General features: G+C 37.9%; 3 protein-coding genes across 4 annotated transcripts; 1 reads left to right on the top strand and 2 right to left on the bottom strand.

Annotated features, from left to right (window-relative positions):
- Positions 1-22,321: 22,321 nt before the first annotated feature.
- LOC306873459 (ubiquitin-associated domain-containing protein 2-like) lies at positions 22,322-40,496 on the bottom strand. Of its 2 annotated transcripts, none has more exons than XM_079422769.1 (9): positions 40,282-40,496; positions 38,726-38,853; positions 38,191-38,310; positions 37,577-37,683; positions 32,394-32,517; positions 31,631-31,678; positions 29,849-30,103; positions 24,952-25,089; positions 22,322-24,472 (listed from the first exon to the last, which is right to left on the bottom strand). In XM_079422769.1, exons 1-9 carry the CDS (start codon positions 40,313-40,315, stop codon positions 24,365-24,367), a joined length of 1,062 nt encoding a protein of 353 aa, XP_079278895.1. In that variant the 5' UTR covers positions 40,316-40,496; the 3' UTR covers positions 22,322-24,364. The 2 variants fall into 2 exon arrangements, with proteins under 2 accessions (XP_079278895.1, XP_079278896.1); XM_079422770.1 differs by having other exon boundaries at positions 22,329-24,472; positions 24,952-25,086; positions 40,282-40,470.
- LOC306873458 (G-protein coupled receptor 183-B-like) lies at positions 33,557-37,455 on the top strand. Its single transcript, XM_079422768.1, has 2 exons — positions 33,557-33,698; positions 35,347-37,455. The coding sequence occupies exon 2, from the start codon at positions 35,371-35,373 to the stop codon at positions 36,439-36,441; it is 1,071 nt and encodes a 356-aa protein (XP_079278894.1). The 5' UTR covers positions 33,557-33,698; positions 35,347-35,370; the 3' UTR covers positions 36,442-37,455.
- A 19,977-nt stretch (positions 40,497-60,473) lies between the features above and the next one.
- On the bottom strand, positions 60,474-123,595 carry LOC306873916 (dachshund homolog 1-like). The gene is made up of 11 exons (XM_079423475.1): positions 122,840-123,595; positions 100,815-100,930; positions 96,933-97,058; positions 81,384-81,556; positions 79,503-79,638; positions 78,168-78,302; positions 68,101-68,246; positions 67,879-68,026; positions 63,064-63,207; positions 62,204-62,272; positions 60,474-61,603 (listed from the first exon to the last, which is right to left on the bottom strand). The coding sequence occupies exons 1-11, from the start codon at positions 123,376-123,378 to the stop codon at positions 61,566-61,568; spliced, it is 1,770 nt and encodes a 589-aa protein (XP_079279601.1). The 5' UTR covers positions 123,379-123,595; the 3' UTR covers positions 60,474-61,565.
- Between the last annotated feature and the right edge of the window lie 528 nt (positions 123,596-124,123).

Genomic DNA, 124,123 nt, shown 5'->3' with positions numbered 1-124,123 from the left:
GTTCCAAAAATTTTTATGTTTTATTTGAATGGAGGTGTATATTTAAGTTTGCTGATCACAAGCTAATTTATAGCAGTTATTTATAATGTGGTTTTCTTTCTTTTTCTCTCTCTTAATTGATTATTCAAAATTGCATGACAGGGTAACCATTTTGCATTCTCCATCATTAACATCTTGACTTGAATTAATGTGATTTGAGCGGATTTCTCTTCAATTTTGCTACAGAATCTAAATAAACTGTACAAGTCCCAATGGAATGCTGGAAAACCTGAAGCATTGGTGTGTGGAAGCTGCCAAATGTGCTGAAGTTCGGCTATGCTTTTGTTCACTTCTCTCACCACAAATGGGTTTAGCAGCCATTGAAACACTATAAAAATATTCATATGATTAATGGCTACTCTCATACACTCACAGTGACTATTAAAGTAAAAAGTTCTTACACTTATTACAATTATATTACAGGTTTACTGTTGAGTCACAGTGACCAGGACATGAATGTAATATTCTGGAGTTACATGTGGAGCACAGTGATTAGTTGTATAATAGATTAAATAATTGGCGCTTAGATTCTCATCCTGTAGCAAATTATGTAGTAGCATTTTTGTATAATTTTCTGCTTTATTTTGCTGTAGTTTTATGACAGAAAATGTCATTAAATGTCATTATCAGTACAGATTTTGAATACTGTCTTGTATTGTAAGATTGACTATTAAATCTTATACAATTCTGGCAATATTTAACAGTGCAGGTAGGGCTTTTTAAATGGACTAATTGAGACTGAGGCATCTCCTGCGAGTTAAAAAAATTAATGAAACAAATATTCATAAAATATTCACATCAGCCTGTATCTCAGCCTGTTAGTACATGCATTTAATGTCTGACAAAGTCTGACAAATATATGTGTGTAACTACGAATTAAATAAATCTGCAAGAGTATCCAGCAAAACGTTTTGTAATCATCCCATAACAAAAGTTCAATTTCATTCCATCGGTTGGAGAACTCTCAATATTGCCCCCTAGTGTTTTCCCCCCCGTATGTTTAGCCTATATTTAAGAAATAATCGTAAACATTCAGAAATATTTTTATTTCTCTCGTTTAGAATGTTTGCGTAGAAACTGCTAAAGTTATTGCAACACGATTTGATCATTTTTAAAAGAGCATATTTTGTGTGCTTCAGTGAAAAAAATTAAGGAAATCTGACAGCTTGTAACATGGCCAGGAGCAAAGAAGTTAAACTGTAAGGAGACAAAAATAAACAAGAAACCTGTACATATATACTCTGTATAAACATATTATTACAGTAGTAATATACTGAAAAAAAATATCTGGTGTACGGTTTACTTTGAAACTACTTTCAAATTTCACCAAAATAATTACCAAACAGACAAAAAACACATTGAATTAAATGTGAACTGTGTAAGTAGAATGACTGAAATAGTGTTTTCTTGTGTGTGTATAGTAGATATACAAATATAAAAAATGACAGAAAAACAAAAAAACATATTACCATTTTAAGTATTTAATATACCATTTTGCCTAAACTAAATTTTGTTTCTATCAATATAATCTTGCTATTTACAAAAGAAACTAAAGTTTTATTTCATAAAACTTCAAACAATTCAAGTAATTACACTTATAGTATATATACATACAAATTGTATTGCTGCTGAAAAGGCTTGTTTCACATAACCTGTCTCACGCAGGACATACGTTTCCCCTTGCTCAAGTCTTTTTCCTTATTTCTTTCTGGTAGTATGGAGCAGGGTGACTACTATTTTTCAGTTGGCTTTGGGATTAAGATTGATCTCCAGAAGCTCCTAATGCATCTAAACGGCTGACCTTCAACCCTTCCAGAGACTGATGGATAATGTACAGTGACTATGCTTGTAAAATGCAAATGCTGGTAAATAGTCAATAATTTTTCTCAGTAAAAAAGACTGCCTAATATTACTGAACCATACAGAAAATGAATATCTGGCATTTAAAACTGCCACCAATACAATACAATAAGAAGAATTGTTTGAGTATGGTACATTTCCTGACATAAAATGTAGAGTAGTTTACAGTGACAAAATGAACAGAGTGCAGCTTTATGACATAGCAGTGTGTCCAAAAGCTTATATCTTCTGCTACACACTCAAAAATATAAACTTTTTCTTCTCAAAAAGACTGCACCCTTGTAGGAATATAAGCTAATAGTAGGCTATAAATTGGTGATGCAGCATCCAGATTTAATAGAAGCGTGAATGAACAGGTGGTTCCTTAAAATTCAACAACTGAACTTTGTTATCCACAAGCCTGATCTCTGACAAACATATTGCCTCCTGACAGGAGTCCTGGTGGTTGACATGAAGGATGTGGGGTTATGCGACATCTGAAAGGTTCTGACAGTGAATGGATACCATAAGGCCACCAGGTGGTACCAATCCTTCAGTCTCCTGAACAGATCACACCTGTAGAACATGTGCCATCAGTGTTGACTGGCTGGTTCCACGATGCACGAGACGTCTTTTAATACTTAAAAGAATGTGAGCTGCACCAAAGTGCTTGTGGGCAAAACAATTTATTGAAGATAAACGTATTACCTCAATGTGGTAGCCTAGTAATAGACTGGAAAAACATTCTGTCATGGTAATCTGATTGGAGCACTTTTCAGTTTTGAGTGCAATCAATGCAAGACAAAAAAAAAAAAAAAAAAAAAACAAGGGTATACGTCTTCCCCATTTAAAGGAACAATCCACTTTTTTTTGGAAATAGGCTCATTGTCCAAGTCCCCCTAGAGTTAAACAGTTGAGATCTCCGGGTCTGGCGGTAGCACTTTTAGCTTAGTTTAGCATACATCATTGAATCAGATTAGGCCATTTAGCATCTTGCTCAAAAATGACCAAAGAGTTTCTATATTTTTCCTATTTAAAACTTGACTCTTCTGTAGTTACATCATGTACTAAGACTGACGGAAAATAAAAAGTTGCGATTTTCTAGGCCGATATGGCTAGGAACTATACTCTCATTCCAGCATCAAGGAACTTCTATGATATTACGCAGCGGCTGAAAGTAGTCCCCAGCTATATCATAACTAGTTACCTAGCTGGGGACTACTTTCAGGCGCTGCGTAATATCATTGCGCCTGCTGCACCCATGGTACAGCGGCAAAGTTTCAGTCACGTGACTTTTTTGTTACGGCATTGCGTACCTTGCGTACTAATGCGTAGTCTCTCTTTGGTGATCGTAAACCAAAATAACACTTCGCCAACAACAAAAAACAATGTTTTTTTTATAGATACTTATCACTGTGCAGAAAAATAACAGTGAATGCCAGAATAAAATGCTTGAAAAATACACATTCAAATACACATCCTGTTGGTCAGTTTGTCTCTTCAGTTAAGATTCCCCCCAATTGTTGCAGAAAACATTATATTGCATGGTATAATCATGGTCAGTGCAGACATTTACTTGAACTTTCTCATCGACTCTAACTCCTTGGTAGTTCATTTAGAGAAGTATAATGAAGATGGTGTGTGTTGTGTATTGATGTGACGTCATCAACGTTATTACGCAGAATGCGGAGATAAAGGATGGAAGAAGAAGTTCAATCTGGTGTCTGTGTGGTTCGATCCGAAATAACCAGAAAGGTTACAACATTGGCGACGAGGATGTTGCAACAAGGACTCACTCGTTAGTTAAATCTGAAAGTGAGTTAGACGTGTGTCACGCCGATTTTTTTTTTATCTCGATTAACCGAAAAGTTTAGTGGAGATAGGCGGCGCGCGTTAAAGATGGACGGTACTGTTCCCAAGTTTGACTGCTACAGCGATCCAGCCACATTGGGTCCGCGGTGGACAAGATGGTTAAATGCATTTGAACTTTTTGCCGATGGAAAGGGTTTGATCCTGGCTGACGATACACGCGACGCTACAAAGCAAAGACGGAGAGCATTGCTCTTACATCACGCAGGGACAGATGTGCAGGATATTTTCTCTACACTCGCTGACACAGGAGGGCCAACAGACTACGCGCAAGCAGTAACAGCGCTGAACGCATACTTTGTGCCTCAGGTAAACACGGCGTTTGCAAGACAGACGTTTTATCAGCTAAAGCAGAAAACGGGACAGACCGTGCAACAGTTTACCACATGTTTAAGGCAAGCGGCAAAAGATTGTGATTTTGGAGCTGATAAAGACAACCAAATAAGGGATGCTGTTCTGAGTCGGTGCAGCTCTGAGTATGTGCGTAGAAAATTGCTGGAGGAAGGAACGGCTTTGACACTTGCTCGTACTCTAGAAATCGCAGCGCAGTGCGAACGTGTTGAACTGCAGATGGCGGCGTTGCACGTTTCTCCAGAGACGGAGGTGAAAGAGACGGTGAGTCTGGTATCCAGAAAAGGAGTGAGAGATCAGAAAAAACGAATGCAATGTAGTAAAGGTAATGCTGATTCAAACAAAACCTGCTACAGATGCGGACAGACAGGTCATTTCGCAAAAGATTATAAATGTCCCGCACGTGGAAAATCATGCAGAAAGTGCAATGGAAGAGATCATTTTGCAAAAATGTGTAAAACAAAGGGAAGTGTGAGACAGACAGTGAAAAGAGTTGAATCAGATGTGGAAAATCAAGACTTTGCATTTGTTGTAAGAGAAGAGAGCAGCATGGACAGAATAACGTTCTCAGTTGGAGGTGTCAGACTACCCATGTTAGTTGACTCAGGAGCAACAAGCAACATAGTGGATGAAGGAACGTGGGAAATGCTTAAGGAAAAAAAGATCAAATGCAGTTCTGCCAAATCAGACAAAAAACTGTATGCATACTCATCAAGTGAACCCCTACCAGTGAAAGGAATTTTCTGGTGTGAAGTTGGAATCGGAAAATGCAGCACAACAGCTGAATTTACAGTTATTTGCGGGAGAGGGGAGCCATTGCTCGGAAAAGACACAGCAGTTAAATTAGGAGTGCTGAGGATTGGAGCTAATGTTGCAGTGGTAAGCGATGTGAAGTCCATGATACGCCAGAAGTACCCCGAATTGTTCTGTGGAGTAGGCAAACTAAATACAAAACAAATGAGCCTACACATTGACAGCACAGTGACGCCAGTTGCACAGCCCCTTAGGCGCGTTCCGTTCCACCTCAGAGAGGCTGTTGAGAAAAAAATAAATGAGCTGCTCCACATGGACATTATCGAGAAAGTCAATGGAGCAACTCCTTGGGTAAACCCAGTTGTCATTGTACCCAAAGCGAATGGGGAAATAAGGATGTGTTTGGACATGAGACAAGCAAACACGGCAATCATTCGTGGGCGGTTCCCGATCCCCACAGTGGATGAATTGTTGCAAGGAATGAATGGGTCAGTCGTTTTCAGCAAACTAGACCTGAAATGGGGGTACCATCAGCTGGAATTGACCCCAGAATCAAGAGACATCACCACATTCGCCGTTCATAATGGCATATATAGGTTCAAAAGACTGGTGTTTGGAGTGTCATCAGCTAGTGAGCAATACCAGCATGAAATAGCTACTGTTCTAGCTGGCATCGAAGGAGTAGAGAACATATCAGATGACATCATCATCCATGCACCTGACAAAGAGACACATGAGAAAAGAATGCATGCAGTACTAAAGAGACTGGAAAGCTGCGGTTTGACTCTGAATGTAGAGAAGTGCCAGTTTAACATGGACAAATTGGTGTTTATGGGCATGCTGCTGTCAGTGAAAGGCATAGGACCGACGGCAGAGAGGGTGAGAGCAGTTGTGGAGGCAAGAGAGCCTGAAAACGTTTCAGAGGTGAGAAGTTTCCTCGGTTTAGCTGGCTATAGTAGCCGATTCATACCTCAGTTTGCGAGCATCTCAGAACCTCTGCGCAGACTGACAAAGAGAGACACCAAATTTCATTTCGGAACTGACCAGAAGAAGGCTTTCAAAACTCTCAAAGATAAGTTGGCCGAGGCAACAACACTGGCTTACTTCGACAAGGACGCACCAACAAAAGTCATTGCTGATGCTGGACCAAAAGGTGTTGGGGCAGTACTGGTTCAGGAACAACGTGAAGGAATGGTTCCTGTCTGCTATGTGAGCAGGAGCTTGACAGAGTGCGAACAAAGGTATTCACAAACTGAGCGCGAAGCACTTGCTCTGGTGTGGGCATGTGAACGATTGCACCCTTATGTTTATGGTCGAAAGTTTGATCTCGTCACAGACCACAAAGCATTGGAAGCAATTTATAGCCCTCGCTCAAAACCATGCGCACGAATCGAAAGGTGGGTCTTGAGATTACAGCCTTATGACTTCCGGGTGATTCACATACCTGGAACACATAACATTGCAGATCCTCTGTCACGGCTGCTGGGCCCATCAGCCAAAGGTGAGATACACACACATAAAGCAGAGGAATATGTGCGGTTTATAGCAGTTTGTGCCACACCCAGCGCCCTCACCACCAAAGAAGTTGAGCAGATCTCAGCAAATGATGTGGAATTACAGAGACTGAGAACTGCTATTCAAACAGGTTGTTTTGATGACTGTCCTGCATACAAACATATTGCAGGTGAGCTATGTGCCATTGGCCAAATAATACTCAGGGGAACAAGAATTGTTTTGCCACAGTCGCTGCGAGGAAGAGCATTACAGTTGGCACATGAGGGTCATCTTGGTGTGGTAGGAACAAAACAACACCTGAGAACAAAGGTTTGGTGGCCCGGAATGGACAGGGCTGCAGAAAGACTTGTGAGGACATGTCACGGTTGTCAGTTGGTAGCGAGACCAGATGTTGCTGAACCACTGTCGCCCACAGTGATGCCTGAAGGGCCATGGCAAAACTTAGCCACAGATTTACTTGGTCCTTTACCGGATGGACATTCGATTCTGGTTGTCGTTGACTATTACAGCAGGTACTATGAATATGCAATCCTCAAGTCAACAACGGCGGAAAAAGTGATCGACCGTTTGGAAGATATTTTCAGTCGGCACGGACTTCCTTTAACAATCAGGTCAGATTGTGGCCCACAATTCCAGTCCAGTGTATTTCAGGCTTTTTGTCAGGAGAACGGAATACACCATATCAAAACAACTCCAAAATGGGCGCAAGCAAATGGAGAAGTGGAAAGACAAAATGCATCACTGATGAAACGAGTACGGATTGCCCAAACTGAGGGCCAGGATTGGAAAAAAGAGCTACGCAAATATGTGACTGTCTACAGGTCCATACAACATGCCACAACGGGCAAAAGCCCAGCAGAGCTTCTTTTTCAGAGGAAGATCAGAGGAAAGTTACCAGACATTACAACTCCACACAGTGACCTTGAAGCTCGAGACAAAGACGCAGAGCAGAAAGGAAAGGCCAAGATATACACAGACCACAGACGAGGTGCTAAGACATCAGACATAGAGGTTGGAGATCAAGTGCTTGTGAGACAAGATAAAACAGACAAATTCACAACAACATTTCATAGCACTCCTCACAAGGTTGTACGCAGAGAAGGTAACAGCGTTGTCGTTCAGTCACCCACTGGAGCAAAGTATACACGGAATACGACATTTGTCAAGAAGTTTCTGTCTGCGGAAACACCAACATTGGATGGTGAAATGATATGTGCTCGAGAGCCGAGTTGTGATAAAGAGCAAAAGGAAAGTTCAGAGGAAGGCAAAGAGAACTGTGAAACATTTCAGAGAGAGGAGCAGATTCCTAAACTTTGCAGACCCCAGAGACTAATCAGATTTCCTGAAAGGTTTAGAGACTATGTTGTTGAGTGACTGATAAAGGCTAGATTATGTGAGAAGGAAAACAAGTAAAAATCTAATTAAGAGTTTAAGATTGTTGTGGTGTGGTGCACCTGTTCAGAAAGCAGTGCTGATGTTCTATTAAGATGTACAGTGTTACATGTACTTTGAATGTTCTTAACTGTCTTAAGTTGTAAGAAAATGTGAACGATAACTTGTTTAGTTGGGGTAAGTTCATATTCAAGTAAAGGGGGGATGTTGTGTATTGATGTGACGTCATCAACGTTATTACGCAGAATGCGGAGATAAAGGATGGAAGAAGAAGTTCAATCTGGTGTCTGTGTGGTTCGATCCGAAATAACCAGAAAGGTTACAACAGTGTGCACTGCTCGGTGTTAACAGGTGTCTGAGGAACATCTGCCATTTCTTCTGCGATTGGTTACTACAAAACATAGGCTAAAATAAATTTGTGGCACATTTAAGAGAAATATTCAATTATTCCTGTAAGTCTCTACATGCTATCCCCTCATATTGCTGCTATTTAAATACCCTGTACGACTTTTTTGCACATTCCTCTTTATTACTATTTAAGTCAACAACATACTGACCTGCACATTTATATTTATATTTTTTATCTTATCTTTTATTTTATTATTTTATTTTTTCTACTTTTCTTTTTCTTAATATTTGTATTCTATATAATTGCACTGTCCTTGGAGCGGATCTGACCTACATTTCACTGCTGGTTATACTCTGTATAATTGTGTATGTGACAAATAAAAATCTTGAATCTTGAGAAGCAACTAAAGTAGCCACAAAACTGTGATTCTGTTTTGTTGTAGTCAGTTACATGTGTTTTGGATGGTGAGCATCTGTACATATAAGTCTGCTTACATAGCAACTGTAAAAGTCGTGGCCTAATGGATACAGAGTTGGACTTGTAACCTGAAGGTCGTGGGTTTGAGTCTCAGGTCCAGCAGGGATTGTAGGTGGGGGGAGTGAATAACCAACATTCTCTCCACCCTCAATATCACGACTGAGGTGAGACCCTTGAGCAAGGCACCGAACCCCCAACTGCTCCCCGGGTGCCGCGGCATTGGCTGCCAACTGCTCCGGGTGTATGTTCACAACTGTGTGTACACTTGGATGGGTTAAATGCAGAGCACAAATTCCGAATATGGGTCACAATCAACAAGTCTCGTCACAATACTTGGCCACACACCACTTCACTTCCCTTTCCTTTTTTTTTTTTAGTAGCCAGGACAGAGCTACTACAGATGATCTCATGTATATTGATGCATATACATTTGATTGCAGTACATTGTCATCGTAAAAATCACTGCACCTAGCTTATAGTTAACTGAGATTATTTGAAAAGAACGTTCTTCTATAGACCATTTCAAGGACGTTAACAATGAACAAAGGTGTTGGAACGCTACTGCACATGTCCTGAAGCATTTCCGGTAGCGCCATTTTTAAATCTCAGATCTATCAAAACCTACAGCACATACTTTTCCAGTCTAGCGAAAACGCAAGTTAGGTTTTTTAAATTATTATTAGAATTACCCTTTAAATATGACTGAAGTGCAAACTTACAAAGAACATTAAAGTAGTCTCCCAGATGGCTCAAAGCGGCTCTGACTGATGCTGCGTGCGTGTAACTTACACGAGAGATAGCGGTAAACGCGTATCGCAGTCTGGAGAGGTTTGGGATCATTTGTTTGTAGAATGGATGACATCAGTCTTATGTTCGGTTAAACTGAAGCAAGACAAACAGTGTTACTTACGATCTTATCATGGTTTGTGCCAAGATGTCCGGGGAGGTTTTTGGTGGACATTTCATTTGCATTGCTGAGTCAGTATGTATGTGTACACAAATATTCATATTTATTTGTACAGCGCTTTTAAAAATAGAGCTTGGCAAACTACAACTCTACCATCTCATAACACACAAAGCAAAATCTTCTGCTTTGTGTGTTAGTTTATATTCAGCGCGCAAGGTTTGCGCACATGGTCCAAGTCTTCTTCTCTGTTTTTTTGTGTATCTCTGTGGCAGAATTACAGCGCCACATATTGGTCTGGCATGTGTACTACATCGTTTTCAGTGATTCCGCGTGGACGCAGATATTTCCTGAGACGACTCCGTGTTTACGGAATTTGAGGCAAAAAAAAAGATCGGATAGGGAGAAATCCGTCTTCGTGTGGACGTAGCCTGAGTCAAGGCACAGCATACAGTCATAATCTTGTCCAGGAACGTCATGTCCGGGAGTGCTATGCTGATTGCAACAATTCCATTCAGTATGGTGTACTTTGTGCGTACACATCCAATCATCCTCTCCACATGCACCCTGAGGTGAGCTATCCGGCGTGTTTCCTCTACATCTTTTGCATGCAGCTGGCTGCGTCCTCTTGTGAAAGCAGGTGTTTTCACTTCTGCACACATGTTGTAAACTATAAACACCGGCTTCTTTTTGTAAGATGGCCATTCTTACATACGACAGGGCCACTCTTATTTCTATTGGTGCACAATGCACTAACCTTTCGCCGTTTTTGAACCCGGACCCATCCTGGCTGAGCGAGATCCTGAGGAGGAACAAAGGACGCGACCCGTATCGGCGTCCTCGAGGGAAACGAGCCGGCGTCAGGAACAGGCTGAGGGCACACGCACACCGCGCTCCCTTACCAAGTGTCCTGCTCGCCAATGTCCAGTCGCTGTATAACAAACTCGATGACCTCAGGGCAAGAGTCAAGTTCCAGAGGGACATTCGGGACTGCAACCTTCTCTGCTTCACCGAGACATGGCTGAACCCAGCGGTACCAGACCACGCCATCCAGCCGGCCGAGTTCTTCTCGGTTTACCGCATGGACAGAACGCTGGACTCGGGGAAGACTAGGGGAGGTGGAGTATGTCTGATAGTGAACAAACACTGGTGCGACAGCGCGAGCATTGTTCCCCTCTCACGCTCCTGCACACCGAATCTTGAACTTCTGACCATCAAATGTCGCCCTTTTTATCTCCCTCGGGAATTTAGCTCGGTCATCGTCAGTGCCGTTTATAATCCACCTCAAGCGGACACGGACACTGCGATATGGGATTTACATGAAACACTACACCTTCACCAGACACAGCACCGGGACGCCGCATTCATTGTTTTGGGAGATTTCAACAGTGCCAACCTCAAGCGTGCACTGCCGAACTTCCATCAGCACATCGACTGCCCCACCAGGGGCGAAAGGACATTAGGTCACTGTTACACCCCATACAAGAACAGCTACAAGGCACAGTCACAACCACCGTTTGGGAAATCGGACCATGCCGCCATCTTCCTCATGCCTGTTTACAAACAGAGGCTGAAACAGGAAGCCCCGGTGCAGAGGGAGGTCCAACGCTGGACGGACCAATCGGTGGCCGCTCTGCAGGACGCGCTAGATGACGCAGACTGGGACATGTTCCGGCGCAGCTCTGATGACGTCAGCTTGTTTACGGAAGCGGTTGTGGGATTTATAGAGAAACTAATGGATGATACGGTGCAGAAAACCATCATCAGGACGTTTCCCAACCAGAAGCCGTGGGTGGATAAAACCATCCGCGACGCCCTGAGATCCCGCTCCGCTGCCTACAACACAGGGCTCATCACCGGGAACATGGATGACTACAAGGCTGCATCTTACAGCGCGCACAGAGCGGTGAAGGAGGCGAAGCAGCGCTACGGGAGGAAACTAGAGTCGCAATTCCAACATGGCGGCTCTAGGAGCCTGTGGCAGGGACTTAGAACCATCACGGACTATAAAACACCACCCTCCAGATCGGGGAATGCGGACGCTTCTCTGGCTGACGAGCTGAACACTTTTTATGCTTGCTTCGAGGCTGCAGCTAATCACGCTACCGGCGCTAGCAGTGCTAATTGCATGCACGCTGAGGAAGCCGGTGAGGACAAGGTGTTCACCATCACGGAGCATGACGTGAGGAGGGCATTCAGGAGAGTGAACATCAGGAAGGCAGCAGGACCAGATGGCATCACAGGTCGGGTTCTGAAGGCCTGTGCTGACCAGCTAGCACCGGTGTTCACTGAGATCTTCAACCTCTCCCTGGAACAGTCCATAGTCCCCTCATGCTTTAAGCAGTCCACCATTGTTCCTGTCCCCAAGAAACCCCAGCCCACCTGCCTAAATGACTATCGCCCTGTAGCCCTCACATCAGTGGTGATGAAGTGCTTTGAGAGACTGGTCAGAGACTTCATCATTGCATCACTACCAGACACACTGGATCCACTACAGTTTGCATACAGGCATAACCGCTCCACGGAGGATGCCATCTCACACCTACTCCACACCACAACAAGTCACCTGGACTGCAGAAAAGGGAATTATGTAAAAATGCTGTTTGTGGACTACAGTTCAGCGTTTAACACCATAATTCCCTCCACACTCACCTCCAAGTTGGAGGTCCTTGGTCTCAGCACATACTTGTGCCAATGGATCTCCAGCTTCCTGAAGGACAGACAGCAAGCCGTACGGATGGGTAAACACACCTCATCCTCCATCACCCTAAGTACTGGAGCCCCTCAAGGTTGTGTTCTGAGCCCCCCTGCTGTACTCACTGTACACTTATGACTGTGTGGCCACTTCCAACTCCACCACCATCATCAAGTTTGCTGATGACACTGTTGTGTTGGGCCTGATCTCAGACAACGACGAGACGGCCTACATACAGGAGATTAAGAACCTGGAGAGTTGGTGCCAGGTGAATAGTCTACACCTGAACATCAGCAAAACTAAGGAGCTGATAGTGGACTTCAGTACGAAGCAGGAGCGGTCATACCAGCCGATCACGATCAACGGGACTCCAGTGGAGAGCGTGGACAGCTTCAGATACCTGGGTGTTCACATCACGCAGGACTTGACTTGGTCCTGTCATACCAGCACCCTGGTGAAGAAGGCCAGGCAGCGTCTGTACCATCTGAGACGCTTAAGGGACTTTAGACTTCCCTCTCGGGTGCTTAAGACTTTTTACACCTGCACCATCGAGAGCGTCCTGACGGGCAGCATCACTTCCTGGTTCGGGAACTGCACTATGCAGGACAGACGAGCCCTCCAGAGGGTGGTGCGTTCAGCGGAACGTACCATCCACACCGAGCTCCCTGACCTGCAGGAGATCTACAGCAAGCGGTGCCTGACCAGGGCCAGGAAGATAGTGAAGGACCTCAGCCATCCCAACAATGGACTCTTTTCTCTGCTGCGTTCAGGGAGGCGCTTCCGCTCCATGAAGGCGAACACAGAGAGAATGAGGAGGAGCTTCTTCCCGCAGGCCATTCGGAGTCTTAACCTCTCTCCACTCTAATCACATCACCCCACACTTTCACTTTGCACATTTTCATTACAATCTGCACTAATTTGTAGAAGGTTACGTAAGGATAATGAGTGGGATTTACATACCATTTGTCTTTAGTATTCCTTTTACTCACTTATACACTTTACTGCACAGCACACGGACTCTTTATCACTGACATACACTTTACTTTTTATAGAATCTATATAGAATCATATTCTATTTTTATTCTTCATATCTATTTTTATTCTCATATCTATTTGTTATTTTATTTTATTGCTAGTTTATTTCTATATATATGTTTACTGTAATTTTTCTATTTGTATTTTTGTAAACTTGAGTTTTTTTTTTATTTTGTTGGACAATTTGTTGGACAGTCGTACAATACATTTCACTACATGTCGTACTATGTATGTATATGTATGTGACAAATAAAATTTGAATTTGAATTTGAATTTGAATCTAACACTGTCTCTGATGTCAAACCCGTGATCAAGCACCAAAGCCAGCACCAAGTCCCCAGGCAACAGTTGATTAAGAAGGCCACTATTCTCGGTCACATGCTTGTCACTGACACAACCTCCCCACCATTTGGAAATGAAAGATATAGATCCTCGTGGCTTAATGCCAGTGAGGTACTTTAGGGTGTGATGGTGTTTGTAGTAGGAAAATGTTTGTGCTCTGAGATTTGATGATCTTTCAATACAAATTTCAAAGCAGTCCACAATAACTGACACACGATTGCCAAAAGCCTCAACAAACTGATGTGGCACGGTGGCTTGCAAGCAATGTCTGTCTGGCCAGTGCACCAGAAGTTTGAGATGTCTAAACATAGTGCCCATGGTCTCTCTGAATGTGGTGGACACCGTCTTTCGATCCACAGAAAAGAGGTATGCAATGTGCTGAATTGGCAAATTCAGTCTGAGGCGCATCAGTGTTGAAAGGAGCATCTGAAAATGTGAGAGTTTTCGGGCAATCTGTTGCAGGCAGGGAAGAAGCTGTGTCAGCACACCCATCAGAAGCACAAAACACGGAAGTCTAGTGTAGTACCTGACCTTCACATCATCATCTTTACAGGAATCCTCTTCCATGTTCTTTTCAGCAAGCTCTTTCTTGAGTCTCCGGTTCTCGTCTAACAAGCGGTCAATTTCAGCACACCTACAGCTACAAAGATGGCATTCCAGCTGTTCTGCAGTGTTGTATATGTGGCCCTGCGTCTTCCATCTGTGGATCATCATCTGCTGTTGCAGCTTCATCCTGGCCAGCTACATGTAGTGCTGCAGGTGCAGCGTCATCCTCAGTGATAACTTTTGGCCTCTTTTTACATTGGTTAAACCGCCCACACTCAGTTGCTTTGACTTCTGTGTGCCTGAGATGCAGCAATGGAACCCAGTCTGGATCACACTCTAGCATTTCATAGGCTGGTTTGCCTAAAATAAAATAATTTATTTAATTAGTTCTGTAGTTATTCAAGTAATGTGTAGTGCAAAGTTAGCAATGTAGCAACAACTCCAAGCCATATTTACATGCCTTGCTTTAACAACAAAATCAGTCAGATGTGTTTTGTTTTGAACTTACCTTTGTGGAAATGCAGTGATCAAACAAACATGTGCCTGGGGATCTTGGTAAAAGTAATGCTTTTCCGTCTAACTGCTGCTACCCACGCTATGCAACGCAGTTTTGTTAGCTCGGACACTTGGGATCCAAGGTGCTTTTTCCAAGCTGGAAAGCTGAAAAATCGAACTCCATTTGACAGTCGACGTACATGCCGGTCGTGAGTGCAATTGTGGCAATTAACAACACAACAAGAGTTCACCATTGTAAATTATTTTTGCAGAATAAAGTAAACTAAAACTTCACGATCACAATCCAACACAGTGTCTACTGCAGCTCCGTGACCTAAACTCCCAACATGCATTGTGTTGCTGATGTCACGTTCCCAGACTCTATAGATATTGTTTCACTGCAGCTTTACAGAACATGCATGTTTATTACAATGCTAAATGAATGTTAGTAAGCTAATCACTTCATGCCATTGTTACTGATTTCATATAATGTGTGCTTAGTTTGGTCAAGTTTGTTGTTGTGGAACAGTGCTAGAAATCATTTGAATGCTCTATCTGAGCCATCATGTGGTCGCAAATAAACAAAATGAATGCAATTCAATGCTGGCTACCGTGTTTTGCATAAACATTTATTGGTTTTTTTTTTTTTAAAGATAAAAGTATAGCCTACCTGCAGATTAACTCTGGCCCTCTTCGTTTAGGAGTCACACTTGCCTTCTTCGCGGTCAAAAGTGACCGAAGCCTTGAAATGTAACTTTTTTTCAGGAAAATCAATGTAATATATTTTTGTTCAATAATATTTTTTTATTATTATTTATGATTTTGAGGGAATTTTATGATACTATGCAATATTTATACAATTTTAATGAGATATTTTCTCCATTGGAATTCATATGTATTCTTTACATTTTTTAATTTCTTTATTATTTTACTATTTTTTAATAAATGCAATATTTCACATTAAAATAGTGAAGGCATTTAAAAAAAAAATTTTGAAGTAAGAATTGGGCCATCTGAAGGCATTAAAAAATAGAAACTTATGTAATGTTGTACGCAACTGTAATGTTGCGTAACCTTCTTGTATTAGCACCCTATACATAGGCGGAGTTTCACATTTTTGCCTGGGGGGGCACCTACCGGTAGACCATGAGCTCTAATTTTTTATTTTTTACACACCGTATATACCTTTTTTTATTTATTTTTTGCACACTGCATATACCATATTTTCTACATTTTCAATTATTTATAGCCTATATATTTTCTTCTTCATTTAAAGGAGCACTGCGTAAGTTCTGAAATTTCTAACAGTTACTGACACCAGTGGCCGTTAGAGGAACTGCAGCCAGTCTCATGCTCGTTCTCGGTGCTCACTAAATGAGGCTTTTTTGTTTGTTTGTTTGTTTTAAGCTTACGATGAGCTTTTGTGGGTGTCTGGGTTGTGCTGGAGGCTGGTCGCTTCTTTCCGTCCACAGAGTCCATTTCAAACACTACCGCTAGCGATTGCCGCTGTAGACGAGAACGCGCATGACGTCACATTTTGTGAATTTTCGCGCCAATTTGGACCCGACTCCTCCAGACACAACTGAGCCTACAGGCTGATAGAGGCAACCGTGGCGGACAGTCAAGGTGTCATTCTTCCTATTACATTATGGTTGGCTCATAAATGGACAAATGAAAACTCTATCTTAAAGATTAAGTAAAAACCTACACATAGCCCCTTTAAAATACATTTACAACAACGACTGGTTGGCTATACAAAGAGTGGAATAAAAACTTATGTCTTACTTACCTAATGTAGAAGAATCTGCCTCTTTTGAGAAGTGTCAAAGTTAGAGACCTCCACGCTTTTTATTGTGGGTTTATTAAAAAAACGACGAATATACATTTTGTTCATTTAGCGTATCTTTGCAGAAAGCGGGGAGAGAACGAGAAGAGAGTCCACTCACGCGATACTTTGAGATTCGCGAGTTGTGAGAGTAGGTTTTTTTGGGTTTTTTTTACATTAATTACAAATAATTTAGCCTTAACATACTCATTAAAATAAGATAATGCAAATAAAATGAGACAATCTGAAAATATTTTTGTAATCATAGATCTGACAAAATCGATTGGCTCTGATCTGGGGGGGCAGTGCCCCCCCCGGCCCCCCCCAAACTCCGCCTATGACCCTATATAGATATATACAGAGGCTTTTGGATTCCTGTTGTTTATTAGACATAATTTTCTTAATTTTTTTAGGTTTTGCATTTAGATATATATCTAGACATTCTAAAAGATTAGATGAGGTGAGGCACAATCCGCGGAGGGACCAGCCGTTGAGGCAGGAGCCGCGCAGGGACCGGCTCTGCAGTCACCAACCCTAAAATTGTCTTAGCAGCTAATTTCTCTGTGTGTGCATGTGTGGGTGTCTATTTTGCACTCCTGATATTCCAGACAGTCACCCCTTGATTGCTGCACACTTTTTTTCTGACCAGTGACTGATTTGTAGTTTGTACTACAAAAAGATTCACTGACTTTTCAAATTTTTTCGTATTTCCCATTCATTTCCTATGTCGGTCATTTTTGACCGCGAAGAAGTCAAGTGTGACTATTTTTTTTTTTGACCCTTTAACATATCCAAATCATGTCCATGATTTTTTTTTTGTGTGTTCATATTGCTAATGTGACAGAAGTCACCAAGTGTCATCTCATTCTGATGAAGCTAAGATTTTTTAAATTTCAAAATATAAAATTTTTCGGTCAAAAATGATCGAAGAGGGCCAGAGGGTTAATAAATGCACACACTACATACAGTATATATGTGGGTATGTATATTTTTTATGCACATTTACTGTAAACACACATGCAGGTAAAAAGTGTGGGCACTATTACTATTTTTAATGTTTTTGAAATAAGTCTCCAATGCTCATCAAGCCTGCATTTAATTGATCAAAATTTTAGACAAAAACAGTAACATTTTGAAATATTACAATTTAAAATAATAGTTTTCTATTTTAATATGCTTTAAAATATAATTTATTTCTGTGATCAAAGCTGAATTTTCACCATCATTACTCCAGTCTTCAGTGTCACATGATCCTTCAGAAATCGTTCTAAAATGCTGATTTATTATCAGTATTGGAAAAAGTTGTACTGCTTAATATTTCTTTATATACTGAGATAATTTTAGCATTCTTTGAATAAAAGAACAGCATTTATTTATAATAGAAATGTTTTGTTACAACATGCACTACCGTTCAAAAGTTTGGGGTCAGTATTTTTTTTTTTAAAGAATATGAATACATTTATTCAGCAAGGATGTTAAATAATACAAAATAAATAAAAAAGTGATAGTAAAGACATACTGTTAGGAAATATTTCTATATTTTGAAAATCCCTGCCAGGATTCAATCAATCCTGTATAAAGTATCACAGATTCCAGAAACATTATTAACCAGCACAATTGTTTCCAACACGGACAATAACCAAATATCAAATCAGCAAATTAGAATGATTTCTGAAGGATCATGTGACACTTAAGACTGGAGTATTGGCTGATCGAAATCCAGCTTTGCATCACAGAAATAAATATAAAGAATATTAAAACAAAAAAAAAACATTATTTTAAATTGTAATATTTTACAATATTACTGATTTTGTCTGTATTTTTTATCAAATAAATGGAGGCTTGATGAGCATAAGAGACTTCTTTCAAAAACATAAAAAATAGTAATGTGTCCAGACATTTGACCAGTACTGCATATAAACAAAAGACAGAGACTGTTTCCAGCTAATTTATTAACGTGATCAATATCAAAAGCAGCAGGCTAACCATGAGCAGCTTTGAGTACTACATTGCATTTCATCCTCAAGTTCTCAAACACATCTGGGTGTTCATATGGTCATGTGCGGTTTGGCACTGCAGGACAACCAGCTGTCCTTCCTGTCTCCCTGTAGCACTCACTTGTCTTAGGGCAGGGCTGTCCAAACTCGGTCTTGGGCAGTAGTCAGTGTCCTGCAGAGTTTAGCTCCAACTTGCCTCAACACACCTGCCTGAAAGTTTCTAGTATGCCTATAGTAAGAGCTCAATTAGCTGCTTCAGGTGTGTTTAATTAGGGTTGGAGCTAAACTCTGCAGGACATCGGCCCTCCAGGACCGAGTTTGGGTCTTACATTACAGATGAGGGCTTTCCTAAAGACAAAAGTAGAAAAACAATTAGTTAATTTAATGCACAATATTTACAGATAATACTATTATTAATACATCAGTACATGTTAGAATTAGCATTAGACAAGCTTAATAAGTGATGAATAAGCTTTTGTAAATGACAGCAGTTAACTGTTTCACTATACAACATTCAAGTTTACAGAATAGATTTCTATAATGTGTTACTCGCTACATTTATCTGCAGACAAGATAGCTAGACAACTAATGTGAACTCATTTAATTATAGCCCACATAACGCTTGCAATAAAACGGAAATTATAGCTTGGCCTTTTTCATGAAACAAGAATCAAAACGCTAGACACATATGTCAGCAATGACGAAAACACAATGCTGCATCATACTTGAAGAGTTAACGTAAATAAATACAAAGAATCAAATGGAAAAACAAGAACTTTTCCTTACCTGAACCCTTTAATTTCCGATTATTTATAAATTCATGTTAGTTCCAGGCCAGAGGGATCACCCAACCACCCAGCAACAAGGATCTAATTTGAATTTTGACATTTTAAAGGGGTCATATGATGCGTTTTTAAAGATCATTATTTTGTGTATTTGGTGTAACAGAATATGTTGACATGTTTTATTGTTAAAAAAAACATTATTTTTTATAATACCGTACATTATTGTAGGTCCTATATGCCCCGCCTCTCTCAAATGCTTCGTTTTCTACAAAGTCCCTCCTTCCGACAAGCACAGTCTACTCTGATTGGATAACTGGCACAGTGCATTGTGATTGGCCGAACACCACAAGCCGCGTCGGAAATGTAACACCCCTTTCCATAATCGCGAGCGTCAGCATTGTGATTTGCTGTTATCACAACTCAGAGCACAGCTGATAGACGGAACTGAAATTCGGTCCTACAAATGGAGGCCGCACCACTGTGGGATGAAATCCATGAATAGTTCCTAGCCATATTCATAGATATACGGCCATATATCGGCCTAGAAAATCACAACTTTTCATTTTCCGTCAGTCTTGGTACACAATGTAACTACACAAGAGTCAAGTTTTAAATAGGAAAAATATTGAAACTCTTTGGTCATTTTTTAACAAGATGCTAATGGTCTAATCAGATTCAATGATCTATGCTAAGCTAAGCTAAAAGTGCTACTGCCAGACCTGGAGATTGGCTGAATGGATTCAAAAACGGGAAAACTCAACTGTTTAACTCTTGGGGACTTGGAAAATGAGCTATTTCCCCAAAAAATTGAGTGTTCCTCTAAGCAAAGGCCATTTACATGTAAAATTCCTGCCTCTTATGTTGATCTTTGGCCAAGTGCATACATAGGAATAGTAAAGGTCCATGTTTAAATGGAACGAAAACACAATGGAAAGAAACTGCAGTCTGACTGCTATACTATATAAACATTCTTTACTCTACATTCATTTCTCTAAATCGGAACTTGAATGTAATCTGTGCTTTAGTAGGTTACAAAACTTAATATTATGCCACGGAGTGATTTATGAAAACAACTGAACACAGGTAGAAATGTGTGGATGAAATGAAACAATTTTAAAAGCAAAGGATTCATGAGATTCAGATATTACTTTAACCCCTTGCTTTAAGCTGCTTTTCTGGCATTCATTCTCCAAAAAATTCCTGGCTACTAGTGTCATTTCACAAATCCCATTACATTTTTTATTTTTTTTTAAGTGACATACTGCCAAGTATGGTGACCCATACTCGGAATTCGTGCTGTTCATTTAATCCATCCAACATGCACACACACAGCAGTGAACGAACACACACACGCACACACACACGCACGCACGCACACACACACACACACACACACCAGCCATTTATGCTGCAGCGCCCAGGGAGCAGTTGGGGGTTCGGTGCCTTGCTCAAGGGCAGGTATTGAGGGTGGAGAGAGCGCTGGACATTCACTCCCCCCACCTACAATCGCTGCCGGCCCGAGACTCGAACCCGCAACCTTTGGATTACGAGCCCGACTCTCTAACCATTAGGCCATGACTTCCCCTTTTTTATTTTTTTACATTTACTGAAGCATGACATTGACTAACCCACTTTGACCTTTCAGTTCTGACCACTGAATCCAAGAATATCATTAAAAGGTCAGGACTGACAGACCTGTAATCAAAAGCTTTACTGTCTGTTATGACTACTTCACCAGAGTAAGTGAACAACCTGCGCACTACAATTGATCAGATATCACTCACCCAAAGTACAACACTAAACTTTAGTAGCATTGATATAGGTTGTTCAAAAGAATAAAAGCTATTGTAGGAAAAAAGGAGTTCAATTCAAATGTTGTCTTTAGTTTTGAGGTAGGTTTTCCTGTTGCCTTTGGATTGGGGTTTTGTAAGACATAACATTGCTTTGAAATGTATTGTCAGAAGCAATATACAGGTAATATTGAGTTCAATTAAAGCGTCACCATTTATTTATTTATTTTTGTTTAAACATCCATACCTTGTTTTACAGTGCCATTTCTCCACATGTACACTTCTGTTTTTCATTAATATTATTTTCAAATTTCTTCAGTTTCTTATTGCTGATGTATGAACTTAAAACATACATTACACAATTTAAAAATAAAATAAAGTCTTTATATTTGCCTCTTTTAATCAAACAGAAGTTCAATCATTTTCCTAGTAGTGTTCTGACTTGAGCTCAGTGCTGTACAGTATAAGTGAAGCACTGCCATCTATTGTATATATATAATTTTATAATACCGTACATTATTGTAGGTCCTATATGCCCCGCCTCTCTCAAATGCTTCGTTTTCTACAAAGTCCCTCCTTCCGACAAGCACAGTCTACTCTGATTGGATAACTGGCACAGTGCATTGTGATTGGCCGAACACCACAAGCCGCGTCGGAAATGTAACACCCCTTTCCATAATCGCGAGCGTCAGCATTGTGATTTGCTGTTATCACAACTCAGAGCACAGCTGATAGACGGAACTGAAATTCGGTCCTACAAATGGAGGCCGCACCACTGTGGGATGAAATCCATGAATAGTTCCTAGCCATATTCATAGATATACGGCCATATATCGGCCTAGAAAATCACAACTTTTCATTTTCCGTCAGTCTTGGTACACAATGTAACTACACAAGAGTCAAGTTTTAAATAGGAAAAATATTGAAACTCTTTGGTCATTTTTTAACAAGATGCTAATGGTCTAATCAGATTCAATGATCTATGCTAAGCTAAGCTAAAAGTGCTACTGCCAGACCTGGAGATTGGCTGAATGGATTCAAAAACGGGAAAACTCAACTGTTTAACTCTTGAAAGGTCAAAGTGGGTTAGTCAATGTCATGCTTGAGCTCAGTGCTGTACAGTATAAGTGAAGCACTGCCATCTATTGCTTGATATGGTTAGAAGTTTCAAAGAGGCCTATATTTCTTGTATTGTACACGATAAAGATACAGAGTTACATGACATGATCAATGTTTAATTGCTTTTACTGTTGAAGGACATTTATCCATTATTTAAGAGTAGCTACAACATGTTTAAAGATTTTGTGACATGAATAGACAGCACAGATTTAAAAGAGGTAGATTTTAATAAAGGTACAGATGTGTGTTCAGGGTCACTGTACATTGTATTCTTTTGTCTAACATCTGTTGAAAGCATGTGGTGAGCTATAAATACAAAACCTACCCACACACTCCAGACTTCTCTACTGGGTTGATTGATTGTTAAAAGTCTAGTCTGGTGGTTTACAGAATGAGTTTAGTCTTTAAAAAAAAAGGCTGAATTTAAGACTGAATCTCAATCTGTAAAACTACTGAAATGCATTTTTCCCAAGACGAAGAGAAAAGAGCAACTCAATTTTTTTATTATTACTGTTATTATCAAAAGACCATCTTAAAGAATTTACTTATTTGATTTACTCACCCAATGTAGACCTATTATTTGAACCTTAAGAGTGGCAGGAGTGCTTAGCTTTTGGGTGGGCCAGTGCTATTCTGGCAGTCAGAACATTAATTTATATAAACTTTTTTTTAATTTTTTTAAATACCACTTGATTAGACAGAAAATCAAACACTGTTTTGCATAAACAAGAGAACATTCACATGAACAAAATCTTATGGGCATATAACATCATAATCTCATAATTTATATTTAAATGACTATGTTCTTTAAAGACATGATTTTAATGCCAGTAATGGGAATCACTCTGGTTATCCCTTTAATAAGAGTTTAAACAATATTTCATCTTGTCTTTTTGTACCACAGAGAAATCATGCTGTTAAAAATTTCATCCCACTCTCCGATAAACACAAAGATAGAGATGCTCTGAATATTATTATATTTTAATTGTGCAGAAAAAGTTTCTAAGCATCATAAAATAACACAAATATTTCCAACTGGATGACTATGGCATGTAAGTTCCACTTGTTTATTTTTCACCATGCCACTATAAAAGTCATGGTACTTTTTTAGGCTTTTCAGACACAGAAGTCACAATAACAATGACAAATGTTTCTGCTTAATTTAAAATAATAATTAAAAAAAATAATAATTCTGAGGCTTTGACAGAATATTACATCTCATGCTTTCAGTTTCCCAGACTTTCATTAGTCTTGATTCTGAATTAAATTAATCCAGGTGCACTTTAAATACACTGCCATACAACTAGCCCTTTAAGTTTTGACCAAAAAAAAGAAACATTTCACCCAAAAATAATTGTTGTCATCATTTACTCACCCTCATGTCATTTCAAAAACCATATATTTTCTTTCTCTTATAAAAACAAAAATACTGTGACGATAAGGGATGCTTTAAAGAATATTCAGGCTGCTCTTTTCCACACAACACATTGATGTCTATCAAAAAAAGCATCACAAGTCATATGAGAGCTTTTGCATGAGGAACAAACCGAAATTAAATTTTGGCCTCTGCCACAGATCTCATATCCTGTTTTATGAGATTCGAGAACCTGTCAAGCTACAGTATGTCAAATTATTAAACTGGAATACGTGCAACCACCTCATTTATAGTAACCACAAACATCATACGGACTACTTTTATGGATTCTTATAGTTCTTTATTTTGGAGCTTGCCAGCCACTAGTCACTCTCTACCTTTATCATATGGAAAAGAGCGGCCATGGCATTCTGCTAAACATCCTCTTTTGTTTTCCAAGGAAGACTGAAAAACCACATAGCTTAACATAAGTACATTTTTGGATGAACTATTCCATTAAGACTTCTATTCAGTTTTTATATAAAAACAACACGCGTTTTAAGAATTTATCAATATATTATAGAATTCTTAATTATTCAACGATGTAGGTTCAAGGACGATGCCAAATGGCACAAGCCCTGAGACACAATGTATAATTGTCCACCATGTTGGCTCTGTCCTGTAGACCAGAGAGGGTTGCAATTGCAAGTCAACTCCATGTCCACACTGTCTGTCAGCTCCTGTGAGTTGTGTATCAGCACTCTTCACTTCTTCCAGCAGGTGTAGTTATGACACCAGTGTTGTGCTCTTAAGTTCTTTCAACTTAGTGATCTTATAGAAGTTAAAAAACTCATTCTCCTTGTCCTCCCAGTCATCTTTGATTTATTTTTATCTTAGTGCTGAAGCAAGAAGTTTGTTGCAATGTTAATGTCATTATTAGATGCTCTGAGAGCCTCTTGGGCATCCATCCTTGAGAAACCCATCTCCATTAATCTTGCAACCTGGCGATAACAGCATTGCATCATTAAAAAGTTAGTATATGGCAAAAAATTATGTTCAATCTAGCAACCCATGATGCTGAACAAATAGAATGTGGAACTGAATAAATAGTTCACACAAAAATGAAAATGTGCTGAAAATGTACACTCACTGAGAGTCATCCAAGTTGTAGATGAGTTTGTTTCTTCATCACAACAGATTTGACGAAATTTAGCATTATATCACTGCCTTACAAATCAATCCTCTGCAGTGAATGGGTGCCGTGTATTACTGTGATGTTCGGTAAGCAAGTGATGTAATATTACATTTATCCTCTTCTGTTCTGATGAAGATACAAGCTCATCTATATCTTGGATGGCCTGCACGAGTATACATTTTCAGCTAATTTTCAATTTTGGGTGAGCTATTCCTTTAATAAACTGAGATAAAGACCAAAATCTGCAACTATTTTGATTAAAAGACCAAAATCATATGATCTCACCTGCTCCTCAGCCACAGCTGTGTTATCCGGCGGGTGCATATAGGGGGGCTGTTGTGGCTGGGGACCCTCATGGTGCCGGTTCTGTCCTCTGTGCCTCAGAGTTGGGAAGAATCTGTTCCAATTCAGGAGACCTGTCTGCTGAATTAATGACAGGAATGTTTTTTTTTTAAGTAATCATGGAATAAAAATTGACAATTGGAATTTTGCAGCGTTTATTATAAATTCTCACATAAAGTTTATTATAAATGTGCACATCATTATTTTTAAAATCATGCATCCTCAATCAAAATCATCCCCTCTCCTTTCAAAAACATCTCTTCTTCCATGACATCACTTCTGCATCTGTGTGGGGGCAGGACAATCATTTCTTTCAGCAACCTGCCACTCACATCAGATTGCAGCAATTAGCAAACGATAGACAAAGTCTCACTCAAATTTTTTTCTCATTTGAGAAGCCGTTTTATATAATCAGATATACAATAAAGAAGAAAAGCATAATGTAATTTCTACTTTATAGAACTTTAAAGACAGTAAGTGTATCTTACTGTGTATTTCTATATCTTATCTTACTGTAGTCCAGTAGAGGTAGCTTTTTTGTAACTGCAGTGATTTCTGTCTCTCTCCATATTCAAAAAATAATCTAAAAGAAAAACTGAACAACCGGCAAGCATTATTCCTACTTCATATTCATAATCCTACTACAGGTTTATCAACTACAATGCTTAACATACTCTAGGCCTTATTCATAGCTATACATAGGACTTATAATGAGAGAAAACAAGAATGGTTTATGCTAATTATTCACATCATTTCCAGAAAACAACAGCTTTTCTCATTTTCAGTTACATTTTAATCAAGGACAAAATGATCTGTGCTTTTATCAGGTATCCGTGATGAAACCATGTGGCTGTCTGCGTTTGCACACAGGAAACCATTAACTTCCTCTTGTTCAGAAACATTGAGAGAAAATAAATGGAAAAAAAGACGAAAAACAAGACATATCACTGCATATCTTTTCCAACCAGAGTGACAGAAATACAGAAATGGAGCTAAACATCTGTGGAAATGTAAGCAGACCTCACTGTTTTCCCCACAAACTGCATGGCTTGTGATCCAATACTATGTGAACATACCAGTGGCGTAACTTTGCTTTGAAAAGTGGTGGGGACACCGCACAACTCGTTTTGCTATTTGTTTATTTAATAACCGAATTTACTTGGGGACTGAGTTCAGAGTTGGAAATGCACTTAATTTTCGCTTTGATGTATACATGCATCACATTCACAAATATGTCTATAAACATCCGAATAAGCAATTGTGAATGTTACGTTTTGCTTATCACAACACATCCAGGGTAGCTAATATCAATCAAAATACGCAAGATAAATATGGTGAACTTACCATTTCATGGTCAGCTCAGCTGCAGCGTATTCATTAATTGCACAATTGTGTGTGTGTGTGTGTGTGTTTTACGATTCATTCTACTTTGAATTACTTGCATATTTTCTCTTAATACCAGCCGGACAACTTGCTAAAAGCAGGTGTGATCGATGCACGCGCTGAACATGGAAGAATCAATATTACGTCAAGAGTCAAGACAAGCCCACAAAATGTTTCCTCATCCAATCAAATAATTTAACCAATCCTGAACTACGCAAAACCTTGTGTAAAACATGAATGGGAGTTAATTTGTGTTTAAAATGGTTAAACTACCTTTATTAATTAAATAATTAAATAAATGAAATTGTTTTGACGAATCTTTTATGACGTTTTTATAAAAGCTCTATTTTTTCCTCCCCCACCCCACACGTAAAGGCTAGTTAACGGTAAATGTTGCTACCTATAGCATAAATGTTAAAACATCAACAACATGTCCAAAAGAAAGTGTGGAAGTGATATAAGAAGCTTTTTAGTGAAGCAACCACGCACAGTAAGTTACTTTGCTTAACACGAAAACATATTATATTTAACTTACGTGAATATAGACATACTGTCGCTAATCATGTTTTCTGCTGGCCACTGGAGCGCGCTGTGATTTAATACTAAACTGAATTAAAGGACTATGGACTTGAAACTACAAAGACTTGTACTTTTTAATTGTTTTAATTGTGAAAATCTCAGTCATAACATAGAATTGTCCTGTTGCCTAAAAGGTTACTTCTATGTTACTTCTTACATAATTTTTCATATAACACTTAATAATGACTTGTAATAATAACCGTGACTTGTGACTTTTTAACAATGCCTCAAGTGAACTCACCTCGCTGCGTGGTTGAAGAAGAACCGTCGTCCACCTTCTAGTCATCACTTGATCACTTGATGACTACAGTGAGTGATGATTTGACTTGTGGACCAGAGATATTGTCCAATTAATCTTCTCAAAAATCTCAAATAAAATATTTCAACCTTGAAACAGTATCCAAACAATACGAACATCGTAAAAAGAAAGGTACAGGATCTGTAGACTAATTATAGGGAAAGGAAACTACATATCCCATGACGCATATCGCGTATCTCGCGATAGTTTCACAACGAGACTTAATATTCATCTTTGAGGACGTTGAAAAGCTTCTGACCGGCGGAAAAATTTGTTAAATGAATGAATTAGATTATGAAGAGTGACGATTTGTAGATGCTTTTCCTTTAATACATACCTTACGCAATCTATTTTTCAGTTACTTTTTAAAAGTGGTGGGGACAATATCGAGCCTGGTAAAAAGTGGTGGGGACATGTCCCACCCGTAAATTACGCCTATGGAACATACCCATACGTAACTTTAAAGCTTTTAAATGGAAACCTCTTCCAACTCATTTAGAATATTTATAAAACTAAATAAATAAAAAACATGTATACCAATAATCAAATTTCACCATTATTTCACAAACTGCTGTTTTGAAAAAGCAGATCACAACTAAGGCGACTGTATAAAATCTGAACAGGTAAACTTACAAGAAAAACACCCATAAAACAGATTATAACAAATAGAAATTTGCATAAACAAGCCTAAATTAAACAATTAAAAACAAACTGAAATCTTTTAGTAAAAGAGGAGTACAATTATAAAAAAAATAAAAAAAACTCTTATAACTAAGGATATGGCTGTGTTCAGAACTAAGCAATCACATTCAAACTCATGTTAAATAGGAGTCAGTACACACCTGCCATCATTTAAAGTGCCTCTGATTAAACCCAAATAAAGTTTAGCTGATCTAGTAGGCTTTTCCTGACATTTTCTTAGTCGCACCTTACAGCAAAAGCCATGGTCCGCAGAGAGCTTCCAAAGCATCAGAGGGATCTCATTGTTACAAGGTTTCAGTCAGGAGAAGGGTACAAAAGAATTTCCAAGGCATTAGATATACCATGGAACACAGTGAAGACAGTCATCAAGTGGAGAACATATGGCGCAACAGTGATATTACCAAGCACTGGAGTCTGGACGTCCCTCCAAAATTGATGAAAAGATGATAAGACGACAGGTCAGGGAGGCTGCCAAGAGGCCTACAGCAGCACTAAAGGAGCTGCAGGAATTTCACAATCTCCAATATTCTTCATATGTCTGGGCTATAGGGTAGGGTGGCAAGAAAAACTTCCAAGCCTGGCTAAATTTAGCAAAAACACATTTTAAGTTTCCCAAAAAGCATGTGGGAAAATGTGTTATGGTCTGATGAAACCAAGGTTGAACTTTTTGGTCATAATTCTAAAAGGTATGTTTGGCAAAAAAACAACAACACTGCACATCACACTTTGGGGCTGTTTTTCTTCAGCTGGAACTGGGGCCTTAGTCAAGGTAGAGGGAACTATGAACAGTTTCAAATACCAGTCAATATTGGTACAAATGAGGCTTCTGCTAGAAAGCTTTCAGCACGATAACAACTCAAAGCATACATCCAAATCAACAAAAGAATGGCTTCTCCAGAAAAACACTGAAGTTTTGGAATGGCTCAGCCAGAGCCCAGACCTGAATCCGACTGAAAATCTGTGGGGTGATCTGAAGAGGGCTGTCCACAGGAGATGCCCTCGCAATTTGACAGATTTGGAACAGTTTTGCAAAGAGGCAAATATTGCTTAGTCAAGATGTGCCATGCTCATATCCAAAAAGACGTGGTGTAGTAAAATCAAAAGGTGCTTCAACAAAGTATTAGTTTAAGAGTTTAAGTTTTTAACTCCCCCTTCCCTAAAATATTTCAGTTAGTTTAAAAAAAAAAAAAAAAACTTTCTTTAAACTTTATTTCAGTTAGTTGAGTTTTACAGCTTATAGTTTACATTAAAGGTGGACTTTTTATATCCACTGTAGTACAGGAACTCGAATCAGTGATTCATCATTTTTGTGAGTCTGAAACCAACTTGTGAACTAAAAACAGCTGAACGTTTATTGCAGGGACAATCCTGGTAATAAAAGCTCAGCAATAAAAGTCAGACCTTTGAAAGATGTAGCTGAGATAGTAGCATCTCTACTCAGTCACTCGCCAACACTGAATAACAAGTACTTGTGAATAAAAGAGATTTTGATTCTGACAATAGCACAACCAGACTTAAAATAACTAATTAATACATTATGAATTCAATTAATATCCCTATTATTCATACTTTTAGTAGATTAAATTAATCAAACTTAATTAAAATGCTAAAAAAGACATAAAAAGTAATATAAAATATATTTAATTTTTTCCCCTCAATAAATATACTGAGGGAAAAATCTTCCCTCATTAGTGTAAGTGAGATGTTCATCTCGCCTATGAAAGGAGTAAGCTTTATGCCTTTCATGGCAAGGCTAGTTCTTCTCTGTCGTGTGAGTGGGTCGTGGAATAACCTAATGGTTAAAAGTCTGGACTAATAACTAAAATGCTATAAGGCAGTCACCCCAGGTAGTTCAGAATAAAAGTATTGTAGAAGTACCTGAGCCTGTTGCTGCTGTGCATTTCTCCTGAGGTGTGCCAGCTGAGACAGGAGCAGTTGCTGGTCCAGCATATCCATCCTCTGCTGTCTCTGGATGTCCAAAGTAGCACCCATCCCCAGCGGAGCCTCTGCAGTGGGCTCAGAATCAGAGAAGACCGGCTCTAGGAGCACCGAACCACATCTGGCTGCCCATCCTGACACATGTAACAACTTCTGGACTGCCAACTTATTACTGTAATACAACATGCCTGCGATCTGGAACAGAGTGATTGTAACAGGAGAGGTTAACATAAAAACATGACAGTAACAGTGTCTACACCGAACACAAGTGTTTTTAGAAATATCATGTAAGCCTTGCAAGACAAATCTACAAGGAGCCAGATTAAAGAGACTATCCAATCAAAAGTTCTTCGTTGCTTTTAGACCATGGATTTAAGCTTTGAAGCCATCTACAGTATATGCAAGTGTACTTCTAAAAGCTGACACAAATATTTCCCTTGTCCATGAAAATGGACTAAATGCATTGGCAGTTCATTTTGCTAACAGAGCCAATGTTCTTTAAAATGAAAATTTTTTCCTGCTGATACCACAAACTGAATTAGTAAACCATGTATTTTTGTGACAGGATTAAAACACTATAGTATTCATTTTAGAAGTAAAAAATAAAATAAATGTTTCTGACCCAATTTCCTATTTTAAAAAGAAAAGCTTCGGAAGACTGTGTCAAAGACTGTACATTACCCAAGAGTGTTCACTTGTATTGCTATGAATGGAAGGAACTACAACATGCAATATGGTTATTTCATTGTGAGTTTGCCAGCAGCTTTCGAGAGTTGGTATTTCCCTATTTAAGTAGATAGGAGCTGTTCATGCATGCCCAAAATAGGCACCTGCATAACCCAACTTGCATTGAAATAGACTTCAATAGACATTCATGAAACTACTTCTAGGAGCTAAAAGTCAGCGATTTCAATTTTATTATTCAAACACCACATTTAATTATGTTTAGCATAATCATAAAGTGTGACCCACCGATCTGAGAAGTTGTGGTTACGATGGAAATGGAAATTGGAGCAGTCTCTGCTACCGCTGCAGAGCTTATCCAGTTAAGGTAACTAGGTATTTAAAGTCACCATAAAGATTTTTTACCATTAGAGCATACAACATGCTTTCTGATAAATTTAAAAGACACAAAAACCTACAAAAATCTATTACATAATTTGCTGTCCTCTATGCGGATGTCACTCTTAAAGGGATAATTCACCTAAAAATGAAAACACTTGTTCCAAACCTGTTTGACATTCTTCATTCTAGAAATACACAAAAAAAGATAATTTGAATTATGAAAGACAATGGGGTCCAAAGTTAACTCAGACCCCATGAGCTAAACAATGTGCTGACAAAAGCAGTTATTTCTGCAAAATATCTTCTTTTGTGTTCCACAGAAGAAAGTAAGGTATACCGGTTTGGAACAACATGAAGGAGTAAATGATGACTGTATTTTCATTTTTATTTATCTTTTCCTACTAGAAACCACCATCGCTGAATGCTCTAATGGTAAATCTTTAACCTAGTGGTAGTATTGGTAGCTTTAACCCAGTGAAATCTTTTCAGTTCCATAGGTACAGCGACTTCTCAGATCAGTGGATCTTGTTTTTTGATTGTGGATTGTATTGAATTTCACCACATACATGTAATCATACTTGCTAAAGACCATTACAGATGCAAAAAAAGGAAACGTAGAAACATGAAGCAATTTTAACTGAGCCACTTTATACTTACTAGTCCACTGCAAGCAACCACCCACATGTAGGCACTTGAGGTCAGGAGCTGATGACGATAACAGAACAACAGAAAAACTAAAGAAATTCAGAGCTATGTGAAGAAAGCACTTTCACATCCACAAAGCATTACAAACAAGTAACACTAACCCAATAAATCATCCATAAACAAGTGTTTAAAATAAAGAAACATCTTATTTGATGCAAGAGTGGAACAAAATTATAAACATTAATTTTATGAAACCCAATTAATTATCTATTATTACAAGATTATATTACATAGGTTAGTATAAACGGGTATGTTTGTGAATGCATGACTGAAAAAGACTGATGGTAAAAGGCAAAAAGTCATTTACCCTTGTGTATTTTTCTAACAAGTATGCAACTTCATCTGTTATCGCTCATATCTCAAATCAGCTCAAAACCCAACCAGAGCACGAGACCACAACGAATAGGTTCTCAGTGCTAGAGTTTCTCATGACTTGTCTCTGTTATCCTACAAATATTTTATCTGTGGTTTCTACTCTTGCAACAAATATCTGGTGTTTTTGAGAAGAAAAAAAAAAACTCCCTGCACCTTTTTAGCAGTTTGAACCTCATGTTTTGTCTTTACTTGTTCGTCAAAAGATGTGCCAGTTAATGTCACTTACTATCCTAAGATCTCAAGCAGCAATTACTTTCATTTTTTTGTGTGTAGCTTCTGAGATAAACTAGCAAAGTGGATAATCTTAAAGTAGTACAGAAAACTAATGTGAAGAGCTCACCTGTGCGCCCACAATGTACGTCAGAGACTTGTTTGTGATTGAGACATGGCCGAGAAGCTGAGTGACCTGAACACGTGGGATGGAGCTGTAGAAAGGCACAAAGAGAGCAAAGACTGGGCCCAGTCTGAGAAAGAAAGAGAAAAATCTTTAAAATTTCATTTCAAACATTCCTTTAAGTAGAAAGTAAGAATTTCTTTCCATTCTGTTCCTTAATCATTATTTTCCAATGTAACGCAGACTAAAACATTGTTATGTGCAATACATTGGTGAACAGTCACCTGTTTTTCTAGTTACTTCGAAAACACTTCACATAGTATTATATATAACAGAGGAAATAAAAGGGGGTACTATGTAGTACGGTAGGATGTTTCAATGACAATTTATCGGTTTAAGAATTTATCTACTGACAAAGGTGAAAGATAGCAAGGTCTCTGTTTAACAGGTTTTATGCAAGATGCAGGAAATCAGATTAACATCATCAAATTCTCATTACGACATACAATGACGTAACAATTACAAAATTCAGAATATGGTTTAACAACCATTTAATAAGAATGACAAGTGGGATAAAAGCTTATGCAAACGTACTTCAATTAAGACCGTAAGATGTAAATTCTACTTTTTCCATTAGTTATTTTTCACAATGTTAAATTCCTTTCTACTGTTTCCTAAATAAAATTGAAAAAAAGATAGGTCTTGTGCAATAAGTACCTTACTAAGTCTCAAACTAGGTCTTTGTGATGCAAGAAACTAAACGTTTCTAAATACGGATTCTATACAGATCAATGGTAACTATTATGCTTAATGTAAAAATATCTAGATGTTTCAATGAAAGATAATTTCACATCTCCTTATAGAGTTAGAGACAGTTCACTCAAAACTGAATAATCTGTCATCATTTCCTCAACTTCAAGTTGTTTCAAACTTGTGTGAATTTCTTTCTTCTGTTGAACAAAAGAAAAATACAGTTGCTGGTAGCCACTAACTTCCATATTTTTGCATACTGTGGAAGTCAATGGTTAACATCAGTCTTCAAAATATCTTCTCGTGTTCAACAGAAGAAACTGTTGTAAATGCTGACGGAATATTCATTTTTGGGTGAACTATCTCTTTAAGAAGACTCACCACACTGCTAGAAAGAGAGAGCGATAAGAGGAAAGAGAGGAACAGAGTAACAGACAGTGAGAAAGAGGCAGGAAGAGATGCTGAACTCTCTGTTTAGCTGCATTTCACGCTGCTTTAAAAGTGAGATAAAGAGATTTATAGTAGCACCAATGTCGAAGTGAAAATCTGCTCTCTTATCTGGTAAGTAAATATTTTTAAATTTTTGATAAAGGGCAGAAGAAATTAAAATGTGTGTTTTGAAAAATTGTGTAATTAAAAGTGTTAAATTAAGCCCAAACATAAAAAAAAAGTATATTTCTGTAAACTTTTTTTTTTTTTTCTTCAAATTTTATGGTGACCGTGTGAAGCTAATTTATTTTATTCTTCACTGCCAAATGGCCTACAACAAAATATCAAAATATCTGTAAAAGCTGTTCTAAAAGCTTATGAGTGACTAATTTTTTATATATTTGGTTATATGGTGACACTTTACATTGCATTGACACTTTAATTTACAATGCATTAACTAAAATTAAATAACAATACTGTCCATTTATTACAGTATTTATTAATCTTTGTTAACATTAGTTATTAATAAAATTACAACTGTTCTTTGTTAGTTTGTGTTAGCTCAGGTGCATTAATGTTAACAGATGCAAAAAAGTACATTTTATTTAAATAATATATTAGTAAAATACTGAAATTAAAATGTCCTAAGATTAATTAATGATTTACTATTTTTCACTGTTAGCTGAAATGAACTAATGTACTTAACTTATGTTAACAATTGGAATTTTACTGTAAAGTGTTACTGATTATATTTGATTTCAAATGTGTGAATTTGTCCTTTTTTCCAATATCAAAAAATAAACTGTATTTTAAACTGTCATAACATAGCGCAACAGAAATGTGGAAGAGAAACAAGCCTCACATGAAAAAGGGAAATAGCTACTGAAGACTACTGAAAAACTACTGAAGTCTACACATACTTACTATAATCAATAATATTGAGAACAGAATTACTATTCATAGTAAAAATGTACACTACCATTCAAAGAACATACCATTCACTAAACATACCATTTGTCTTTAGTATTCCTTTTACTCACTTATACACTTTACTGCACTGCACAGCACACGGACACTTTATCACTGACATACACTTTATTTTATAGAATCTATATAGAATCATATTCTATTTTTATTCTTCATATTCTATTTTTATTCTCATATCTATTTTTATTTTATTCTATTTTATTTTATTGCTAGTTTATTTCTATATATATGTTTACTGTACTTATTTTTCTATTTGTATTTTTGTTAGCTTGAGGTTTTCTTAATTTTGTTGGACAGTCGTACAATACATTTCACTACATGTCGTACTATGTATGTATATGTATGTGACAAATAAATTTGAAATTGAAAGACTTGAGGCAAGTAAGACATTTTAAATGAATTACTACTTCCATCAAGGACAAATTAAAGACACTGTCACTTTATAATACAGTTACAATGTTTACACAAGATTTCAACTTCAAAGAATCCTAGAAAAAAAATTAGGTTTGCAAAAATATTAGGCAAATATAAATAAATATGAACTGTTTTCAACATAGATAATAAAAATAAATGTTACTTGTGCATGAAATCAGCATATTATAATGATTTATGAAGGATCATGTAGCACTGAAGACAGAAGTGATGGCAGCTTTGCCATAAATCACATTTTAAAATATTTTAAAACAGATTGCCGTTATTGTAAATTGTAATAATATTTCACAATATTGCAGTTTTTACTGTATTTTTGATCAAATAAATGCATTAAAATAATCCTTTAACTTTCTCTCTGCAGTGACGTCTCCTATACAAATCTAAGATGAGCCCAGATTTAGAGCAAAACGTCTCTTGCACCCACTTGTATGACCATCATCCAGTGGCCCGAGTTCTCATACCTCTGGCTTATTCCATCATATGTCCAGTGGGACTTTTAGGCAACGCCCTGGCTCTTCATGTGATCTTCTTCAACATCACCAAACTTAATTCCATCACGCTTTATTCTGCCAACCTGGCAGTGTCTGATATCCTATTCTGCCTGTCGCTTCCCCTACGAGCTGTTTACTACGGCCTTAGCTTCCACTGGCCCCTGGGGGAAGGACTATGTAAAGCCATAGCACTGCTCTTCTACTTGAACTGCTATGCTGGAGTAAACTTCATGACTTGCCTGGCAATCGATCGTTTTGTGGCACTGGTGTTTCCTCTGAAGCTGGCGAAATTGAGAAAAGTGAAAAATGCCCGATTAGTGTGTGTGGCCATATGGCTGCTGGTGTTGGCCCAGACGTTGCCTCTCCTGACCATTAAGTTGACCAAAACGGAGATTGACAACAGGATCACCTGTATGGAATACCCTAATTTTGAGGGCATTTTCAAAGGGCTACCCTACTTGCTGATTGTTGGGGTAGTTTTAGGCTTTGGAGTCCCACTGGTGACAATCATTGCCTGCTACTCTATATTGACCCGTAAACTACACCTAGCAGCAAAGGCGAACCGCCTGACAGAACGTTCCGGAAGAACCAAAAAAGCAAGAGGAGTGATTGCAGGAGTAGTATTTGTGTTTGTGGTGTGTTTCAGCCCATACCATCTAGACCTTCTGCAATACATGATCCGAAAACTTATCTATGATCCGGACTGCAAGGAGCTACAGTCCTTTCAGATATCCCTGCATATTACAGTGTGCCTTATGAACTTAAATTCGTGCCTGGATCCCTTTGTTTACTTTTTTGCATGTAAAGGCTACAAGCAGAAACTGATGAGAATGATGAAGTGGCAGGTTGGCACCCCCTTCTCCAGTGTTGGAAGATCCTCGCCTGAAAGTTCAGGCACAGGCGATGTGCTCGGCACACACCGGAACACCAGAATAACAATGAACAATATTAGAGAAGGTCAGTAAAACAACTGCCAACAAAAGCCAACATAAGGTGATGAAAAGAGATAAACACATACAGTATGTGGGGCCGAACTTGAGACTTAAAAGCCAAGAACAAGGCAAAAAAAATTCACAGACAACTTCTCTCCAGATTTTAAACAGCACACACTTCAAACATGAAACAGATGGACGCTTGACAAGCATTGGCATCAAAGTTGAGAAAGAAAAAATACTTGCTGCAAAAAGACTATACTCCATGAAGTAAATGTTGACCATTTTTCATTCAAAACAACTGTTAAAGGGTCAGTTCATCAAAAATGAATATTCTGTCAATATTTACTCACTTGTTCTAAATTGTATGACTACCTTTCTTATGAAACACAGATTTTCTTTTTTAATTTACAATGGAAGTCAATGGTCACCAAAATGGTTTGATTGCCAACATTCTTCAAAATATTTTCTTTTGTGTTTGACAGAAGATGGAAAGTCACAGGTTTGGAATGACACGAGGTTGAGTACAGTTTTATTTTTGAGTGAACTATTCATTTAAGAACAGTTAATGGTTCACACATAAATAAATGAATCATTCCTAAGTTTTAAAAATTGCTAAATAAAGCTATTGAACCATCAAAAAGATACTTTGATTGTGAAAAAGTTTCAAAGATCATGACACTTCATCAAACTTAACACATTTTTTTGATTGACTGAGTTCTTAGATAGATGGCAAGATTATCAAGGAGGCAAATCGATTTTTCTCATCAAAAAAGAAAACCACTCTATGCCAGTCTCTTATTAAGAAGGGTCTAAAAGCTAGTAGCTCAAAGGAAATAACCTGAAATAAGGTTAGTACTTCACTTTCACAAGACCTTGCCATTTCAACACGTATTGCTTTCATAAATTGATGAGATGTTGTTTATGCCAGTAAATACTTTCACAACACTACAATGAGACAAAGTTAATCTATAAGAAAATGTCAAAAAGGGAAGTTGACGTTTGTTCCACAGGAAAGAGTTGCACTTTCACATAAATAAAGTGTTGCAAGAATTAATACATGTTGTGCTTACAGCATAGAGTAAATGCACATGGCAATACTGTTGAAAACATCTAACGGTTTGTAAAGACCAACTGTTAAAATGGTGTAGAAACTCGTGTCACTCACAGTCCAGCTGGAAGAACATCCACTTTAAGTTCAAACATGAAGCGAAGAGCTTCTATCAGCAGCAAGTCCACAAAAGCAGAGAGAATCCATGCTCCAAAGAGGAAGGACTAAACGTCATAATCATAAATATGACAATGTTTTAGACGATTTCATAAAAAAAATTACTTGTTTTGTTTATAGCATAACAAGATAAACATCATAAGTAGTAGGCTGAAAAGCAAATCTCACACCCTTAAACATCTTAAAAAATGAGTCAACTGATTGCCAGATAAGATGAAGGAGTTTCCAAGTTTCCGTGTGACCTTTAGGCACCTTATCTTAAACTGGTTGGTGTGTACAGCATCATATTGGTATTTTTGAATATCAAATTTATCCAGAAATTATTTTACTTTTTTTTATAATGCCATACAATTTTAAGTAGAGAATGTTTTTTAGAAAATGGGTGCCAATCTTACATGTCTATGGTATAACAAAGCAGAAGCATGTTGTGTCAGTACTTTACAGTGCATTGAAAATGTAACTTGTCTAGAAAACATTTTGCAAAGTCATAAAAAAAAAAAACTTTGAAAAAAAGAAACAGGATGACACACAACAGTTCTGCTATTCAAACTTACAGCAAATTTGTGGCTGCCAAACCTTCTCTCAAAAATACGAAAATTGTAGATAAGCAAACTGCTGCAGAAAGTGTCTTTCAGGTCCAAGCAGATGAGCCGTCCACTCACCAGCCTCCAGAACTACAAGCGAGCCATGGAACACACACAGGATAATTATGCTTAGAAATACTAGAAACATTTCAAAATATGCTATTAGTTAAAAATATTTACACACACAGTAACAGTCCAATAAAATGATTGGTTATATGTGAAAACTATCCAGAATGCTTGGCCTAAAGAATGACCGATAATGCTCTTTTATGATACAGTTTATTTTTAAGCATCCAATCACCAATATACAGAAACCATTTTTATGCCACAATAGCTCATTATTATTACTAACCACAGTAAAAAAAATTTTTTATTTATAAGAGCGATTTTATTTAATTTTTTTAATTATAAGAGCGCAAACATTCTAAAGCGATATACATAGTTAAGTTTCTGCATTAGGATATAGTGCACTGAATTCTTTGGGTCAACTGGTTTAATATCTCACCTGCTTGCCCTGCCTGACAACCTGGAGGTTATATATGAACAGATCCTGGTACTGAGGCAGAAGCACACTCAGCAGCACAGTGAGGACTGTAGGAAGCAGCAGTAAGCTCTTGGACAGGGGTGCTTTATCTGTAAGACACAGCACAGAAGTTGTACTGTTAAATGTGTCGCCAAGGAAATTATAACTTCTAACATTTGCCATGTCAGTGGATGAAAGTAATATTCCAAATGGGGGACCCATTTGTCTATTGGGTGAATATGTGAGTAGACCACGTTCAGTCAGACACACTGGTTTATGTCACCATGGTGACTACAATTTCTTTTAAATAATTTAAAGGAATAGTTCACCCAAAAATGAAAATTTGCTGAATATGCACTCACATTCAGCCCATGGGTGAATGGGTGCCGTCAGAATGAGAGCCTAAAGAGCATAGCAAATATTTTGCAATAATCAACAAGCAATCCACACGACTCCAGTACATCAATTAGCCTCTTGTGAAGTGAAAAGCTGTGCTTTTTAAAAAAAAACTATCCATCAATAAAGGTGCAGTGAGCGATTTCTGAGAAACACTGTTGAAAGTGGATCACACCGAGCACCAAAATACACTTCTGACAATCACCAGTAAGTGCCATGTGCAAACATGATGGGGGAGTTGCCTGTGTTGCTGCATAGCAAGCATGCTTGTGAATTTTGTGGTGGTACTATCAAGATAGGGCTGTCTGTGAACCTTTTCGGTTGGAGCTTGTTTATTTGGGTGATTTCAAATATCAACAGTATTTCTCAGAAATCTCTTACTGACATTTTAAGAATCCTTCCTCCAGTTTAGTCCATCTCCTGTTGACATCAAAATCCACCCACATATTTGTTTAGAACTGTTTTGCTTGTAAAAAGTTTAAAGTTTGAGTTAAAAATGTCAAAAAATATGGATTTGATTCTTAGAAACGCATATTTTGACTTCACAAGATATCAATTGATGGACTGGAGTCGTGCCAATGTCTTGCATATTATTTTTATGTTTTTATCTTATTCTGACGGCACCCATTCACTGCAGAGAATCCAATGGTGAGCGAGTGATGTAAAGGTTCTCCAAATCTGTTCCCATTAAAAACAAACTCGCGTATATCTCGTTACTATGGTGATTTCTATAAGGTTTTCTAGGGCAACTATCATTTAAAAATGTAGTCTGTTAAAACTGAAAGAAAAAAAAAATAGTATTCCACAGAAGAAATACAGTCATGCAGGCTTGACACAGCATAAAGATAAGTAATGAGTTGTCAATATTACATCAATAACAATCAGTCAGTGTTGAACTGAAGCCTCTCTCTGTTTAGCTGGGTGTCATGTCGCATTTCTCCAGGAGCCACAACTTTATACCAACATCAGCACTTCCTGTCTTAAATCATGAGCCGAGACAAAATGATTTGAAGGCAAAGATGATGTGTGAAGTGCGATAAAACTCGGATGAAGGTCATGAAGATGACTACGCTTTAATCTGAATGAATGACAGCAGGATCTGATCTACATTAACGTTACATATTACTTTGAGCTGTACTTACACAATCCCCTAGAACCGGTGGACGTGAACATCATGCCAGAATATAACTAAGAAGACTAACAAGGTGGCGAACCAAAGGCACTGGATTTAAAACGTAAAAACAGTAAAAGTTAAACGGAAATCTCGCTAGGAGAGAGGGAAAGGGGAAAGGGTACTGAGGATGGCGCCTGGCAGGAGTCAAACTTCATCCGCGAAATTAGCGTTTTCTTTCACTGTAACCACTAGAGGCCGTAAATTAATGGCTTTACGAGGACAGGTAAAGATTTGAAAGTTTTAAAAATGATTTAGTATGTCAGAGATTCAAATTTGTATGTTATAATTATGATTTATCAAAGCATGATTTGTTATAAATAGCATAGCTGCTTACCTGAGAACTATTTTGATCACTGTTATGTTTGTAACACCTCACTAGCATTTTAACAGCCATATTTAAAACTAACCTTTGTTTCTGTTGTAATATAATAAAGTAATTTACTTCAGAACACATACTAAAATGAATAGAGCAACTCCTATTGCTAAGTTTTTAGTTTTAAATAAAGCATTGTTTTTAGCCTGCATATTTGTATAAACTATATTTAGTTTTTTTATTTTCTTCTTTTTCAATTACATTTTATTTTAAAATGTATTTGGTCTATTTTTCTTAAAATGTGGTAATAGGGGATGACACAAAATATATATTACTATATTTATTGCTATAAATTCATGCACAAAATTAAATTTAATTGTCCAAGAGTAGGCCTATAACAACAAAAGTCTTTACTTGAAATGTATGTACACAGTTTAGGGTTATGTTGTAGATTCCTCAACAAACTTTAATTTGAAAAAAGAAAAAAAAAATATGGGAAACATTTTACCAAATTGTGCAGCAGCAGCAACAACAACAACATAAATAAATAATGCTGAATATGAATTCTGGCTGGGAGTTTTGTTTTTAAGATTGAAAAAAACTGAAAACTGAGATGATGATGATGTTTATTATTATTATTATTATTATTAATCTGCCCTAAAACTGATCGGGCAGACCAAACTGCACCTGATTGTACAGCTCAATTTATGGAGACACTGGCAGAATCACCTCATTTGGCCAATAGGGGGCACTACAGCGATCAAAGGCACGAAATCGCTCATAATAACTAACTCCCATTTGTCATATGACTGAACTGAAGTGTCTTTTTCCGCCATTTTGAATTATTCGTAAAGCATGCTTTCATGATCTAATAGGTAGGGGTGTGCGATACTGCAAATTTTGGTATAGATCCGATACCGAGTAAATACAGGGCCTGTATCGCCGATACCGATTCCGATACTTGTCATGTAAAAAATCATAAATTTAAATGACCAACAACAATTAAAAAAAATTAACAATACTAATGTTGATATGACTAATATTATATTCACCTTAAAGCTACGTGGATATTATTTGCCTTTTTAAAAGGACTTTGCAGGCAGAGGAGCCCAGAACATGAAAGCAATAAACTTTTTCATGTTAAGTATTTTCCTCCCAAAGAAAAGATTTATAAAAATAATTAATGTGGCTTAATAAATTAAGAACGTAATATTAAAAGACAAAACTCAGTATACACCTTATTAATGTTGCAAACTAGATATAAGCAGATGTGCCCAGAATATGAAAGCAACGCTCAAAGTTTTCACATTATGTATTTTCCTCCCATAGAAAGCCATTATAAAGAAAAGTTTAATGTAAGTGGCTTATTGAATGAAGACATTGATATGAAAAAGAACTATTAAACCATAACTCGTTTATTATTGAAAGGATTTTAGTATGTTATGTACGTACTGTATTTTCTGTTTGTTTTATACATACTGTAATATTTGTTTGTTATTATCGCAATAAAACAAAACTGTGATATGAAAAGGCCAAATTCGGTATGGTTTATAAAAATATATAGGCCTACTATGTATGTACAGGTAGGCAGATGAACCCAGAACATGAATGCAACATGTTGAATTTAATTTTCTCTAATTGCAATATAAAAACATTTAATATGGTGCAATTAATGAATGGAGGAAGACAGTGATAAAGACCAAATAAATAAATAAAAACTAAATTAGGTATACAGCTTGTTAATAAAATATAATATGTTGCAAGCAGCTGAGACCAGAATATATATGCAAACATGCTAAACAACATGTTAAGCATTTTACTCCCACAGAAAACCATTATAATGAAAATTTAAAGATTAAGAAATAATTTTAAAAAGCTAAACTCAGTCCACACCTTACAGTGATACTGTATAAAAAGGACAAATTCGGTATACAGGTATAATATGCTCTATGTGAAGGATTTCCTTCCTCTCCTTTTCATTTCTTTTGTAGCTCGGAGTTCCGTTCCATCTCTCACTGTATCCGCTCGCGCTCGGAGCCGCTGAGTCATGTGATGGCATGACCATAGATATAGGCTGTGTCCAAATTCAGGGTCTGCATCCTCCTTAGGATCCTTCCTACCCGGTTGAAGGAGGAGGGATCCTCCGACGTCCGCAAAACCCGGAAGTCGGAGTTTGTGAATTTGGACAGCCTACCCTTCTTTCAGTTCCCTCCCTTACCCGTTGCTCATATCCTGTCGCCTAGCAACCGTGACAGCGCCAAGCAAGAAGCGGGAAAATGGACATAGAGTTATTCTCCTCATTTTAATTATTTTGGAAGAAATAAAGCAATTAAATAAATTAAATACTTTCTTTGCTCGTTGTCGGAGAGTTTTTTATATCAGACTACAAGACAGTCACATCCAGGTAAGCCATTATAGCCTATTTTTATTTGTTTTTAAGTATTCTACTAATTTCTCCTACAAATTCATTGAGCCGAAGCATAAACTTTAGCTTGTTTTGTCAGAGAAACTCCTCTCCCACTCCGCTACCGCTCGCTTCGTCCGCCATTACGCTCTGCCGAAAAGAATTATGGGATAGGTAGGACGGGAAAGGATCCACCACACCCAAAGGAGGACGTATTTGTGGGCCGCATTTGAAGGATCCTACGAATTTGGAACTTCGTCGCGGCGCTGTGACGTAACATCCTTCAAATGAGTACTCCGAAGGATGCAGACCCTGAATTTGGACACAGCCATACTGACATCTATGATGGCATGACAACCAAACACAGCGTAGCAGGGGAGGAGCAGCAATGTTTGCATAAGAGATGTGAAAAGAGCGGCATATGCACCCAGACATGTCTACACTGTGTTGTATGTATTAAGCAATGTTATTACGTGTGAGAAAAAAATAACCTAAAGTATCGATCTTATCAGGCTAGTATCGATCCGATACCAATACCAACGTTGGCATCGATATCGATATTAGGATCGATACGCCCACCCCTACTAATAGGTTTTTATGCCCAATCGCAATCGCAACCTAACCAGTGCAGTAAAGTGTTTTTTTTTTTGTTTTTTTAAGGCATACAATTCAAATACAAACTTTACAGGCACATTTCAACAACTAAACACAAGTTATTCGTGTTGATACAGTTTGAAAAAGAAAAACATGAAAAATAAATGAATAAAGAAAGAAGGGTGTGGGTCTCATTCAATCAACAAAAACAAGTTCAAATTATATAAGAGTTTCTGGGCGTTTCTGTCCTTCACGTAATAAAGAGACTTAGCAAATATCTTCAGTTCATTCTTCCATCCGTTGAAGTGAGGCTTAACCTTTAAATATTTACATCTGTGAATAAAGTGTTTGCATAAAATAATTAAGTTATCAAAACGTCTATGTTCTTCTCTTTCAACAGTACTCCAACTTTAACTGAGACCACAGTCAAAGGGTGTATTGATATATGTTTAGAATGAAGCAGTTTTGAAATTCAATCCAAAAATTCTGTACAAGTTCACATTGGAAAAACATATGTTCCACAGGGGTGTATTGTGTGGAGTGAAGTTATGTTTAAATATTAAATTCCAATATCTAAGAACCTGCTGGTGGAAATCTGATAGTTTCACAGGCAATTTTTGTAAATCATCATCACAGCACAATAAAATCAATTCCACCCAAAAACTGCATTAGGGATGTTAAACCAGAAGGAGTCCTTATGACTAACAAAGGAATTCAACCACTTCAATTTTAGTACACCATTCATCACAGAAAAATCTATAACATTCATGCCACCTTCCTCAATACTCTTAATCATGTCAGCTTTCCTAATGTAATGGCATTTTTCCTTCCAAATAAAATAGAAATTTGTTTTGTTCAATAAATTAATCATAGTGTCTGAAATTCCTAATGAATAGGCCGAGTAAATAGCTCTGGATATACTCTCCATCTTGGACAGTAAAACCCTGCCAAATATTGTTATATCCCTTTGTAACCATAAGTTCAGCATCTTTTTACATTAATCAATATTTTTAAGAATATTTTCTTTCTCTCTTATTTCTTTATTTCGTGTAGCTGTAATACCCAAATATTTAACTTCTGTTTTAACTCTCATGTTACTGATTGAGCAAGCTGGTTGTTCATGCAACGCAAGAATTTCACACTTATTCATATTTAGCATAACACCTGATGCTTTAGAAAATTTATTAATTGAATCTAGTGCTGTAACAATTTAGTTTTCATTTTTTAAGAACAAAGTTGTATCATCTGCAAACTGAGTTATGATGATGTGTTTCCCTGATATGTTTAAGCCTTCAGATCCACTGTTCTTTACCATAATGGACAACAGTTCAGCAACCATTATAAATAGTAAAGGAGAGCAATTGCAACCTTGCCTAATGCCCCTCTTAACTGAAAATCTTGAGCAAGTACAATGTTCTAAAGATACACAACTATTAATATCATTATAAATATTGATATTAGGCTCAGGAATGGCCCGAACCCAGAGTACCCCCCAAAAGGCAATTGAGTTGGACAGCCGCCAGACTGACAACCCCCCAAATACGCACTGAGATCTGGCGGGAGCTGGTTTTGGGAAGTCGCTTGTATGCTAGGCCGAAGCTTGCGTGCTCCGTGGGAGCGGCTTGGCATAGGATGGGTAGGCCCGACCGGCTGCTGGTGGAATGCGTGGTTAGGCGCCCGGTCGAGAGGGCTCGAACTAGAGGTCTGCACGGGCTTTAAACTGAAGCCCGAACCCGGCCCGTACCCGCGATCATTTAACCCGACCCGACCCGACCCGACAAATACATTTACATGTTAAGCCCGAACCCGACCCGAACCCGAGGTTATCTAACATCTGACTAGTTAAAAATTAACCTCAAAACATAACATGCTAAATGGGGGATATTTAGCATAAAAATGTATTGTCAGAATGTCATCTCTCAGTTGTTGAATTTCGCGCAGACGTTGCCACAACGTAAATGTGTTTGCTCAGTCCGATCTCATGAAAGTGCGAATACCACAAATTCTATCTGTAGTGCTTATGATACGCAGTTTTCGTGTGCATATGATACGCACTTTATGGGGTGTAATAGGCACGCACTCCGCACCCCTAATCCTAACCAAGGGGTTTACAGTACGTAGCATATGCATGCAAAAAACATTTTTGGTGTATAAATGGCACTAGAAATTAATTTGTGGTATAGATACGCACTTTAATGAGATCGTGTTTCATAATCTGCTACTGGGCCGGCCCTCTGTCAAATTTTAAAACCCAGTGTGGCCCTTGAGCCAAAAAGTTTGCCCATCCCTGGGCTACACAGACCACAGACACACAGCTAGAGCCTGTGTGTCTGTGGTCTGTGTAGCAGATGCACATTGCACATCTGCGCACGCAACTTTCTCTCTCGCGCGTGCCGGTCACCACAGCAAGCAGGCAAAGCACACGGCACGCAAACTATATATAGCCTATTTCGTTTTTCTTAGTTACAAACCCGAACCCGACCCGAACCCGACGCTGTTCAATAAATATTAACCCGAACCCGACCCGAAACCCGCACAGTAGCAGGGTTTAGTAGTAGTAGGTTTAGTAGCAGGGTAGCAGACTTCTAGCTCGAACCAATGCTCAACAGTGTGCTCACTGCGTTGGAACGAGTGAGCCCTACTGGCCGATGGAGGAGGAGCAGCGTAATTGTGGCCCTGACCAGGGCGGCCCCGAGTTGCCTTGAGTGGAGCAGCTCACGGAGTCGGCGTTCGGCCCTGCTGGCCACTAGCCCCTGTTAATCAGAGGACAGAGGGCGGGTAGCTGACCGAGAGGGCCCATGAAGCCTCCGACTGGAGATCAATACTCCGGACGTCGGACGAGTGGGTCCTATCGGCTTGACAGGTAAAAAGAGTTTGGGACGTCCGACAAGGAGGACTCTCGCGACATCCGATGGGAGATCAAGACTCATGGCATCGGATGGATGAGCCTCACTTGCGGGCGGCAAGTATAAGAGCCCAGCCGGGAGAACTCCAACATCTGACGTGAGATCAAGACTCATTGCATCAGACGGGTAAGTCTCGCTGGGCGGGTAGGGAGAAAAGGAAAACCGGACTGGGAGGGCTCTCACAGCATCCGATGGGAGATCAAGACTCAGGACATCGAACGGGTAAGCCTCGCCAGGCGGGGGAAAAAAAAGGATGTGAGATTTGGCTGAGAGACCGTTGGATGGAAAAGGTAAGGTTGTCTGGCCAGGAGGCTCTCGCGGCATCCGATGGGAGATCAATACTCGCTGCATTGGATGGTTAAGCCTCGCCGGTAGCAGACTGAAAGCCAAGATTGCTTAACCGGATGGCTGCTGTAGCGTTCGACGGTGGTTCGATACTCGCAGCGCGAGCGGGTAAGAATCACTGGTAGTTGAAAGAGAAACGTATTCTGAAGGCTCTTGTCGCATTCGACGGGAGATCAAGACTTAGCTGGTAGTCGGGCGGGAAAGGCCAAGGTTTGCTCGGCCGGAGGCTCTCGCCGGCATTCGATAGGAATTCAATAATCAAAGCGTCGGATGGGTGAGCCTCGCCGGTAGTCGACAGAGAAATGTATTTGCTCCACTGGGAGCGCTCTTGGAGCATCTGATGGGGAGTTCAATACTCAGGATAATTTGAGTCGGCTAAAAGGGAAGATGACTTGCGCAAATGTAGACAAATCCAATAAGCTGCTTCTGATAACACGTCAAAAATCTTGGTGCTGCTTGCGTTCGAAAGTTAAGCATACGACAAAATAGGATTTCCTGTGCTAGCGTAGCCCAAATAAATGCCATGAATCTGGATGGATAGGCATGGCTTTGGAAGCGGAGGTGATGTCGACTTTTGACAGCCAGGCACTGAGACCCATGATTTTTTCAAATGGATTGCCTGATCGATGTCCTACTATTGTGAGAGAATTCGTCGAGAGGAAATCGAGGCATTTATGCTTGAAATAAGGAGTTATGCAGAGCTGATAGATCGATTTGAATGCATTTCTTACCCCGGAAATTTTCCTAGCAGCCACTCCAATGGACTTATGCTGAAAAGGCGGTCATTGAAAAGGGCTGATCATGAACCCTTGTTTAATTGCGCTGCCTATAGGGGAAAAGATGAACAGATTATAACGGTGAAACAGCTGAACGTAAAGAAAAACTCAGAAAAATGGCAACTTTTGATTTCCACGTTCAATGATTTACGATTGTTGCAGCATTTCTATAAAGAAATGGCCAAATATTAAATATTAAGTGGACATTTTAATTAAGAGTTGTTTAGCCGAATGGGGATTAGATTACACAGTGACAAGTAGACGATTGTCGGGTCATTGGAGTCCTCTGTAGGCTTTAATGTAATGCGTATGCATATCATATTGTTTGATACATTTTATAAAGTTTGTTCAACGGAACCATAAGTTATTTACTTTTGATACTTCATTCGAAACTATTATTATGGCCTATTGTGGCCTGCAATGTATCTGTTACCAATTGCACGTTAGTGATGGCCTTGGATGAGGGGTATATGCAGTGGTGGAAATGGCCGATATTTACTGGGGGGACTCTAACTTGGAGGGGGGGGGGGGTTAACAATGGTAATTTTAGATTACCTTTCGGATGTATTTTATCATAAAAACATTTATAATCTATGAAAACATTTATTAAGAACTTATGTCATATTTTCTCTAAACCTTCTTGTACATTAAGACAGGCACCTGCAATTCTGCCCAAATTAAAGATGCGTTGTGTTTGAATTTGTGCATCTTATAATATAATTATTATTAATGATCTCTTGTGTTTAATAAAAAACAAACAAAAAATATTGATTAGTGAAATGAACTAATGATTTCATAAAATATTAGAATGATTGTCTCTCATTGGCCTGATTAGCTAAGCCCTCAAAACACGTCTTATTTAGCGGTACAGTATTGCATGATTTGTAGATTATATTTAATAGTTTACACTTTGCAAAAACCTTTTCAATTAGTTTTAAAAGGTAACATTACATTCTTAAGGACTCTACACTTACGTTTCTTTTCAGGAGCACTAGTGCTTCTACTTAAAAAAATAAATAAAGAAATTAGGAACACCTGATCAATGACAGAAATTAAACTTACTATTATAAGGTGATGTTTGACTCAAAGTATTTTTTTAACCTTTGTAATGCCATTTTTATCTTTATTAAATGTATGTCATATGTTGTGCCAAAATTAGATTTATTAACTTTTTGTAAAAAATAAATAAATACATTATTAAACAATAAATTCATTTAAAATAATAAGATACAATCAGGAAGACCTGAAATCAGCATCAACAATTAATCTTTGCACGGAGCAGAAGAGCACAAATGTGGAATATTTACAGACTTTTTAACAAGACTCAGAGGTGGCATTAATACATTTAATAAAAACAATGTTATGAGATTGAATACAGAAACATTAAACAATTAAAATTGATACTTTAAAAATGAAACTCCCAGTAGGTGGCAGCAAGTCACTGTCTGTCACTGAATCATTCATCTAATCGATTCGTTCAAATGGCTGATTCATTAAGGAATGAAGCAAGTGACTCTCTTTATGAATGGATCATAGAATCATCGACTCACTAGATTTGTTCAAAAACAAAGATTCATTCATAACTGAAACAGCGCTGTTTGTTTGGAGATGTGCAGTGGCTCAGCTGTGACTTTATTTCATCAACAAAATAGTTCTCAACAGATCAGACAAGTGTTCCTAAAATGTAAGTCGCTTTATATTAACTTTTGAATAAAATCAATAATGTGTAAATCTGTTGTATTAATTAAATTTCACATTTTCAAACTCTTTATAATCATTAAGTTCATCGCGATCTCACAAACTTCTATTTTAGTGAATGAAGCTCTCTACACTACAAACTGAATCTATTATTTCTACACTTTGTTTGTTACAATGAATGACAAACTGCAGTCTGCTTTCACGATCTGTGCTGTGAGGAGCAGCATGTGCAGCAATAGAGAAGCATTTCCATTGGCTGCAGTCTGCTCTTGATGGCCAATCAAAGACGGCATTGCCCAGCAAACCATAGACACAAATATCCCGCTACATTTAGGCTGTATCCGAAATCGCCCCCTATACCCTCAAATAGTGCACTATTTGAGGGGACGGCCATTTTAAGTGGTGTTCGAAACCTTAGTGGATGTTCTCGAGTGCACTCATTCAATCCCACAATGCACCGCAAAAACGAGTGTACAAGCGATGTACACTCAACGGCTAGAGAATCCCCAGAATGCACTGCGAGAGTCGCGCGCCGAGTGAATTCCCGCGTCTCACCAGAAGATGGCGCCCGCAGCTGAATCATCCATTCATTGATTTTAGAAGCGCTCGTCCACGGCGTAATACAGTGGAATACAACAAAGGTACAAAATTAATTGTAAATTGACTATTAGGGTTTATACATAATTTCCGTCTTACTATTGGAGCTGCCCGTTTCAAATGATTATTTAACAGGAAGCAAACTATGCAAAAGCGGCAGTCCTTCCGGTGCACTTAGTGTCCGAATTCACTCACTCGTTTTCATTCACTCCTTCAAGTGAACTATATGAGTGGACTAATGTAGGGAATAGTGAATGAGGGTATAGGGGGCGATTTCGGATACAGCCTTAGTTTAGTCTGCACTGCACTACGGTTTATGCAGAACTGGGATCGCTTTTGTAGTCTTTTGAATGGATATAATATAGAAATCATTTTAATTTTCAAATAAATCTAACCAGTTGGAAATGAAACGCCGTCCCCCCTCGAAATTCACTCCCCGGACTCCGTCCCCCCGAGCCTCGCCGGTAGTCGACAGAGAAATGTATTTGCTCCACTGGGAGCGCTCTTGGAGCATCTGATGGGGAGTTCAATACTCAGGATAATTTGAGTCGGCTAAAAGGGAAGATGACTTGCGCAAATGTAGACAAATCCAATAAGCTGCTTCTGATAACACGTCAAAAATCTTGGTGCTGCTTGCGTTCGAAAGTTAAGCATACGACAAAATAGGATTTCCTGTGCTAGCGTAGCCCAAATAAATGCCATGAATCTGGATGGATAGGCATGGCTTTGGAAGCGGAGGTGATGTCGACTTTTGACAGCCAGGCACTGAGACCCATGATTTTTTCAAATGGATTGCCTGATCGATGTAAATTAATGCTGGTGACAAATGCAGAAAGTTTGAGTAATTCCAGTGTGTATTCTAGGCACTTTGCATCATGGTAACAAAGATGATAACAGAGAAAGACCAATCATGGGGCCGGCAGATTGGCCGGAGGATCCGAAAAATCCTCAGAATAGGTCTCGTTGTTTGGACGGGACGCATTGAGTCTATGATGTAATGCTAAAAGGTGCAAACCGAATACTGATTATCCGTCAAATGAATAGAGGTATGTCAGCTGTATTTATATCCGTGCATTGATTAACTTGAGTGTGAACCTCCTGTGTTAATTAGGCTAAGTACCTGACGCGCTCCTCCCGAACTTTGTTAATAAAACATCATTAAAATAGAATCTGTAGGGTATAATGTTTTGAGCTCTGATAGTGTGATTGTAACACCTTCAAACATTTGTTTATTTTGGGCATTAGTTTTATGTCCATATATATTTGTTAAGATAAAAAAGTAACTATCAACTTTTAAAACCACCATTAACCAATGACCTTGATCATCTACCCTGTGTGTAATTATGTCACCTGGAAACCTATTAAAACAAATTGCAACACCAGCGGACTTATTGGTCCCATGACTAAATAATATTCGATCACCCCATTGGTTAGCCCAGAATTTAGCGTCTACTTTGGAAGAATGAGTTTCTTGTAACAAAAGACAATGTGGTTTCCGCCCTTTATAAAATAAAAACAAAGCCTTTCTTTTGACCAAATCTTTTAGACCCCTCACATTTAACGAAGCAAGTGAAACTGAACAATTTAACATTTCTGGAAAAAGTGTAAGAAGCTATATAAAACAAAATAAAAGAAAGAACTTTGTTCTAAGTTTTTGTGTGCTGTTTCTCAATAACAGAAATAGTCCCATGAGTTCTTAATACACTCTTTTTTGAGTGAAGTGACATTCAGCCAAGTATGGTGACCCATACTCGGAATTCGTGCTCTGCATTTAACCCATCCAACGTGCACACACACAGCAGTGAACACACACACACCGTGAACATACACCCGGAGCAGTGGGCAGCCATTTTATGCTGCAGCGCCCGGGGAGCAGTTGGGGGTTCGGTGCCTTGCTCAAGGGCACCTCAGTCGTGGTATTGAGGGTGGAGAGAGCGCTGGACATTCACTCCCCCCACCTACAATCCCTGCTGGCCGGAGACTCGAACCCGTAACCTTTGGATCACGAGTCCAACTCTCTAACCATTAGGCCACGACTTCCCCATCCTTTGTATCTAGTGCAAACAAATCACGTCTTCCTTCTGCAGTTTAACCAATCCGTCGACCCTCTATGTATCCGTGCAGTCTGCGGTAGTAAGCTCGTTTCCCCTCTCGACGGGCTTGCTCAATCTGCGGCCACAGTTGCTTTCTTGCCTCCCTTTCTTCCAGCGGGTAGCATCTCAGCGAGGCGGATGCCCTGCACACCTGAGAATCCTTGCAGCGTCGCCATATCTCCTCTTTGACATGTCTCCGAACAAATAAGACAACAATGTGTCTCTTCCTGATGTCATCCTTTCGGCCAGCTCTGTGTACAATGTCGATGGCTTCTTCGAGCTGTCGCTCTTCCATGTCGGGTGCGATCTTATTCAAGAGTTGTATGACGTCCGATCTGATGTTCTCATCCTTTTTTTCCGTCAAGCCTTTAATTTTCAGACATCATCTCATCTTATATCTCTCTTGCTCCCGGATTCTTTCTTTATGCTCTTTGTTTTCCTTGCACAAACGTTCGTTGCAATTTTCTAGCTCGCTGATCTTTCCTTTACAGTCTTTAACTTCGTCTGCATTGAATTGTACAGCTTTGGCTAAGCTAGCGATCATGCAGCTGCTCTGTTTAGATTGCTCTCGAAGATTCAACAACTGCTCATTAAAGTTATTTTCCATGTTTTGAATGGCTTCCAATATGGTTAGGTTTGAGACCTCACCTTCCATTGGTGCAGGTTTGCTCTTCTTCCCGACTGGAATATTGCTTGGAGTTATTAGCGCGGAGTCTTTTCTTTTATTAACTATGGTAACCTCCATGGCATAATCGTGGTCGGCAGGCTCATCCAGCTCTTTCACTTCAGTATTCATCACAGCCTGTGTCTTTGCGCTCTCCCCTTCTTTAAATTTCAATCTGACTGGTTTGATCATACTGCGATTTCACTTTTTTAAATGTTTGGAGTGATTTTTAAAAGTGCACAACTGTGATTTTGGGACAATTTTGTTACCGTCGCTAATGTGAGTTACTGCTCAACACGCCATCTTGCCGGAACTCCACCAGTGCAGAAAAGTCTCTGGAGTCTGAATAGCAAAAGTTATCAAAACAAATGTAAAGTTCCATTGTCAGTCGCAAGAGGACGCAAAAATGTTCGAAGTGGGCCACTTTTACTAATATGACTACAACTCTTGAATGGAAGATGAGATATTTTCACTCAGAACACATATAAATGAGTTAAATCGGAGATCATAGCAATAAATAAATAATACAAAATTGGGGAGTTTGACCACTTGTTGGCACTATAACAAGAAAAAACATGAAAATTATTGTAACCATTCGCCTGTTAGTCCGATTGCCTTGAAATGTGGCATGCAGTATCTTTGTCCAAGGTGCCACCAATATCTATGAGGTCATTGGCGTATCTTGAAAAACATGGCCACCATCGGCTAATCAAATTTGAGCACCCGGAGGCCAATCAGGATGAAACTCACTGCCTGTTTGACTCATGTTCTTAGAGGTCTGTAAGAAATGTAAAAGAAATCGGCCACTGGGTGTCACTATAGTGTTTTATGCCTCTTATATCATGCAATACACAATATTCGTATCATCCCTGCGTTCCATTTGAAAGGGCTCATCCCTATGCCCTAATCCAGAGGTCTCAAACTCAATTCCTGGAGGGCCACAGCTCTGCAGAGTTTAGCTCCAACCAGCCCCAAATCACACCTGCTTGGAAGTTTCTAGTAATACTGAAGACCTTAATTTGTTGGATCAGGTGTGTTTTATTAGGGTTGGAGCTAAACCAATTCCCTAATCCCTTCAAAAGGTTTACCCACCGGAGTGAGAGCTTCGAAGGGTTGAAGGGTGTAGGGGACCAAACAAGTATTTCTCGAAGTGCCCTTCTGCATCATAATCCCATGTCCATATGGAGGCGCCGTCATCATGCAAAGAATCTTTGCAAAGAATCATGCGGGCCCAAAGTGTCCATCAGTTGTATCCTTCGAAATACTTCATTCCGAAGGGCCCTTTGAAGTGGCCAGTTTTGAGCACTTCCGTTTGGAACGACCCTTCAATATGGCGAACATGATTGATTTCACTCCTAAAGATTTTTCAGAGATAGGCTATTTGATGCTATGTAAAAAGCATACTTTTTCGAACTCGTTCTAGACCATTTTCAGACGGCTCTTCTTGAAAAACGCACAAATAAATTTGACATAGAGTTCAACAAAGTGGATATGGGGCTATATATCCTCAACACTTCATATTCATATTCAGACCAAACTTGGAGTTTCTTATTATCACAACCTGACCAGAACCACCTGCAGAATTTTAGCACAGTGCCACTTACTGGTCAGGAGATACAAAAAATTGTTCTTTCAAACTGTTTGGCCAAAAAATACATGAAGTATAAAGTATACAAAAAAGTATAACAATATATATTGCACCACCTATTGGTCAAAAGTAATAAATCATTAAATAATATTAGTGTTTGTATTTATGATTTTTCAGTCTTTTGGGGTAAAATCATCTTAAAATGTCTAAAACTGCTTAAGGTCTTCAAACGCTTGAACCCCAGTAATTGCTGCTTGAAGCTATATTTATTATTATTCATCTTTGTTTATTTTCACTTTCAGATGCGTGTTATTTAATGAGATTAAATGTGAAGTGGAACACTGTCTGTGACACAAGTGTCTTGTCTCTCAGGGGGAAAGAAGTGAAATGAACCTATCAACATTTGTTCAACAAACACTGGAAATATGTTATTGGTTTATGACCACACGGTGGCAGCACAGACAACGATTACCAAAACCCCGAGTAATACGTAAATGCACTACTAGAGTCAAGTTAAAAAAAATATATATATAATAATAATAATCCAAGATCAAGTTGAGGTTGTCTGTCACTTACAAAGAATAGGCTATTGTCTGTGCGGCTACGCGCACATACCCTAACTTTGAACTTTTAAGCTCTGTGATTATATGAAATAAATGAATGTAGAAGAATAAAGCAATACAGGTAGCTACAGCATTATGCAAGAAATAGAGCCAATTTAAATAGTTTCCGATCATGAAACAGGCCGTTTGGCTTTTGATAAATGATCATTGCTATCGTCTGACTTCAATTTCACAAACAAGAGCTTTCTCTGCTGGAGAATTAATGAAAACAAGACATCTTTCATTTGATCCGGTTTGAAAGCTCAGCTGCAAGTCAACGTCAAGCTGCTACATTAAGTAAAATACTTTTGTTTGTTCCCCACTGCTGGCTTTGAGATAAATTAGCTTGTTTGTGTAATGACCATCTGTTGGGTGTTTTAGACGTGTTGCGCAGGCTGGCGAATGCTTATGGGGAAGTTGCTGGTTTTCATAAGATAATCATGAAACAGGACACTGCAGTCTTGACTAATAGAGATGATAGAAGACATCCAGCTTCTGTGTCCCAACCATCGCCAAGCGATGGAGGTTCCTGGGGTGCTTCAGTTGTCTGAACGGTGTAGGAAATAGCTAATCCTTATCAGGGATCATGCATTTTGAGCTAACAAGTAAAATGAAATCATGTAATTGAGATCAACTTCATAATGAAGATTATTATTATTTATTTATTTTTTTCAGAAAACTTTCTGTCAGCGAAACAATTGTTGTTAAACAACAGTACAATTCTGTCAAAAATGGTGCTACCCTGACTAAGGTCAAGGTCTTTACTAATTCTGCTGGAATAGGGCCTACACAACAGGCAACAGTAACGTTATAACAAACATTCTTTCCCTGTTACTGATTTAGCCTCATTTCAATCATGTCATTATCCATTACAGGACTGTATCATTTTGAGAGGATATATCCCGTAATGAGATGATGGGAAACCAATTGCAGATGCCTAAAATGAATGTGGGTAAATCTAATTAGTTTTATGACCAGCCTGAATTACATGGGCCTGTCATGCAGGGACTTTGCAGAAGTACAAACTGCTCTTTGATCGTAATCTCAGAGCAGTCAAATCTCACATGTGAGTGGAAGAAATGGAGAATGCATCCCAGATCAGTCTTGAAGTCATCAGCTAACATCTTGTTTAATCCCCATGCATGGTTTTTGTATTAAAATGTGTGCTATTGGGAAGATAAACAATTGGCCTATTGAATTAATTCCTTTCTTTTTTGTTTCATTCCTTTTTTTGTTCAATCTATGGCTGTATTTATAGGCTTTACAATATGAAATTTAAACAAGAAATATGGTTTTCACAGCCAGTGATGATAGGGTCAACAGATTAATGAAGGGAAATGCTGATGTGAGTCATAAAGAGGAAAAACAACCCTGATCTTTCACTAGATATAGCTGATTATTCATAATCATATAATGTCATATTCAGATTCACTGAATGTGAAACTTTTTAACTTAACAAAGATTTTTCTGATGTACTTCATTACATATTTTTATTAAATAACTTTTTGAATAGTCCGCTCATGGAACATGCATGGAAACTAAATAGAAACCAACCAACATTTTGCCTGAAAGCCAGACAGATACTGACCAAATCACACTTGTTTCCATAAAAAAAGAACCGAAGAATGGAGGGTAAAAGTAGCCATGTTTCTGTCTTTGTCAACCTCAACAAATTAGAGCGTGTGTTCATGTAATAAAGAAAATCCAGATTTGTCTGCAGCACCGTCTCCTGCTGTTTGCTTTGTCCATTAAAAGGAAATGAGCAGATGGCAGTTGGCCTCCTCTCGTCCTTTTTTCTCTTCTTCCTCTCTCGATGTCTCTCCCTTTCTGCCATTCTCATTGTCCATTAATCTCTCTCTTCACAATCTGCCTGAGTATAGAGCTGACAGTGAAGCCCCCAGGGAGAGGGAGGGAAAACAAGCCAATCCAGCTGTCAGAAGTCCAGCGAAGGGACATAAGTCCTCTCAAGCACCCAGTGCCCCTGTCAAGCAGCTTGAGTGAAAGCACACACACACTCACACATATCTAGTGACAAGGCAATGGCAAAAACAGACCAAACAAACAAAATAATACATTCTCATTATACACCAATCCTTACAGCAAAAGGGAATGTGAGAAATGTCTTAGAGTGGGTTGTTGTCCAGGTTTTCATCTTGACCAAGAACTGATTATATGGTCTTTTGAGGCCCACACTTATTACAGTTTTCACTGCGAAACCATAAAAAAAATCTTGTAATTCTGATTTTACATACGGCAATTGTGAATTTAAGGGATATTCACAAAAAGAAGATCATTCTGTCATCATTTACTTACTTTCATGTTATTTCAAACCTGTAACCAAAACTAAGATTCATAACTTCAGCCTTTCATTATTTACAACCTTGTAAACTGACTGAACAGAATGATCTTCCTGCAGATTTTTTAAATGCGCGATACAATGTCCAAATATCAGAAAATTGTCCTAAACATAAGAAATACTATAGCTGTTTAGATAAATATAGTTGTATTTACAAAAAACGAAAATGTGTTTAACACATTTCAACATTCATGTACAACATCAGAGCTGTAATTATGATTTCAGAAGCCACTATTTATGCTGAGGAGATGCCTGGACTGGGATGAATAACATTTCTCATTTCCTTATTTATTTCACATTGTGCCAACAGTCACTGGCACACATTCAAGTTTGTCTATCGATATCATTTTGACTTTGGCAGTGCCTTGTTTTTGTGTGTTGGGTGAATACAGCTCAAGGCTTTGGGGACTCTGACAACTTTATTGTTGACCATTGTTTAAAATGCATCAAACTTTTGAGTGTCAGGCTACTGTATGTTTTGTTCTCAATCTTTTTGACTCCAAGGCTCCCCATTGTCCATAACAACATTCGAAGCCCCGACACTAAGTTAAATGGCAGGATTCCAGGTATTTTAAGAGCTGAATGTTTTTCACATTACCTCTCGTTTTAACCAGTGAATGTACATGAATTGTCTAGTATTTGTCATTTGTTTAATATTTTATGAATCTTCATGACTTTTCCAGGACTAGAAATCACTTAAAATCAATAGGCTTCCTCATATATCCAGGTGTTTCAGTGTGTTTTCAAGTGAATGAATGAATGAATCGTTGATGGGGTAAATTAATATTCTGAAAAGGAAAATCTTAATTGTAGTTTATTTTAATGCTTATGTTTTGTTTTATTTTAAATAATTTTAAGTCATCTTGAGACCCTCTTGGAAACTTGAAGAAACACTTTGAGAACCACTGTTTTATATCATTGACTAATAATATTGTTGCCACATCTGATTTCATATTATATGTGTACTTATGTACAGCTCTATATAAATACTCAGATGTTTAGTTTAAATCATACCTGAGAAAGTATTTTTGGACCAATTTTATTGCATCTGATACGAAATATCAAATCAAGTGTCATATGCTAGAATCATTCTCTGTACTTTCTGAGCCATTTTTGCCATTACCAGTAACAACTTAATTACTAATTTAGCATTTATTAATGGATCATCAGCATGATCTAACAATGAACATAATCATTTTTACAGCATTTATTATGTTATTTAAAAAATGTATTGTGCTACAAGATAATTTAGAAGATATTTAATTTACCTAAATTTAAAAGATAAATTAGGTAGTTTAAATGGGACTTAATTTGTCCAATTAAAATAGATTAATTTCCATTTTTAAAGGTGAAATAGATAATTTTATTTATAAAATAATGTTCATTTATGTTCAGTTAATGCATTCAAAATACATTAACTAATGTTAATTATGCTTTCAATGTTAAAACTAGTGTGTGTGTGTGTGTGTGTGTATATATATATATATATATATATATATATACAGTATATATATATATATGAATATTAATCAAGATTAATAAATACTGTAAAAGTATTTTGAAGCTTACTGTAAAATGACCTTTTACCAGCCAGTCCCAAGGTCATTTTTAGTAGATGAATGAAGTCATTTATCTTCAGGTTCACACAAATGTCCTAGCAGAGGAACCACAGGTGCAGTTCATCACATTAACCAGGAACATGAACTGGCATTTTACAAAGTGTCCTAATAATTTGAACAATGTGTTTGAAACTGAACACTTCAGTGTTTTCCTTCAATTGTTTGTACTATATTTCTGGTTTGGTATTTTGATAATGCAAAGTAATTCATACATTTTTAAGTGTGGCTTAAGTGTCCAGATGCTTTTTGGGGCTGCTGTACATTTTACCTGTTAACTTCATTCCTTCTTTCTCTGTCAAGAAAAAAGCCGAACTAAATAAACAGTCCCTTCTTTTTGTCAGGATCACTAAATTCACCATCATTTCCTCGGAGGGCAGTTTAAAATCAAAAGTTGATCTCCTCTCCCTCTCCTCCTCTCGCGAATGAGTCAATTTCACGGCACATTATCCTGCACCATTCTCCCTTTCCCCCAACTCTCTCTCTCATTAGGAGCGAGAAGGAGCAACATGAATTAGTAATGACAGTGAAAGGTTTGAAAAACTGAGCGCTACTCTCTTGCCCTTTCATTACCCGTCCACGGCCTGACTCTCATCCTGCTCTAACACTCATTTGGATAACTTGTCCTGCACCTCTACCACTGTCTGTGCTAATGTATAATAGGCACTCTCTGATTAGATTACATTTACGCTACTCTGTCGTGACTGGATCTATTACAGACTGTGACAAGCCATTCAACAGGCCCTGGATCTGTCTTGTTGGAGTCATTGTGGTTCTTAACGGACCCATAAAGGAATGTGAGATTTATAGAAATAGATACAAGTGATCACCTTAGGAGAAAACAACTAGTATTGATTGCATATGACTGTAATTAAGTGCAATTGCCAGACTCAAGTTTAAGAATCACCACAATAAATATGTTGATAATGCATTTTTTGGTCTAGTGTAGTCAATTTTAGTAGATAAAGTATTGTCTGTACAGAACTGTACACTAACTTTGAGTGCATCAACTTGATACACCAGCTAGCTGAAGAAAAATGCCTCTCCCTTTCAAGGTTGATTGAAACTTTAACCTCATATTCAATATGCCAGAGAGACCTGGAATGTGCCAGAGACTGGGCTTTTTTCCACAATAGGGGCCTGAATAATGCAACAATCAGTCAATTATTCATCTCTCCTGGCTTCTTATTATGTTCAGAGAGAGAAAGAGAGAGAGAGAGAGAGAGCATACTGCTAAACAGTACAGCCTGAGTGATTGGCTAAATGCTGCATCAACACATTTTGTACATGTGCTCTTGAGAACAGAGAAAGTGTCGTATGGCTTTCTGTCTTGGAAGTTACATAAAATAAAATAAAATAAAATGATAAAGTACTGCCAACTTGTAAGTGGTAAACAAAAGCATAAGAACAAAAGTATCATTCTGTTTTGAAAGTAAAATAAATAAGTCAGGTAAAATAATATAAAATAATATAAATTACATTAAAATTAAATAAAGAAGCACTGTCTTTCTGTCTTGCAAGTAAAATAAAATAGAATAAAATAATAAAATATTATAATAAATAATAAAATAAATATTACAATAAAAAATTATAAAATACAGTAAAATTACAAAACAAAGTAATATTTCTTTATGTCTTGGAAGTAAACAAAAACAAAAAAACATTTACCAGCAGTAAACAAAAACAAGAGAACAAGAGTGTCTTTCTGTCTTGCAAGTAAAATAATATAAAATAATAAAATACAGTAAAATTACAAAACAAAGAAATATGTCTTCGTGACTTGGAAGTAAAAAAAAACTTTTATTTTAAACAAGAACATGAGTGGTAGAGTATTTGTGTGTGACTACTTTGATTTAGTGTTGCTATAGAAGTCACACAAAACAAGTATCAGTCAGTTTTTGAAACATCTCCCTTGTAAAGCATGTGGGAAAAATCTTTATTGTATTCCAGATGGACAGGACAGAAGTAACGACATGCCAGCATGCTCTCCATGTCGAGTAGGATAATAAACGGCAACTGAACAAAAAATAACTTAGATACAAGAAATCTTATTAAAAATGTCTGTATTGATTTCCTAGATCTACAGCGTACAATGCACAGTAGCATGTCTACAATTTTATGTACATATTTGATGAATTTTGAGGCAAATCTGCTATGATCCCATATACAACAATGACACTTGTTTAAAATAACAGACAGATACACAATATGCATTTTAAATGCAGTGTCTATATTTGATAAATAACTAAATAAATTCAAATCTTTCTTCAGACACCTCCCTTCATGAAATTATGTTTTGAAATTGATGTAAAATGGGCAATAAAAGGGCATAGAATGGCAAAGTCTGTCAGTGTAGTCAGGCAGATTTAAATGCTTTATAAAACGCTTTTAATTTCTGTTAGTGTTGCGAAAAGTCCCCTGGAAACCTGGTTATTCAGCCAGGTGTGCGTTGTGATACAATTTTCTTCTCGGCCATCTCATGAGGATAGGTGACTCGCGCTTCATTCTACTGAATGCTGACTTTCAATGACCATAATAATCTTGTCAAGTCCTTGTGCCGCAACACACTGACATCAGCCTATAAAACCGCCTCATTGTCTTCCATCAGTTCTCCAGCAGAATTGCAGACGTTATTTACCAGGCAATTGACTACAGTCTCTTCTATATAGTATGAATGCATTTACTCCTCGTCTTCATTCTTCAGTACATCATTGTGGACTTTAGAAAGAGTCTTCCATCTGTGGAGAAAAATAAATGGTATGAATGAAGCTTGACTGATGTCACAAGCAACGGACAAATCCATAATGTTCTAACGCGTGTGGAGATGAAAAGATTGTTAAAGGAGAAGATGCGGTATTTGAATAAATGTCAAAGACAACAAAAAAGAGCCCTTCCCTCGCGTTCCTCTCAAGCAAGACGAAAAGAGAAAGCAAACCCTTTGAAAGATTAATTACTACATGTAGATTATGTAAATTATGCCCATGCAAATATTTCATGAGGACAATTAAGGGACCCATTAATTACTGCTCCCCTTTCTTTTTTCTTTTTGCATCAGTGTCATTTCATTTCATTTCACTCTCAATGTTTTAAATGTTTAATATTCTAACAAAGGCTTGTAATACATCATCAGGGCTCTGTTTACATTATCATATACATTGTCAAACAACAGAACATAATGGATACCATATATAGGAAAGATGGTATCCATCTGCGGTGGTAATTTCTTTCAACACTTTGAAGATTACAGCCAGGGGAAAACACATTTAAATATAGATCTATGAAGAAACAATGCGATGGAACATGAAAAGATGAAATATCGAAGATTCAGACATCTGCACCTTGTATTGTTCTGTCAGTGTCTGTTTTGCTGCTGTTATGGTTTGTCTCCATTTCCTGTTGAGGAGGGTCTGTTAACATGAAAACAGTTATCAGTAGAGTTATGAATTATTTGTCTGTGTCTGTTTTTACTCATCAAATACCTAGAAACACATTTTAAAGTGTATAATACTGTTATTTAGCTGTCAAAACGGTAAATATACATCACATGGGATTCCTGGGAGACCTGGGATTGTAACACAACTTGCTTTATTGTCTGTCACTTTTGTGCTATTTATCTAATTTAATATTTGTCCCATATTTATCTGCAACAAATTTTAAGTTGTTTTGAAATCTGCAACTTATCCCTGAACTGTGCTCTGTTTTACAAACTACTCCACGACTGGTTTGAGTTACACTAATAGCAAAATGAATAGAAAATATTAGTTGAAATTTTGTACATCAATTTATTCTGTTTATCAAATTTAGCAGAAATAATTTTATTACAAGCCTTATACCAGCCAACATCAGTTTAAGCACTTTATTTTAAAAAGGTACAAAAAACAGCGAACAAATTGGAAAAATTATTAAACAAATAACATTTGACTGACCTGTAGAAACAAAAAGCAGTGTTACAAGTATTGTTCAGGCACAATGTTTCTCAATTTTTTTTAACAAATAGCTAATAGCTAGCTAGTTTTAAGTAAATTTTATATATCAGTTTAATCAAACTAAATCTGCTGATTCAGTATCAGATGTCATTTAACAAGCAGGTTACATATCAAAAGATATTAAGCTTTTAAATCCTTTATTTTTTTTAGACACACTAAGAGTTTGTACCGTCACCTCATAAGGGTGGTGGTCATGTGATGTGCTTTCTAACCGTTTTGAGTGGGTGATCTCTCACTGCAGGCCGTCCGCTGCAGGTTCCGCTCGGCCTGGTCTCTTCTCTTTGACTCGACCTCCAGAGCCTCCTGCAGTTTCCTCTTGGTCTTCTTCTCTTTCTTCAGCCGCTTCTGGATGAGAGCTGAGAAAAGCACATGTGGCAAAAATAAATAATAAGAATATTAACTAATAACAATGTACACAGCTGTGAAAACTTTGGAAATGGTAAGATTTTGAAAATGTTTTTAAAGGAGTCCCATATGCATCTCTTAAGCAAAGGCTGCATTTATTTGATCAGAAATACAGTAAAACGTGAAAAATGATTACAGTTTTAAATAACTGTTGTCTATTGTAATATGTTGTAAAATGTACTTTATTCCTGTAATGCAAAGCTACCATCATTACAATCTTAAGTATCACATGATCCTTCAGAAATCAGTCTAATATGTTGATTTGCTGCTCAAGAAACATTTCTTATTATTATCAGTGTTGAAAACGGTTGTGCTGCTTCATATTTTTTGTGTAAACCGTGATACTTTTTTGATGAATAAAGGTTCAAAAGCACAGTTTTTATTTGAAATAGAAATTTTTAAAATGTAATAAAGGTCTTTAATTAAAATTGAAACTAAAATACACTAATTAAAGCATTCATTTACATGAAAAAATATCTTGACCCCAAACGTTTGAACAGTAGTGTGTTTCAAAGTATATCTACTCTATCTTATATAGCTATTGCCTTAAACTTTGAAAAACTTTATGCTACTGTTTAATTTAAATATTATTACATCAAATCCCACGTCGCAGCAAACAGTAATTACAGCAAACTATGAAAAGCTGTTTCACATGCCCTTATTCAGCCTTTCACTAAATACTGTGTCTGATATAACGCACATCTAATGTGAAACTAGGCTGGAGCCCAGTGGAACATGTTCATTTTCCAGTTTGCAGTAAGAGCTTAATTCAGACGGCACAGTCAGCAGAAAAAAAAAAAAAACGCTTTCTGTCTGATAGATGTGAGTCTCTGTGAGTGATCTAGGACCAACCACCTTTTTCTTCTTCATTTTTTCTCTGACCACTGGGTATAAAGCACAGAAACCGATTCGAAGTCAGTTGGCTGGAATATAAAGACATCTCTCACTAATGGAAGAGCCAGTTGATTTGATGAATTATGCAGGAGATTCATTATCCTCATCAAATGTGATGAGGTGAATATTAACACGGCAATTCTGTTTACGCTGATAATAAATCATTCACACTAATATCATAATATGTACTTGTAATTACAAAGGGTAATTCTCAGTGTCTGTGTATGTGTGTGTGTGTGTGTGCGGCTGAAGGAAAGTGCTGAATTTGCAGTAACATGACTATCTGGAGCTCAATGCGGGCGATGGGAGAAAACAAGATGAGGGTCTCTCTAATTAAACAACATTCATTAATGGTGCATGTTGCCCTGTCACCTTATTTAATGATTCCGCCGTTTTATGACGGCTGTCTCGGAGGTTTCTGATTTATGTAGACTACGATTGTATGTACATTCTGGAGAACAGAAGATTAAGAGATTAAATTGAGTGTAAATTTATTTGTTAGTAAACGTGATGTGAAAGCTCAAGTGACGGACAGTTAGATGTGAGAACCTGTTTTGCTTGTTTTTGTGATGTGGGCCGACAACATTACATGTAACTGAAGATGAGCTTAGCTTTCAATGCAGATACAATTTCAAATGTGAAAGCACAGACATCTTTTTCCTGTTAAATCCTTATTCTGAGTGGAATCACTAAATTTGCAACAGCTTATCTTGCAGACATCTGTCAATCATCAGTCATGCATAGTGAACATGAAAACTTGCTGATAGCACATGCATGTTGCCAAGGCATTATGCTCTGTTCTGGACAAACATCTAGCAAACACTGATAAAAAAAAGAATGTCCACGATAAAGAAAAGGTACTAGGTTTTTAGAAATGCATTTAAAAGAAATGCAAGAAATGCCAATTTTGTTTCAAGTTTCATGCGGATTCGAAGGCATTTATACCATTTTGAAGAAAAGTTTATACTGTATTTTTGTGGATATGTGGTGTTGCCATCAAGTAAAAAGTCATTTGCATTTGCCTTACACCCTGAATACATGTGAATACTCATATCTTAATCATTAAATCATTTGCAATATATTTTTCAAGGTAAAAACCTTCAAAACAAAACAATACTTTTTTATTCAAATATCATAAATTATTAGTTCATAAATATTATATTTTTGGGAAGTTGCACCACATGGCATGCTACAACCTGAACTAACTTTGCATTGTCATAAACAGGTCAAATGATCTGATTTATTATAGGAAACATATGGACCTTGACACATAGTCATGTTCTTCTCTATTTCCTGTTTTTTTTCTGCATTTTTTGTGCAAGACAAAGTTTATGCAAACTTTTGTCAGTGTATGTATGAATTGTATCCTTCATTTAAATAAATGTAATACTAACTCATTTTTATTAAATAAATTCAATTATTGGGGGCAGTCGTGGCCTAATGGATAGAGAGTCAGACTTGTAACCCAAAGGTCGTGGGTTTGAATCTCAGGTCCTACAGGGATAGTAGGTGGGGGGAGTGAATGTCCAGCGCTCTCTCCATCCTCAATACCCCGACTGAGGTGAGACCCTTGAGCAAGGCACCGAACCCCCAACTGCTCCTTGGGCACTGCAGCAAAAATTGCTGCCCTGCTCCAGGTGTGTGTTTGTTCACTTCTCACTGCTGTGTGTACACTTGGATGGATTAAATACAGAGCACAAATTCCAAGTATGGGTCACCTTTCCTTTCCTTTCCTTTCCTTTCCTAAAAACAGCAATAATATGTCACCAACCCACAATTACCTATATTCTAAATGTTAAAGGAACTGGTTCACTCAAAAGTAAAAGCTAAATTACTATTTATTTATCCTCATGTTCTTCCAAAGGCATGTGCTGTTGAAACAAAGAAGTAAAACACAGTAAAAGCATTTTTGGGTGAATGCTTTTACTATTCCTTTAAACATCAAAAATAGTGACTTATGAAATCGGATATGTAACAAAGTATTGCTGATCAGTTGCAATGAACCACCGCTACCTCACGACCAATTCGTACATATCTTACGAGGTGGCTAATTCACCTCACTCGTACGAGTTAGTACAATTAGTCTAAACCCCAGTGACGGGTAGGTTTAGGGGTGGGGTTAGGTGTAGGTCATTCGTACAAATTCATACGAATTGGCAACTCGTAAAATACGTACGATTTAGCAAAAATTGTATGAATTTGTATGAGTGAGGTCGTAAGAATTCATATGAATTAGCCACCTCGTAAAATATGTACGAATTGCCGTGAGATTGGGCTGGATGAACACACAGAATATACATCTTGGTGACAAATTAAAAAAAGTTTTTTTTGTAACACTTTATTTTAGGGACCAATTCTCACTATTAACTAGTTGCTTATTAGCATACATATTACCAGTGTTGGGGGTAACGCACTACAAGTAACGCGAGTTACGTAATAATATTACTTTTTTCAAAATATCCAGTAAAGTAACGCATTACTTTTTAATTTACAAGAAAATATCTGAGATACTTTTTCAAAAAAGTAACGCCAGTTACTTTTTCCCATTTATTGACTGACAGTGCGCTGTGTGAGCATGCTGTTACTGTAGCTCTAGACTAAATGTGAATGTGCATTAATTCATCCCACTCGCAAAAAACAGATTTATTATTCATTAAAATTAATTAAAACAATGAAATGCAAACTCAGAATATGACACAAACCTGCAATAATTAAATATGTTAAACAGCACAAATGTATCTAATCCCATTTTATTAACCAATGTCTTTGCTGCTGACATTTGATGATCCAGTTCAACCAAACTAATAAAGCAAAAATGACTTTAGATAAACTAACAATTGTGCTTCGTTGTTTTTTTATTGCTGAAGAGTGTTGAACCTTCTTCTCCTGCGTTCTACTGTACTTTTTCTTCAGTCTGAGGTTTATTCATTACACTTTTAAAGTGAAAAAGTGAAAGTGAAAATTACACTTTTTGGTGTGAAAGGGCTTTTATATTTGCTATAATTAGAACTTCTTGTATTAAAAAAAATCAAGCCCTGCTCATATTTAAAAAGTAACGCAAAAGTAACGTAACACATTACTTTCCATAAAAAGTAACTAAGTAATGTAATTAGTAACTTTTTTAGGGAGTAACGCAATATTGTAATGCATTACTTTTAAAATCAACTTTCCCCAACACTGCATATTACTAGCATAGTGGTTGTTTATTAATACTAATAAAGCGCATATTAATGCCTTATTCTGCATGACCATATTTTAGATCTCATACCTAAACTTAACAACTACCTAAACTAACTATTAATAAGCAGCAAATTAGGAGTTTATTGAGGGAAAACTCTTAGTTAATAGCGAACATGTATTTCCTAATCTAAAGTGTTGCTAGATTTTTGAATGTTTTTGAAAGATGTCATTACTCCAGTCCTCAGTGTCCCATGAACCATGATAAATTAATTCAGGTTAATTCAAATGAATTCTGCATTTGTTTTATAAACAGAAAGTCCAAAAGAACAGCATTTATTGGAGAAATACTTAACTGTCACTTTTGATCAAATTAAATCTTTGCTGAATAAAAATTCTAATTTCTTGAAAAGCAAAAGCCTTAGTGTACATGTGGGTAGTGTACATGTGCTCACTGGGACACTCAGATCTGACCTAACCAGGGGTCTGCAGAGAAACCCACTTAAACAAAGCATTGTGTGTAGACTGGTCTCAGATTAGCTAATAATCACCTCTGTTTTTCTGCTCGACGCAGAGCTGTCTCTCCAGCGTCTCTCGCAGCTCTCTCTCCCTGTACAGCTCCATCTTCAGCTCTGTGCGATCCAGCTGGACCTGCTTCTCTTGTGCTCGTGCATTATCAATAGCCACCTTTAACAGACCCTGGAAAACAGGAAATGGGCTTCAGATTTGCAGTGTCAATCTTTACGCTAAATATTTTGAAATATTTGATATACCTGTATATTGGTGAGGAGGGTTTCTATGGAGGACAGGCCCTCAGGAAAGAGCATTGGAGCAGGGAATCCTGGGGGTAATGTTGGCCCAGAATGAGACACTCGCTCATAGCTGTCTCGAGATATGGGTGTGCACAGGACATTTTCTTCTGTCATAATAAGAAAAAACAATAATAATAATAATTATTAACTATTAAATAACTTAAAGTACAATATAAATAAATAAATAAATAAATAAATAAAATTAATTGCATAACTGCTCACAAATTTGGGGTCAGTAAGATTTTTGGCAATATTTTAGTATAGGGACCATTTCTCACTATTAGCTAGTTGCTTATTAGCAATACTATTATTAACATATTGTCTGTTTAATAGTACTTATAAAGCACACATTCTGCATGACCATTTTCTACATCCCTAATCCTAAACAATACCTAAACTTAACAACTATTATTAAGCAGCAAATTAGGAGTTTATAGAGGAAACAGTCATAGTTAATGGTTTGTTAATAGCGAGAATTGGACCCTAAAATAAAGTGTGACCAGATTTTTTTTTAATACTTTCCATTTGAATACTTTTGAATACTTTTATTCAGCGAGGACGCAATTAATTGACCATTACATATATTTCTATTCTATATAAATTATCAAAGAATCTTCTAAAACAGTTTCCACAAAAATATGAAGCAGCACAACAGATTTCAACACAGAGTAATAAGACATGCTTCTTGAGCAGCAAATCAGCATATAAGAACTCAGCTTTGCATCACAGGAATTTACTACATTTGAAAATATATTATAATATATAACAGTTATTTTTAAATCGGAATAATATTTCACAATTTTACCTTTTTTTCTGTATTTTTAAATGCAGCTTTGGATGAAAAAACTTATTTTTATTCACAAATATTCACAAATGTGTGGATATTTTGTAAACTGTCATTTTTCCAAACACGTTTGCAAGTTCTCCATATTTCAATTATGTTTTTAGTTCTTCTCTGAAATCAAACTGATATTCCACATCCTCAGTCTTTTATCCATGAGTCTTGAGAGCAGAACACTAGCATCATACTGATTCAAGGTCATTACACATCAGTGTTACTTTTTTTCTAGTGCACTCCGTGAATATTTCTTTCTTCAAATTTCAGTCCATTCATCTGTGAAGAATCAGCAGTGTTTTCAGTTAAATCAACTTAGTTTCAATGAGCCACTACACACGGGTGCTGGTTCATTTTTGAGGTCTCAGAGGAAATAAATTTGGTTTAATTTAAGCCACAGCAGATCCTCCCACTATCTAATGGCTCTAAATCTGTTCTCAGCTTATAGTCACAGCTGTATTAGGATGTTCATAAAGCTTAAAATATGACTGTAACATATTACTAGTGACTCAAGACAAGAGCAGCACTGTGTCTTTTGCAATATTGGTCAATATTCTAAAAGAGATATATATAAAGCTGAGATAAAGAGGATTCTCAAACAAACTTTCTTGTGTATCCCTTTGTGACAATAACAACATTCTCCATTACAACAATCCCTTGTCATCAGAAGGCTTAAAACGAAGAAAAACCTGAGAGCACTGACCAAAGCACTTCAAGCACAGGAAGAGGCTGAGATACAGAGCACCAAGAAATGCTGTTTTTGATCAGGCTGAAGCCTTGATCTTGTCATTGTCACTCACTTCAAAGAGTTTGCTAATGTATGGGTCCTCCTGCTACTATCCAGAACTAACAGCAAAACCAGAGGCTCTCTCGATATGACAATTTCATCTTACTCCTCCTCTCATCTCTGCCACTTTAACAATATGATCTTAATCTTTAATTAGCCCTGGTTTAATCTTTATGAATCACACATCATTTCATATTTAAATTTTTGATTTTTATCTTAATTTGGTGGAAAATTACAGTCTGATATTCAGTACTAAATCAATTATATGCACTTGGCTGTATTATTTCCGACAGTGTATTTAAGAGCACAAACAGGCAACCATGGCTGTTTTTACTAACTCAGTACTTTTACTACTTCAGTAAAAATAGCATATGCTATTTATATATTATCAGTTCAAAGTTTGGGGTCAGTGGGATTCTCGGTGAGAAGTCTCTTATGCACATGAAGGTTGCATTAATTTGATTAAAAATACAGTTAAAAACAGCAATATTATTAAACTTTATTACAATTTAAAATAACCATTTCCTATTGCAATATATTTTAAAATGCATTTTATTCCAACAACAAGTTGGCATCAGATTTCTGTTTAAAGGTGCTATAGAATGCATTAATACAATATTTTAAATTGTTCTCTGATATCTACATAGAATGTATGTGGCTTAGGAAAGGGCAAAAATAAACCAGAAACAGTTTTACATGTCCATTTACAGCCCTAAGATTTCTCCCTAGAATGAAACGGTCTGTTATTACCTTATTTGGAAGTGTCATTAATAATAATGTTGAGCTCTGCTCTGATTGGCTGTTTCAAAGTGCGGCTCAATGTTGAGCTCTGCTCTGATTGGCTGGGAAATATATATTTCAATACGTTCTCGCTCAGATATATCGTTGGGTAATTATACTGTAAATAAAATGCAGGCATCAGGGAGCTGCTCTTAATATGATGGGCATTGAAACTGTTTTCAAATGCACGATCGCTTTTTATTTTCACTTTCACTTGAGATTCGCGATCGCATGTACTCTGTTTATACTATAGAGCGGCAGTACTTACCACACATTTTACAAGATCAGATGTTTGCCATTGGTGCTCAAGATCTGTAATTAATTCGCCATCATCCTCAGGAATCTCTCCTTACTCTGTTTATGTGGTAAGTGAAATCGTATGTACTGTAATGTAACAGGCTACAGCTAGCAAGGAGCTAACCTAACCATGTCCCTTCAGTGGCTTGCGTTATTTTAGTAGAACGCGTTATTTGTTTTCCGTGCCTTTCTGAAAACAGACACCAACCCATCCCTGCACTTCACATCCCCTGCACACCATGGAACATAACATTTATTTCCATGATCTGCCATTTTCGCTGTTGTCCTCACTTGTTTCTTCATTATACCTGCAGAACTTCTGATGATTCGGCTGTGTAGGTTCGGCTGGCCTAGAACATGGGCGGGTATATGCAAATGTTGTGGGTGTAACTATTAGTGGTCCCAACTGTAACGTCGGGGTTATGTTCTGATTCGCCTGTTTTTCACTGGTCTTTTGTGAAGTGAAGTGACATACATACTGCCAAGTATGGTGACCCATACTCGGAATTCGTGCTCTGCATTTAACCCATCCAACGTGCACACACACAGCAGTGAACACACACACACCGTGAACACACACCCGGAGCAGTGGGCAGCCATTTATGCTGCGGCGCCCAGAGAGCAGTTGGGGGTTCGGTGCCTTGCTCAAGGGCACTTCAGTCGTGGTATTGAGGGTGGAGAGAGCGCTGGACATTCACTCCCCCCACCTACAATCCCTGCCGGCCCGAGACTCGAACCCGCAACCTTTGGATTACGAGTCCGACTCTCTAACCATTAGGCCACGACTTCCCCCAATAATTACATTTTTGTTATTCACGACATTTACATAAGGAGGAGGAAACAATGGTGTTTGAGGCTCACGGTATGTCATTTCCATGTACAGAACTCTTATTATTCAACTATGCCAAGGTAAATACAGTTTTCCATTCTATGGCACCTTTAATTTCACAAATAATGGACTGAAATTAAGGCCAATTCACACCACAGACACAGACCAACAGAAACAGCACAACACATTTGTGGTACTGTATAAATTATACTGTATTTTTGACCTGAATTAAACAAGTTAATTTAGATGTCATTTTAAGGAAACCATTTTTTTTTCAGTGCAGCAATAGGTCCCAATGTAGATATACAAGCTGGTCAAGATTTAGTTTTTTTTATATCCATACCTATACAGAGTATCTCCAGCAAAAGAAATGAAAACTATTAGACTATTTCCTTAGCCTAGGGCTCCACTATTGTACATATCAAAGTTGTTTTAATACTTTTGCACAGTGAGACCAGATGGGCTCTGTTCGTTTTGTAAGGCTGTATTAAAGCATGGGGTTTATGCAGGTATCCATAGTTCTGTAGTGGTAATAACCAGCCCTGTGTATGCTAATAAAAAATGTCAGCAGGGAAGCCAGAGAAAGGTGACTTTCTGTTCTAACACAGCTGATCTATTAGCATAATACTGTACTGCCATATGGCGTTGGCATTACAATTATATACTGTAGGGTAGGACATGCAAGTTCAAAATTATTGAACTGCTATAACAAGTCTGCATCAAAAGAAAAACCTCAAAATCATTAGGGTTGTTAAACTTCATCTGGAGATCGAATACATATAGACAACTGGACATTTTCCACTGCAATGATAAAAGTGTCTGTTTAATACATTTGCTATTGTGTGAGGTAAGTTTTAAAACTCAGCTTGAAAGGTTGATGGTTTGATCCCTACAGGAAGCAAGGCATGTTCTCGCCATTGTTCCCTTTAGCAAAGCACTTAACTGCAGGTTTCTCCAGAGGGATTGTCCATTTAATTATTTCACTGCACCATTTATGGCATTATAAAGTAAACTGTATGGGCCTGATTATGTTACAGTAAATAGCATTTCCATAAATTTTTTCTCCGAAACAGCATTTCAGATGCATAATGACACCTTTTTAAAATAATATTTTTTAAAGGATTTTATTTGTTTAATTAATTCGTTTTCATAAAAAATGCAATTTGTTCAGCATGCTTTCAATTGCATTAATGCAAAACACAAAATCACAAAGTATACTTTTCACAACACAAAATAAGTTTCATCTATGTAAACATTTCTTTCACAGTAAGTATAATGAATTGCTGTTGCATTATAAGCTTGCATTATTTTCTGTAAACAGAAAGAGAGAGAGAGAACAAAGCATAGAGTAAGATTGCGTACAAGAGAGATGAAACTATCAATAAATATGCGTCCGTCAGATTGATCAGAGACGCATCCAGAGGAGAAATGGCATCAAATACATAATTTTACATAACAGTATGCCATGTGGGACTGTTTACAGAGGCCATGCTAGAGACTGGCAAATTACTGTAAGTCACCCTGAAAGGGTGTATAGACTCATATGGTACAGTGAAAACATTTACTGTTTTGGCAGTAAACTCTGTTTTAGCACAAAACCTCATGGCAGTGTCATATCATATCTTTTGATGACACACTATGGATTTTATGTCAGTTACATAAGTTAGGTTTTAAAAGATTGACTAGCTGTGTAGTTTGGATTCTTGCAAGAGTTTTGAAAATGTACACATTTTACTGCACCAAAACGAATAAAATAACCTAATAATATGTTCACATTTTAGTTCAATTGTGGCTATGATTTAACTAAATTAAAATGATTGAAACAAATTAGTACAACGTGGCCACAATTGAACAAAATTAATAAATAGCCATAAGAACAAATGATTAATTTATGGCCATTATATTTTCCTGCATGTCACGTGTTTTGTCAATTTAAACTTTGGTCTGTTCCTTACTTAAAGTTAGTGTTTGGATTCTAAAGACTCATGCTTTTAACCACTAAAGGTAACTAGAGGTAGCTCTTAACTTTTTAAGAGTATGTAAGAGTTTATGTTTTTGAAAGAAATCTCTTCTGCTCACCAAGGCTGCATTTATTTCAAAATACAGTAATATTGTGAAATATTTTTACAATTTAAAATAACATGTTTCTATGTAAATATATTGTAAAATGTACTTTATTCCTGTGATGCAAAGTTTTTTTTTAAAGCTCAGTCCACATTCTTTTGTAAAATTTCTTCATGTGTTCCACTGAAGTACGTCACAGGTTTGGAATGACATGGGGGTGATTATCAGCAGAAGTTTAAAATCAGCTCGTAAGTGTATTTACTTGTCTCAGTGTTTAGCGCATTTGCCGTTGCTAGGAAACGCTTATTTTTGTTTACTGTGTTGAGAGGTGCTGAAGGTGCTGTGTTGGTCTCGTACTGTATCGCGTATCTTGTCAGTGTGTGCACTTGCTTGGCCATTTTTAGTTGATAAACAGGAAAGTGGGTCCAGCTGAATTGAAATGGTGACTTGTTGGATTGGTATAAAAAAGGTTATTATACCGGATAGTGTAAAGACCATCAACTCTACCGTGCGACTCCACCGGGCAGGGATAGAAGTATCGCTTTTTATTTAACTTTTTTCATTTATATGTTTATTATTGAAATTTTGTTATATGCATGTCTCAATTTTATTTAATTTCTTTATTTTCTTAAATATGTGGGTATATAGTATTTATAGAGTTGTAACTTTTAGTTTTAGTTACTTTTTCTTATTTGTAAGTCGCTTTGGACAAAAGCATCTGCTAAATGACAAAAGTAAGTAAGTAAAGTAAAGTAAAAGATTTTTGGGGTGGTGAGATCATACACAGCCAGTCTGTACACAGGTAAACTGAGCAGACTTATTGAAGTTTATAAATCGTTCCCAGTCTTTCAGTCTGTCTATATTTATGTCTGTATCTATTTACATGCTCATCATTTAACCCCAAGCATCTCTTGTATTTTTGTTCTTGAATGTCCTTTGCTTTAAAAAATGCATTCAAAATCTCAGCCCAGCTCTTTGCCCATATTGTATTTAAAGTATATATATACCTCAGGATCCATTTAAACAAGTAGGTGCTCAAAATCTCACCTTCCCTTGTGCCTGATACGGTCTGATTAGATTTACTCACCCCTCCCTTATCTCTGTGGATTCACTTAGCTGACCAAAGCATCTTAATCTCACACTATCTGATCTTCACATCTTGGCAGAAGAGCGATGTCTCTGTCACATTCAAGGTGTTTCAAAGAGGAAAAACAATCGGTCTCCCATTTCGGCCGGCTCACCGTCGACTCCCCTCACCGCCGATCTCCCTCTTTCTCACCTCCCTCCCTCTCCTCTAGGGTTCCTAAAAGCATGGTGTCTGCTGGAATGTGATTAGTGTTGGCCGCCGGAGCACTCAGCGGGAGGAAGCTTGCACCATGCCACTGAACTACGGTGCCCCGGAGGGACAATCAGTGCTGAGTTAGCACTACTCCCTTTTCTCTTCTCCATCTCTCCCTGTGCCTTCAAATCTGATTGATCCTCCATTGAATTATTAGGGTGTGTGCACTTGCTTTCCAGCAAAAAATACTGGCAGCCTGTTAGATCATAAGTGTATCTCCTCAACCAAGGTCACTTTTTTCCCCTCTTGTTTTGGATTCCCTGGGCTAATGAACTTCTGCGTCCACCGCTAAAGCCCTCCACAGTCAGCATAAGAGAGCGAGCGGAGAATGAATGAAGGTTGAAAAGCTCCAAGGCGGATAAAGGACTCGTCTTTGAACTTTTCAGTCTTTGACAAGCCATAAAGAAGAGATACAACTTCTGATCTTCACACTTTCAGCGCTGCCCCTAAAGATTAATTTCAGGAACATGAAGGTGGAAGTTATCCTTCAGTCTAGTGACTGGTAAAGGTGTCCTGGCAGTGACTGAGAGTCTAGAATGACGTTCTACAAAGGGAGAGCCATTGATTTTTGAAGTTTCCTAAAATCAGCATGCATAAAATTTGAGACGAAGCTTCACAAGAGCTCAGCAGGCCTAGAATTGTGCCAAGGGGCTAACTTCAAATCAAAACTAGTTAAAGGACAGTTTTTATGACAGTGAGCTTAACTGTTCGAATTTATGCAGCCTTTTGTGAAATGTATTTTTGAACAAAAATAAAGAATATCATGTTCAATAAGCATTTGGCATGATGGACTGCATGATTTCCACACTTGACTTTGACGTCATGATGGCATTTCTTTATAGTCCATTCCCCTAATAACAAGAGCAAACCATCATAATGCTTTCAGACTGAACCTATTGTGTTAATGTGGTAAAGAGTTTTGCTGGTTAGCATTAGGCCCACTAGCCCCTGCTGGTTGATGCCAAAACTAAACCATTTGGTTCTAAAAATGCATCTTTCTGCATTGACAGACTCCCTGAAGTAGTTGTGAATTCAGACTAAACAAAAGTCCTGTATCATTCAATCAACTGCCATTGACATGAATTCATATGGGTAGTGTTTTTTAATTTTTTGCTTTAGTCATAGTCTTGACATTTGACAGAAATATCCTTTTTCTTCTTCAAAAATATTGTAAATGCATATTGCTGTTATTTGTTTTTTTCTGTTTTTATATGATCATTATCAGTATATTTTAATAACAATAATTCAGTTAATATCATTATTTGCATGTATCCTTACTTTTTTTTTAATTAACATTATCTTCAGTAATTTGTTTATGAGATTAATGCTAATGGGTGTCTTTCACCAGAATTACTGTACACTATGGTTCAAAACATTGGGGATCGGAAGAGTTTTTCATGTTTTTAAAAGAACTCTCTTTTGCTTACCAAGCCTGCATTTTATTTGATTAAAAATACAGTAAAATCAGCAATATTGTGAGATATTATTACACTTTAAAATAACTGGTATCTATGTGAATATATTTTAAATGTAATTTATTTCTGGGATGCAAAACTGAATTTTCAGCAGCAATTACTCCAGTCTTCAGTGTCACAAGATTCTTCACAAAGAACAGTATTTATTTGAAATAGAAATCTTGGCAACACTTTAGAATAGGGAACACTTATTCACTATTAACTATGACTTTTCCCTCAATAAATTCCTAATTTGCTGCTAATTAATAGTTAGTAAGGTAGTTGTTAAGTTTAGGTATTAGGGATGTAGAATAAGGCATTAATATGTGCTTAATTACTACTAATAAATGGCTAATATTCTAGTAATATGCATGCTAATAAGTAACTAGTTAAGAGACCCTAAAATAAAGTGTTACCGAAATCTTTTGTAACATTATAAATGTCTTTACTGACGCTTTTGATCAATTTAATGGATTTCAAAAAATGTATTGACCCCAAATTTTGAACAGTAGTGTATATAAACCTCCCTGGTCATAATATACCTCATCATCCACATCACCACATTTGATGTAGTGACATAAGTGCTAAAAATCCTTTGAAATTTGACAAATTTGATGCAGGGTTTTAGCACCTGTGTGAGCTCCACGATTTTGCCAAATCCCAAAAGGCTGTGCTCAGTCACACGAAAGCCTCCCTTTCTGATTTCGGGTGCACTGTCTACTCTCCATGGCACAATGAAGAAATTGTGCTGACTACTCGTCCTTGCAAAGTCCTCATTAGCCTAATGAAAGCCTTCAAACGCAAAAACCAAACAAGGGTTCTGGGAGGTTATTAGGAAAATTACACCTCCAGGAGGGCCATGGTAAGGGAGCTGGTTGGGAGTAGGAGGGGGTTCTTGCTCATTAATTCACGCTCTGCAAATCGCTAACTAATTTAGCCCCACTACCGTGCCATTTCTACTTCTATGGACAATTTTCAAAGAACTGTGAGTGAGAGTATTCATTGATTTCTCAGAATACGCATGCACATCAAGACTGATGTATGAATAGAAATTAAATATACTGAGTATTAGGTGACACATCAGCGGAATCAGCAATCATTTCCTGCAGTCAATCTAAACCACTGCTGATAAATGATCTGCTAAGCTAAAGGAAAAATATTAGACACAATTTTAAATCTGTTTGGGAAAACTGCTTACGTTTTCCATGACGTTTTTTTCCCTGTTATGTAATTCTAAGCGTGTTTTTATAACATAGAAGAACAGTAAAAGTGCAGTCACTGCTAAATGTTTTGACCTTGTTGAACTGTAATGTAATGAGCTTCTGAAATAAGCACCTTTGTACTGTTTAAACTGTCATAATCTGGGTTGTTCACCAGTCTCAGACAAAAGGAACCTACGTAATTATTTTCTAATGCATACAATCTGTATAATAATCAGTAAAATATGATAAAACAGCCATGTTTTATTACAACAAGAGATAATGTTTGTAAACTTTGACATCTCATCATGCTATTTAATAAAAGTAATAAAAGATTATTTAATAGGATATCTTTAGAATGATATAATAGGATATATTTAGAAGTAGAATGGTTTTCCTTGCAAATTCTATTCAACACAGAATGCAATATTACTGGCATCTAACCTTTATCTGTAGAAGCCCTCTTTGTTTCATGGCCTGTGTCATGGGTTGCCAGATCCCCCTCTTTTGGTCCTGGTGGTGCACTTGGAGACAGGCCTAACAAGGCGTGGCCAAGAGAAAGACCATTCTGATGTAAATCTAAAGGGAAAGGAGGGGCATATAAACAGATTTTTACAAACAAAAGACATAGATACAAAAGCCTGAACCGTGAAGCCCACTGTTCCATTGTAGTAGGTTTAATATTTGTTCTATACAGCTTACTGTATATGTTTTTGTGAAGATGTACATTACTATTCAAAAGTTGTTGTTTTTTTCAAATATTTTATTCAGCAGGGATGCATAACATTAATCAACAGTAAGAGGAAAGACTTTTATAATGTTATAAAAGATTTCCACAAATATCTTAAGTAGTTTTCAGCATAAGGAACCTTTCCTTAAGCAGCAAATCGGCATATTACAATGATTTCTGAAGGATCATGAGACACTGAAGACTGGAGTAATGGCTGCTGAAAATTCAGCTTTGCATCATAAACTACAATACATTCAAATATAGCAGAAAACAGTTCAATTATAATAATATTTCACAATAGTATTGTTTTAAATACTAATTATGATCAACTAAATAGAGCCTTGGCATGCATATAATTTCTTTCAAAAGCATAAAAAAAATCATACCGATCTCAAACTTTTGAATGGCAGTGTGCAATGTTTTAATTCAATAATGAAAGGTTCAGTCATATCTTGTACTGAACAAGCGTTAACAACTCTTAACAAAATACAAGTAGATAATATTATCTCAAAAAGCCTAAAAAAGATTACAAGATTTAAACTTAAATTTTGTCAAAAATAGGATTTAAAACACATACTGCTTCCCAAATTATATCATACCACTGACATCCGATATCTTGGGTAAGATTTATAATGTGTCTGATAATATACTGAAAAAAGTAGAGAGCATTATCTGTAATTGCATAGTTTTAGTTCCTGTTAAAGCGATGCACATGAACTGCTCTGATGGCTTTGCTTTTAGTAGATTCTGTGATATCACCTTATTCTTAATTCTAAAAGCACATTTGTAAGGTTATATGTGCAGTTTCACATTATCGTGAGAGCATAGTGCTAAGTGCTCAGGGACCAAACTCTGCTGAAATAGTAAGTTTGGTTTTAGCCATAGGAGAGGATACAGACAGAAATGAAAATGTAGAAGTATACATATTATTACAGCTAACATGACTCCAATGACAACTAAATCTTGTAGTTATATGCAACATAGACTTTGTAATAAGACATTGAGGAATAAAACAAAAGACAAGATTTTATGTGATCAAACAGACGCACGTGGCCGGTCAGAAGAGCTCTCTGTGTGGGCAGGAGAGCTGGACATGCTGCTGCTCTGTCTGGAGGATAAGTGGCTCCCTGACCTGCGGCCATCCTCCAAAGAGGGGACAGGTGACGGACTGTCTGGAACTCGCTCCTGGTAGTGAACACAAACATTAGTCATTATAATCTGTCATATGGTTTAGATAAAACTGTAATAAATTCTAAATAATTGCAGAAGAACTTTCTCTGCTGTGAAGAATAAATAGAAGGAATCACTCAAAACACGAACAGATCTGGCAAACATTTTACAAGAAGGTTAACACTATTTAACTACATTAGTTAACATAAACTAACAATGAAAAATCTTAATGTTGATTGAGCCCAACATTTACTAATACATTATTCAAATCAAAAGTTGTATCTATGAAAGTTATTTAAAGGACCTGAGCTAACATGACTAACAGTTGTATTTTTATTAACTACCATTAACAAAGATTAATAAATGCTGTAACAAACGTCTTGCTCTTTCTTAGCTAATGTTTGTTAATGTATTAAATATAGTTAACAAATGGAACCTTATTGTAAAGTGTTACCAAAATCGGTCATTATTATTCACTTTTATTAAATCCAAGCCAGAATGCTATTATTTTTTAGTGGAATGCAGGAACAACAAAAAATTATTTTTTCATTGATCTTTTCCATACAATTTATAATTTTATTCTATACTGTAAGCACTATAAAAGCACCACAACTGTAGTCTACACAACTAGTGCACTACACTCCAAATCACATTTCAGTCACTATGGTCACTGTGAGTTGGTCTTGTATGAAAAATGTGTTATTATTCTTGATTAAAAAACAAATTCACAAAAAAAAAACACTGATGCACACATATTATTGAGGTTTGTTCTCGCATGTCACACAAGCACATTTTACCTTTTATTTGCTTTTATGTGCTCTGTATGTGCTGATCAATTTTATTCTGTGAATAAAAGCATAAATTAAATTTGTTCATCTTATGAAGCGATCGTGTCTCTTAAGAAGACTGGGACTAAATGGCTTGATTGATTATGGGTTACTTTTATGATGTCTTTATGAACTTTTTGAAGCTTGAAGGTTTTGGTGGAATGTACTTTCAATGCCCAAATGTACATAAGTTACATTTTCATGTATGAAATATAGTGTGAAGTACGAAGTAGAAACATATATGGAACCTATTAGAAACTGAAACAATTCCATATACATATTAGCCATATATCTAGCCAATACACTGTAAAAAAAAAAATCGTTGAGTCAACTTAAAATTATTTGTTACCTGGCTGCCTTAAAATTTTAAATTTCAAATAAGTTTAGTCAACTTGAAATGTTAAGTTGTACTAAGTGACAACTTAGATATTTGTGTTGACTAAACTTCAAATTTTAAGGCAGCCGGGTAACAAATTATTTTAAGTTGAAACCACTTAAATTTTTTACAGTGTAAATGTGTACGTTTATGTATGTGTAATACATTTTAGGACATATTTGTCATGTACATGTATATCCATCTAAAACCCCTCAATACATGTTGATAACTTGATATAATATAAAAGTAAATATAAAAGACAAACCTATATATATTCCTATATATAAACAAAAAAATGATATATGGCCTTATAGGTAACATATCACGCTTGATATAGGGCAATACATGTCATATCTTACATTTCCGTATAGGTGAAGGGACAGAAATCTCTCAGGTTTCATTAAAATACCTTAATTTCTCTGTCAATGTTCAACACATTTTTATGGGTTTGGAAATGGGTTTGCTAATTAAAGTAACTGATGACAGAATGTTCATTTTTGGGTAAATTTTCCCTTTAAAGTACTTAAGAACAGTATGTAGAGTTTGTGTCCTTGTACCTTTATAACTGACGTCACCATTCTGGACGGGGCACTCTGGACCTGAGCAAAAACTGCCATATTGGCAATAGTGCTGAGATGGTTCATCTGGTTCATTGCCATAGTGACCGAGGCAGGAGGCAGACTGACTGGAATCAAGGGATGTGGCATCATCATGAATGGAAGTTCCAAACCTGTACAGAAACACACACAAAAATAATTATACCTTAATTAATCACCCATAACTATAATCTAATACTTATTTCTGCATAAACGCTTTATGGCACTGCAGGAAACTCTAGCATTCCAAAATCAAACTCATTGAAATAACATGCTGCACCAACAGTTTGAGGATATTAAAGAAACACTCATCACACTGTAAGGGAAAACATCTTGTAAATAATTCCAAATTATGATGCTTCACATTATGAAATTTCATCAGTTTCTGCTTTGTTAGAGCTCTCTTTAAAAATGTGCCATTATGGCACAGCATGTCTACAAGTATAACAAGAGCTGCTGGAGTCTGTACCTCGAACCAATTAGCTGCTTCTCAGACTGCTGCAAACGTCTTCATACATAACAACCCCCTGATAAATTAGACCACACACTATTTGTAGCACAACAAGCTACGTGACAGCAAGACTGCAGTACATGTGCCTGCTGTGTGACCGGTGTTTTGCTTGTTTTAGTGTGCTGATCCAATCCCTCGTAGCACTCTAACAGTGTTATGCTTTATAGGAATGTGAGCGGATATTCTCCAGAGAGGAATAACAGCAGAAAAAGGAAATGGATCCTCTCACAACTGAACAGGTCAGGGCGTAAGGTTACAGTCAGCCACTCTGCGGCCGTCCATACACTGCCGCAATTTTGAAAGCGAAGGATGAAAGAGAAACAGAGAGAGAGGACATTTCTCTCAAAGACTTTTTCATTTCCCATCAGTCGCCTTAAGAGACGCTCCTGAACTGTGTTGGCCTTGTGGTAATGGATTCACTAGGGTTGATACTCACGGCAGATGATGAGAAGGAAGGCCAGGAGATGATGAGCCCTTTGGAGGTGATAGTTTTTAAGACCTTCCATCTCCCTCTGCTTTTCAACCAAATACCAGGCAGCTCTGGAGGTCAGAGGTCACCTCTCTGCCACAGAGACTTGAAGGGCCACTTACAAATGAAAGTTCTCCTTCCTTTTGTCATGACATTTTTAGTGAGAGATGGAGAGAGAAAAAAAGCCCCTGATTTTCATGAAACAGATGACACGCAGATCAGTCACGGTGATCGGGCGACAGAAAGGAAGTGAAAGGGAGATCAAAGAAAGCCATTGAGTGCTGAGGAGATTGATGTATGGATGGAAAAGGGATCTGAGCCAAGCACAAGCACATGCCAAGAACATGCTCCGTCTTCTTAGCTAGGTGTCTCTAATATTCTTAAAGTCAAAACGACAGTGCCATCCGTGCATTCGTCTTTTCAAGTGGAATTTAAACTGCCATATTACGCTATAAAATGCTGATAGGAGCAATATCTGGCCTTCTAAGCGCATTCGGGAAAGGGCCAAAGTGGCAAGGAAACACTAAAGCCCCTCCCCATCCAAAAAGACACTTTTGAATGAGACTGGAACTCAGCCAAATGCATCAACATCCGTCACCCTTCATCCGTATCTCAAGGGGCCTACGTCTCAGCTTCTGCTGCAAAAAGAATAACAATGCGATCCGCAAGCGTCTGTTGACGCCGCAGTGCCACTGAGGCCTGTTTCTCAAACACATGGTGGCCGATATCACTCACGAAGAGCTTTCAATCTTTATTTACCTAAAACAAAAGAGCCCAGGGCTAAAAGAAATTGGAGGCGCGCCATCTTAAAATATCCCCCCGCAGCAGTTGCCATTGTACGCTTGAGCCCGAGCTATTGTGGGAGTGTAAATGATTTTGACAGGAAGTTGCAAATTGTATAAATATTTAGCGTTTAATAAAAAGGAGAAACAAAACAAGAGAACGCTGAGGAAAGGAAACAAAAGAAGTCTAATGACAGGGCTGGGAAGGAGCCAAGTACTCGGCTGGATAAATCCAAACACAACAAGGAGCTTGGTACAAAATTGGGCACAAAACTGTTTTGCGTAAAATGGTGTGGAGAACAAAAGAACAACACCACACCTGGAAAGGATTCAAACGAGAAACAGCAACAAAAAATATACAATGTAGCCTCCTGCTTAGAATGAAGTGTGAAGATTTGTACATGTTGATTATCACATGACATTGTTTGAGCTAAATAAGGAATCATTTCAAACAATGTCTTTACGTATTTGAATATTATACACTCTGGTTTCCTGAACTTTTTTAAAGCATTAGAGGAAAAAAATAGATTTTTTTTGTACGTTTTGTGAGACAGAATAGATATTAGATAATCTGAAAACAATAAAATAAAATTAACCTTAAATGAAAACAGCACATTTTAAACACATATGTGTCCTTAAATGAGTTATTATGGCCTGTCCCAAATCAAAAGAGAGTGTTGTATACTGGCGTCTGGAAAAAACTAGACTCAAGTCTCAAGTCTAAGCCAATATTTTCAGGAGTATTTGGACTTGGCCTGAACTTGGATTTGACAAGTCATATAAAATATGGTCTTGGACTTAGATTTAAGATGGACTTGAGCCTTTTCAACCACATCTAATATGTAAAATCATGTAACAATGTCACAGATTTGACATTGCATTGTAATAAAACAATTGGTTAAATATTAAAATAAATAAGTAAACAAGTAACTAAATGAATGAATGAAAACCTTCAGATTTAAAATTATCACACATTTATCATGCAACCCAGCAAGGTATGATTTCCCCAATACAAAAAAGCATAACATTCCTAAACTGTGACATTTATAACATCATTTCAACCAGTAAATAATCTCCAATTTTCTTAATTTCTTCATAATTATAGTGTGGACTGAATTCCTTATTTTCAAACATTTAGCACAGCGACCCAAGTTTTTGTAAGAAAAATTATCAAACAACTCTCAAATTTTATTTATGGCAAATACAAGTTCAACAATAACTATTAAACTAATATTTGGTACTAGATATCCCCTTCTGAGTCCATTTGAAATTTGCAGTCTAGTTATACTTGCAACCTTGAAACTCATTCTGCCTTATTCTGACAAATTATGCCAAGGCATTGTGGCATTTCAGTAGAATTACTGTTTGCTTAAATATCAAAATTTTCTTGTGGGTTTGCCTATGCAACAGATTAAAAAATAAAAACAAAAAGCGTCAAAAGTTAGATTAATTATACACATAAATGAGGCTACTGATTTTCCTAGTGCTACTGGAACCCCTTTCCTCTTTATTGCTACTTTAATCTCAGTCATAAAAGTTTCTGCTCATGTCATGTGCTGTAACCCCTGCAGGTAACGCAGCAGTTGTCTTTTCCTCAGGCCAACCTCCCCTGAGACAGAGACCACCGGCAGGTGTGTGTGAAAGGAAGAGACTCATACATCTGAGAAGCATTTGCTGGCCTGACAGCACTGATCCCACTTCTGTTTCTCACACACTACAATATCTCCGATTAATTATTAACCTACGATAAGACTATTTGTTTTCTAAATTTCCCCATTAAAGGCATTTAACGTGTTCCAGCCTGACAGCCGTATATAAAACAGTAGCGACAGACAAGCTTTATTTCCCAGACAAAGGTGCGGTTGCCAGTAAGCAGCTGAGGTCTAGGTGTTTAGTCTGTGCGTTTAGCTCTGGTCTTTGTAGTGGTTAGACACCATGGAGTAATTTCCACATTCCCGTCAGCAGCGGGTGGGGGAGGGGATTATGGAAAACCGGAAGTCTTGTTTCTCCTTTAGATGAAATTAATGATGCCTCTATGTGCTTACTGTTGAGTTACTTCCCTTATGGAAATAATCACAAAACAAGCAACAACAACCGCAGTGGGGAATTGAAAGGGATAAAAAAGAGATGGAAAAAGGGCTTATGTGGTGAGGCCCTTGAAGGGTTTTGGGGCCTCGTTCGGGGAGAGTTAATGAAGGCGCAGATATTTTGATACGTAAATGAAAAGAACTTGGGAGGTTGCGATTTTCAGTCTTTGGTTGTGAGAGATGAGATGATCTAGGGCTGAGAAAAGAAATAAATTAAGCTCAAAATTAATTCTTAATACAGAATATAAGATTTGCTCAGAGCAAAATTGGAGAAGGAAGTATTAACAGGTAGTGTGCTGAACTACAGTGCTCTCCCACACTCCCATTGTTTGTCTGGTCAGAGGAACACGCAGCAGAATTATTGAGTGCTCGAGACAGAGAACATCACACATACACACACTTTTGCCACCCACAGCCACACAGAGACTCAGAGAAGCAGTCGTCCCAACCAGCTGCTTGTGATTACTTGTGTTTACAATGAGCATCAGGCATCTGCTGCGCGCAATCCAAAACATACAAACACACACACACACACACACACACACACACACACACACACACACAGAGAGAGAGAGTCTATGGAAAAAACATGTGCACAAAAACACATAGACATTATTAAAGCACAAACACATACAATTAAAACCTGTGTATGGTCATTTTACGGAAAATACACAACTAATAATCAACTAATAAACTAAGACAAATAATGCATTTGTGTGTATTTTCAATACCTGTTACTGTTATCTTCAACTAGTACTTTAATTAGTACTAGTGCTCAAGTACTGTATGGAGGATGACTTCTTCTATTCAAGCAGCAACATATATATCCAAGTTTCACAGTTATTTAAAGCAGCACAGCCATTTTCATTTGTAATAATAAGAAATGTTAGCTGAACACTAAATCAGCATATTAGAATGATTTCTGAAGGATCATATGACACTGAAGACTGTTAGTTCTGTAAAATGTTAGACTGTAAATTCAGCTTTACAATCACAGGAGTAATTTACATTTACTTCTTCCGCATTTACATAGGCTACAGTAAAAATTTTTGAATGGTGGTGTATTTTGTGTGGGAATATGGTCACAAAAATGTAATTATATATATATATATACAGTATGTGTGTGTGTGTGTGTGTGTGTGTGTGTCTCTGTGTGTGTGTGTGTGTGTGTGTGTGTGTGTGTGTGTGTGTGTGTGTGTGTGTAAAACAGGCTAACAGGTCTATGCTAACCAGCCAAAAGGTGATCTATTGGTCTTGAACCCAACAACATAGGGTCAACAAATGACATATTTTTTTGTGACCTCTCATAGTACAGAAATGACACATTCCTTTTAGTTCCAGTTAGCTGCAACCAAACATATTAAGTCTTATCAAATCTGTCATGTTTCTTAAAGGTTATCTAGGAGTTCACAAAGCACATTTCAGAGAGAACAAGTAAATTCAACTCAACAAACTCTCCCTTTGATTTCACACCAATCTCTATGACTCTAATTATAAAAAGTGCTCACTCAGTGTAGCAGAGTCTTCTCACATTTTGTCTGTCTCATGTTTCAGCCTTTTTCCTAAAGGTCACTGTATTCCATACGACAGCTTCGTTATGGAAAGAAAACCTAAATTCAACCCCAAGTGCTCAAAACAAAGGGATTTTTTTTTTTTATTAGAGATGACAGTACATCCCCATTCACTTATGGGTCAAAACTACATCTTCTTATGCATTTTGCTGCTATGGAATGGATAAAACGTTTGCGACACAAATGCAGTAAAATGCACCATTCTTTTATCGCTACAGCTCAGTTGAAGTTTTGGTCTTGAAACATGGCTTTGGTCTGGAATTCACAACCTAAAGTCTTTGTCTAAATCTGGGCTTTTGTTTTAGTAGAATATTTATGAGTATTTCCAATGTACTAAAGGTAATAGAGAATCTAGGAAAAAATCTGCCATCAAGTCACTCTCTCCCACCAACCCTTAATTGCTTTATATTAACAGATTCAATTTCTTTCTTTTTTTCTGAGAGTGTATAGAAAATATAAACAGAAGCTCACATGTGCATATTTGATGTTAAAACATATAGTTGACACACAACAACAAACCTCAATGATTCTCACGTCAAGCAAGCATGTTAGAGCTTCTGTTTTCCATGTTTGATGAGTTCTATGTATGTGTGCTGATCACTGTTTATATGGAAATAAAATCCTAAATTAAACCTGTTCATCATATAAAGTGAATCCATCTCTTCAGAAGACTTAAACTGATCAATTCACATAGATTAGAGTCTCTTGGTCAATATTGGTTATTGTCTACATTACTGATGAAATTATGATGCTTTAATGACTCAGCACTAAAAAAAATATATTCATCAGTGGAAAGTTTTTGAGGAAAGTTTGCTCCACTCCAGGGATGTCATCTTTTGTTCAGTGACTCCTCTGAGAATTTTCTTTATTCATGTTTAATTTCTATGCTGATTCTAAAATGATGTTATAGGAATTAAAAGGAAAAAAGGGGGAAATGTTCCACTTCATTAACTGTTCTTCTTTTATCATCCAATTTTTCCTGACTATGTTCTGCAGGAATCCCATTTCTTTTCTATTACAATTTTTGGGGAAGTTCGGCTTATCTGTCAGCTCAATCCCATGAGAGTGAGAGACAGGCTATAATGAATGTGTGGATGTGCTCGAGGAACTGCAGCCCTGGAGTCCACGACATATTTCTTGACTTGACGTCCTCCATCCTTACCTCTTCTCTTCTCTTCCAAATAATGGATGCACTGACATAGACTATATATTTGCAAATATATATTATTCGTAGTAAGAGTACCAAAATTAATAGGTTTATATATGAATTAGTGGTGGCTCAGTGGGTAGCATTGTTGCCTCACAACAAGAAGGTGGCCAGTTTGAGTGCCAGCCAAGCCAGGAGGTATTTCTGTATGGAATAGACAAACTGATACTAAATCATCTGTAGGTGTGGGTGTGAATGTCTGTGGAATGGACTGGCCATCCACCCAGGGTGCATCCTGTACATTGCACAAAACTGTGGGATGGGCTGGGATAGACAAGAGGTCTAAAAATGGATTAATATTATTATAGATCAAACCTAAAAGTGGGGAAAGACACTTTTGTAATAATGTCAAAGGTCATGTGTCCTATCACACTCAATGGCATTTTGGAATTACTTTAGTATTTTATCTCCAAAATAAATAAATAAATATGCCACGGCGACTGCATTAAATTATTAGCTAATAAAAAAAAGATAAAAAATCTCAAGAGACCAAATACTCAATTTATGAAGACAACCTTCTTGAGTTTTCATGGTAATGTTAATCAATTATCTTTAATAAAAGAACATGAATAAATATTGATATTTTAAATATATTAATAAATTTCAATTTTGATTTTAAGAACATTTTTGCTTATCGTGTTGGGCCACCACTCAATTTCCAATGTAAAATCAATTTTCTGAAGCAAAACCTGTCGAGAATTTCATATAAAAAAGCCCTTGTGTACAATATGCATAACTGATTTTACCTAGTTGCATGCTGTCTTTTACCAACTTTACTTCAACAAGACACATCCTCTCTAAATTCCTTCTTTGAAAGGACGGTGTGACTATATCCAGAGCCCGCCACTTCCTGCTTGGGGGCACAGCTGTTATAAGAACCTCTATTTAACCAGAGATGAGCTCATATCCTGGTAATCATGGCAGAAGGGGATCTGCTAAAAACAGTGTTCCAATCACCAACTGGATCAGTGCCACTGGAGTTCCGCTCTAACACTGTCGTATCTGTCTAGCCAGCCTCATACATGCCACATATCCCAACAGATCTGTTCAATCTTCAGGGTTTAGATGTAACACATTTCTCAGACTTTGAGTACTATTCTGGGAACAGTTTGTGTTTGTCAGATGTAAATAATTATATGACCAGTGGATGAGGGTTCATGTTCAAAACAAGCATGAGAGACTTGATCTTTTCAGATTTGTTCACCAGACAAAGCCGTCATTGTGTCAGTATTAAACTTGCAGGCCACCGAACCTGAGAGATGGAAAGAGATAGACATTTTGAAGATGGATATAACAATAAAGGAAAGAAAGTTGAAAAGAGCTGTTCTGCACCACTCAGCTCTCTTCAGCTGTATTAATATTCCACACCAAGAGTCCACATTCAAGGTTATTCTCACTCTAAATTGCTGAAGATAAAAAAAGCTCCTTCTTATTAGCATTTGTGGGTAAAACCTGGCTAATCTTATTCATACTTATCCCTCTAACTGTGACATCCTGGCCTCTGTTTTCACTTTTTCTCCACAGAAAGGTCACAACCTCATTTTCATGGTATTTTCTTGCTTGAATCTGCTTACGATGCACAGTTTCTGAAAAATAAGCACCGCATCAATGGACAGTCTCTGGAAAATAAGTACTGCGTCATAGAATAGTGGCAATTTCTTTCTTTTATTAAAGCTGCAGTATGTAATTTTTTTACTTTAAAAAGATTTTATTTTAAATGATTCATGCTATGTTGGTTTAAAAAAAAGTAAATACTGTATAGCAAACTGTATGTTTAAGTGTCCAAACATGACACCACTGGCACAACCAATGACAATTGAGTTTGGGTCATGACTTCCTGTAGTTCTAACCAGTGACAGACAGGGGAGTGTTTGTTGTGTTATTGTAAAGGCTGGCATTCACGATTTTTGCGCCAAATTACAGTCCGGAGAAGTCGACAATAGTTGGCAAAAGTCAAAGCCAGTCTGCAGATTTGAGTTGACAGATTTCATAGAAAATCGTGTAGTGTAAACAGACTGATTTTTTAGCTTCAGACTGGATTCAGACCGGATTATTACGAGACCAAGATGGCGCCGAGCATGGCAGCCGTGTTGCGAGCTCCAAGAAAACTCTGCAGTTTTTCTTATGTTTCTTATGTTTTATTTGTTATTTTGTTGTTTCACGTGTTAGATGTTGTCAGTATAACTGTCTACGATAGACACACGCTTTTAAATATTGGTTCCTTCGTCGCGCAACGCAAACCGGACTTTGAGTTCCTGAACGCCGGCGCCTTGTTTACAGACACCGCATCAGAGCCCTTTGTCTGGGCCGCACGATCGCGACCGAGGAAACGCCGCCGGAAAAGGGGGAAGAGAGCCGGCGTCCTTGTCAGACTCAGACGCCGTCCCCTCCGACCTCCTCTCCCAACTATTTTGCTGGCTAACGTTCAGTCACTGGACAACAAACTCTGTGAACTGCGGGCACGCATCTCATACCAACGGGAAACAAGGGACTGCTGCATTATTTGCCTCACAGAAACCTGGATGTCTGCAGTGGTTCCAGACTCAGCCATCGAGCTTACGGGGTTCTCCGTGCACCGCTCGGACAGAACGAAAGAGCTCACAGGGAAAAGCAGAGGTGGGGGCGTCTGTTTATTTATCAACAACTCGTGGTGTGATGAACGGAACCTACACTCTATTAAATCCTCCTGCTCCCCTGATCTGGAATTTCATATGCTTCTGTGTCGACCATTCTGGCTACCGAGGGAATTTACAGCGATCATAATCACAGCTGTTTACATTCCCCCTCAAGCCAACACAGACCAGGCACTCAAGGAACTGTACGGGAATATAAGTGAGCAGGAAACCGCGTACCCAGATGCAGCGTTTATTGTTACGGGGGACTTCAACAAAGCCAACTTCAGAACAATAGCTCCAAAATACTTCCAACACATCACCATCAACACGCGTGGTGATCGTGTACTTGATCACTGCTACTCTCCTTTCCGGGACGCCTACAAATCGCTCCCCCGCCCACCTTTCGGCAAATCGGATCACACTTCCGTTCTGCTCCTGCCTGCTTATAGGCAGAAACTGAAACGAGAAGCACCCGCCCTCAGGACAATTCAATGCTGGTCGGACCAATCAGACGCTATACTACAGGACTGTTTTGATCACGTGGACTGGGACATGTTCCGGGCAGCGTCTGATGACGACATAGAGGCGTACTCAGATACTGTAACGTGTTTCATCAGGAAGTGTGTAGAGGATGTAGTACCGACAAAAACAATCCGCATCTACCCCAACCAAAAACCGTGGATTAACAGCGATGTTCGAGCAGCCTTGTCAGCGCGGACATCTGCCTTTAAATCCGGAAACTCTGACGATCACAAACAAGCCAGTTACGATCTCAGGAAATCAATCAAAGCTGCCAAACGACAATATAAAAACAAAGTTGAAGAACAATTCAAAACCAACAACGCAAGAAGCATGTGGCAGGGTATCAATAACATCACAGATTTCAGAGGGAATAAACCAGCTACTGTGAACATTGCCGCCTCTGTACCGGACGAACTTAATCAGTTTTATGCTCGTTTCGAGGCTCACAACACCGCCCACACAGAGCGCGCTCCCGCGGCTGTAGCAGAAGAGGCGAGCGCACTTTCCTTTTCTGTCGCAGATGTAACCCGATCCTTCCGACGGGTGAACATCCGCAAGGCTGTGGGTCCCGATGGCATCCCAGGCCGTGTGCTCCGAGCATGCGCATTCCAACTGGCCGGGGTTTTCACAGACATTTTTAACCTTTCCCTCTCTCTGTCCGTGGTTCCCGCATGCTTCAAAAAATCCACCATTGTGCCCATACCAAAGAAAAATAAAATCACATGCTTGAATGACTGGAGGCCCATTGCTCTGACACCCATCTTCAGCAAATGCTTTGAGAAACTCATCAGAGACTACATCTGCTCTGTGCTGCCTGACTCACTGGATCCCCTACAATTTGCATATCGCAGAAACCGTTCCACAGACGACGCTATTGCCTTCACCCTGCACACTGCTCTCTCCCACCTGGAAAATAAGAACACCTATGTGAGAATGCTGTTTGTGGACTACAGCTCAGCATTCAATACCATAGTGCCTGCCACACTGGTTGAGAAGCTCCAGACTCTGGGACTAAACGGATCTCTGTGCAGCTGGATCCTGGACTTCCTGACAGGCAGATGTCAGGTGGTCAGAATGGGCAACAACACTTCATCCCCGCTGACCCTCAACACTGGTGCTCCTCAGGGCTGCGTCCTCAGCCCACTCCTGTACTCCCTGTACACACATGACTGTACAGCAACACACAGCTCCAACGTCATCGTCAAATTTGCTGACGACACAACGGTGATAGGCCTGATCACTGACAACGATGAGACGGCCTACAGAGAGGAGGTGAGAACCCTGACTAAATGGTGTCAAGAGAACCACCTCTCACTCAACATCGACAAGACCAAGGAGCTGGTGGTGGATTTCAGGAGACAGAGCAGAGAACACACACCCATCACCATCGACATGACACCTGTGGAGCGAGTAAACAGCTTCAAATTCCTCGGTTCACATCACTGAGGATCTCACATGGTCCGCTCACACAGATGCAGTGCTGAAGAAGACACACCAACGCCTCTTCTTCCTGAGACGGCTGAGGAAGTTTGGAATGAGCCCCAGCATCCTCAGATCATTCTACACCTGCACTGTGGAGAGCATCCTGACAGGCTGCATCACCGCCTGGTTTGGAAACAGCACTGCTGGCAACCGCAAAGCTCTGCAAAGGGTCGTGCGAACTGCCCGTCACATTGTTGGAGGTGAGCTTCCCTCCCTCCAGGACATCTACACCAGGCGGTGTATAAAGAAAGCCCGGAGGATCATCAATGACTCCAGCCACCCGTCCCACAGACTGCTCTCTCTGCTGCCCTCAGGAAGACGTCTCCGCAGCATCCGATCCCGCACTAGCCGACTGAGGGATAGCTTTTTTCCTCAGGCTATCAGGCTAATGAACAGTAAAAACTAATACACCCTACAGCACACTCCCACTTTACAATATACCACGCACTGCACTTTAATTCCATACAGTTCAAACTGGACTACCAGTACACTACTGCACAAATACAACAATCTTTTTGCCAGCACTGGATACCATCCAATGCACATCCATGACATTTGCACATCCGGTTTATATATAATCTGCTGCATCTTCGCATATTACTGTGTGTATATAACGTAGAATGTGTACTACATACTGTGTATAATGTGTATCGGTAACTGTATGTCTGTCTAATAGTACACTATGTGTACTGAGTATATGTATGTGTATATTACACATTGTCATCTGTATAAGTCTGTACGTATGTATGGTAATGTCTATATGTAAATTGTTTATATGTAAATTGTCTATATGTAAATTGTTTCTGCAGTGTCTGGAGCACGCTCTCAAGAATTTCACTCACGAAGGCACACGTGCTGTGGTGATGTGACAATAAAAGTGATTTGATTTGATTTGATTCCATGTCTGATATTTTGAGTCAATTTTAGAACACATATTGTTTTCTTTGTCATATTCTGGTAGTGTGTGATCCTCAGTTGTTTATTTCCTGTATGATGGTCAGTTTTTCCTCTGTGGCTATTACAAAGTCGGTAAGTGTATGATGTCCAGTATTTTTCAAATCTGTTCAGATTTTATCCAAAGCGACTTACAAATGAGGACATAAGAATCAATCAAAACCAACAAAAGAGCAACAACGTGCAAGCAATATTACAAGTCTTGGTTAGCCTAACGCAGTACAGATAATTATTATTATTATTATTCTTTTAAATAAATAGACATATAGATAAAATAAAATTAGAATAGAGAGTGCTAAAGTTAGAGGGTCAAGTAAAGATGGAACAGATGAGTTTTTAGCCGTTTTTTGAAGATGGGTAAGGATTCGGCTACTCGGATTGAGTTGGGCAGGTCATTCCACCAGATGGGAACAATTAATGAAAAAGTCAGTGAAAGTGTTTTTGTGTGTCTTTGGGATGGTACAATTATGCATCGTTCACTTGAAGAACACAAGCTTCTAGAGGGCATATAAGTCTGAAGTAATGAATTTAGGTAAAGGGGTGCGGAGCCAGTGGTGGTTCTGTAGGCAAACATTAATGCCTTGAATTTAATGCGAGCAGCTATTGGTAGCCAGTGCAAATAGATGAACAGAGGCGTGACGTGCGTTCTTTTCGGCTCATTAAAGATTAATCTTGCAGCGGCATTTTGGATTAATTGTAGAGGTTTAATAGAATTGGCTGGAAGACCTGCCAAGAGAGCATTGCAATAGTCAAGTCTGGACAGAACAAGAGCCTGAACAAGGAGTTGTGTTGCATGTTCCGAGAGAAAGGGCCTGATCTTCTTAATATTGTATAATGCAAATCTGCAGGACCGGGCAGTTTTAGCAATGTGGTCTGAGAAATTCAGCTTATCATCAATCACAACTCCAAGGTTTCTGGCTGTTTTTGAAGGAGTTATGGTAGATGAGCCTAACTGGAAGGTGAGATTGTGATGAAGCGATGGGTTAGCTGAAACTACAAGCAGTTCTGTCTTAGCTAGGTTGAGTTGAAGGTGATGGTCCATCATCCAGCAAGAAATGTCTGATAGACACGTTGAGATGCGAGCAGCTATTGTCGGATATGAAAAGCCATGTTTCTGAATGACAGAACCTAGTGATGCCATATAGACAGAAAAGAGAATTGGTCCAAGAACTGAGCCCTGAGGCACCCCAGTAGCTAGATGTTGAGATCTTGGATACCTCACCTCTCCAATATACTTTGAAGGACCTATCAGAGAGGTAAGACTCAAACCACTGGAGTGCGGTTCCTGAGATGCCCTTTCTCAATAGGGTTGACAAGACGATCTGATGGTTGACTGTATCAAAAGCAGCAGACAGATCCAGCAAGATAAGTAATGAAGATTTGGAAGCCGCTCTTGCAAGTCTTAGGGCTTCAACAACAGAAAGCAAGGCAGTTTCGGTCGAATGTCCACTTCTGAAGCCAGATTGGTTACTGTCCAGGAGGTTGTTCTGTGTGAGAAAGACAGAGACTTGGTTGAACACAACTCGTTCAAGTGTTTTTACAATGAAAGGAAGAAGGGAAACCGGTCTATAGTTCCCTAAAAGAGTTGGGTTAAGAGTGGGTTTTTTAAGAAGTGGAGTTACACAAGCCTGTTTAAATGCTGAGGGAAAAATTCCAGTGCGAAGGGATGTATTAACGATGTGACTGAGTGCAGGTACAACTGCAGGAGAAATGGCTTGAAGGAGATGAGATGGATTAGGATCAAGCGGACAGGTAGTAGGATGACTGGAAAGGATGAGTTTAGAGAACTCTGCCTCAAAAAGTGGAGAGAAGGATGTGAACGAGTATGTTTGCTGGTAAGATATGTTTGATAGATTGTGGTGTGGAAAATTGTGCAGTGAGGTTTGTAATTTTATTAATGAAGAATGTGGCAAAGTCGAAAGTCGAATGTGATTCAAAAGAACTGTTGATACTCAGAGATGGTAAAGTAGTAAATTTCCAATTATTAGAGATGAGCAGACCAGTACCTCCACCTCTTCCAGTCAAACGGGGGGTGTGGGAAATTATTGGAGAGTGCTGCAGGTGTAACATTGTCTTCTGGTTTGATCCAGGTCTCTGTCAGGGCCATGAGGTTTAACCTTGAATGACTAGTAATGGAAGTAATGAAATCAGCTTTGTTGACAGCAGACTGACAATTCCAGAGACCAATAGAAAAAGAAAGTAATGTATTAGCAGACATAGGCAAAGTCCGCAGGTTGATAGGATTGCCCTGTCTACAGTGTGTGATGCGTGGCTTGCGAGTGGTAGTGATAGTATTGATCTGGAAACACATAGTAAGAATAGGTTATATAAACTAAAACAGAAGTGAAACAAGTAGTAGGAATAATGTAGGATAATTAAAAGTCGATACTTATGTCCTCTGCCGGTGTCCCTGTCCAGTGGAGTCGTACGGTAGAGTCGATGGTCTTTACACTCTTCGGTCTTCACACTAGGAGGGCTTTACACGAGGGCTACCGCGACCACTGCCGCAGTATAATAACCTTTTTTATACCCCTCTAACAAATCACTATTACAATTTAGCTGAACCCACTTTCCTGTTTATCACTAAAAATAGCCAAGCAAGTGCAGACACTGACAAGATACGCGATACAGTATGAGACCAAAAGCGATTTCAGCAAGGCTCAACACAGTAAACAAAATAAGCATTTCCTAGCAACGGCAACTGCACTAAACACTAATGAGACAAGTAAATACACTTACGAGCTGATTTTAACTTCCGCTGATAGACTGCTTCTCTTAAAGACTATTTCTTTACACTGTCTTCTGCTGGCGCTTGAACCCACTTTCCTGTTTATCACTAAAAATGGCCAAGCAAAAACATCAAAAACTCTCTAGTGGGTTGTTAACCATTGCGATTAGATCATTAAAGGGATAGTTCACCCAAAAATTCTGTTATTAATTACTCACCCTCATGTCATTCCAAACCTGTAAGACCTTCGCTTATCATTAGAACACAAATTAAGATATTTTTGCTTAAATCCGAGAGCTTTCTGACCCTCTATACACAACAATGCAACAAGTTCAAGGCCCAGAAAGGTAGTAAGGACATTGGCTCTTGTTGGGGTACTATCATGAACGCGCAGTTGAGAATGTTACCGAAGAGAAGAATTGTTGAAAACAGTCATTATTTTTACCTTTTTGTATATATATATACACACACACACACACACACACACATATACGTATAGTGTTGGACCAGGTTTCATAGGGTCTGAGCATTTGGGATAGTTTGACATATGAGCTTCAGTTTAAGAGAGGAACCGACACTTACCCATGCTGGAGGTGATGTCACCATTCTCAGAATCTGTGCCGTGGTTATTATTGCCATGGTAACTATTCATCACCTCCAATTTGATCTTCTTCTTCATGGCTTCAGCAAGTGTGGCAGCTGTTAGGCCTATCAGAGTATTAAAGAGAGAGAAAGAAAACGTGTTAATTCACAATCATTACGTTTTTTTTTTTTTTTTTTGCCTTTTCCAAAAGAAATTCTCTCACTTCTGCTGCCTAAATCTTGTGAGAATATGTGAATATGAATAATTGTTAATAGATTCACCTCACCGCTTTTCCAAAAATGTGCCTCATTCAAATGCTTTTGTGAAAGCAATTATGAATATTTCACATCTCATAATTGAATTTGACAGAAGAGCACACTGGCACTGTAACATTAGATGATAACAACAGGTCTATTATTACCCACAGCATCATCCCAAAGCTACAGTCTGGCCCACGTCACTGTTCTGCAGTCAGTCCATTGACTAATACCTCCGTCTATCTACCATGAGATACCAGCTTTGAAGAGCAGGCCCTGGATCAGCTGAACGAGATGACATCTGTAAGTTGAGACCTGCTCCCCCTGTCATACGCTGATAACTCAGGCTGCCTGGCACCTGCCCATTGTCACAAGTCTCCAATAACCCTTGTTAACTGTGTGTGTGTGTGTACCCCCAGTGCACACATGTTATAATTCAATTAAAATTAGATTAGCTTCCCTTCATTGCACAGAAAGCAGCTTCTAGCCACACAACTCAAACTATTACATGCTACTCCTCTTTCCTCTTCCACAAGCTTTAAAAAGATCTCAGTAAGGCAAAATGAAGGTTGTTTTGTTAAAGTTGTTTTTAGACTGAGATCATTCTAATATAGCCCCCTGGGGAAGAGTGAAAATGTTTTTGGGATGTAGCTTTTTTCCAAGTTATTTACTTTTTGGAGCACGAGAAACAAAAAAAGTAATTGAAAAAGTAATTAATGTTATTTAATGTTATTGCATTAAATAAGAATGTTAAAAATAAATTGTACAGAACTTTATAACAATTTTTAGCTACAATACAATGGTCACAAAAATGTTTTTTTTTTGTTTGTTTTTTTTGTATCCACACTAGTGTACACATCAATTACCAGAGCCTGCATTGAATAGGCAGTTAATCTAAATTTGTGTTTTTCAGCACTTTGCTAATGAATTCCACTCATCATACATGCACAAAACATAATTCTTAAATTTTTTTACACAATTTGTGAAAACATGATTAGTGTTCCTAATCTTATAGATTTTGAATATGCAGTTTTGGGGACATTTGTAATACAACAAATATTGTAATAACAAGAGTATTAACTTGTAAAAGTTTCAAAGGAATTTTGTTAATTCCTTATTCACCTGTAGTGTGCAACAAGTCATGCAAACATATTTAATAAATGCACAATCTTCCACATTGCTTGTTTCATGTGCATGTTGTGCTTTGGGGGATTTTTTACATGACAGAGATATAAGCATGTGCGATCCAAATTTTTAAGATCCTGTAACTGTTTTTGTACCAGAACAACTGTAACCTCCCATTCAGTGGTGTGACAACAACCAAAATGCTGCTCCTCCACTGCTATCTAAACATGCCGCTGTTGGTCGGTTAAAGTGAGTCAGATGAACAATCATCTTGGTTTGACTCATTTATTAAATAACATTGCATCAACATTGGCCTGACTTATATGTTCATACAGAATATGGCAGTTCATCCCGAACACCGACTTTGTGAAAGTATCCATCCAGTTCCGATGTGTTTAAGATCTATCCTTTTAAAGTCTGCGCTCTAGCCCGGGCAAACTGCTCTCAAATATAGTTCTAGAGCTTTCGTATGCTGGCATTTGGTTGCAATTCACAACAGTTATGTGCAAATATGAGGCAAGCTCTGGCAGTGAGCTTTAGGAGCGGGGTGTTTTTTTTCTCACTCTCTCAGTTGCTCTCCAAATGCTTTCACTAAATGTCAAGATCAGAGCATGAAAGCCAAGGTCCCTATTCAGCCTGTGAAGAGGACGATATCAAAGCATTCCCCACTCTCGGTCTACAATCCACTCAAAGAGGGAAAAAACTGTCCTCTCTCTTTTTCTCTCTATCTCCCTAGTGGCCTTTGAGTTCCCATCTCTGTGGCTGACACTGATAGTGTGACCTCTGCCGAAGATAAAAGAGGCCTGTGCTATTGAGCATTTTCTTTCTCCCTCTCACTCTTTCTCTCTCCATCACCTGCTCTTTCTAAACGAGTACAAATGTGCGGCCCTTTTCGGGCTCTCTTTGAGAAGTCGTAACGAGCAGACTGCGCACGCACATACACAAAGAGAAGGGCAGCTTAGAAGTTGGTGCCTTTAGCTTCAGGATGCAGGATGGACAGAAGTTGTGATGTTTTAAACGACACTCTTTTGAGCAAGTGGAGAGCTGACACCACAGAGGCCGAGGTGAACATATCTCCAGGCAAAATCGAATAGGTTTTAATCATAATATCACAACACAATAAAGGGCAAATTAGAGTTGGCAAGATGAGGTTACATACTACCACGGGCAAACCTGCATTGTTAGTGTGGAAACAATAGCTATGTTTTGTTGGCTTTGGGCTTTTCCATAGCACAGCATGAGTCAGATTGTTTATTTGTGTCACTTCAGATAAGTGCTGTTTAAAGTGACTGACACAGAAATATAACAGGCTTCAACTGGTCTTTAAAAATAAGCACTATTTCAAGCAACTTAACTAAAGAGATAAAGAAAACAGAACTGAAGTTAGTTTCATATTAAAGCATGCATTCTTATCCCTGCTTAACACAGAGGAAATTGTAAGGAAGCCATTTGGAATATGTATTTGGAATATTGGTAAAATTGTTTATTTTGATTTGATTATGTATCCATTTTTTGGTAAGTGTGATGTTGCATCACAATTAGCATACTATCCGTCCTAAATAGTATTCAAAATTATAATTAGTATGTCCCAAATCGTAGTATGCTGAAATGAGTATTCCAAAGGTACCCGGATGGTTTACTACTTCTGGTAGAAATTCAAATTGCAGATCGATGCACAGTCTAATGGCTAATATTGCCCGCAACAAATTGCGCAGTGGACGAGGATTCGATTAGAACTACAAACTACAAACATGGCAGATATGCGAGACCGAGGGACGGGTAGAGAAAGGGGTTTGAGTGATAAATAATCAATATCTAACCTGTTGAAAAAATATTTATTTAATGTTATCCGCATTGTATTTCATCTGCAGTAACACTGTGAACTTTTATAATGATACATTTGGTCATTAACTTTTAAATGCATCATTGTGCAAACATATGAGGAGAGTTCTCCGCATGATAGACCCACGACTGGCAGATCAACATGCCTCTTGATTTCTCTCCAATATAGTAGAAATTAAATCAAACAAAATATGGATAATGTTAATTCTGACAAGATGTTTGACAGTGCAGTTTATAATTATGACGAAACAGTATGTCCCAAAGCTTGCCTACTATTCTTCTACATACTCAAAATATGTACTTTTTCTTCACAAAAAGAGTACATAATTTTAGGACATAGTATAAGTAGGCAAATTGAGACAGCAGTGGACTTGCACAGAGACTTCTGTGCTCTTCTGATTGGCTGTGATTTGTGATTGATTTTATCGTGTCTGGTGTGGACAAACAAATAGCTTGTTGCTGGAGTCTTATTGTATCATGTCTGGTTAGGACACAGTGTAATTCTTCATTTAAACCATTAACTGACTACTTCCTTTTCCTATTCTCCTTTCACCTTTAAATACAAATGCAAAATTCTGCTTTTCTCATTTGAGAAGAAATTAGATTTGTTTGTTCTGCCAGTAACATTGAAGTAGGAGCATTTCCTCATTTTCTTACCAGTGTGAGACATCATTCCTGAGGACATGAGTCCGGAGACGGAGTGGGGCAGGATGTGAGGGCTCTCGGGTGATGTCACGCTCTGGGTTCGTTTAGGAGGTCTGCCAGGTCTGGAGCTGAAAGATGGACACATTGGTTACATGTAACAACCTATCTAGAAGCCAGTGCATTTCTTACACATTAGAAGTTGCAGTGTAGACATTTTTGTTAATTATAATGGAATTGTTATGTTTTTGCTGCATCATGTCATTCACAAGAAGTGTAGACAAGGAAGGTACAGATTGATTAGAAACTACCAAGTAGGCCTGAGGCTAGTTGTCAAACGAGAAAGTTGTCAAAAGTGCCTTATCCCATGGTAACTATATGTTCTCAATTGCCCTATTACACAAATGTGTGTTTTCTCTAGCAGTGGTTTGCTATGCTGGTTTCAAACACCCATTTTAAATGTTCTTAAATACTGCAACTTCTACTAATAATAATTTAGCAAATTCTGTTTTCTAAACAAAAATTCCAGTTTCATCTGATTTTTCACCATATTTAACTTTGGCAAACAATGGATAAATAAAAATAAAACCACACAGGTATACACGATAAAAAATATTTATTAATTGTAAATAAAACAAATATTATTGGAGTACATTTTACAAAAAAATATATATATATTCTTTAAAATTTCATATTTAATTATGTGTGTTACTTGCTGTTTTATTTTATTTTATTTATTGGTCCTTGAATTGTTTTCCATTTTTTATTATATTGACTGAAAAGCCGATAATATGCTGTTCGACTCCCAGAGGGGCATGCTGTCAGAAACATCAACTTTTGTTCAATTAACTATATTTTTACTTCCGAACAATAATAGTGGAACTGCTTTTTTTTAGTCAAGACTTGTAGCCAAGGTTATACACAAAGTGACCTTCTCTAAAAAAATTGTTCACTGCAGTAAAAAGTGTGACAACTAGTCCCAGTCTCCCATATATATTTTTTAAAACAAGGCATGGCTAGCACACACTTTTACATTTCTGTTCAGAGTTGGACTAATCTACTATGCATACTAGCATGCGTCAGTAAATACTCTCAAGGACAGTCTTTTCTGCCATCTCCTGTACCCCCTCCCCTCTCTTTTTTCTCTCTCTAATTAGATTACACAGTAGACTCATCTCCCTTTTCCATAATCAGCCGATTTTTTACTCATGTATAATGCATGCTGCGCACCTTGTTACCTGCTCCTGCGCATTCATGTGCAATTAAAATTTGTTGAGTTTACATGTGCTAAAATCAGCCACGGCTCTCAGAAGAACACACAAATGACATCTGCATTAACCCAAGTCTTTATCAACCAAGTTCACCTAATTGAGTCTGAATGGGAGGGGAAATAGGTTATGGTCCATTTTCACCTTTTTGACTCAACATGATGCACCTCTGATTGTTTTGTTTTGTGTATCTTTGTCTGCAACTGAATAGGTGTCAGGTTTTAAGAAAACCTTTAATGGAAAGCACTTACTTTTTAAAAAACTTTCTTAATCATTTTGCTGAGCATTCCAGAAAAAAGTCCTCTATTTCATGCAGATCCTCCACTCACACCTCCCCCAGTGCTCGTGAGCGCCAATCATCCTTCATAAAATATTAAACTCCCCGCCGTTTGCCCTTTTAAAATCTCCCTCTCTCAATTCCCTAATTGTAGTGTTTCTTTATCTGTCCACTGCAGAGAGTAAATAAATGAACAAAATAGCTATTTTATCACAGCGCCTGACCTTTGAAACGGGAGAGGATTATCACAGGTTTATTTCTCACCCCATTCTCTCACCCCACACACACACACACACACACACACACACACACACAATATGAGTCAGGAGTGTTTGTGTCTGTCTTTGACAGAGATGATTGCTGTTGTACATGGATGCAAATTTTTGTCTGGATCTTTTTATTTATTTAAAAAATAGGATAAAATTAAATTCATACATACATTGACTTTATTACATCTCATCTTAAGTAAACGATTTTACTGTCCTATTGTTCTAAGATCATAACTTTAATTATTGAAAAGGAAAATCTTTGGAAAAAGTAGTTTGGCATTAACAAATATTTGAATGAAACAGCTTTGTAAAATGTGAAAATGTGTGTACACTCATATGTATTTAGGTGTAAGGCAAATATGTTATTACTTTTTACTTGGTCACACTACCTGGCATTTTTAGAGTCATAGCTTTTTTGGAAAATGGTAAAAAAAATAAAAACATTCACAACCGTATGAAATTAACATGAATAGAAAGAGTGCATTTCTACGAATCTAGCACATTTCTAAACCTAGATTCTTTAATGACTCATGAACAGCATTTTATTTCAACTCATCCTAATACACGTCTTCTTCTTATGAACTCACACACACACACACACACACGTTGGTTTTTGTGGTTTATGCGGACTCTCCATAGGTGTAATGGTTTTTACACTATTCAAACTTATTGACACTTTATTTTCCTTTTTTTGATATTGTGCAGTGCTTTGACACAATTTGCATTGTAAAAAGCGCTATATAAGTAAGGTGACTTGACTTGACTTTTATATTGAACAAACTGTGTGTGCTATTGCCCTACACCAACCCTACACCTAAACTTAGCCCTCACAGGAGACTTTGTGCTTTTTTAGATTTTCAAAAAAACACCATTTAGTATGTTTTTTAAGCCTTTTGAATTACGGGGACATAGGCAGTGTCCTCATAAACCACCTTCATATTGTAATACCTCTGTCATACCCATGTCATTATACAAATTTGTGTCCTCATAAACCACATAAACATGCACACACACACACACACACACGCACTTCTCATCTGTTTCCAGATGAGATCCAGGTGGGTTTCATTCTGTGGTCTTTCCATCTCAGTTTTACCAACACGCAGTTGAAACCCATGAGGTTTTGTGTTTTATATCCACACAAACATGATCATCCTTTTTCCGGTACTGCTGGTCTGATTCAGTTCACAATAACAGCAAACTCTTAGAGACGTGCTTGAACTCTATTGCTAATGATGCAGCTCTGGTGAAGGACTGTATTCTCTCTTCCTACAGCCATGCTGAACGCCTAACAAGCTGACATTTTTAATAATTCCTAATGGGGCGATATTTTAATTGAACTGATACTGATGGAATCAGATTAAATGTGGTTAAGCCGTGCAGCGGAAATGACTCAGATCAGCAGATAAGGCACCATTTGAACTCTCTCTCTCCCTGTATGATTCATTAACTACGACCCCCTTCCGTTCGCAAAATGAAGAGTTTTTTTATCACTGCAATTTTTCTAGATACTTCATTTGAGAGGACAGATGTGCACAGGAAACAAGACTTAAGATTAATATGGTAGTATATGAAAGAGTGAGTCAGAGGGGGGTGGGAGAGAGAGAGAGAGAGAGAGAGAGAGAGAGAGAGAGAGAGAGAGAGAGAGAGAGAGAGAGAGAGAGAGAGAGAGAGAAAGAGAGAGAACAAAAATGCAACGTATAACTCAGGGTGCCTTTGAGGACATTTAATTAAAATCTAATCCTGCATTCATTAAGGCTCACATAAATTAAGCTGTCATTCATAAGATTTATGGATTCTCATTTGCATACCACATACAATTCATCAATTACTGGGGTATGAAAGGGGCACAACCCCCTCTGGGCTGCCCACTGTCACAAACAAAAGAGGGGGGAAAAACCGAGAGAATTAAAAGATGGGGGAGGGGCCTAATTCTCCTGTATTCCACTGACAAACATTCAGATGTACTTTTCAATTATTATGTCCAATGGAAGCAGTAAATAGGGACTCGTCTAAACGGTGATGATCTGCGTCCACAGCACAAAAAGATAAGAGAGGGCGGTCAGAGCAGGACGTACTGTATTTCACAGAGGAAACTGATAACTTTAGATTACAGAAACAGAAAAAAGGAACTTAGAGAGATAGGTACCTCAATCCCTTATCTTTATAATAACTACCTGTTTCACTGTAAAGCTGTCGTTCTGGATAAGCTGGAGAAAACAAACAAATCAAAAAAGAACGAGAAGCCGGGATGACCATATTAATATTCAGGGTTAATGAAGCGAAGAAAAAGAGAGTGTAGTGTGTGTTTTTGTGTGTGTGTGTGTGTGTATGTGTGTGTGTGTGTGTGTATTTGTGTGTATGTGTGTGTTTGTCTAACCATTAGCAGAGATGGACTCTTTCTGACAGGTGAATTTCATCAAGCAGAGAGTTATAAATAGTGGATTTGTCAAATGAGTTCACATAAATTTATACACTCCTTTTGCAGTATGGAAGGTGTTTTGCTAGACTTGCTCAGTAAGGGTTTAAAATACAATAATAACTGAATAATCACACTACTGTATTTTGACTTTGAAGTCGTCTCATATCTGACGACCTTTGCAGTGTTGACACTATTATTGAACTGAATTATAACTGAATTGAGCTGAATAATAATACTATTGTCTTCTAGAGCTGTTTTGTACACTGAAAATAAATTTCACAAAAAATTACAAAGAAACTGCAAGCAACACATTTGAACATGAAATTATGAAAAACATGAAATTATGAAATAATATTTTCTTGTAAAATTACTGCAGTCGTCTTTGCTTTATTTACAGCTTCAAAAAATAATGTTTTACAATGGACTGAATTGAATTTGCTTCATAATTGATGAACTTTGCAACATTGACACATCTACTGAACTGAATCAACACTGAACTAAATTGAGCTGAATAATGATACTACTGCATTGTAAAAAGTACTAAACTGCATACTTAAAACCCAATTTTATTCTGTTAGTGTAAATTAATGTATTTAGGTTTATCCAACAATATTAAATTGTATTTTTGGCTTAAAACTAGTTAAGTTAGATGTTACCATTTTTATTATGTCTTCTGTAAAGCTGCTTTACAGTTGAGATTGAATTAGTTTCATAATTAATCAATTTTGCTACACAAACACTGTTATTGTCCTGTTTATTACTGTAATCTGTATTTTATAAAGTGCTATAGAAATAAATGTAACTTGACTTTTTGCATTACCTTACATCTAATATGAATTGAAGACAGCTTGAAACAAATAGAAAAACATTTAGACGGAACTGCTCTTTGATGAAAAAAGCCCAGCTGAAAGGATAAGAGCAAACATCCTTTATTCTGGGCTCAAACAGGAAGTTCCTTCATGATGGGGCGTAATCGGAGCTCTTATCGCAGTGAAACACTGAACCCAAATAGTCCACTGTTTGTGTTTCAATCTGCAGCTTTCAGTGATTAATGAAATGTAAATAAGTGTTGTGGCCCCCGCAGGGGAACGAAGAAAGAAGGGGAGAGAAAGAGACAGACAGAGACTTAACATCTGTCCCAAACACACACACACACAGACACTTTAACATGCTTGTTCCCAAAGCATACGTGCGCACACAAATATTCACATGCACAGGAAATAACAGCAATGTACTGTAAACATTTTACAAACAGACTGCTTCCTCAAACAGACATACATTCACACACAAACAGCCACACCAACAAACTTCAACAAGATCAGTCAGTGAGTCAGTTAGGATTGTGTGTGTTACTGTAATATTCTCTTTGACGTACTTCAGCCAGCCAGCTGGCCTTTACAAGCCTGTTGACATTATAAACAAAAACTCATATTATACTAATAACAGATTATACACAATTACAACAAAAAATGACTGACGAAATTACATTTAATTTACAAAGCTCCAGATCTTCAGGAACTATGAGAGTCCATTATTTTATATCAAATATCAATCAGAGAATCATGTAAATACTCTCAAATGTGTTGATGAGAAAGAAAAAAGATAATAAATGTTTTAAACTGAACTTAATGAAAACATATTTTCAGTGGGATTGTGTAGCATGTAAACAGACACACATGGGGAGGAAATGAACGATGAGCAAAGGATGAGTGCAACAGAGTCATTTAGCAGTTGTTGACTTGTCTTGTATGTTAGTAAATATGTACCATATGAAGTGAACCATTACACCACCTTGTCTTGCTTTCGTTTAAGACATTATACGGTCGTTTAAAAACATGTCAGGGTAAGCTGAAGTTCAACTAGTTTTGAGAGCCTTCCAAAGGATTGCAATCTTTTGGCTGGATAAGGTCTGAAACCATAAAAAAACACCTCAGGAGTTCAGACTAAATATTGAGCTTTATTTTCACTACTTTAGCCTATATCAAGTTTTATTTTTATGCATTTTGCCACCGTGTTACCCAAATTTGGATTACTTGTGTGATGTAATATATCAAAGAAGAAGAAGAACACATGAAAATGAAACAAAAACGCCAGAATCAGCAACAGGGTTCCACATTTAGCTCAAATTTATCTGTCAGTCAGTATAATTTGGCACCAAATTTTGATTTGTATTTACTGATAAACTTAAAAGAATTCCCATTAAGGATAAAAAATGAAACACATTTAGATCATTTTTGTCCAATAACAGGGAAAATGGAAACAGATTGTTTACTTGATGTAGAAAGAATCCAAATGAAAATACTATGTGGGTGTCACAAGTTTAGGAAACACTAAATTGGTTTAGAAAACAGGGAAAATCTAAATATTATGCTTTTGGTAGTTACAATTGAATATCAGTTAAACGCTATATATAGTGGTCTTATTTTAATTGTTGGATACAGCCGAGAAGATCAAGAGCTTGAAGGATGGGTTACATTTCATACAAGGTTAATTTGATCTTAGATACATAGTTCTTACAAACAGAAACATATGACTTGTGACCCTAATGCTATAAAAGTACACCATATTTGTGGAAAGAGGCAAGTAACAAAACCGAGCTTGCATGGGAAAAGAGAGAAGGTAAATATTTTATTAACCAACTGAAAAAATGAAACTACTTTTTCTCTATTTGACAAACTGCTATGAATTGTATCAGTTCAGTTCTGTAGGTCCACAGGTCGATTTGATCATATTGTAACCAGGGAACAGTTCAATCTCATCTCTGGCAGATGTTAAAAGGTTAATTGTAAAAGTCTATTTCTCCTGTTCAGGTTCTTGCACCTCTTTAATTTGCTGTTATTATTGTCTCTCATTACAGAAGAAGCCAACAGGGACCTGACAGGTGACATCCTATCATCAGAGGGAGGGTTATAAAGCTGCTACTAGGGATTACTAGAGGAATTTTAAGACCTATATAAGCCAGTATTTCCTTCATGTTAATGCTTTAAGAACTTTAGGATTTACCAAGCAGAGATAAAAGAACATATTTCCAAAAAAAAAAAAAGAAAAAGAAAAGAAAGGCTGGTAAATTCATTTGAATCTCAGTGAAGTGAGAATTACACCAAACAGTTGTAAAAAGCTAAATTTTAAGAAATTGTCATTTCAGTCATGTATAACAATGTATTTTATTATTTGTTCAGGTCAAACTTGCATATCAAGAACCATTGCACTAGATTAGCATAAGAAGTTTATTGGAGTTCTGAATGAGTGTGTTTCCATCACAGAACAACATTGTGGTCTGGAATAAGAGTGATAAAAGCCAGTAACACCTGCCATTTATAGGGACAATACCTCAGCTGTGTACTCACCTCTATATAGGACATAATCTAAGCTGTGCCTTGTGCATATGTAGGTCATTTAACATCCCACTGCCTCTCCTCTCATCCTTTTGTCCTTCATACAATAAAAGTCCACAACAAAAATAGTAATTTTCACATGCTGGCATATAAATCACTCGCTTTTCTCTCTCTCAGTAGCTTTTGGCAGATATGGGCCGCGCATATGTGTGTGTGTTAACTTTACCTTCTCACAGGGCCTGTTTGAAAGCACTGCCACTTTCTTTTGACCCTCAGTAAGAAGAGTTGTGTAAAACATGAGGTGAAATCGACACAACCAATACACAGGTTAATCTTTTCCTCGTTCTATAGTATCCATTCTGTCTCCTTTTTTGTGTTGCACTGTGATCTCTCTATCTCTATTTTCGTCTGTTCTCCACATTTTCGGGAGATGCAAAATTTCCTCCTCCGTCCTCTCTGCACTAATCAGGTCACAGACGTTAAGGAAGCTTTAGGCAAAACCTTTATGTGTAACTGCTGCATTATCCTGTTCTACTTAAAGAAGCGTTACCTCTAAGAAGACAGAAAAAGAGAGCGAGAAGAGAGAGAAAAAAGTTTACAGCATCATAGTGGTGTTCACTTTCTTTTTGCATTCCCATGCAATTTGTTTACAGATGGCTTGCTAAACTAAGTTTTCCCACAAATAGACACTTCCCTTTTGCCAGCACAGAATATTCTGTGTTCAATAAAAGTTAAGCTCATTCATAATGCTGATTACCACAAAAAATAGACTTTTCTTTAAAAAAGCAAACATTTAGGTTACAAATAAGTAAACAGAGCAAATCATAAGAAAAGAAATTACAAGAAATGTGAAGCGTTTTTTTTTAGATGTAAAACTGATATTATTATTTTATTATTTTACATTGTCATCCCAAAGAAGTTGCAGTGTTATTTTAGTATCACTGAGATATTAATATCTTAAATTATTTTTATTTTTATATTTTTGAATTTTAGTTAAATTTTAGTTAGTTTAGGTTTTTAGTAATTTAGAATTTTTATTATTTTAATTTATACAATATTTGTCTATATTGTTTTTATTCATTTTATTTCAGTTTCAGTCCATGTATTTTCCATCTTTTTTCCCTCTCGCTGACTTTCTGGTTGTCCCCGGTCTCTCCTGGCAACCTAACCCACTGTAGTTTAATACAACGATTTAGTCTACTTCCCAAACAGCTGCATTCTACATGCCACGTTTCCTAGATACATCACAAACAAACAGCAGCACAGACTAAGAATGCGTTGCATTTGATTTTTGGTTCTAAACATAGCAGTGATTGACAAACCTAGATACTGCCATAGCCGTGCCACGTTCTCCCCATGGTCTGGACATCTCAATTAGTTTTTGACATTTTTGACTGAAGAATCTCATTAGTTTCAAAGCCAGAGGGGTGAAACTGCTTAATCGTGAAGCTTTGTAACACTTTTCAGACTCTAACTTCCTATAGTAGATCTATGGCTAAAATTTAAATTTCTCTGATGCCATTGAGATTAACCATGGAAATGTCATCTAATAAAAATCCACTAAACCAAACACATCAAAAAGCACAAGCAAACTGAATCATTTATAATCAGTATAATACAATAATCATATATAATAATATAATCCAGTTGGTGTTCTAATGCTTCAAACACTGTGTATACCATATTTCATTTGATGAATGCTTTTGAATTACAGCTTAAATTAAATCTCTTCATCATATAAACCAATTGTGTATCTTTGAAGACTTGGGAAAAAAAACACTTGATTCATATAGATTACTTTCATAAAGTGTTTTTGTCATTTTAAATGCATGGGTTTTTAATTGATAGACAAAAATAACAAGAACATGAAAATATATTAATGTGTGTTCCCGAAGATAAATATAAGTCTTGTGGGTTTAAGTTATGGCATATTTCATGTCATGTTGTATTTATAAACAGCACACAAAGATGACTAAGTCTTCTGACTGACTCTAAAATCATGATTATCGCTTTAATGTCACTTTAAAATCAACATGAGAATCTCATGTGGAGAATGAAAGTTTTGCAACTGTTTCCAGAGGCCGAACTAATACAACATATTTTTATACTAATTGTTAACACACTGTTAATACTTTAACCTGGGTTAGTAATTAATCCTTGGGGTAACCATGAGATTTCACACTGTAGATCTGAAATCCCATGTTCTCATTTGCATATATATGACTTTTACAACATCAGTGGAGAAATACAGCATGCAACTTCTTTCAATACTTGCTTGTCCAGCCGTGGAAAGATCACTGCATGAATCTGCTCGAATTATATCTTTTTCTGAAATATGCTATAATAATAATAATGTTTCTTCATTATTAAAGAACCCAAAAATGCTAATTCTATAACCATTTACTCACCCTCATGTCATTTCAAACCCGTAGGACTTTGGTTAATCTTCAAAACACAAACTAAGGTATTCTTTATTAAAACCTGAAAGGTATCTCTCCCTGTCCCTTCTGTTTCTGTCACATGTGCGTCACATGCTAGGCTAAACCTTGGTGGTTCTTGTGCCTTTTCTTATATCTTCACAACACTTAACCACTCAAATCATTTTTTTAGTTACCTGGACTTGGAGTGACAGAAACCTGTTGAGTTTCCATGAAACTCATGTCACATGTTGACTATTGAACCACTGAATATCAGAGGTTACCTCATTAAAATGTATGCATATTTAATGAGCTAAATACCAAGACAGTTTATAGTTGGCTGTCTATTGTGGAAGAACTTCCAGTAACATTCTAGCAACATAAGTAACCTTTTGGCTTTTCCTTTTTCCTACTCATTGTCATGAGACTGTGTTGTTTGGACCATGTCATCACTTCACTTAATATGTCTGTTTTTTGACACTAAACCCTACCCTAAATCCAACCGATAGTGTGACCAAAAGCAAACATTAGATGAAAAAACATTTGTCGAATCAACTATGCCATTTTAGTATGCTTCTACTAGTCTGAGCTCTTTTATTGTGACTCGTGTTACACGGGACTTGTGTTAGACATCACTATTGCTATACTGTACCAGGTGAGCTACCGAGCAAGTTTACTACATCAGAAAAGCCAAACATATGGAGATGTAAACGTCAAATCAAACACTATGGTAAAAGTGTTTTAGATCATAACATAGTGTTGTGCAAGAAAATAAATCTTAATTACCTGATAATCTGCCCCTGTAATATTAAATTGTGTGAAAAGGGAAAAAAAATGTTGTTTTACCGCCACTAGTGTTTATTTCAGCAGGAAACTGAAATGAATTGCATGTACACATGTAGGTATGTTTTTGTAATTGTGCAAAAATGCAGGCAAAGGCACATTATTACCAATGAGCCTATGCTGGTTAAATATAAAGAAAAAGAACAGCAGTATTCTAAAGATTACACTGAAGCTCACGGTGTTTCTATCACTTCCTGTTATACCGTATCCAGGTGTTTTCAGCATTAAATTATCCTAAATCTCCTGTAATTCAATGTTTAAAATGCCCCATTATGAAGCAATCACAGGAAACTAACGAACCATTTCTGTCCTGTCCATCCTCCTCTCTCATCAACAAGATCATCGACCATGTGTGTCTGTGTGTGAGACTTCATGATCAAACAGCCAGAACAGTGTGTTAATAATCAGACCGAGTCAAAACATCATGGTGGCCACGTACAAATAGAAACACACACACACACACATTTTAGATTTCCATGTGCTTCAGAGGGAGCCGGAACAGAGAGACTTGCTGAGGTGGAATTAATGAAAAACCCTTTCATGGAAAACTCATCAAGCTGAGAGAGAGAGGAGGAGACTGCTAGCGTGTGTATGAGAGAGAGAGGAACGGAGAAAGTAAGAAAGAGATAGCATGTCCTTGTGTGCAGTGAGTGGAGGGGGGGTCAGAGCGCGTGACCTCTCATTTCATACTTTAATTAAAATCTCCCCCTGACGTCCTCCTCTCTTCCATGCTGGCTCGCCTTCCCACAGAGGCCATCAATGCCAGCGCACACACACACACACACTCACACACAAATTCTTTCCTCGGCCCTCCACACCCGTACACAAACACACACTCCATTTGAAAAGACATGTTTACTCTATCTTTAATGTCCTCCTGTGTTTCATTAGCTCTGTAACATTCTGTAAACACCAGGGGAACTTTCAGAGCATTGCTTACACCACCATTACACTGAATACACAAGAGAACTATCAGATGCTAAAACACATCATATGCAAACAGCTAATGGATCCAAAAAAATGATTTTTGAGCACCCGATTGAGAATTTTGTCAATTAAGGATAAACCCCTTGGTACAATTTGTGTGCAAACGGCTTTACTTACGATTTACACAGAGATCTGTTCTGTTAGTGTTTTATGATCAAGGCCCCTTGAGTCCACAAACATCATATTTAACTTGTATGCAACATTGCGAGAACAGCTGTTATCAGAGTAATCCATCATTTGTTTTACAGTGTGTTTCACCTGCTCAGCAAAAAGAGAAAAAAAACAAGAACTAAGCACCGTTATGTCCTAAAGACCAACATGAGTGGGTGCGCACTTATGAAGATGTGTGTGTGTGTGTGTGTGTGTGTGTGTGTGTGTGTGTGTGTGTGTGTGTGCACATAACGCTGAGAGCAAGTGTCAACACTATACATTTCTCTCTCTCTCTCTGTATGTGTGTGTGTGTGATAAACAGCAGCTGGAGTTTCCCACAGATCAAACAGAGCAAGAACAATAATGAACAAAGTGCTAAAACCCCATGATGAACTTTATGCCCAATAAAGAGGTGCTTTATGCTGATATGAATGTTATTCATCCATTCAATACCAGACCACAACCACTTCAAGATAAACTCTAAACCTCAGTTCAACATAAAAGAGATACCCAGATATCCAGACTGTTAGATTTAATCATCTCCTCTTTAGATCTCAAATATGTATAGCGTATGTCTGTGGATGAAATAGTTATTTTTCTAAAATTCAAAAGTACTTATAAATTAAATGTATATATATATACGGTGACTTACACCTCTTCACACTTTACAAATCTTCTGTGATGAACATATTTTTTATTTAAAATTATTTTTAAATTAATATTGAATTCTTGAAAAGAAAACCTTATGTTTAATTATTCTGGCATGTTATTATAATTAATAATAATTCTATTATTATTTGTTAATTAATAGATATAAGTAAATGTTTGAATATAAATATATTTAATTAATATGTTTATAAATAATAAAAAATTATATATAGAGGGAGATAATTTTTTCCTTTTCTTTTTCTCCTTTTCTTTTTTGTATCTGCTTCACTGCTTGTTTATATCTGAAAAAAATTATCTGTCAAATCAAAGTCAGGTGAAATGACCAACAAAAGTCATGTAAAAAAACATAAAATATGAAATGATATCACTCAGAGCACTCTTGCAGAACCTCATAACTATATGACAAGGTCAAAAAGTGCATTAAAATATAAGATAATTTTACCCTTTTGTGTTTAATACAGGTTATGTGCTGCATCCCCCAAACACATAATAATATTTCTGAATTAATAATGCATACTAATTTAAGTATAGCCTAATTTAATTAATTAATAATAAAATAGGAATTTATAATTCATTATATTGTTCAATTTATAATTTTGTTTATTACGATGGGTGTACACATATATATTTAAGGTGCATGGAAAACATGTTAATATATTTCTATTAACTTTAATTTTTAAATTTAATATATATAGGTTTTTTCTTTTTTCATTAAGATTTTTGTGCTTGGCAAATGTGATTTATTTTGTGACCAATTCTTAGAAATAAACAATGTGCATCTCAATAAATATTTAATTAGCCATATTCTGTTTGACTGCATCTAAACAAACACAACACACACACTGCATGTAAGGTGATATTTTATCACCTCATCTCTGAGAACACACAGTCTTACACTTGCACATACAACAGCAGACGGACACACTCAAACACAATAGCACCATAAAGACATCAACAATATTTTAAGCCCTAGTTCGCTAACACATTTCTTTTATGATACGCAGCATGCCACTACAAAGCTATCAGCTGTCTGAGCAGCTGCATCGGCGGTTTCCAATAGAGTCACTAAAGCTTTGAGAGATCTGAACACACACACACAAAGGATATCTATTTCAACCACACATGTACAACAGCCGACCATAAACTCCACAGCCGTATGTAATGATTGATATTAGAGGATTAAAAATATACTGCAGCCTTGAAAGCGTGGCAATCGAAACCTTTCGTGATAATACAAGTGCAGAAAAACCGTGTGGATGGATTACAGATCTGGTTCTGTGTCACACATTCACACACTCTTCTATTTTCCTTCCACTAATCCCTCACTCTTCACTAACACACTGTGGAAGGGCCAAATCAAACCTTGCTGACTGATAGAGGCTTGTGTTACTGCTGGAAAGGACCTGAAGGTCAAGGGAAGACAGAGACGTGCAGAGACGTCTGTTTGAGGTTAGTGCGTTTGTGTGCGTGTGCAGGAGAAAGAGGGAAAAACAGTGGGTGAGTTCAAGATAACGGGAATTTTTAAATGGAAGCAAACACACTGACATCAATTAATTGTCTGCGGATAATTTGCTGTCTGGGGTGGCAGTGCCGCTGCTACGGGTATTTGTTTTGACTGTAATCCATGGCCTTTAAAATGTTCTCCCATTTGAAGATCAGGGAAAGAGAACACACATTGACACACTCCTCTCACACCGAGCATTCACACAACTTGAACTCTGTGACAGGAAAATCTTCAAGACACAAATACCCATTTTTGCAGAGTAGTCGCAAAAGGTTTGCATTAAGCTCCGTCTGTCATCTCACTTTCTCACAAACGCACACACTAATGAACACACAGGCCAGCATAAGCTCCACTTCACAGATGGAGAGTTTCTGAGAGAAAGGTCACAACACAAAGCCAATGAGTCGTGATATATCACGTCCATTTAAGACTTTCTGGAAGTGAATGTGATTCTACGAAAATAAATAATTCAGTAAATAAAGGCTGACTAAGTGCAGGCTAACTGTAAGAGAAGACATACGCATTTTATTTTTACTATTACGAGCAAAAACAAAAACACAGGAAGCCAAACACCTTTTATGGACATTTAAAGCTTCCATGTTAGTGAATCAGCCTTTAAATAATGGAAAACATTATGTGCAACAGAAACCGATTGTGAAGTCTGTAGAGCATTGTGAAGTGCTGCAGTAAATCAAGTATTAGTTTTTATGCTGATCCAAGATGCGTTTTGTTGCTTCAAGATATTTACCGCTAGAATTTTGTCATAAAAGGAAATGCTTGGAGTGATGAATAACTCTGTAAAGGAGACAGACCAAGTCAGCACCTATAGGGCATTTTTTTCTGTCTGCCAGAAAAAACTCATGGATTAAATGACGGTCAGAAAAGACATATCTTTTCAACAAAGACGAGCACTGAGGAAGTAGTCAGATTTGATGAATAACAACAGCGTAGCTCAAGAAAGGACATAGAAAGTTATTTGAGTCTGACAACGTGGGGTGGATAGGTGGTTTTGCTGTTTAGTTTCTTCTCCTGTTAACTTATGTTGTTTTATAAAACCTATTTAAAGAAACAATAATGTGCCAGTTGGGCAGAATCTCTTTATTTGGTCATGATGAGTCAACGTGCCAAACTTGACTCAGTATGAGTCATTTTTTAATCAAAGAGCCACCCTTTGCACCCTAACCAAGAAAATCTATGAGAAAAGAATTTCACAAGGTGGAAAATTCATATGAATTTGTACGATTTTTAGAAAATAAAATTATGAAGTAAACAGTACAAAAACATATGAATGAAATTAACCACCAATTCGGCAAAAGTAAAGATTGTGTTGGCCTCAATATCTTTACACTTCTCAGTTAGGTCTTTAGAGAAATCAAGGAAAAGAGGTCCAAGCGTTTAGCCCACGCTGTCTGCCCTTGCTATCTGATCTCCATTCAGCTCTGCCAAATTTAAAACATTAGGAGGCCAGACAGCGATTAAATAGTCATTATACAGAGATAGAAACATTTCAATTTGGCAGTTTTGAGCTTTCTGGCTAGAGTTGGTCAGAGTTTGGATTCTCAGATGCATTTTCATGACAAACGAGAACAAATGAGCAAATTGGAGGTCAGAAGAATGGTCTACTTCCTCGCATAAATATGTTGTGATTCAAATTTCAAAACACATTTGTAAATTTGCCGATTAATCCTGATGCAAAAAGTATTAATACAATTAGGATATAATTCAAAGTGGAGACAAAAAGGGCGGCGGGACTGTTAGAGAGCACCCTTTTAAAACTGCCGCTCTAGGCAATATGAAAAATTAATTAATTTCTGCAGAGAATCAATTTCTATATTAGACACCGCCGGGGAGCGAGCGCTCAGGCAGGAATCAGAGATTCTAATCTCGTTCCAGTAACTTGTGTCACAAGCGCTTAACATCTCCTCTGCAGTGCCAATGGCTGCCTAAATGCGCTCTTTAATAAGCAAGCAGCTATGAGCTGGTGTCATAAATTTGCAAACAGATACCAAGGTTTAGATAAGCAAACCTGTACTGTTCTTTCAAACAAGGCTCCCTTAGATATCTTTAATTGCTAAACAAGTGTACAACTAGTTTTGTTGTGAAATAACTCACAGTCCTGGAGTGCCACTGTCCTGTAGAGTTTAGCTCCAACCCTAATCAAACTCACTTGAACAAGCTAATCAAGGTCTTCAGTATAGGGCTACAGGCAGGTGAGGTTTTTTTTCAGAGTTGGAGCTAAACTCTGCAGGACATCAGCACTCCAGGACCGACGTTGCCTACCCCTGCATTAGATTGAGTTATTTCACGATCCATATTGTTGTTGTTTTTTTGTCCTCTGATAAACATTGCTCTAGACTGCCTTTCCAAAAGCGTCATAAACTTAAGCTGATTGCAAAAATGGCAATTATGATACTTTTAGGAAATGCAGTCCTGTTTGAATGCAGCGTCAGCAGTGAGCGAACGGTCTCTGTCATTGATTGGTTCTGTCTTGCAGCATTTGCTTGTATTCGGATGAGCAGGAAAATAGTTCTATTCCAATAATTCCTTAATAGGCTATAGTTTATTTGTCCAATTCAATAGGCTACATAAACATGCATTAAATTTCTAGCTAAACAAAATCACTGCAAAAAAGCTGAGTAACGGTATTTTTTATTTTATTTTTTTTGTATTTGAGTATCGATACTTTCGATACCACGATAGGCTATCGATAGTATTAGGTCCGTCTATCCCTACTCTCGAGCGCACTCGCTCGCAAAACTGCATCAGTACAGGTGCATCTGAGAAAATTTGAATGTGAAAAAAAGAAAAAGTTAATTTTTTCTTTTAACTTATTTCAAAAAGTTAAACTTTGATATATTTTAGATTCATTATATGTAAAGTAAAACACTTCAAAAGTTTTTTGTTTTCATTTTGATGATTAGAGCTTACACCTCGTGAAAGTCAAAAATCAGTATCTCAAAATATTAGAATATTTCCTAAGATCAATCAAAAAAAGGATTTGCAAAACAGAAAAGTTCAAGTTCTTTAAACTATGTTCATTTATGCACTCAATACTTGGTCCTTTAGCACAAACTCCAGCATCAGTGAGGAATGGCATGGAAGCGATCAGCCTGTGGCTCTGCTGAGGCACTATTGAGCCTTCAGGCTCTTCTGGATTGACTGTCTCTCATCTTTCTCTTGAAAATATCCCATATGGGGTTCAGGTCAGGCATGGTGGCTGGCCAATCAATCACAGTAATATCATGGTCAACAAACCACTTGGAAGTGGTTTTGGCACTGTGGGCAGGTGCTAAAGTCCTGCTGGAAAAGGAAATCAGCATCTCCATAAAGCTTGTCAGCAGATGGAAGCATAAACTGCTCTAAAATCTCCTTGTAGACGGCTGCATTGACTTTGGACTTGATAAAACACAATGGACCAACACCAGCAGACGTCACGGCACCCCAAGTCATCACTGACTTCGGAAACTTCACACTGGGCTTCAAGCAGCTTGGATTCTGTGCCTCTCCAGTCTTCCTCCAGACTCCAGACCTTGATTTCCAAATGAAATGCAAAATTTACTTTTATCTGAAAAGAGGACTTTGGACCACTGAGCAACAGTCCAGTTCTTTTTCTTCACAGCCCAGGTAAGATGCTTCTGACAATATTTCTGTTTCGGAAGAGGCTTGGTAGCCCTTTTCCTGAAGACATCTGAGCATGGTGACTCTTGATGCACTGACTCCAGCTTCAGTCCACTCCTTGTGAAGATCTTCCAAGGGTTTGAACCGGCTTTGCTTGACAATATTCTCAAGCTTGCGGTCATCCTTGTTGCTTGTGCACATTTTCCTGCCCAATTTCTTCCTTACAGTCAACTTTTCATTTAATATGCTTTGATACAGCACTCCTGTTTCTCAAGATGGCGCCGCGCATGGCAGCCATTGTGCTTGGCTCTGCAGTTATTTTAGTGTTTTTCTTAGTTTTTCATGTTTTCTGTTTGTCCAACACGATCAGTTTCACCAGGGAAGAACTGCTGAACATTCGGCAGAACACACCACAAAATCTCCAAACGTTTTTTGATTATTCGGATGTTTTGCTGAACATAGTAGTCGGCAGAGCTGCAGCGCTATTTAGATGCTTCAGGACGCGCATACGGGGGAAGTGAGCCGGCGCGCTTGTGAAGCTCAGACAGCGTGGATTTCGAATGCCGTTGCCTAGCATCCATCTGGCCAATCTCCGCTCTCTACCCAACAAAACGGACAAACGCCTTCTGCTTTCACGGTTAAACAAGGACTTTTCAAACTCTCGTTCATTCTCGTGAGTGTCTATATTCCTCTGCAAGCGCACATGAGCTCAGCTTTACAGAAACTCGCTGATCAGATCACAGACACAGAACAACAACAACTGTTTTAATCATTCTAGGGGACTTTAATAAAGCAAATCTCTCCCGTGAACTGCCAAAATACAGACAGCATGTTACATTAGAGACAGTAATATATTGGATCACTGTTACACAACAATAAATATCACTCTGTCCAACGGGCAGCTTTAGGACTCTCTGATCACTGTTTGGTTAATCTTATTCCGACCTACAGGCAGAAACGGAAGTCAGCTAAACCTGTATTAAGGACTGTACAGAGATGGACTAATGAGACAGAGCGGGTTTTACAAGCCTGTCTCGACCTGACTGTTTGGAGTGTTTTTGAAGCTTTTTTTGAACAGGAATGGGGACACAGTCTTGTATAAACAGGCCAAATACACACTGGAAAATGAGATCAGAGTGGCAAAGAGGAATTATTCCGATAAGCTAAGGATCCAATTCTCTTCCAGTGACACGGCTTCAGTGTGGAAAGGTCTGAAAGACACCATCCCCCAGCACTGTGGAGAATCGACAACTGGCAGACGATCTGAATGAGTTCTACTGCAGGTTTGAAAAAACACCATTCACACCTCCTGCAACCCCCCTCTCCCCCACACCTGACCTGCAGATAAGAGAAGATGACATGTGCCAGGTCTTCAAAAAGAACAAGAGAAGGAAGGCACCAGGCCCAGACGGTGTGTCACCAGCCTGTCTGAAATCCTGTGCTGACCAGCTGTCCCCCATCTTCACACAGATCACTGGAGGTGTGTGAAGTCCCTTCATGCTTCAAACTCTCCACCTTCATCCCCGTCCCAAAGAAACCCAAGATAACAGGACTTAACGACTACAGACCTGTGGCTCTAACATCTGTGGTCATGAAGTCATTTGAAAAACTGGTTTTGGCTTATCTGAAGGACATCACTGGACCCCCTGCAGTTTGCCTACAGAGCAAACAGGTCTGTGGATGATGCAGTCAAAATGGGACTGCATTACACACTGCAATACCTGGACAGACCAGGGACTTATGTGAGGATCCTGTTTGTGGACTTCAGCTCGGCCTTTAACACTATCATTACAAACCTCCTCCTGCCCAAACTAACTCAGCTCTCCATCCCCACATCCGTCTGTCAGTGGATCAACAGCTTCCTGACAGACAGGCAGCAGCTAGTGAGGCTGGGAAAATACACATCCATCACCCGTACGATCAGCACTGGAGCTCCTCAGGGCTGTGTTCTTTCCCCACTGCTCTTCTCTCTGTACACCAAGCTCCTGAAGTTTGCAGACGACACCACACTGATCGGCCTCATTCAGGACGGTGACGAGTCTGCTTACAGACAGGAGGTTAAGGAGCTGGCTGTCTGGTGCAGTCTTAACAACCTGGAGCTCAACACGCTCAAAACTGTGGAGATGATCGTGGACTTCAGGAGAAACCCCCCTGCACTCCCCCCACTCACCATCATGAACAGCACTGTAACAACAGTGGAGTCATTCAGATTCCTGGGCAGCACAATTTCTCAGGACCTGAAGTGGGACAATAACATTGACTCTATTGTGAAAAAGGCCCAGCAGAGGTTGTACTTCCTTCGCCAGCTGAGGAAGTTCAATCTGCCACAGGAGCTGCTGAAACAGTTCTACTCCACCATCATTGAATCCATCCTCTGCACTTCATTAACTGTCTGGTTCAGCTCAGCTACCAAATCTGACCTCAGAAGGCTACGGAGGATAGTCCGGACTGCTGAGCGAATCATTGGTACAACCCTCCCCACTCTCCAAGAACTGTACTTATACAGAGTGAGCAAAAGGGCTGGTAAAATCACTCTGGACCCCTCACACCCAGCACACTCCCTCTTTGAACTGTTACCGTCTGGTCAACGCTACAGAGCTCTGAGCACCAGAACGACCAGACACAGAAACAGTTTCTTCCCTCAGGCAATCCCTCTCATGAACATTTGAACTCTTAACAATAAACATGAAACACACAACACTATCATACTTTTTATTTTTTATTTAACACACATACTTATTACATTTCAAATTTGCAGCTAACATACCTGTACATACTGAATGGTCTATTTTGTATATTGTGTTTGTGCTATTTTGCATATTGTCCATTTTGTATATTTATACATTATTATTATTATTATTATTATTTTATTTTTTTAATTATTATTATTATCTGTGTCCTGTCCTGTCGCTGTCATTCTGTCGCACTGTGGAGCTATTGTCACTAAAACAAATTCCTTGTATGTACAAACATACCTGGCAATAAAGCTAATTCTGATTCCGATTCTTGAACAGTAATGACCCTCTGTGACTTACCCTCTTTGTGGAGGGAGTCAATGATCGTCTTCTGGACCATTGCCAAGTCAGCAGTGTTCCTCATTATTGTGGTTTCAAAGAACAAGAGATACCCTGAATTTATACAGTAGAGATGGTCATTTATTGAAACTCAAATGTAAATATTCTAATATTTTGAGATACTGATATTTGACTTTCATTAGCTGTAACCTCTAATCATCAAAATTAAAACAAAAAAACTTTTAAATCTAAAATAAATGAAAGTTTCACTTTTTGAAATAAGTTACAAGAAAAAAAAGAATTTTTTCACCATATTCTAATTTTCTGAGATGCACCTGTATGTGTGCCATCACTCCAAAGGTCAGATAAATTTGCGTTATTAACAAGTTACTAAAGGGTCATTGTTTTCAAAGCACGCAAACTTTGATGGCAACAATGTCAGCAGCAAACTATTGGCTATAATGACAGTTCAACAGAATGTAGAGCTTTTATTACCAGTTGTCTGAACTGATAAGGGCATTCAATAACTACCTGGGCTAATATAATCATGCCACGTTTTGAGTCACTGCAAATTCGTTATAGGTAGCAAAATGGAAACTGCAACTGGAAACTGCATGTGTTGTAAACAACGAAAGACATTATAAGAGTCCTAGAAGTGATACTTGTGGTGCATCTGATAGGCTACCCACGGGACAACTTTCGATTAACCTGTGAGTTGACTTTCAGTTTAACTGGTAACAAAAGCACAGACCGGTCCCATTAAATATTTATATAATAGACTGATACGATCTCTCTCCCTCTCACTTTTACATATCTATCTCCAAAAGTGTTTGTTCACACCTGATACGTTTTAGAAAGAGACAGCTACACTCATAACTATTCTGACTGCCTGATTGATGGTGAAAGACACCTGTCCTGCCCAAAAGGTGAGTATGGTGTACTGTATAGGCTATTCAATGCATTTCAATATAAAAGTAACCTGATATGTGCATAATTATCAATGGCTAAACTGTTCAGATATGTGGACGATTATCAAACGCCAAACTGTTCAAACTGGATCATAAGCAGATAAATGTGCTGCGCTCAGCAAAGACTTTGTCTGCGCAAGATTCAGTACTGATAGGAGCTCAATATAGCCGCATAGTGCAGTGTGCCAAGTACTTTAATTATTTTTACTTTAGTGCAACTTTTTAAAACTTTTCAAAGTATGCTTACAGTATAGAAAAGAAGCCTACTCATCTCGCGTAGCTTTGAGAAGGCTATTTACCTTGCATTGGTGCAGTCGTTATACAGAACCTCAAAGTCTTTTCTCGATATAAGTTTGCAGCGATTGACTCCAGGCTGGATTGCGCCGAGTCCACGGAGGACGCGAACCTGCTCCACGTTGCACACCACTGGCGTTATCTCCAGACGTTTGAGTTTAGTGTACACGGTATGCAGTCCACCGACCAGGTGCTTGAGAAAGAGGTCAAACGCCTGCGGGAGGCAGATGAGCTCGTTACCGTTGACAGTGAACGACGCGAGCTTTGCGCCTCGGACCTCGACCATTTTACACTCGTTGTTCTGAGGGGTGTTTTCCACCGGAGAAGGTGTGGAATACACGGGTTTGTGCGGGAGACTTCCGATGGGGATGCCCGGGCTCGCGGAGGAGAGCAGTTCCGATCTGAAGAGGCTCGGTCCGGATGGGGTGACGGACGGTGAGGGCGAGAGGGTCGCCGGGGTCGAGGAGTTGACCGCCGCGGCGACCGACATCGGAGGCGCGTGGGCCATCGGTGTCGCGGGCAGCAGCGCAGCCGGTGTGGCCATGTTCAATACTAAATAAATGTCTTGAAAGTGTTCGGACAAAAGTAACGTATAACGGGAGAATTACTAAAACAACAGCAAAAACAACTCGAAAAGTAAAATCTGCCAGGCACGGTGGAAAAATCGAGATGTTGTTTGTGCGTCACGACATCGATCAAAGCGTGATACTGACAGTGGGAATAAGTGAAGAGCTGCGCTGGTGCTCATAAAACTTGAATCTGTCACATTGTAGTCCGGAGGAGGAGCCAAGAAACAAAGAGAGTTTGGAAGAGACACAGCGCGCACGTGCGTTCCTTTCTTTCAAAGCAGGTAGATCTGAAACAATGAACTTCACAAGAACTCATGCTATTGCTGGCGTTGAGCAAGGTACCCTTTATAATAGCCTTCTCACAGTAAAGATAAACAAACAGAACAACAGACTACACATTGAGCGTGTTTTTTTAAGCCATTGACTGTTAAGTTGGTTATGTTATGTAACCTGGAAAGGTTACAAAGTTTATGGAAGGACAGCCGTATATTGTCTGAATTCATGCTTGAAATTAAATGAATAATAACAGCACTTCAATAGTTAATGGCGCTTTGTACATGCACATGGGCAAGTGATTAATTCGCCGCGTGAGAAATTCTGATGAAACAATATTGAAAGCAATTTAAATAAAGCTCATTTAAATGTCAATTCTCATGGTTGGGGCTTTACTATAATTGGCTATTTAATTAAAACAATTTTCACGGTCATTAATACAGCCCG

This window comes from Barbus barbus (assembly GCF_936440315.1).
Source record: "Barbus barbus genome assembly, chromosome: 8".
Lineage (NCBI taxonomy): Eukaryota > Metazoa > Chordata > Actinopteri > Cypriniformes > Cyprinidae > Barbus > Barbus barbus.
The sequence above is the reverse complement of the archived record's forward strand: the minus strand, read 5'-3'. Positions and strand labels throughout refer to the sequence as shown.

Coding starts and splice junctions, on each gene's coding strand:
- LOC306873458 (XM_079422768.1), top strand. CDS start 35,371: ATGAGCCCAGATTTAGAGCAAAACGTCTCTTGCACCCACTTGTATGAC.
- LOC306873459 (XM_079422769.1), bottom strand. CDS start 40,315: ATGATGTTCACGTCCACCGGTTCTAGGGGATTGT. Junction 38,854..40,281: donor CACCGGTTCTAGGGGATTGT/GTAAGTACAGCT, acceptor TGTGTCTTACAG/ATAAAGCACCCCTGTCCAAG. Junction 37,684..38,190: donor TTGGCAGCCACAAATTTGCT/GTAAGTTTGAAT, acceptor TATGACGTTTAG/TCCTTCCTCTTTGGAGCATG.
- LOC306873916 (XM_079423475.1), bottom strand. CDS start 123,378: ATGGCCACACCGGCTGCGCTGCTGCCCGCGACACCGATGGCCCACGCG. Junction 100,931..122,839: donor AACGACTGCACCAATGCAAG/GTAAATAGCCTT, acceptor TCCATCTTTCAG/CTCCAGACCTGGCAGACCTC. Junction 79,639..81,383: donor TGGTGACGTCAGTTATAAAG/GTACAAGGACAC, acceptor GTTCACTACCAG/GAGCGAGTTCCAGACAGTCC.